The 144179-nt window shown below is 40.2% G+C and overlaps 2 protein-coding genes and 1 pseudogene across 3 annotated transcripts; 2 read left to right on the top strand and 1 right to left on the bottom strand.

The window, feature by feature from the left end:
• The first annotated feature begins 87225 nt into the window (after window positions 1-87225).
• On the top strand, window positions 87226-139519 carry ZNF397 (zinc finger protein 397). Of its 2 annotated transcripts, XM_029222429.1 has the most exons (6): window positions 87226-87276; window positions 88595-89088; window positions 89364-89505; window positions 92173-93182; window position 93600; window positions 136919-139519. In XM_029222429.1, exons 2-6 carry the CDS (start codon window positions 88681-88683, stop codon window positions 138532-138534), a joined length of 3177 nt encoding a protein of 1058 aa, XP_029078262.1. In that variant the 5' UTR covers window positions 87226-87276; window positions 88595-88680; the 3' UTR covers window positions 138535-139519. The 2 variants fall into 2 exon arrangements, with proteins under 2 accessions (XP_029078262.1, XP_029078256.1); XM_029222423.1 differs by lacking the exons at window positions 87226-87276; window positions 136919-139519 and adding an exon at window positions 88203-88405 and having other exon boundaries at window positions 92173-93941.
• ZSCAN30 (zinc finger and SCAN domain containing 30) lies at window positions 98739-105831 on the bottom strand. The gene is made up of 3 exons (XM_029222443.1): window positions 105424-105831; window positions 105013-105151; window positions 98739-99724 (listed from the first exon to the last, which is right to left on the bottom strand). Exons 1-3 carry the CDS (start codon window positions 105829-105831, stop codon window positions 98793-98795), a joined length of 1479 nt encoding a protein of 492 aa, XP_029078276.1. The 3' UTR covers window positions 98739-98792.
• A 3462-nt stretch (window positions 139520-142981) lies between the features above and the next one.
• The window catches only part of LOC114895262, a 1231-nt pseudogene continuing 33 nt past the window's right edge, over window positions 142982-144179 (top strand).

Here is a 144179-nt window from a genome sequence, read left to right as displayed (position 1 = left end):
TAATATCAAACAGCGAAAGCTCTCTCAGAGATCTCCATCTGAACACTAAGACCCAGCTCCACTCAACGACCAACAAACTACAGTGCTAGACACCCTATGCCAAATAAATAGCAACACAGGAACACAACCCCACCCATTAGCAGAGAGGCTGCATCTCTGCTAATCATAAAATCATAATAAGTTTACAGACACCCCAACACACCACCAGATGCAGTCCTGCCCACCAGAAAGACAAGATCCAGCCTCATCCACAAGAACACAGGCACAAGTCCCCTCCGCCAAGAAGCCTACACAACCCACTGAATCAACCTTACCCACTGGGGGCAGACACCAAAAACAATGGGAACTACGAACCTGCAGCCTGCAGAAAGGAGACTGCAAACACGATAAGTTAATCAAAATGAGAAGACAGAGAAATACAAAGCAGATGAAAGACCAAGGTAAAAACCCACAAGAACTAACAAATGAAGAGGAAATAGGCAGTATACCTGAAACAGAATTCAGAGTAATGATAGTGAAGATGATCCAAAACCTTGGAAATAGAATAGAGAAACTACAAGAAACATTTAACAAGGACACAGAACTACAGAGCAAACAAACAATGATGAACAACACAATAAATGAAACTTAAAATTCTCTAGAAGGAAACAGTAGCAGAATAACTGAGGCAGAAGAACAAATAAGTGACCTGGAAGGTAAAATAGTGGAAATAACGACTGCAGAGCAGAACAAAGAAAAAAGAATGAAAAGAATTGAGGACAGTCTCAGAGACCTCTGGGAAAACATTAAACACACCAACATTTGAATTAGGGGTCCCAGAAGAAGAAGAGAAAAAGAAAGGGACTGAGAAAATATTTGAAGAGATTATAGTTGAAAACTTCCCTAATATGGGAAAGGAAATAGTTAATCAAGTCCAAGAAGCACAGAGTGTCCCATACAGGATAAATCCAAGGAGAAACACACCAAAACACATAATAATCAAATTATCAAAAATTAAATACAAAGAAAGAATATTAAAACCAGCAAGGGAAAAGCAACAAATAACATACAAGGGAATCCCCATAAGGTTAAGAGTTGATCTTTCAGCAGAAACTCTGCAAGCCAGAAGGGAATGGCAGGACGTGTTCAAAGTGACGAAAGAGAAAAACCTACAGCTAAGATTACTCTACCCAGCAAGGATCTCATTCACATTTTTTTTTTTTTTTTTTTTTTTTTTGCAGTACGCGGGCCTCTCACTGTTGTGGCCTCTCCCGTTGCGGAGCACAGGCTCCAGACGTGCAGGCTCAGCAGCCATGGCTCACGGGCCCAGCCACTCCGTGGCATGTGGGATCTTCCCGGACCAGGGCACGAACCCATGTCCCCTGCATCGGCAGGTGGACTCTCAACCACTGAGCCACCAGGGAAGCCCCTCATTCACGTTTGACAGAGAAATTAAAACCTTCACAGACAAGCAAAAGCTAAGAGAATTCAGCACCACCAAACCAGCTTTACAAAAAACGCTAAAGGAACTTCTCTAGGCAGGAAACACAGAGAAGGAAAAGACCTACAATGACAAACCCAAAACAATTAAGAAAATGGTAATAGGAACATACATATCAATAACTACCTTAAATGTAAATGGATTAAATGCTCCAACCAAAAGACACAGACTGGGGCTTCCCTGACCACAACTCTATGAGACTAGATATCAATTACAGGAAAACATCTGTGAAAACACAAACACATGAAGGCTAAACAATACACTACTAAATAACCAACAGATCCCTGAAGAAATCAAAGGGGAAATCAAAAAAATATCTAAAAACAAATGACAATGAAAACACAATGACCCAAAACCTATGGGATGCAGCAAAAGCAGTTCTAAGAGGGAAGTTTATAGCAATACAATCCTACCTCAACAAACAAGAAACATCTGAAATAAACAACCTAACCTTACAACTAAAGTAATAAGAGAAAGAAGAACAAAAAAACCCCAAAGTTAGAAGAAAGAAAGAAATTATAAAGATCAGATCAGGAATAAATAAAAAATAAATGAAGAAAACAATAGCTAACATCAATAAAACTAACAGCTGGTTCTTTGAGAAGATAAACAAAATTGATAAACCACTAGCCAGACTCATCAAGAAAAAAAGGGAGAAGACTCAAATCAACAGAATTAGAAATTAAAAAGGAGAAGAACTGACACTGCAGAAATACAAAGGATCATGAGAGATTACTGCAAGTAACAATATGCCAATAAAGTGGACAACCTGGAAGAAATGGACACATTCTTAGAAAAGCACAACCTTCTGAGACTGAACCAGGAAGAAATAGAAAATATAAACAGACCAATCACAAGCACTGAAATTGAAACTGTGATTTAAAATCTTCCAACAAACAAAAGCCCAGGACCAGATGGCTTCACAGGTGAATTCTATCAAACATTTAGAGAAGAGCTAACACCTATCCTTCTCAAACTCTTCCAAAATATAGCAGAGGGAGGGACACTCCCAAACTCATTCTATGAGGCCTCCATCACCCTGATACCAAAACCAGACAAAGATGTCACAAAAAAAGAAAACTACAGGCCAATATCTCTGATGAACATAGATGCAAAACTCCTCAACAAAATACTAGCAAACAGAATCCAACGGCACATTAAAAGGATCGTACACCATGATCAAGTGGGGTTTATCCCAGGAATGCAAGGATTCTTCAATATACGCAAATCAATCAATGTGATACACCATATTAACAAATTGAAGGAGAAAAACCATATGATCATCTCAATAGATGCAGAAAAAGCTTTTGACAAAATTCAACACCCATTTATGATAAAAACTCTCCAGAAAGTAGGCATAGAGGGAACTTACCGCAACAAAATAAAGGCCATATAAGGCATACCCACAGCCAACATCGTTCTCAATGGTGAAAAACTGAAACCATTTCCACTAAGATCAGGAACAAGAGAAGGTTGCCAACTGTCACCACTATTAATCAACATACTTTTGGAAGTTTTAGCCACAGCAGTCAGAGAAGAAAAAGAAATAAAAGGAATCCAAATTGGAAAAGAAGAAGTAAAACTGTCACTGTTTGCAGATGACATGATACTATACATAGAGAATCCTAAAGATGCTACCAGAAAACTACTAGAGTTAATCAATGAATTTGGTAAAGTAGCAGGATATAAAATTAATGCACAGAAATCTCTTGCATCCTATACACTAATGATGAAAAATCTGAAAGAGAAATTAAGGAAACACTCCCATTTACCATTGCAACAAAAATAATAAAATACCTAGGAATAAACCTACCTAAGGAGACAAAAGACCTGTATGCAGAAAACTATAAGACAATGATGAAAGAAATTAAAGATGATACAAACACATGGAGAGATATACCATGTTCTTGAAGGAATCAACATTATGAAAATGACTGTACTACCCAAAGCAATCTACAGATTCAATGCAATCCCTATCAAACTACCACTGGCATTTTTCACACAACTAGAAAAAAAAATTTCACAATTTGCATGGAAACACGAAAGACCCCGAATAGCCAAAGCAATCTTGAGAAAGAAAATCAGAGCTGGAGGAATCAGGCTCCCTGACTTCAGACTATACTACAAAGCTACAGTCATCAAGACTGCGTGGTACTGGCACAAAAACAGAAATATAGATCAATGGAACAGGATAGAAAGCCCAGAGTTAAACCCACGCACACATGGTCACCTTATTTTTGATAAAGGAGGCAAGAATATAAAGTGGAGAAAAGACAGCCTCTTCAACAAGTGGTGCTAGGAAAACTGGACAGCTACATGTAAAAGAATGAAATTAGCACACTCCCTAACACATACCCAAAAATAAACTCAAAATGGATTAAAGACTTAAATGTAAGGCCAGACACTATAAAACTCTTAGAGGATAACATAGGCAGAACACTCTATGACATAAATCACAGCAAGATCCTTTTTGACCCACCTCCTAGAGTAATGGATATAAAAACAAAAATAAACAAATGGGACCTAATGAAACTTCAAAGCTTTTGCACAGCAAAGGAAACCATAAACAAGATGAAAAGACAACCCTCAGAATGGGAGAGAGTATTTGCAAATGAAGTAACTGACAAAGGATTAATCTCCAAAATTTACAAGCAGCTCATGCAGCTCAATACCAAAAAAACAAACAACCCAATCCAAAAATGGGCAGAAGACCTAAATAGACATTTCTCCAAAGAAGATATACAGACTGCCAACAAACACATGAAAGAATGCTCAACATCATTAATCATTAGAGAAATGCAAATCAAATCTACAATGAGGTATCATCTCACACAGGTTAGAATGGCCATCATCAGAAAATCTAGAAACAATAAATGGTGGAGAGGGTGTGGAGAAAAGGGAACCCTCTTGCACTGTTGGTGGGAATGTAAATTGATACAGCCACTATAGCGAACAGTATGGAGGTTCCTTTAAAAACTAAAAATAGAATTACCATAAGACCCAGCAATCCCACTACTGGGCATATACCCTGAGAAAACCATAATTCAAAAAAAAGTCATGCACCAAAATGTTCATTGCAGCTCTGTTTACAACAGCCAGGACATGGAAGCAACCTAAGTGTCCATCAACAGATGAATGGATAAAGAAGATGTGGCACATATATACAATGGAATATTACTCAGCCATAAAAAGAAACGAAATTGAGTTATTTGTAGTGAGGTGGATGGACCTACAGACTGTCATATACAGTGAAGTAAGTCAGAAAGAGAAAAATACCATATGCTAACACATATATATGGAATCTAAAAAAAAAAAAAGAAAAAAGGTCCTCATAACCCTAGGGGCAGGACAGGAATAAAGACACAGATGTAGAGAATGGACTTGAGGACATGGGGAGGGGGAAGGGTAAGCTGGGACGAAGTGAGAGAGTGGCATGGACATATATACACTACCAAACGTAAAATAGCTAGCTAGTGGGAAGCAGCCGCATAGCACACGGAGATCAGCTTGGTGCTTTGTGTCCACCTAGTGGGGTGGGATAGGGAGGGTCAGAGGGAGACGGAAGAGGGAGGGATATGGGGATATAGATATATGTATAGCTGATTCACTTTGTTATACAGCAGAAACTAACACACCATTGTAAAGCAATTATACTCCAATAAAGATGTTAAAATAAAAAAGAAAGAAAATATAAGCAGAACACGTATCACATGTGCCACATAGTAAGTGCTGAATAAATGTAATCTGCATATGTTAAAAAATAAAATTAAAAAAAAACCATGAAGGCCTTTGGTCATTTGGCCCATTAACATTGCTCCTTGGGAGAAACCATGCCCTGGAATCCAGAACAGGAAGTGGCTGCTGCTTCACAGAAAGGGTGTTTATTCCTGGGCACATTTTTTAAATGGAAAGGTGTATATGTTCAAAGGCTCACTCAACTGTCTCCTCAAGAGAAATAGAGGGAGAAAAAAATTACCTAACACAGCTCTCTTTATATGTAAAACACATATCCAAGAAAGCTGCTAATTCTACCTCAGATATACGCATAAGAAATTTTTAAGCTAAAAAGAAGGCAGGGGTAAGGGGAGAGTGTTTTTATTTTCTCCTCCAATTTAATTGTTTTCAAAAGCTGAGCACCAACCATGGGCAAAACGCAGCAGTCACCAGTGACTTTTTACTACTAAAATATCATATCACTGTCCCTCAAATACTCTAAAGAGGCACTCTGAATCCATACCTGCTTCAGTCCATAAAAAGTAAACTGAAGCAGTTCACATATTTTTTAAAGCAGTATATTACACATAAGTGAGGACATCAGAGAGAAGGAGGGAACAATGAAGCCAGCAGTATGTCAGTGGCCTCACACATGCCCTAAAGGTCTTCTAGACTTTACTAGGACCAAGGGGGAAAAATTATCTCTGACCTTCCTACTTGCCAGCACAGAGAGGAAGTAATCATCACTCCAAAGTGTCCGTAAGCTGAAAACAAATCAGTTGCTTAGGGGTACATATACTTAGGCCTAAGAGACATTTCTCCATGGCTCCTCCTCCTAAGAAATTAACGATGCAGGGAACGTGACTTTCACAGTATCTCACAGCAAATACAGTAACGGTCTAACTGGCCTGTCCCTATTAATCATCAGGACCATCCCTGATGACATAATGCCAAGACTCAGTTCAGTAAAGACTAGTCTACCAGGGACCAAAACTGTCTGTGCATGGAACTAGCCCCCGGAGTTTCGGGCTTCATCCCAGGATGAAGAGTATCCAGAGGAACAGCGTGCGTGGTGGGGCTGCTACAGGTTCAACTCCTTGCCGTGGAGGCTGAGGTGGACCCTGCAGGGCAGAGAGTGTGCCCTTCTGTGACCTGACCGGCACTAGAGGGCAGCTCTAGGACTGAAGGCTACCTATCAGGACCCAGTCCCTTTCCTGACAGTCAGCCACCTTGGGTGTGGAGCAGCAGTTCATGCTGAAGGCTGAGGAGCCTGGCCGGGACACGGCTGGAAGTGCAGGTCACCCCACCGCTCACGGAGAAGGCAGGAGGCCCATGCGCAGGGTCACAGTTTTCCCCAGAGCATTGGTAAGATCTGACTTGTGAGTTTCTGTTTTTTCTATTATTCTTGGCAATTTACCGATAAGGCAGTTTTCAGTGTAGATTGCAAATATGAAACTACTGGCTGTTACTCCCATAACCCTCAAAATTATCCTAGAGATAGGAAACACCATCTGTCAGTGGACTAAGTCCAAACCTAAGTCTGCAGGGAAAGAAGGGATAATATTTTAATAAAAATCTTAACTGTATCTATAAAACCCTTTACGGGTTGCAAAATAGTTTCCCAAATAACCGCGTGGAGGAAAAAGAGAATAGGCTTTGAAAATGCTCTGACCCGAAGTCAAATCCCAGCCACCCCACTTCTAGCTGTGTGATTTTCAACAGACCGCATACCATTTCTTTAGTCTCCATTTCCTCTTCTGAATATGTAGAGAAAACCTACCTGGCAAACTTGTTTTGAAGAATAAATGAGATTACATGTATAAAGTACCTTACACATAGTAGATAGTTAATAAATAGTAACTACTGTTAACTAGTTTTGGCTTTGATAGTCCTGTGAGGGAGGTAATATAGATATTATACTACTACAACCCTGGTACTGGACATCTCACTACTGCCCACTGCTCCCATCACCCCTGCAGGAGCAGCCCTAGCAGCCGTATATTATACCACAGAATCCTGCCCCCTCTCCGCCACAGCCGATGGTCCAGAGTGGATGTCTAACCCAGGGGCAGTCAACCTATGGTTGCCAGTGACCACATGGCCTGACTACGAGCCAGACCAATCTGGTGCTTAAAAATTCTGACTCCCGACAAATAACAATCAACAACCCGAGTCCCTGAAGGGACAGTTCCCTGAGTGAGGCCTATCTTTCCTACCTTGGAGGCATTTGGAGAAAAGTCAAATGTGAAATAAAACTCTGCTTTTAGAGGCTGCTACCCTCTACCCATAGTCGGTGCTCAAAATATGTTGTTTGCATTGAAATGTCACTTTCATGGGTATTCAGATTTAATTTAATTTGTTTCTTCTCACTCACTTATATGCTCTGAGGTCACTTCCTGAGCAAATGAAATAAGGAAGAGTAAATACATACAGGTTCAAAGTGAATTTTCAACACAAGTTAAACAATGATCTCTGTTTTCTCCCTTCACTCTCCTCTACTAGCTTTCCAGCCAACGGGCATGTCTACCCAACCTGCTGCCACTCAGGGTATCCCCTCCCAGGGCAGTAGAGCAGGTGGAGGCCACAGGGACGTCCCCTTTACATACAACACCCACCTTCCTAAACCCCCCTCTCAACAATAAGGACATGGAGGCTCACCTGCGTCCACCTCATTTCGGGCACCTCTTTTCACTCCTAAGAAGAAAAAAATGATCATATACTCATCCCACCCTCTGCAGTGGACATGATACAGTTTTTTGTTGTTGTTGTTGTTTTTGTTGTTGTTGTTGTTGTTTGCGGTACGCGGGCCTCTCGCCGTTGTGGCCTCTCCCGTTGCGGAGCACAGTCTCCGGACGCGCAGGCTCAGCAGCCATGGCTCACGCGCCCCGCCGCTCCGCGGCATATGGGATCTTCCTGGACCGGGGCACGAACCCGCGTCCCCTGCATCGGCAGGCGGACTCTCAACCACTGCGCTACCAGGGAAGCCCATGATACAGTTTTTGACGCCGTGAACAGGACAAGTATCAATTCCTCTAGGCTTTCCAGAAGCCTTGTAACTGCAGAGAGGACCATGGGGCCAGGAGAAAGAGCCAGTGAAAGGGCTCTGATGTGATGATCACTCACTATCAAAATAACAAACAAGCACACGTCCAGGTAACCAGCGAGGCAGCTATGGCTAAAGGAAGCGCACTAAAAGTCGCCATTATCTATAAAAGTTTCCTGTTCTTTCTGTGCTGCTCTCTCCCCAAAACTTCCTTTCCCTGAAACTGCCTTCCTTATACTGAGAAAACCTGGGCTATTTCCAAAAGACTATTTATGGGAAATACTTTGGATACATTTTAGTGATTTTTAAAATTTTATTATTTATTTTTGGCTGTGTTGGGTCTTCATTGCTGTGCGCAGGCTTTCTCTAGTTGCGTCAAGTGGGGGCTACTCTTCGTTGCGGTGCGTGGGCTTCTCATTGCAGTGGCTTTTCTTGTCGCGGAACACAGGCTCTAGGCGTGTGGGCTTCAGTAGTTGCAGCACATGGGCTCAGTAGTTGTGGCATGTGGTCTCAGTAGCTGTGGCTCGCGGGCTCTAGAGCACAGGCTCAATAGTTGTGGTGCACGGGCTTAGTTGCTCCATGGCATGTGGGATCTTCCTGCACCAGGGATTGAACCTGTGTCCCCTGCATTGGCGGGTGGACTCAACCACTGCACCACCAGGGAAGTCCCTTGGATACATTTTTAAAACAGCTCAGAGATAATTTTAAAAACATACCTCACTGGACTGGCTCTTCGCTTTCAACATAGAAATCACACTGTCCACCTTTCTCCGTATTCCCAACTTCTGAATGTCCAGGGGGAAAACCTAGCCTTGCCACATTCATCAGGATCTTAGCTCCCAACTGCCTAGTGAGACCCACCAGCACATTCTGCTTTAGCCACGTCTGATGACAACCACGGCAAAGGCGGTGACCCTGCAGGCGGTCCGTTCCCTGACACCCCAACATGCGCTCAGTGATTCATCTACCAGAACAGTGTACAAGGACCCATCTTTGAAGCCTGGCAAGTTTTTTGGCCATTTGCTAAAACTTACTCAGTTTGCTTATCTAGAACAGGGAGAATAATGGTAGCCCTGCTGTATGGCCACAGCCTAGCACATCATAGGTGCTCAACAAATAACAGTTACATACGTGAGCATTCAGCACAGTGTATAATCACCTATGTATATTTATCAGTGTAATTATTTGGCTAATTTCTAATCTTGTCATCGCTACTAAATTCCATGCACCATAGCCACATAGACTGTATCTGTACGGCTCAACATTCCGGCCCTAGCATCTAGCCCCCTGAGCTGATACATACGAGGTGCACAATACACTTATTGGTGAGTGAAAACTGCCTCTACAGAGGGTTGTTATGAAGATTTAATAAAATACTGCATGCCAATGAGGTACCACCTCACACCAGTCAGAATGGCCATCATTAAAAAGTCTACAAATAACAAATGCTGGGGAAGGTATGGAGAAAAGGGAACCCTCCTACACTGTTGGTGGGAATATAAGTTGTTGCAGCCACTATGAAAAACAGTATGGAGGTTCCTCAAAAACTAATAATAGAGTTGCCATATGATCCAGCAATCCCACTCCTGGGCATATATCTGGACTAAACTATAATTCAAAAAGATACATGCATCCCTGTGTTCAGAGCAGCACTATTCACAATAACCAAGACATGAAAACAACCTAAATGTCCATTGACAGATGAATGGATAAAGAAGATGTGGTATACATATACAGTGGAATATTACTCAGCCATAAAAAAGAATGAAATAATGCCATTTGCAGTAACATGGATGGACCTAGAGATTATCATACTAAGTGAAGTAAGTCAGAAGGAGAAAGACAAATACCACATGATATCACTTATATGTGGAATCTAAAATATGACACAAATGAACATATCTACAAAACAGAAACAGACTCACAGACATAAAGAACAGACTTGTGGTTGCCAAGGGAGAAAGGGTGTGGGGGAGGGATGGATTGGGAGTTTGGGGTTAGCAGATGCAAACTGTTATATACAGAATAAGGTCCTACTGTATAGCACAGGGAAGTATATTCAGTATTTTGTGATAAGCCATAATGGAAAAGAATATAAAAAAGAATACATATATATGTATAATTGAATCACTTTGCTGTACAGCAGAAATTAATACAACATTGTAAATAAACTATACTTCAACCAATCAATCAGTCAGTAAAATAATGCATGCAAAGAGCTTAGCATTGTGCCTGGCACATAATCAGTACAGGTATACCTTGTTTATTGTGCTTCAATTTACTGCACTTTGCAGGTAATTGCATTTTACAGTTGAAGGTGTGTGGCAACCCTATCAGATGACGGTTAGCATTTTTTAGCAATAAAATATTTTTATTTAAAGCATGTACATTTTTTAGACATAATGCTATTGCACACTTAATAGACTACAGTGTAGTGTAAACATAACTTTTATATGCCCTGGGAAACCAAAAACATTTGTGTGACTCACCTTATTGCTATATCTACTTTATTGCAGTGGTCTAGAAGCAAACCCAAAATATCTCTGAGGTATGCCTGTACTCAGTACGTTGTTGCCTGCTACAATTAGTAGTGTAGTAGTAGTAGTAATAGCAGTTGTGGTGGTGGTGGTATTATTTCTCTCAATCCATGCCTGAATTGTGTGAAAAGGTGATACTCTCTCTGTTCTCCAGAGAGGGAAGCAGCCATCCAGAGACAGTCCCTGCGCTAGTGCTTTTTTCAGATCCCCATCACCACCATTTTCGTTTCTAGCTTTAAATTCCTGCCTCCTCTCTCCACAATCGACCCACCATGATATACTCTTCTGGCTTATGTTCAGTCTCTAGAAGAATAAAAGTTTCCACAGTTGGGTTTCCCTGGTGGTGCGGTGGTTGAGAGTCCGCCTGCCAATGCAGGGGACACGGGTTCGTGCCCTGGTCTGGGAGGTTCCCACATGCCGCAAAGCGGCTGGGCCCGTGAGCCATGGCCGCTGAGCCTGCGTGTCCGGAGCCTGTGCTCCGCAATGGGAAAGGCCACAACAGTGAGAGGCCCGCGTACCGCCAAAAAAAAAAAAAAAGTTTCCACAGTTAACTGATAGATGATAAGCTTTCTGATCAACACTAAACACTGGAAACCGTTGGATCTACATGTTCCAAACAGTTTCTTTTGACCAAAAGGGGACTGGAGATCATTGTTCATCTAGCAGTGTCTTAAAAGAGAGAATGACCTTGCTTGGTGTCACCACAGGTTTCTCTCGAAGGAGTTAGGTCTTCTCTCTTAACATATTATATTGTGATTACTGGTGTTTAAGCCTGTGTTCAAACCAAAGTATGAATTCAGGGATGGGACCACTGTGGCTATAAATTTAATATCCCAGCATTGAGCAGTTTGAGCACAGAGCAAAACTCAGTGTATGATTGATTACCAAATAAAGAAGGGGAAAGGCACCGTGATAGAGTTTAGAGTTATTTCCTATATCTCCATTTTGCTCTCCATTAACACAAATAACAAAAATTTAGCTTTATATTAAAGAAAATTACAATCCAGGTGGTCAGAAGAACTAGAGAGATGAGAACACAGAACTGGAGAAAACAATGAAGTGTGGCCTCTTGGTCATGAGCATGGAAATTGAACATCATGATTCTTAAAAAGCTACCACTTCATTATATGCTGTATTTTCAAGCTTTAGAGATTGAATTCCTCAATATATATTAGATTCTGATTACATGATTATGTTCGACTTTGAACTTTTCTTATATAAACCTCAAAACAAAAATGGAAAGGTCATGAAAAGAACAAGATGTTGAGTCAGAAAAAGACTTAGCAACCCTCTATGCCAGTGATTCTCAAAATATGGTCCTGAGACCCTTGGAGATCTCCAAGACCATTTCAGGGAGTCCTTGAAATCAAATCATTTCCATGATGATATTAAGATGTTATCTGCCTTTCTCACTCCCATCCTTTCACCAGTCAGTCTACAGCGGATCTTTCCCAGGGTTACAGGATGACATCACAGCAATAGCAGGTTTAACAGTCCAACTGTCTTCTACTAAGCCAGACCTTAAGAAAATTTGCAAAAACAATGTAAAATAATATCACTTTTCTCACTGTTTTTGTTTTGAAAAATGTTATTTTTTGCAAAAATATTCTTTGTTCATATATAATGTTTATTATTGCTTTTTAAAAAGAATTATTTTTAACTTCCCAGTTTTAGTTTCTAAAATGATAAATATCAATAACTATAACCCATATAAATAAAAGTTCTTTGGAGTCTTCAATATTTCTTGAGTCTAAATAGGGTCTGAGACCATTAAGTGTGAGAACCACTGCTCTAAACCCATGGTCTTCAACCAGGGATTTGCATTTGAATCAGGAAATCAGGTCCTGGCTTTTTCTATGTTGTAACTGATAAAGAGGCAAAGAAGCACTCTAAGCTCCATGGCCTCACCTGTAACATTAGAAGGTGACAGTAAACATAGAGGCTGGGATCGGAAAAGTACTGTGAAGTAATTATTGGGTTGGCCAAAAAAGTTCGTTCGGGTTTTTGGTAGCATCTCACGGAAAAGTCCGAACGAACTTTTTGGCCAGCCCAATAGTAGCGACCATTCATACTAAACTGGATAAAGAAAATGCAAAACAGTAAGAGTCAAAGATTTAAAGGTTTTTAGGCTAGGCAACTGGCAGGAAACTAGTGCCTCTGGTAGTTGAGAATAGCCAGGTTGGAACTGGGAGAGAAGATATGAACCCACTGTTAGATGGCAGGTCCTGAAAGTGGAGATGTCCTGCAATATCTCCATCACTCTTTGGAGACAGAGAACTGCAGTGGAGGTGAGCGGTCCAAACCAGGGATATGGATTTGAGGGTTAGTTAGCCTTCTCTCATGACAGGTGGCATCCAGAGGGTGAATAAGCCCACCCAGGAAGTGCATGTGGAACCTGGAGCTGTTCAAGGAAGAACCTGGGATGAGGGGCTCCTTTTTGGAGCAGGAACTAAAGAAGAGCCTAGGAGATGTTGGGAAAGGCCAAGCCAGATAACCAGAACAATGCAGGACTCTGCACGGTATTCATGACATAGCCACTGGATGGGTGGGAAGATGGAAAGACAAAAAAGAGGAAAAAAAAAACCCAGAGGAGACAGCTTCAAGGAGGATTGACTGGTCAACAATATCAAAGCCACAGAAAAGGTACAATGGTAAATTCTGAGAAGCTATGGATTTGACAAGAATCGGATCACTGCCAGCTTCAAACAAAACTTTTTAATAGAAAAATTTTAGTGGAGTCAAAACAATACATGAAAACTGCATGGAAAAAAATCTAAAAGCATACGGAAGGAAATAATAAGGATGGGAGAAAGAAAAGGGAACAAAATCCAGCAAAGACTCTTGGTATTTAAGCCAGGACCACCTGTGTACAGCCATGATAGAAATACCCAATGGCTTCAGAGCCGCTGAAGGTGCTAAAAGCAAAGAGAAGAATGGTGGGTACCAGGACTCACAGACTTTCATCGTCTTCAAACCACCCTGTTCATGGGACTATTTCTTATTACATCAAAAGAGAATCCTAAGAAATCCTATAAATCAGAGGTCAAAAGACATTAAGAGTAATGAGGTGAAGGTTAAAGATCTATTCTGGTTATTTTAAAGAAAATATTTAGATTTTAATAGATCTTGACTTGCTATGAGGTACAAAATAATAAAAATCAAAATATCAGAGATTCGTGTAGAAAAAAGGAATTGCTATGACAACCGCAAGTTGGCCTCCACAGAAAATACAAACAGGAATCAGAATGAGAAAATTATAGAGAAATGTGACTGATTTGGAAACCATTTGAACTGGTACTATTCTTTAATGTTTTGCTCATGTGGCTCTGATATGAGCCACATGATATGATATTGTATTTCAGATTAAAATGAGCAGACCATCAATTAACGAAATGAAACTGGAAACCAAGACCATCTAACGGCTTACTCCACTAAAATGTCCCTGTCCCCTTCACTGTTAACTTCTAATATTTATAGGCCCATACAAAAATTCAAGAGTAGACATGCATTAAATGCATGATATTGCAGGCCAACTAGTAAAAGCAGATGCCAGGGAATGAGGACTCAATACATCTTTAGCTGCCAGAATGTAAAGCTTCAAACCAGTTGTAAAGGACCAAAATTTCCTACCTCTTCTCCAGCATTTTCCATTAACCATGAACACTCCTGAGACCTGCTATGAGGTTTGCTACTTTTTTTGACTGGTGAGGGAAGGTAGAGTAAGGAAGGGTCAGATTTCCCCAGCTTCTTTGGGGATAACCCAGTCACTTTCCAGAGTTCACTCTTCCAAAACCAGAAGAGTCAGATCTGCAAGCCCAGGGATCCCAAGGAATCAAAATTAGGGTATCCAGGGATCAGATCTTCTGCACAGTGCATTTGCCTTAAGACATGTTCACTGCCAAGTGAGTAAGCTGATTATACATAGCTCTCCAATTAGCTAGGTTGTCAGACCCTGACCCAGGCCCTTGTGTTCTGCCTCCTGCCTGCCCTGTACCCTCACTTTCTTGGTCTAGTGGCCTCAGATACCTTGCTATATAGCCTCATGCCCAGTCTTCCTCTCTCTACTCTGGTCTGCTCCTTCACCTAGTCTGGCACCCGACTCGCGCTTTGGTCTAGATGCTGTTGTTCAATCTCCTAAGGCTCTGTGCTCTGCAGCCCAAGGGCCAGGCCAGCCCTGCCCTTCCTCTGAACCCATCTCCAGCTCTAGGAGCCCCAGTCTTTGCAACTCCAAGCCACTTGCCTATCAAGTGGAATGCTTTGGACACAGATCAGTTTTATCTACAGACATTCTCCAACATCACTGAGCTTCCCGCTATGTCACCCAAGTGCAACATCTTCCCAAAGAGAAGGAAAGAATTCACTGATTCAGTGTGTCTGACAAAAACGATCACATATATGAGGGTCCTTCTGATGCTGCTACTGAACTATATGACTTCTCATCCCCTGTATTAACCAAGCTAATTAAAATCTGTCATTCATACCATGATAAATTAATTGTAAATTAGAACAGCAATGTCACGTGATTCAGAGTATATTTTGCTAGATCCTCCGTAAGTCATCTTACGCAACAATTGGTGATCATCAGTAGGTATGAATGTCAAAACACATAAGTCGCGTGATTTAAATTCAAGTTCCTTGCATCCAAGAACTTTAGTTTTGAGAATCTTCTATATATAAATCCATATAAATTCCAAGTCTTGATGTGGGATCATCAAATATGGTAAGGGCATCCTGAAATAACTTTTGCCATCCCCAGCACCTGAAGGCCTGAAGCTAGCTCTCTTTTGAAAAGATAGGCCATTACTAAATGTGCAATGTATACACTGGCTGGCTTGGTCAGAGCAAGCTTGGTTCAAGAACTCACACTTCCACTTTGGAAGAGCCTTTGCCAGGGAAACAACACTAGCAAGGCCTTGAGATTCTACAGACACACTGAAGAATGCAGCACCAGACATGAATATAAGAAGTCTGGGGTTTCCCTGGTGGCAAAGTAGTTAAGAATCCACCTGCCAATGCAGGGGACATGGGTTCGAGCCCTGGTCCAGGAAGATCCCACATGCTGTGGAGCAACTAAGCCAATGCGCCACAACTACTGAGCCTGCACTCTAGAGAGCCCGCAAGCCACAGCTACTGAAGCCCGCATGCCTAGAACCTGTGCTCCGCAACAAGAGAAACCACCACAGTGAGAAGCCTGTGCACCCCAACTGAAGACAAGCCCCCTACTGGCCACAACTAGAGAAAGCCTGCGCGCAGCAAAGAAGAGCCAACGCAGCCATAAATAAATAAATAAACAAACAAACCCTTTAAAAAGAAAAAAAGAAGTCTGGGCTGCCTGGTCATACGTCACATAGAGCAAGGCTGCCCTTGGAGTAAGGAGGGAAAACAAGGCAGGAAACACCAAAAGGAGCAAAGCTTCATAAAAACCATCTTTCTTTGGGGCTTTCTTCAGATATGCCCTATAAAGAAAAACAAACAAATACTGACTAGAAGACTTCCTGATCATCACAAAAACTCTCAGAATTCTAATATGCATTCATCTTTGCCACACAGAAGTATTTGAGCTAAATACTATCTTTCAAGAACATCAAGATCCTTGTTGTTGAGCACACCCTGGTTTCCCTTCCACCTTTGATCTCCAATCAACCACTGAACAAGGGACAAGCCAATAACACAGATGAAAAAGGATGCTGTCGCTTCTCAACTACTTTGTTGCGCCTTGTTCCCGCTAATGCCCCAGGCCCAACTGGGAATAACGGTCCCTCTTATGAACGATGTCCCTCTGGACACAGGATGTACATCAAGCAGAATTTCATGAAGCCCAGGGCCTTTTTCAAAGAATCGAAGAAGTTGGAAACTGTGCAACACAGCTGATGAGTTTCACAGCGGAGTTTCGAACCCAGAACAATCTGAACCAACAGCTCCGTACTCTTTCCTCTAGTACCTTCTAGTTCACCTTTCTAGGTTTAAACTTACATGTGAATGTTATGCAACGTCTATGCAAAGCAAGGAACACACGGCAGGATCGGGAGGAGGGAAATGAGGATTTGTTTTAATTCCACAATGGTAAGGTGTACCATAGTGACAACAATAGAAATATTTTACTGTCTTATTAGAAAATAATATAATTCTTGACCAGATATACCAAATTGCATTCTGCCACAGTAGTGGTACTGCTGACATGATCATTAGTTTTATTATTATACTCTTATATATTTATAAATATATATTACTTTAGAAGTGCCAGCTAACATAGGTTGTTTGGGGTTTTTGGTTTTTTTTTAAATCAGATGCCCAGCATTTCTAATGAGGACATGATAGAAAATTTAAATTTCAAAGAAAATGTCAATGCCAAAACAAAAAGTGATTTTAAATGTTCCTGCCACAGAATGCTGATTCTCCACACCATGGCCAAGTGTACACATGTAATTATTAGCTGGTTCACTGGCACCCAATGGACCAGATGTAAACATGACTCCAAACTGTTCATTTACTAACCAAGCTCTCCAGATACTGTCAGTCCTGAAAGGATTGAATCAAATGCACTGATCAAAGCAGCTGGGAGTGAGAAGGGGATGTGGAAGCCATCTAGACCAACTGGTCCTTCAGTCATGAGTCTCCTTCTAAGACCCCTGCCATGAAGCCACCTGGCTGCATGCCAGGGTCGTGTCTGTCCCTGGTTACACCGGCCGAAAGCTCACTATGTCCTAGGAGAGGCCACCATGCCATCTTTGGAGAGCTCTGTTTCATGATTAGTTGCAACCATCAGAGTAAACAAACCAGTGACTGGTCTGAGGACAGGGATACGTGTTTATTTTCCCCTGTAACACAAGTCAACAAGAAAGCCTCTAATCAAATAAATCCAAAGAGAGGTACAAACATAATTGTGACACATGTTTAGACTAGTTGAAGCAGATCAGGTCACTGGGCCACTGAAGAAATCATTCCTAAACCATATAAATGAGCTCACATTACACGTCTACACTATGAAGTATTTTTTCCCTCTTAAATACATTTGCCACCAACCTGAAAAAAAAATTCAGATTGTTGGATCAGTACTGATAGATAAATGTAGCACTTTGGCCAAAGGAGCTGGGTGTCATTGTCTGTATCACAGTCACTGGACAAGTTGGGCCCTTCTCTGCCCAACTGACCTACAGAAGATTTATGCCACAGGAAGCTGAGATGGTGACCTCAAAGTTGCTGAAATATTCAGTCTGCGCAGTTCTCTGGAATAGCACAATTTGGGAGAACTAGCTTTGTAGATAGAAAATATAGGCATTGTCATCATCAAAAAATCTACAAACAATAAATGCTGGAGAGGGTGTGGAGAAAAGGGAACCCTCTTGCACTGTCGGTGCGAATGTAAATTGATACAGCCACTATGGAGAACAGTATGGAGGTTCCTTAAAAAACTAAAAATAGAATTACTATATGACCCAGCAATCCCACTACTGGGCATATACCCTAAGAAAACCATAATTCAAATAGAGTCATGTACCACCACGTTCACTGCAGCACTATTTACAATAGCCAGGACATGGAAGCAACCTGTGTCCATCGACAGATGAACGGATAAAGGAGATGTGGCACATATATACAACGGAATATTACTCAGCCATAAAACGAAACGAAATTGAGTTATTCGTAGTGAGGTGGATGGACCTAGAGTCTGTCGTACAGAGTGAAGTAAGTCAGAAAGAAAAACAAATACCATGTGCTAACACATATATACGGAATCTAAAAAAAAAAAAAAAAATGGTTCTGAAGAACCTAGGGAAAGGACAGGAATAAAGACACAAATGTAGAGAATGGACTTGAGGACATGGGGAGGGGGAAGGGTAAGGTGGGACGAAGTGAGAGAGTGGCATGGACATATATGAACTACCAAATGTAAAATAGATAGCTAGTGGGAAGCAGCCGCATAGCACAGGGAGAACAGCTCCGTGCTTTGTGACCACCTAGAGGGGTGGGAATAGGGAGGGTGGGAGGGAGAAGCAAGAGGGAAGGGATATGGGGATATATGTATACGTATAGTTGATTCACTTTGTTATACAGCAGAAACTAACACAACACTGTAAAGCAATTATACTGCAATAAAGATGTTTTTAAAAAAGCAAGCAAGAAAGAAAATACAGGCCTTGTCAAGCTAGAATGTAGAGTGTTCAAAAGGGACATCTCACTGCATTACAGACTGCCCAGGTAATGAACTGACACTCATTCTAGTCAGAAAAGAGCATTTTGAAGGGCCATTTTTTCAGTTCTTTAACACTTTTTAAATCTTTAACATTTTTCTTTGTTTCTCATTGTCTTTCATAGACAGGAGATTTTTTTCCTCAAATAGTGAAGCCGTTTAAGGCTTTGTAACCTAAGTAAATTACCTAAATGTATCTTCTCTCCATGTACATTCTCAAGATTACAGCTTGGGTTCTCTGAGTTTAATGAGGACTAGAGTTAGACTGTTTCCCATTAGAAAGAGAAAGGAGTAAGGCAGAAATTCAATAAGTGTTCAAGTAAAATACAGCCATCCTCACATCTGTATTATATTAGAGGAGACACAAGACAAAACATTGACTCTTGAGGTTAAATCTAAATTTCCTGCTTCAGTTCTGAAAGAGTTTGAGAGTTTAGATCAAAAAGGCAACAGAGAAATAAGACCAAAAAATGTCTAAAAGCAAGTTTCAAAGCCTATAAAATGCCAACACTTAGTTACTTATTTGAAGCATCAGTTTAGTCAGCAATTACCCTAGAGCCACAAACAAAAATTAGTGAAAATTCTACTACATGCTCTTTTTCCAAGTTCGGGATGACCCACCTGGGATCTGTGTGTCATAGGAGGTGCCAAACCACCACCTCTGATTCTTCAACTCTCTTGTGTGATATTGTTGAATTTCCACGTCTTCCTCTCTAGTATACTGTTACATCACACTTGAATTTCTAAAGGTATTATTTCAGTCTCCTTTGGAATCTACTGGTCTTTAATTTCAAACTTTAATTTCATCCTGCAAAAAAGAAAACCCTAAGTCTCAGGTCAAAGATCAACAAGCAAGACAAATTATCTCAACAAAAACAAAAGAGCATGAGACCAGAAACAGGATTCAGGGAACTCTTTCCTTAAGTCTGGCTTTTGAGCCTGCACCCTCTAGCCTCTATCAAGCTTGTGAGTAAAACTACGTTTGAAGAAAGTAATACTGACCTATTAACTTTGGTGGCTCTGTGGATGCTTCTCTAAAATGCCACTGATCAGAAATACATACACAGACACACACACACACAGTAGATGAAGAATTTGTTATTTTGAACAACTCAGAATGAAACAGCCTCTCCTATCGAATTCCATGGTAGAGTCGGATGCATATCCCTAAACCTTGCACATTACAAAATTTTCCTCAACCATGAGGATTCTGATTGAATCAAGGGACTGGGATTAGAAGGAGATATTTACCATGAAGTCATTTTAGACAAATCTTTTATCAAGTTATGCCTTAGTTTCAGCATCTAAAAGAATCTAGGGTCTATGCTTGGTCTTCAAGTCCTTTTACCAATTTATCCCTTGTCCTGTCTCAACAGATTATTAACCCTCAGCTAGTCAAACAAATCCTATTGCTGTTCTTTCGACCTCACTGGTTACTCCTTCTCAGTCTCTTTTTCTTCTTTCTCCTTTTAACGTTGGAAGGTCCCAGGGCTCAGTCCTTGGATGTCTTTTCTATCATCACTCACAACCTTGGGGAGTTCACCCCGTCTTCATATTCCAGTGACTCTCAAATTTATATTTTCAGCTCCAACCTCTCTGCTGAATTCCAGACTTACATACACAACTGCCTGTTTAATATCTCCATTTGGATGTCTAATAGACATCTCAAACTTCTGTGTCCCAAATGGAAGTCCCAGTTTCTCCCTACGCCATCCCACAAACATCCTGCCCCTACAAGGCTTCCTGTTCTCAGCTAATGACAACTCCATCCTTCCAGTTGCTCAAGACAAGTTATAGTGTTACACTTGACTCTCACTCTCCACATTCAATCTGTCAGAAAATCCTATTGGCTGTAAGAAAACCCTCAAGAAAACCGTATATCCAGGATCCAGTCTGTTTCCTTATCACTTTCATAGCTACTACCCTGATCCAGGCTCCATTGTTTCTTACCTGGGTTACCTAATGGCCTCCAAAATTCTCTCTCTGCTTCCAACCTTGTCTCCCGGATAGCCAAGGGGACCCTCTTTAAACATCAGTCATATCATTTCATTCCTCCACATCAACTCAGTAACGACTACCCAGACTACCTGTTTCACGCAGGTAAAAACAAAAGTCCTCACAATGGACTAGTTTCCTTCTTTTCCCCTTTGATCAACCTGCTCTGATCACAAAGGCCACCTGCTGTTCCTTAAACATCTCAGGCAGGTTCCTCCCTTAGGTCCTTTGCACTGGTGCTTCTCTCTTTCTAGAATGTTCCTCCCTCAGAGAGCCATAGGGTCCCCTCACCTTCTTCAAGTCTTTGCTCAACAGTTTCCTTCTTAGTGAGGCCCACTCTGAATGCCTGCTTAAAGTTGCAGCCACCCTCTCCCCAACTCCCAATCCTCTTTCCCCTACTGTACATTTTTTTTTCTTTCTCTAAAGTACTTATCACCTTCTAATATTTACTTACTTGTTTATTTTGTTTCTTCCCACAACACACACATACACACCAAGAGTATAAGCTCCATGAGGGCAGTGATTTTTATATTTTGTTCACTGAGATATTCCAAGGGCCTAGAATATAGACACACTGGGTGAATATTAATTGACTAAAGTCCACCAGACCACCAACTTGCCCATTCTATTCTCTGAAGTTTTATGTGTGTCATGGGTCCCTTTTTAGACTGACTTTCCCCAACCTCTCTAGCAATATAAATTCCTCTTTTCCTCACTTAAAGCTCCAATTTAAATCCTCCTCCTCTTAAATCTTTTCTACATTAGCTCTGCTCTATTGACCATGGATTTTTATGTACTTAGTCAACAAAAAAACTCGCATCAGCATCTATGTTTGCCAACTCTGTAAATTTTAAGTCATACATACATACAGCTAAACTCTCAGTTCTTTATCTTACAAGAAATTCTGTAAGAACTATAGCCCCTGGAATTTGTGAACGTTTCATGCCTTTAAGAGATGCATCTGATGGAGAGAGAGAGATTAGCAGAGAGTCCCTTAGTCATGGGGTAAATACTGAAAAGTTCACAAGCTTTCTTTGGTGAGAAACCCAAGCCCATCATTATGGGGTGAATCATGTCCCCCAGGAAAGAGATGTCAAAGTCCTCACCGCTAGTACCTCAGAATGTGACCTCAAGGGCATTAGGGTGGGCCCTAATCCAATGTGAATGGTGTCCTTATAAAAAGGGGAAATCTGGACACAGAAACAGATATACACAGAGGGAAAATGTTGTGAAGACACACAGGAAAAACACCATGTGAGGACAGAGGACTGGAGTGATGATCTGTGAGGCAAGGGATGCCTGAGGCTACCAGAAGTTAAGAGACAGGCCTGGAACAAACTCTTCTCTAGCGCCTTCAGAGGGAACACGATCCTGCCAACACTTTGATTTTTGTCTCCAGAACTCTGAAGCAATACATTTCTGTTATTTTAAGCCACCCAGTTTATGGTACGTTGTTATGACAGCCCTAGGAAACCAATGCACCCATTATTTGGATGTAGTAAATTGAGCTGAGATCTGGTTAGATATCCACATTTTCAAATTATTCAGGTTGCAACAATGTGCCCTGAAACTGAGGTTTTTTTAACTGATTGTCTTGATTCCAGAGCAACTTTGTAATTATTACTTTACAATCATTCCACTGATAAGATACTCAACTGGGGATAAGGGAATCATCTTTCTACTCTAGAATCAAAAAGATCCTCTCTTTTGAGTACAAGGGAGGATCACACAACGGCCTTATAATTTCTACAGGCAAGCTGGCCTACAAAGCTGAAAGTCAGAAAACATTCTGCGCTATTAATTGGCAATTATATGTTTGAATTGGATCCACACAGGGAGAAAAACAGTTTAGAAAACCATTAAAATTATATGACTAAATTTAATCCATTGGTTCAGATTTTAGAAAAATGTCTGGTTTGAGTTACCTGGACCAGCTATCTAGCTTTCTGGGTCAATATACAATCAAGCTTTTAGCTTTGGCATCAGGTTCCAAACCATATTCTAAAAGGGAAAAAAATAAGAGCCACTGTTTGAAAGTTTATACTTCAGGAATAAACTCAGCTTAATTCCCTTGGAGGCCGAGAGACTCAGGTTATTGGGCCTTTCCTAGGTGTCAGGGTGAGAACAGAGGCCACTGTCACGTGAGCCTGAAAAACTTTGAACTGTTTTCCCCATACTGCGCCTTCAGACCAGATGCCATCTGCCCAGCCTCATTTCTTCCTTGAACTAAATAAAGAACTCGGTTTTTCCATTGCTGCCATGCTCACAGGTCTAGAAAGACAAGAGTTAAAGTTTAAACATTCCTGTCAGTTACTGGATATTTTCCAGTAAAGGAAGAATCACAATTAGCAAATCAAACCCTAGTGATGTACTTATACTGCATATTACAATATAATCCTAGCATCTATTGAGCTGTTTGACCAGAGTGCCAGACGTTTCCTATACGTTATCTCTAATCGTCACAAAAACCATGCAAGGAAGATGTTATCTCCATTTTTCTAAGGGGAAGATGTTCAAGGGAGCTAAGTGGCAGAATTAAGGTTTAAACCCAGGTCCTTCTGGCTGCAAACTCAGCCACTGAACAAGCAGCATTAAGAAGAGCCAGTTCCCACCACTTCCCAGAACTTTAATTCCATTATCTTTAATTTTCAGAATAACCCTGGTAGACAGGAATTGCTGTGATCCCCTTGTCACACCTGAGTGGACTGACACTCAGGAACGTTACGTGACTTGCCTATAGCTGGATAAAAAAAACCAGACTTCCCTGTATTGAGTACTGTCCTAAGCTATTGGGTTTCTTCCATAAAACCCAAGTGAACTTTTTGGCCAAACCAATATTTATAACCATTATAAACCACCCTAAAAAGCAGAGGGGTATTATCCTCACTTTCCACGTGAAGAAGGTGAGGTTCAGACAGGTCACTTGACTTTTCATGTCACAAAGCTATCAAGTGGCAGAGCCAGGATTCAAAGCCAGGTCTGAGGATTCCAAACCCGTGCTCCTGCCACTGTGCCAGGCCGCCTTTCCCAGGGCCTTTTAGTAATTAAGTCAGTGTCACTGAAACTCTAGGCTACCTTTCAAGGGCTATTATAATAAGGAGAGCACTTGGAATAAAAGTAAAACCACTTGACAACATTGTACAGGAAGAAAAAACTATGATCTGGGGTTACAATAGCCAAGTTGGCCCAGTCAGTGCCCAGAACAGCAAGCATTCTCTATGTTCCAAATAATGACACTGTTAATTTGATTTATATAAAAGGAAATAAAGAAATTTACATAAATGAAAACACCAGCAGGAGGAGGGAAGCAGGTATACATTGCCAGAAATGAGCTAGGTATTAAATGAGAAAGGGCAAAATAGGGAATTTCTGTGTGCTTTATTCATTTTACTTCATTTTTAAAGGCTCTTCCCTGCCTATCCTCTTCCCACTGTGTTCAGTGACAGTATTCCCCTGCCTCTAACCAAAATGTTGCTTTGGCAGGAAATGAGGAGGAGGAGACTCCGTTTGAATGCAGGCTATTACCCTATGATTAACCCTTCTCCCTTGGATCAGAACCCGGGGTCCTTTTGCCAAAAAGGCAAAGAAAAGAATAAGTTTACAAAACCCAAACCCTATCCCTTCTATAACATATCAGAGTGTTACACAATGCTTCCATATAGATTCTTTCATTTGATCTTCACATCAGCCCTGGGAGGTAGACAAAGTCTACATCATAATCCTCATTTTACTGACAGTAAAGATAAATTCAATTAAGTGATTTGTTCAAGATCATACAGTCAGTAAAACTCAGGCTGGAAGCCAGGTATTCTGTTACTGAACCTCAGGTTCTTTCCACAGCAGCATCATGTTCTAAATTATTTGAGAAATGACCTGTTTTACTGTATAATGCTGAATATCTCTACAGCTGCTATTGCAGTTACCACATCATCATAATATTTTTATTACTGTTTGATAGCCTTTATTTTTTTACGAGCAGTTTTAGGTTCACAGCAAAATTGAGCAGAAAGTACAGAGATGTCCCATATACCCTCTGTCCCCACACATGCATAGCCTCACCCATTACCAACATCCCTCACCAGAGTAACACATTTGTTACAATTCATCATCATTTTTTAACTATAAAGAAAATTCAAATGATCATTCTTAGCATGTTCTTACTAGATAAAAATTAAGAAAGTATACAGATAATGTAGCTACTTTTAATGGGGCACATGCTATGCACTGGAGAATATACTAGGTATTTGCACATTTAACTCTCATAACTCTAAGGAAGCTGTTGTTCTTTTTATTTTTATGTCTCATGAAACTGAGGCTCAGAGAGGCTAAATGACTTGCCCACACTTACAAAGGAGGAGGTAGGTAGGATTCAAAGTACTCCAAAGTCTATGATATTTCTGAGGCACCAGGCATCAGCCTTCATAAACCACCTTACCCTCCAGTTAAGGCAAGATGACTACTAGAAAAATCGTAAGTCTACCAGCTTCCTTAGGAACCTACCCCAACCTAGCAATCCCCAAGTTGGTCAGTTTGTTCATTACCTAAATCCAGGAAAGAAGAGCAAAACAAGGTGCTACTGAATCAGTGAATGACCGAAATGTAACTGGAAAGCTGTTAGCATTAATATGCAGACTCATTAATATGCGGACTCATTAATATGCAAACTCATATTAAGTTTGAGTCTCACCTTCCCCCATGCAGGCAATAATGAATGATCTCTTTACTCTCAGAGGATCAAGAACGCTTTGTTCAAGGCTTCCACCACCTACATGTGAACCTCAACCTCTAGCCCACGGCTAAAGTAATTTCCTTTGTCTCATGAGATGACAGTCATAAGACTGAGTACATAAAAGAAGGAGAAGGAGAAGGGGAAAGGGGAAGAGGAAGAGGAGGAGGAAAAAGGCAGTTCCCAGTATCTGGGGAACCAATGCTACCTAGAGCTCCTACTCACCTCCACTATGTACACTTATCACCAGCCTCTCTGCCTCATCCCCAGTAAACCTATTATGAAAGACCACGAAGAATGGGCTTCCCAGTCCCTTTATTTCTATCTAAACCCTCCCTAAAACACCACCCATAGTTTCAACCTGGCTTGAATGAACAAGGAAACTGGGTAACATTTCTAACAGGGCTTTACTTTTATAGTCTTTTGTGTGTGTGTGTGTGTGTGTGTGTGTGCTATACAGTAGGTCCTTGTTGGTTGTCTATTTTAAATATAGCAGTGTATACATATCAATCCCAAATTCCCAATCTATCCCTTCCCCCCACCCTTCCCCTGGTAACCATAAATTCATTCCCTAGGTTCTGTTAATCTGTTTCTGTGTTGTAAATAAGTTCATTTGTATCATTTTTTTTCAGATTCTGCATATAAGTGATACCGTATGATACTTGTCTTTCTCTGTGTCTTACTTCGCTTAGTATGATAATCTCCAGGTCCATCCATGTTGCTGCAAATGGCAGTATTTCATTCTTTTTAATGGCTGAGTAATATTCCATTGTATATATGTACCACATCTTCTTTATATATTCATCTGTCAATGGACATTTAGGTTGCTTCCATGTCTTGGGTTATTGTAAACAGTGCTGCAATGAACCTTAGGGTGCATACATACTTTCGAACCAAGTTTTTCTCCAGATATATGCCCAGGAGTAGGATTGCTGGATCATATGGTAGCTCTATTTTTCATTTTTTAAGGAACCTCCAAACTGTTCTCCATAGTGACTGCACCAATTTACATTCCCATCAACAGGGTAGGAGGGTTCCCTTTTTCCACACCCTCTCCAGCATTCATTGTTTGTAGATTTTTTGATGATGACCATTCTGACTGGTGTGAGGTGATACCTTATTGTAGTTTTGATTTGCATTTCTCTAATAATTAGCGATGTGGAACATCTTTTCATGTGCCTCTTGGCCATCTGTATATCTTCTTTGGAGAAATGTCTATTAACGGCCTCTGCCCATTTTCTTTTCTTTTTTTTTTTTTTTTTTTGTGCGGTATGCGGGCCTCTCACTGCTGTGGCCTCTCCCGTTGCGGAGCACAGGCTCCGGACGCGCAGGCTCAGCAGCCATGGCTCATGGGCCCAGCCACTCTGCGGCATGTGGGATCTTCCCAGACCGGGGCACGAACCCGTGTCCCCTGCATTGGCAGGCAGACTCTCAACCACTGTGCCACCAGGGAAGCCCCACTCTGCCCATTTTTTGATTGGGTTGTTTTTTATGAGGGTTTTTTTTTTTAATTAATTAATTAATTTTTTGGCTGCATTGGGTCTTTGTTGCTGCACGCACAGGCTTTCTAGTTGCAGCGAGCGTGGGCTACTCTTTATTGTGGTGCACTGGCTTCTCACTGTGGCGGCTTCTTTTGTTGCGGAGCACGGGCTCTATCCGCGTGGGCTTCAGTAGCTGTGGCTTGCGGGCTCTAGAGTGCAGGCTCACTAGTTGTGGTGCGTGGGCTTAGTTGCTCCACAGTATGTGGGATCTTCCCCGACCAGGGATCGAACCCATGTCCCCTGCATTGGCAGACAGATTCTCAACCACTGCGCCACCAGGGAAGTCCAGGTTGTTTGTTTTATGGTGTTGAGCCACATGAGCCATTGGTAAATTTTGAAGACTAATCCTTTGTCAGTTGCATCATTTGCAAATATTTTCTCCCATTCTGTGGGTTGTCTTTTCATTTTATTTATGGTTTCCTTTGCTGTGTAAGAGCTTTTGAGTTTAATTAGATCCCATTTGTCTATTTTTGCTTATATTTGCATACTTCTACAGTCTTGAAATAATTACTACTACAATACTATCCTACTACAACATTTTCCTACTAATAATAATATTGAGGCAATGAATAACAATGGTAATAATAACTGATTGAGTTCCTATTATATTCCAGGTGCTTTATATATTTAATCCTCTCCCAAATCTTATGATAAAAGGTCCATAATTCACATTCACAATTCTAAAATTTAAAAGTTCTGAAAACCCAAATGTATTTTCCTAAGTATACAGGAAACTCTTTTTGTGGCAAAACCTAATGTGAACCAAAACTGGGTTTTTACAGTCTTTATTTATCCACTTGGTGTGAACGTCCATACATTTTGCTGCCAAATGAGTTAATGTGTTGGATTTGAGGGCACAGTCCCAGGCTCTACTGGGATGTAACATACTATATGTATTATAGAATACATATGCAGCTTTTTCTTTCTAAAATCTAAAAATATCTGAATTCTAAAACATACCTAGACGCAAGAATTTCAGATATCTCCACTTTTCTGATGAGAAACAGAGAGTCACAAAGAATACAGTTTTACTATTTACTTCCTTTAGGTCATCAGAGCCCTTTTGCTAATTTAATAGTCAATGTTCAATTTTTTTAATTCAGAAAAGGATAGCTATTACGTCTGCACATAATCTAATAGTCATACGTAAATGGATCATTCCAATATACACCCCCATCCAAACTGTGTTAAGAGCTACTGGCTTGTGGCTGACCTGAGAGAGCTGAGCTTGCATTTATCATCTCCTGTTACCCTGTCCAATCTCTAGCGAGCAATATTCAGTAACATTTCTAAGAAAAATGACTTACTATATTCCATGCACTGTTCTAAGTGCTATACATAACACATTTAATCCTCACAACAACACATTGAGAATGGGCACTATTATTCCCACTTTATAAATGATGATTCTGAGGCAGAGAGAGGTGAAGTATACTGTCCAGTTAGTAAAAGTGGCAAAGCTAGGATCTGACACTCAGCAGAAATCAAACAGACAAAAATCCTTTTCTTCAGAGCACTTGTTGGGAGGGGGAGGGACAGAAAGTAAATAAATAAAATAAATAACCAAACTATATAGTATATCAGAAAGTTGATAAGTCCCATGAAGAGGAAGAAAAGCTGAGCTTTTAATTACAACACTCTATCTCTTAGTGAGAGTAATGTCAGGTCTGGTGTCTGAAGGGTGAAAGAGAAGATAAATTTTAGGCTAAGTAAACTGAACACTGAACTCTACTATCAAAGTAAAGCCTGTAAATGAATTTCTTTTTTTTTTAAGAATACATAAGAACTTCCACTTCCAAGCATCATAGAGTAACAAGGATCAGATTTACCCTTCTACCTGAAAGGTTAAAAAATAAAAGCAAAAAACAGACAAAATGTATGAAACAATGGTTTTCAAGATACTGCATATCACACAGTGGTGGACAGTGATTCCTGAGAAACAGGAAACAAATGAGGTGAGCCCTATGATTTACCTAGCTTACTGACTGGAGGGAAATTCCAAGTGGAAACCCATTTGTGGGATGTCCCAGGAGATTTTGGCCTGTTAATAAGGCAAGAAAAGGAATAAAAGGCATCTGGCTTAAAAAGCAAAAGGTAAAACAGTGTTCATTTGCATATGACATAATTTTCTATGTAGAAAATCCTAAGGAATACTTTTTAAAGCTACAAGAATTAATAGGTGAATTTAACAACACTGCAGGATACAAGCAATGTACAAAATCAATTGTATTTCTATGTACCTATAGACTAGTGATGAATAATTGGAAATTGAAATAAAATATCATTTACAATAGCATCAAAAATATGAAAAAAGATGTATATAAACATCTTTTACACAATGATAAAAGATATATACATTGAAAGATATATACACTGAAACTATAAAACATTGCTGGAAAAAATTAAAGAACACTTAAATGACTGGAAATCTGCTCATTGTTTATGGGTCAAAAGACTCAATACTATTCAGAAGGCAGCTCTCCCCAAATTGATCTATAGATTCAGCATAATTCCTATCAAAATCCCAGCTGACTTTTTGCAGACGAGGACAAGATGATTATAAAATTCATATGGAACTGCAAAGGATCCAGAATAACAATAGAAAAAGTGTTTTTAAAGAACAAAGTTAAAGGACTAACACTACTTGATTTCAAAAGGTGTTATAAAGCTACAGTAATAAAGATGGTGTGGTATTTTCATGAAGATAAACAGATGCATCGATGGAAATGCCTAAAGAGCTTATAAAAAAGGCCCAAACATATATGGCCAACTGACTTTCAACAAAGATGTGAAAGCAATTCAGTGGAGGAAGGATCTTTTCAACAAATGGTGCTAGAATATGCATAAAAAGTGAACTTAGATCAATACTTCACACCATATACAAAGATTAATTTTAAATGTATCACAGACCTAAATGTAAAACCTAAAATGATAAAACTTCAGAAGCAAAACATATATGAAAACCTTTATGACCTTGGGTTAGGCAAAGATTTCTTAGCTACAACGTCAAAAGCATGATTCATAAGAAAACAAATTGATAAACTGGACTTCATGAAAACTAAAACCTGTTAAGAGATGAAAAGACAGTCCTCGGACTGGAAGAAAATACCTACAAAGCATTTATCTTATAAAAGATTTGTATCCAGAATATATAAAGAATTCTCAAAATTCCAAAATGACAGCACAAACAATCCAACAAACATATAGACAAAAGATGTGAACAGATATCATCAAAGAAGCTATACAAGTAGCAAGTAAGTACATGAAAGGATGCTCAACATCATTAGTAATTAGGGAAATACAAATTAAAATAGCAAAGAGACACCACTACACTCCTATTAGAATGGCTAAGATTACGAAGATTCACAGGAACAAGTGTTGGTGACGGTAAACTGAGCAACTTTAAACTCTCATACACTGCTGGTGAGAATGTAGAATGGTATACCCAGTTTGGAAAACAATTTGTTAATATCTTAAAAAGTAAAATATACACCTGCCATATGATCCAGCCATTCCACCCAAAGATTTGTACACAAATGTTCATAGCAGTTCTATTTGTAATAACCAAAACCTGGAAACAACCCAGATGCACACTCACAGGTGAATTGTTAAACAAACTGTAATATATCCATACGATGGAATATTCCTGAGAAATAAAAAGAATGAAGTAATGATACATGTAACACAAGGAGGAATCTTAAAATAATTATGCTGAATAAAAAAAGACAAATATATATATATATAAAATATGATTCCATTTATATGAAACGCTAGAAAACTAATCTACAGGGACAGAAAACAGATCAACGTGGTTGCCTCAGATTTCTCAGGAGGGAGAGATTGCAAAGGGTCATACGGAAACTTTTGGGAGGTGATGGATATGTTCATTATCTTGATTGTAATGATGATTTCACCAGTGTGTACATAGGCCAAAATGTATCAATACTATCTGTACATACTTTAAACATGTACAGTATTGAATGTCAATTATACGTCAATAAAGCTGTTTTTTTAAAAAAATAACACATAAGAAACTAGAGACTGGCCTCCTTCTGCTCGAATCTACTGAAATTATATCACTTGTACAGATAGGCATAACTAACTGCAAATAGACAAATCAGTCCCATACAAAAGCTGAGAAGGATTTAGTTCTTCAAAAGAATGTTATAAATGTGTGTGATTCACAGATGATCAAACAATTCTAGTACAAGAGGGAACAGTTTTGCTATTTTTCTTTGCCTTCCTTATGCAAAATCAAGGTTTCAGATACCTTACAAACAACTTTTAACATGACCAGTAATTCTGTTTATTATGTGTTCTGATGATCTACTGCTATATCAAAAACCACTGCAAAAGCTAGTGTCTTATATACAGTTTGGTCAGAACTCAACAGGAACAGCTCATTTCTGTTTCACTCAGAGCCATCTCAGATGGCACAAAGGCTGAGAGCTGCAAGCATCTGAAGGCTCATTGATCACAAGTCCAGTGGTTGAAGTTAGCTGTCAGCTGGGACCTTAGCTGGACTAGAGCCACAGCACAAAGCCTTTCTGCGTGGCCTGGGCTTCCTCGCAACATGGCATCAGGGTCCCACACACCAACATCCCAATAGAGAGCCAGCTATAAGCCATGTCACCTCTTCTAACCTAGCCTTTTAAGTCACTCACTGTCATTCTGCCACATTCTATTCTCTAAAATCAAATGACAAAGGGCAGTCCATACTCAAAGAGGGGGGATTAGATTCCACCTTTTGATAGGAGGAATGTCAAAGAATTTGCAGATGTGTTTTAAAACCACCGTACTGTATTTATTGAAAATGCAGATTCCTCATCATCCTTTCAAATACGTGGCCAGGAGCTTTCATGGGAGGAGCACTGTGCTAGGACTCCAGGACAATGGATTCAAATTCTGATACAGATTTGAGACTCTTACACGGGTTAATTTCCACGTTAAGAACGGGGACTAGGAACTAGTGTACAGATGAGGTCAAAGTGAGATGAGAGGGCACAGAGGGAAGGGACGCAGGCTGTTCAGTTCAGGTCTTCAGTAGAGAAAGGCAGTGGAGGCACCAGGCAAAACACAGTGTTTAGACTCCCAAAAGAATGCTTAGAGCCACTGATGGGTCAGTCCTATAAAATCAGAGTGAGGAACAGTGGTGGGAAGCCACGAACAGGGAAATCTTACAGCAGGTACACGTGGCTCTGAGGCCAGGATTGGGTTTTAGTACCCCTACTCCTCGGCAGAGCTGTACTTCCTCTAGACAGAAAACAATCTTCTATTATTATACCAAATCATACAGTATCATCATTGCATGCTTATCTGACCAGCTGTCCTACTAGACTAATATGCTCCATAAAGGCAGGGACCATGTTTAACTCATTTTTGAATCTCAGCACCTTGCATGGTTCCTTTGGTGCTCGATACTTTGCAAGTGCTCAGGAATAAACGGAACTGAACTATCAAGGTCAAAGCAGGGAACTAGTCTTAAGGGAGTAAGAGTCTAAGACTGGGTATCAGGACAGGATTTAGAATCTGGGAAAATAAAGGCCCAGTTATTAAATTGTGTGGTGGTCGAGGTCCTAGGCAGGTGATAGGTGCTGAGGTTCTGCGTATGACTGGCCACAAGGCTGACCTGCCTGAGCTCTTAAACAAGGGTTCCTTAATTTCCCCCAAAGGTTAATCCTAAAGCGTGGGTGTAAGATCATAAGAAGGGAACAAGGGCAGGGACAGAAAGATCTGTGGCTGGCCCACATAAAAGAGTGCACCAGGCAGTCTGTGAGGCCCCTTTCTTCTTCTAAGTCATTCTGCACGGAAGGGAGCTGTGCTTATGAGCACGATGCGTTCTGGACAACCTGCCAGGAATCCCCCACTGCACCACGTGGTTTCTCCAGGCCAGACTTCTCTGCCGTGAGCTCATCTATTCGACTGCCCTAGATTCCCAAAGGCATTAGACAGAGCTCATCACCACACCCAAACCACCGAGTTCCTCCTGCATCCCCTGACTGAACGAGACAGAAACACTGCCACCCAGCTTGCCATGCCGGAACCAGGCCTTGTCCTGGACACCTTGCCTCAGTCAGCCCCAACTTGCAGTTATGTCCTATGGATTCCAACTCTTTATTATTACTCAACACTGTCTCCTCGAAATGCAAATCTGAACTACGATGAGGTACCACCTCACACCGGTCAGAATGGCCATCACCAAAAAGCCTACACATAATAAATGCTGGACAGGGTGTGGATAAAAGGGAACCCTCCTACACTGTTGGTGGGACCGTAAATTGGTGTAGCCACTATGGAGAACAGTATGGAGGTTCCTTTAAAAACTGAAAATAGAGTTGCCATATAATCCAGCAATCCCACTCCTGGGCGTATATCCCGAAAAGACGAAAATTCTAATTCAAAAAGATACACGCATCGCAATGTTCATAGCAGCACTATTTACAATAGCCAAGACATGGAAGCAACCTATATGTTCATCAACAGATTAATGCATAAAGAAGATGTGGTATATGTGTGTGTGTGTGTGTGTGTGTGTGTGTGTGTGTGTGTATATATAAATATATATATACATACATACATACAATGGACTATTGCTCAGCCATAAAGAATGAAATAATGCTATTTGCAGCAACATGGACGGACCCAGAAATTATCATACTAAGTGAAGTAAGTCAGACAGAGAAAGACAAGTATTATATGATATCACATATACGTGGAATCTAAAAAAATGATATAAATGAACTTATTTATGAAACAGAAATAGATGCACAGACATAGAAAACAAACTTATGGTTACCAAAGGGGGAGGAGAGGAGGGATAAACTGGGAATTTGGTATTAACAGATACACACTACTATACATAAAATAGATAACCAACAAGGACTTACTGTATAGCACAGGGAATTATATTCAGTACCTTGTAGTAACCTATAATGAAAAATAATCTGAAAAAGAATATATATATATAAACTGAATCACTTTGCTGTACATCTGAATCATTGTAAATCAACTATACTTCAATTTTTTAAAAAAGAGGAAAAAAAACAGAACAAAACTGTCTCCTCTTCCAAGAAACCCTCCCTAACCCTAAAAAGTTGAAATGCCGTAAGTAACTTCTGATCCTGAACTGTCTTGCTACACTACCCAGATGGCCCAGGTAACATGGTTGTTCAACAAATGTTTGTTGAATAAATGAATGAACATATTAAATAAAGCCACAGCCATTGTAAACCGTGCCCCCACCCAGCACTTCCTAACCCCCTCCCCTCCTTTGTTTCTTCCCCCCATAGCACTTATTGCCTCTAACATGCTATAAATTTACTTATTTCTTTTACTTATTATCTCGTCTCCACGTCCCTCTGAATGTAACCTCCATGACAAAGGGGTTTTTGACCGTTGGTTCATCCCTGAATCCCAAGTGCATAGAATAGCACCTGGCATTCAGTAAGCACTTAATAAACACAAACTAATGACAAGCTTCCACTGCTTAGCTGGTTTCAGACAGCCTTGGCATTTTCTAGGCAGTGATCCTCCTAGGTTCCCTGGCAATCACGCCTCCCTGACGTGCCACCCTCTCCCCACCTGGGACACTCTTTCCTCATCTGCCTGGACAACAGCTTATTTTAGGGCAGCTGCTGCTGCAGCAGAACCAACTACTGAAGGAAACACTTCCCATCCCAACATCTGGAAAATTCACTTAGAAAGACTTTCAAACCTCATGTGCCAGGAAAAGTAACTCTTTCACTTTTTACAAAGTAGCCAAGTGACTATAAAATACTAGTTTTCAAAATGCATTTAATAAGGAACTAGTTGGTACTTAAAAATTCAAATACCTGGTTCGGAGTCAAGATGGCGTACTAGGAGGATGCCAAATTCACGTCTCCTCACAACTAGGGCACCTACCAGGCACCGGTGGGGGACCACGGACACCTAAGGGGACAGGAGGAACACCCAGTGACCGGGTAGGACATGGGACGTGGGGAGGAGTGAAGGGGGAGGAGAAGTGGAGGTGGGATGGGACTGGCGCCCCTGAGGGGCGGCTGGGGGAGGGGAAGGGACCCCACACCCCAAGGGGGAAATTGGGGAACCACTGAGAGGGCAGAGGATCAAAAGGGAGAGTGGCCAGGTTTCCCCTGCCCACTTGGGCCCCCAGGGACCTGCTGAGATCCCAGGCCTGATTCTCTGCCCACCTAGGCCCCCTCCAGCCGGGCGAGTCCTGAGGGAGTGGGAGGGAGGGAAGGGGGAGCAAAAGTAAAGGCCGCACCTCCGGGACCAGCGCCCCTGAGGGGTGGCTGGGGGAGGGGAGGAGTTCCTACACCCAGCGGGATCCACCCATGGTTAGGGGTCCAGCGTGGACGGGGGAAACCCTGGGGGAGACAGTGGGGGAGGGGCATGAAGGAACGGAAGGGAACGGGGCCAGTGCCTTCCCTGTCCACTTAGGGACCGGGAAGCCTAACCCTCTGCCCTTGGAGCCTCCCTCCTGCAGTGCAGTGCCCAAGCCCCGCCCCTACACCGCCACCCAGTGCCGCACCTCTACACTGGGAGACTCCCTCTGAGACCCCCTCCAATGCGCTAGGCCTAAACCCCACCCACACACCCCCACACAGGGCCCTACCTCCAAACTCCAGAACTCCACACTCCAGAAGCCCTCCTTTCCATGTGCTGCCTCTCCCCTTCTGCGCAGGTACTAAACAGAGGCCCTGCCCCATGCTTGAACCTCGCCCTGCACAGGCCCTGCCCTACACTCAAATGTCAACCCCCACAACTGCCTAGGTCCGGCCCCAACCAAAACCCCACCCCTGCCTAAGTTCCACACCCACCTAAACTCCACCCCCATAGCCAAGGTTGTTTTTTTTTTTTCTTTTTTCCCCTTTTAGATTGGGGTTCTGTTTTACCTTGTTGATTTATTGTTGTTGATTCTTTTATATTCTTATTTTTCCTAAAAAATCTTTTATTTTTCTAATTTTATTTTATTCTTTATACTTTGTTATTGTTCTCTCGTTTTCACTTGTTTCCCCGCCCCCTTTTCTTTCTTTTTTGTTGTACTTTTAGTTTACCTTGTTGCAGTTGTTTCAATTATAGTTTTATTTTTCCTAATATATTTTTTCTTTCTAATTTTATTTTGTTTTTTATTCTTTCACATTGTACTACTCCTTTTTTTCTTTCTTTCTTCCTTTTTTTTTTTCCAACTGCGCCATGAAGCTTGCGGTATTTTGGTGCCCAGGCCAGAGGTCGGGCCCAAGCTCCTAAGGTGGGAGCTCTGAGTCCAAACAGCTGGACTAACAGAGAACCTCAGACCCCAGGGAATATCAATCAGAGTGAGGCCTCCTGGAGGTCCTCACCTCAGCACCAAGACCCAGCTCTATCCAACAGCCTGCAAATTCCAGTGCTGGACATCTCAGGCCAAACAACCAGTAAGACAGGAATACAGAACCATCCATCAAAAAAAAAAAAAATGAAATGACAAAAAAATATGTTATAGACGAAGGAGCAAGGTAAAAACCTACAAGACCAAATAAATGAAGAGGAACTGGGCAAACTACCTGAAAAAGAATTCAGAGTAATGATAGTAAAGATGATCCAAAATCTCAGAAACAGAATGGAGAAAACACAAGAAACATGTAACAAAGTCCCAGAAGAACTCAAGAGCAAACAAACAGTGATGAGCAACACAATTACTGAAATTTAAAATACCCTAGAAGGAATCAGTAACAGAATAACTGAGGCAGAAGAACGGATAAGTGAGCTAGAAGATAAAATAGTGGAAGTAACTGCCAGGGAGCAGAATAAAGAAAAACATGAAAAGAATTGAGGACCGTCTCAAACACCTCTGGGACAACATTAAACGCACCAACATTCGAATTATCGGGGCGCCAGAAGAAGAAGAGAAAAAGGGTCTGAGAAAATATTTGAAGAGATTACAGTTGAAAACATCCCTAACATGGGAAAGGAAATAGTCAATCAAGCCCAGGAAGCACAGAGAGTACCACACAGGATAAACCCAAAGAGAAACATGCCGAGACACATATAAATCAAACTATCAAAATTAAATACAAAGAAAAAAATATTAAAAGCAGCAGGGAAAAGCAAGAAATAACATACAAGGGAATCCCCATAAGGGTAACAGCTGATCTTTCAGCAGAAACTCTGCAAGCCAGAAGGGAGTGTCAGGACATATTTAAAGTGATGAAAGGGGAAAATCTACAACCAAGATTACTCTAACCAGCAAGTATCTCATTCAGAATGAAGGAGAAATTAAAACCTTTACACATAAACAAAAATTAAGAGAATTCAGCACCACCAAACAAGCTTTACAACAAGTGCTAAAGGAACTTCTCTAGGCAGGAAACACAAGAGAAGGAAAAGACCTACAAAAACAAACACAAAACAATTAAGAAAATGGTAATAGGAACATACATATCACTAATTACCTTATATGTAAACAGATTAAATACTCCAACCAAAAGACACAGACTGGCTGAATGGATAAAGAAACAAGACCTGTACATATGCTGTCTACAAGAGACCCACTTCAGACATAGGGACACATACAGACTGAAAGTGAGGGGATGGAAAAAGATATTCCATGCAAATGGAAATCAAAAGAAAGCTGGAGTAGCAATTCTCATATCAGACAAACTAGACTTTAAAATAAAGACTATTGGGCTGCCCTGGTGGTGCAGTGGTTGAGAGTCTGCCTGCTAATGCAGGGGGCACGGGTTCGAGCCCTGGTCTGGGAGGATCCCGCACGCCGCGGAGCGACTGGGCCCGTGAGCCACAACTACTGAGCCTGCGCGTCTGGAGCCTGTGCTCTGCAACAAGACAGGCCGCGATAGTGAGAGGCCTGTGCACTGCGATGAAGAGTGGCCCCCGCTTGCCACAACTAGAGAAAGCCCACGCACTGAAAGGAAGACCCAAAACAGCAAAAATAAATAAAATTAATTTTAAAAAAAAGAATTAAGAGGATCATTGGAAATGTTTAAAAATAAAATAAAGACTATTACAAGAGACAAAGAAGCACACTATATAATGATCAAGGGATCAATCCAAGAAGAATATATAACAATTGTAAATATTTACACATCCAACGTAGCAGCACCTCAATACATAAGGCAAATGCTAACAGCCATAAAATGGGAAATCGACAGTAACACAATAATAGTAGGGACTTCAACACCCCACTTTCACCAATGGACAGATCATCCAAGATGAAAATAAACAAGGAAACACAAGCTTTAAACACATTAAACAAGATGGACTTAATTGATATTTATAGGACATTCAATCCAAACACAACACAATACACTTTCTTCTCAAGTGCTCATGGAACATTCTCCAGGATAGATCATATCTTGGGTCACAAATCAAGCCTTGGGAAATTTAAGAAAATTGAAATTGTATCAAGTATCTTTTCCGACCACAACCCTATGAGACTAGATATCAATTACAAGAAAAAAAACTGTAAAAAATAGAAACACATAGAGGCTAAAAAATACACTACTAAATAACCAAGAGATCACTGAAGAAATCAAAGAGGAAATCAAAAAATACCTAGAAACAAATGACAATGAAAACACGATGACCCAAAACCTATGGGATGCAGCAAAAGCAGTTCTAAGAGGGAAGTTTACAGCAATACAATCCTACCTCAAGAAACAAGAAACCTCTCAAAGAAACAACCTAACCTTGCACCTAAAGCAATTAGAAAGAGAAGAACAAAAAAACCCCAGAGGTAGCAAAAGGAAAGAAATCATAAAGATAAGATCAGAAATAAATGAAAAAGAAATGAAGGAAATGATAGCAAAGATCAATAAAACTAAAAGCTGGTTCTTTGAGAAGATAAACCAAATTGATTAACCATTAGCCAGACTAATCAAGAGAAAAAGGGAGAAGACTCAAATCAATAGAATTAGAAATGAGAAAGGAGAAGTAACAACTGACACTGCAGAAATGCAAGGGATCATGAGAGATTACTACAAGCAACTCTATGCCAATAAAATGGACAACCTGGAAGAAAGGGACAAATTCTTAAAAATGCACAACCTGCCAAGACTGAATCAGGAAGAAATAGAAAATATGAATAGACCAATCACAAGCACTGAAATTGAAACTGTGATTAGAAATCTTCCAACAAACAAAAGCCCAGGACCAGATGGATTCACAGGCGAATTCTATCAAACATTTAGAGAAGAGCTAACACCTATCCTTCTCAAACTCTTCCAAAATATAGCAGAGGGAGGAACACTCCCAAATTCATTCTACGAGGCCACCATCACCTTGATACCAAAACCAGACAAGGATGTCACAAAGAAAGAAAACTACAGGCCAATATCACTGATGAACATAGATGCAAAAATCCTCAACAAAATACTAGCAAACAGAATCCAACAGCACATTAAAAAACAGAATCCAACAGCACATCCACTTGGCATGATCAAGTGGGGTTTATTCCAGGAATGCCAGGATTCTTCAATATACGCAAATCAATCAATGTGATAAACCATATTAACAAATTGAAGGAGAAAAACCATATGATCATCTCAACAGATGCAGAGAAAGCTTTTGACAAAATTCAACACCCATTTATGATAAAAACCCTGCAGAAAGTAGGCACAGAGGGAACTTTCCTCAACATAATAAAGGCCATATATGACAAACCCACAGCCAACATCATCCTCAATGGTGAAAAACTGAAAGCATTTCCACTAAGATCAGGAACAAGACAAGGTTGCCCACTCTCACCACTCTTATTCAATATAGTTTTGGAAGTTTTAGCCACAGCAATCAGAGAAGAAAAGGAAATAAAAGGAATCCAAATCGGAAAAGAAGAGGTAAAGCTGTCACTGTTTGCAGATGACATGATACTATACATAGAGAATCCTAAAGATGCTACCAGAAAACTACTAGAGCTAATCAATGAATTTGGTAAAGTAGCAGGATACAAAATTAATGCACAGAAATCTCTGGCATTCCTATACACTAATGATGAAAAATCTGAAAGAGAAATTAAGGAAACACTCCCATTTACCACTGCCAACAAAAATAATAAAATACCTAGGAATAAACCTCCCTAAGGAGACAAAAGACCTTATGCAGAAAATTATAAGACACTGATGCAAGAAATTAAAGATGATACAAACAGATGGAGAGATATACCATGTTCTTGCATTGGAAGAATCAACATTGTGAAAATGACTATACTACCCAAAGCAATTTACAGATTCAATGCAATCCCTATCAAACTACCAATGGCATTTTTCAAATAACTACAACAAAAAATTTCACAACTGTATGGAAACACAAAAGACCCTGAAGAGCCAAAGCAATCTTGAGGAAGAAAAACGGAGCTGGAGGAATCAGACTCCTGGACTTTAGACTATACTACAAAGCTACAGTAATCAAGACAGAATGATACTGGCACAAAAACAGAAATACAGATCAATGGAACAGGATAGAAAGCCCAGAGAAAAGCCCACGCACATATGGTCATCTTATGTTTGATAAAGTAGGCAAGAATATACAATGGAGAAAAGACAGCTTCTTCAATAAGTGGTGCTGGGAAAACTGGACAGCTACATGTAACAGAATGAAATTAGAACATTCCCTAACACCGTATACAAAAATAAACTCAAAATGGATTAAAGACCTAAATATAAGGCCAGACACTGTAAAACTCTTAGAGGAAAACATAGGCAGAACACTCTGTGACATAAATCACAAGATCCTTTTTGATCCACTTCCTAGAGAAATGGAAATAAAAACAAAAATAAACAAATGGGACCTAATGAAACTTAGAAGCTTTTGCACAGAAAAGGAAACCATAAACAAGACCAAAAGACAACCCTCAGAATGGGAGAAAATATTTGCAAATGAAGCAACTGACAAAGGATTAATCTCCCAAATTTACAAGCAAGTCAATATCAAAAAACAAACAACCCAATCCAAAAATGGGCAGAAGACCTAAATAGACATTTCTCCAAAGAAGATATACAGATTGTCAACAAACACATGAAAGGATGCTCAACATCACTAATCATTAGAGAAATACAAATCGAAACTACAATGAGGTATCACCTCACACCAGTCAGAATGGCCATCATCAAAAAAGCTACAAACAATAAATGCTAGAGAGGGTGTGGAGAAGAGGGAACCCTCTTGCACTGTTGGTGGGAATGTAAATTGATACAGCCACTATGGAGAACAGTATGGAGGTTCCTTTAAAAACTACAAATAGAACTACCATAAGACCCAGCAATCCCACTACTGGGCATATACCCTGAGAAAACCATAATTCAAAAAGAGTCATGCACCACAATGTTCATTGCAGCTCTGTTTACAATAGCCAGGACATGGAAGCAACTCAAGTGTCCATCGACAGATGAATGCATAAAGAAGATGTGGCACATATATACAATGGAATATTACTCAGCCATAAAAGTAAACGATATTGAGTTATTTGTAGTGAGGTAGATGGACCTAGGAACTGTCATACAGAGTGAAGTAAGTCAGAAAGAGAAAAACAAATACCATATGCTAACACATATATATGGAATCTAAAAAAAAAGGGTTCTGAAGAACCTAGGGGCAGGACAGGAATAAAGATGCAGATATAGAGAATGGACTTGAGGACACGGGGAGGGGGAAGGGTAAGCTGGGACAAGTGAGAGGGTGGCATTGACATATATACAGTACCAAATGTAAAATAGATAGCTAGTGGGAAGCAGCCGCATAGCACAGGGAGATCAGCTTGGTGCTTTGTTACCACCTAGAGGGGTGGGATAGGGAAGGTGGGAGGGAGACGCAAGAGGGAGGAGATATGGGGATGTATGTATATGTATAGCTGATTCACTTTGTTATACAGCAGAAACTAACACACCATTGTAAAGCAATTATACTCTAATAAAGGTGTTAAAAAAAAAGGAGGGCGGGAGGGAAACAAAGAGGGAGGGGATATGGGGATATACGTATGCATATAGCTGATTGACTTTGTTATACAGCAGAAACTAACACAACATTGTAAGCAATTATACTCCAATAAAGATGTTAAAGAATAAAATTCAAATACTTGTGAAATTTTAATACTTAGAAAAACTTAGACTCAGGAAATACTAAATTTGGAATTATTTTTCTAAGTCAGTGGTAGAGAAAATCATCTTTATTTTTCTCGTAACAAAATCAAGGTTAGGGCCTACCTAGAATTAGCAAAATTATGTTGTCTTTTTTTTTTTAATTCATTTGAAGTTTTTAAAAGGCCACTAAAGTGATTTATTCATGATTGTCTACATAACAACTTGTCTACACGCCTTAAAATATGGCAGACCCTTTAGATATGTCATGCTGTTTAATTCTAACGACTCTGGAATAGAAATATAATTAGACACATTTCAGAGTAGAAGAAACTGCAAATCAGAGCAACTACGTAATTGCTGTAACATTTTATTTCTTCACAAAAAAGGAAGGGATCTGAAATTAATATGGCAAAATGATAAGATCTGACAAAGTTACAATGGTGGCTAAACATGGTATTGTATATACATCTTTCTGAGCTTCAGATACTTCATAATTTAAAAAATCAATAACGATGGTAATAATTTGCCCATGTTATAGTGCTAATTAAGGGCAGAACCAAAATTTAAATTCACATCTGTTTGACTCAAAAGTCCATGTTTTTTCTCACAATATGGTGCTGCCTTGCCTCTCCAAAATAGAAACTATGACATTTGCTTGAACTAGTACATAACCAAGTTGGAAGACCTGCAAAGTAGATGTAACTCATCATTACATAGTTATTATTGGCAGACATGATAATGCAAATGTGGCAAGTATGTTGGATGCATACACCACGTTTTCTCCAATGTCTCTGAGATGGTTCAGTAATCCTAGACCATGAGATTGTGAAAATTATCCCCTCTTCTCAAATGGCACCTTAGGATAGAGCCCACAAGCTTAGAACCAGACTCTCTTTCTTATAGTACAAGACATAATTAAAAATAAAGAGCATTATTACGGACAAAGAAAGAAAAATGAATAAACCAAAGACAGTAGGTGGGGAGGGGGTAACTGTGCGTGAGTTCTGGAGGAGGAATGGGAAAGAATCCTGAGACTCAAAGAATAAGAAGAGAGAGTGGGAGAGGAAGGATTATATATAAAGGAGGCATAAAAAGAACGAGGAGATAAGGTGGGAGATGGAGAAAGACAAGAGTTAGAGAAAGTAAAAGGAATATAGAACAAGAAAAAACCAAAAATTAGAGGAAAGAGTGGGACAAAGAAGTTGGGGGGTAAAATGAATGACATAAAGGAGAAGGCAGATGCAGATTTCCAATCATTTCATAAATTAGTTCCATGTCCTGCCATGTGGGTTTTCCCCTCCCTTTCCTGACATTAACAGGATCAGCAACTTTGAGTGCTACATTTTGCAACAGGAGGGTAATAAATTGAAAGCATCAGTGAGCAAACAGACCCTCACAATGAAAATTAAGCACTGAGGAATGCAAATTAAATCCCGACATGACATAATGCTTAGAAATGTGGCACGTGGCACTGAAACATGACGTTGTTCTGGAAGCATTGTCAGTTCTGCAGCGAGCCTCCAGACTGCAGGCTGCTGCTACAGATTTTATTTCTTCCCCCCTTAGTCCACCAGTGTACATTGGAATCTGACTCCATCTTTACTACTGAACAAGCGGGAGGAATCTTCATGCTCCCAACCACACCCACACCTGCCAACACCTTTATCCAGCAGGTTGAAGGGCTGAGTGGCAAGCAGCAGTGACACACGCCAGGGAAAAGTCACACTCTTCCTAAAGTTTTCTCTCTTGCTCTCCCTTTCAGGGAATTTTAAAAATCACATTCAGAATGCTCAAAAATGTTAGAGCCTTTTAAAACCCTGTAGCCGTCATCAATTTTTCTACCATATTCATTAGGTTTGTTTTTATAGGTAAATATTTCTTTCTAAAAAGGTAGTGGTTAAAATCCATAAAGCTGTAAAGGGAGACTTAGTAAAAGTATTAGCTTATATTGCCCAGTTAAGCACTTGCTCTTCAAGTGGGGATTAGTTTTGGTTTTGGTTTTGGTTTTGTTTTAAGGCACTTTGTAGCCATTTCATCTGTTTATATATAAAGAAGTTTTAGGTTAATTCCAGTTAGGTTAATTCAATAAGGATTTATGTTACAAGTGCCTACTTATATCAAGGTACTATGGTCTAATCCACACAAGCTTAAAAAATTAAACTGTCGACCATATGCTAGATGATATATTAAAGCTCACCTTTATGTATACGCAGTTCCTAAGGAAAAGTGATGTGAACAGATCAACAAGCACAACTCACCCATTCATTTCAACCTCCTGCCACGGAGCACCACCTACACCCCACCATGGCGCCGGGAACTGCCCTAAGCTATACCATCACCGGAGCCCTTGATCTCCCCTCCCATACTCTCTCCTCCCCTCTGCTGCCCCATCAGCCCTGCAGCCTCCCTCGGCAGGTGCCCCTCAGCTCCAGGACTGACCCAGCCTCCAGCCTGCACAGCAGCTGCCATTCCCTGCTCGGGACGCCTGGTGTGCAAGCAAGCCCTGGGCTGCACTCCTGCCAGAATGTCTACGGAGGAGCAGACACTGGCCTCAGACTCCGAAGAGCTGAGCTTGAGTCCGAAGTCCTCCAATTCCTAATTGTGTGTCGATGGGTACTTTATTTCACCTCTTTCAGCTTCCATGTCTTTACCCTTAAAATGGGAAGACCACCTGCTCTACCATCTTCATAGGGTTGTTGTGAAGATTTTGTGAGCCTACTATGTGGGAAAGCATTTTCTAAGTGCTATAGTGATACATACTTATTCAGAAGTAAACTATTTAGAGATATAAGCTGGTAAATAGTGGTCTAATTTTATAAATTACAGGACACTGGAAAGGTCACAACCTGAAAGTCAGGCATGGATCCAGTCCTGGCTCTGCTGGATAACCCCAAACAACTCACTTACCTTCTCCCATCCTTTGTATGAGTTAATGTTTTTACTCAACTTGAAGGTCTCTGAAGATCCTTCAGGTGCTAATAATCTGCGAGTCTAGAGCAGCATTGCTCAATTGCACATGTGTTAAATAAGCTTTCAGGAACCAGCCTGGGAACGGAACAGTGAAACATTGCTTATATGGAAAAATGAGTTCTGAGCAATGACAACTGGCTTACAAGTGAACTTTTGGAACAAAATCAATTTGCAATTTGGAGACTGTATGAATCACTACTATAGATTTCCATTACAAAAAAAAAACTTTGGTGAAGTTAGGAAATATCTCCCATGCTCTTCTGGAGTTGATTTTCCACAACATTTCAGCTTTGACGCTGGATGAGGTCTGGGATGTACTTGAGTTTTTAGTTAACCAAACCACCACCATTTCTAAGGACAATGGCTGATTTCCCTTTTGGCACATGATGTGTGTGTATGTATGCGTGCGTGAGTGTGTGTGTGTGTGTGTGTGTGTTTGAGGAGTGAGGGAAGGGGATTAACATGGATTTTACTTAAAATCTGATATTTTATGAAATGATTATACATCATGAAAAGTATTTTGAATTCTTAGAAAAAGAAACATGCAATATTGACATTCATTTTTAACCTTTATTTTCCTCCTTGTATCATTCTGACATTAACTGTTTAAAGTGAAAAAGGAAAGGGCAGTGTAGCCCTTAAGCAGTTCTAACAAAGGCAATGGGATAACTAGTACTCTCTGAAATTAAAATATAAAATGAAATGAAATGAAAAGACTCTCTTCTCTATTGACCTTCCTAAAGCACGGAAGTCTCGGACACATATGAATCCTTGGGTCCCGCGTGCAGCATGTTATAGTAACTTTTTGAGGCTATGAGGGAGTATGAAGAGATCATGGGATATTGTTGCCATAGACGTTTGGGGTTATGTAATAAGAACTTTACTTGACAACCTGTGAATGGAGGACACTTCAGTTGGAGGCCCAGAACCCTGATTTTTAACTGGCTCATCTCACACAGTTTCAATATATGGTTGTTAGGATAAAAATAACCACAATCCAAGGAATCATAATTATAAAGACACGTTCCTCTGAGAAATTCTCTCACACATCTTCCTTCTCTGATGAATTAAGCTGTACTCACTGTCAAGAAGGTAATGTTTTCCCATTCAATGAAATGTCAGGTACTATTCACTTTGTGTTTTATTATGCGATGCACAGATACCATTTCTAAAGACAAATTTAAAACAGCACGTTTTTAAACAAAAGCAAAATGAATTGCACACAGGTAGGCTCCAGAAAAAGTTCACACAGTTTTTCAGAAACTATTCCAAGGATCCTGGCAGTTAACATGTTTAGTGATTGTCCTTTTCCCCACTATGGTGATATTTTGTGTCTGATGGACTTTCCAAACTTATTACCAGACAACAGACATTATCACATTCTGACAACATTATGTATTCATGTAAAAAGAAAAATTAAAAACAAAAAAAAGGGGGTTAAGGGTGTTGAGAGGTACAAATTTCCAGTTATAAAATAAACCAGGGCTTCCCTGGTGGTGCAGTGGTTGAGAGTCTGCCTGCCGATGCAGGGGACGCAGGTTCGTGCCCCGGTCCGGGAAGATCCCACATGCCGTGGAGCAGCTGGGCCCATGAGCCATGGCCGCTGAGCCTGCGCGTCCAGAGCCTGTGCTCCGCAACGGGAGAGGCCACAACAGTGAGAGGCCCGCGTACCGCAAAAAAATAAATTAATTAATTAAATAAGCCAGTCTTGGAGATGTAATATAGAGCATGGTGACTATAGTTAATACCATACTGCATATTTGAAAGTTGCTAAGAGAATAGATCTTAAAAGTTATCTTCACAAGAAAAAAAACTTTTTGTAACTAAAATATCAGGTCATTTCAACAATAAATCTGTTGCCCTGGCTTGAGAGGACATAAAAATCAGCGTGAGACACTGCTTTCCCTCTGCAAGGGATCAAAACCGCCCCTAAGGGATCCTTGTCTTAGTCAATAGATCCTTGAAATCAAACCCAGGGTAGTGTGCATTGAGAAACATGATCTGTGCAGGAGGAGGAGGAGGATATGGTGATGACAATGAAAATAGCTGGCATTTATTGTTCATTTCTACAAGTGAAGCATCACACAAAGAGCATGATCTAAATTAGCTCATTTAAACCTTACAATGACTCTGGGATAGTATTATCAAGCCCAGTTTACATATGGGAAATAAGCTTATGATGACCGAATAACTTGCCCAAAGTTACACAGCTAAGAACTAGCAAGGCCTCAACCCAAACTCAGATGGGTCTTTGCGCTGAACCTCTTCGTTTGCCCCTCCAGATCTACTTTCCACCCTAATCTCTGCACCAATTTGATAAATTGTGCCAATTTTATACCCAGGCGGTTGACCTCTGTGAATCGCATCAATGGGCTTCCTTGCCTTCTGGATGGCAGTTGTTTAGCCCATAGGAGCCGAGGCAGGAGGTCAGAGGGAAGAAGGAGACTAAGGCTGGGCTGCTTATTCCCTGGGCTTCCTGCCTGTGGAGTCACCTCAAGTTTCTATGCCCCTCAAGTGATATCACTGCTCTTCTCAAGACGTGGCTCTCTAGATGATTCTCTCCTGAAGGGTTCCAGGAACCAAATGCCCCCACTCCTTCATCCCTTCAAGCCAGAGATGGTAACAGCTATATTGCTACTAGCTCTGGGTACACACTACCCAATGGGATTTCTATCCTTGTAAACTGTCCCTGAATTAAATCCTCCATAGATTAACCTAATTTGAATGTATAGTTTGATTCCTGTTGGGACCCTATTACAGTCCGACTCCAGAAATCATGTTCTCAACCACCATGTTAAACTACCTCCTAAATTACTGGAGAATCTCAGGTTTTCTCTCTCCAGGATAAATGTAAATGGGCTCCAGTGTTACCTTAGAATAGTTGTGACCTCTGTGGGGCCTCCTGGAATCCAAGTCTGTTAAATAGTTTTCTTACACCTTCCCTTTACTACTTTATTCCCTTCTATATCATATTACACGTTATATTATGGTATGGAATTATCAGTTTAAATACTTCTGAAATTAATCATTTCCAATGAAATTTGATCTCTCAAAAAATTATATGCTTTTTCTTTCTAGGTCTCAACTGTCTAGGCTTTAGTCTTTCTTTTATGAGAATCTAAGCAGTAAAGACTACTACGAATATTTCTGCTCAAGTTCTTTAGAATGTGGAAAGGCAAAAATGGTGAGAAGAAAAATACCTAGGAATAGGGCTTATTTCTGTATCCCTATTCCTAGAGTACCATTTCCCAACCAACACTGTGGAATGCTCTGACACGTCATAATGATGGTCCTGGGGTTTCCTGAGACCCAAGAGCCCATTTTTGACTAGGCATATTAGTGTGCCGGTAATTACTGATATATTCTCCAAGACAGAGAGTAGAAAAGAGACTGTGCGTGTGCATCTGTGTGTGTGTGTGTGTGTCTTACATACACAAGCAGTCCCAAAAGAGGCCCTGGTCCCTGTGTCAATGCAGGAAGTACTGTCGCTACGCTCAGGGGACTGTAATGTGACTCTAACATTGCTGCTGGGAATGCAATTCCCCTTGAAACTGATCCTATAGAATCACAATGTTACAGCTAGAAGAGACCTCAGAGATAAAAAAGGAAGCGGTCGAACCTCTTCATTTTTCAGATGAGTCAACACATCAGGGCAAGAAGTGACCTCCGTGGATTTCCAGTCTAAAAGTCTGATACCATTAATCAAACTCTTGGAGTCCTGGAGGACTTTCTGTTGTTCCTCCACGTACTGTCCCCTGTGTCCATTTAGTTCTCAAAACCACCAAGAGATTGACAGATGACACAGCATCTCAAAGTGTTTACTTATTAAGCCTAATATATTATAAGCAGTTTTACATATTATTAAATATTTTACAAGATTTTTAATGACTGTATAGCCTTTTGGCTTTTGGATGTACCATAATTTAATTCATCAATCCCCTGTGTTTTATTTACCTCCACTTCACCCCACTGGTGAGGGAGGGATTCCTGCCCTAGGGTGACAGGGATGGCCAGATACATGACACCTGGACTGATGAGGCCAACAACAGTTTATTGCTCCCATATACTCACGTCCCAGGGAAGACACTGCATAACACATGGAGCCGCCTGGGGGCTACCCTCTGGGAACAGAGTGAACACGCAGGGTCTGTGAGAGGCAGGCTCCATTGAAACAATAGGGTGAGGTGACCCCTAGTTCCTGCAGGAGGGTGCCATTGGCTTCTCTGAATAATCCTGCAGACTGGCAGGAAACTGAAACCCACTACTCAGGGATAAGCAGCACTGTGCCTGGCCCCCCGGTAAGGAGAGGTTTGGGCCAGTGTATCTTATCCGAGGGAGCAGAATTGGGCGGGGAGGGTGGTGGGGGAATTTGCAGTTAAGCCATTCAAGCCTCTCCACACACACAGTTTCAGATGTCAAGGCATCACATAATCTTTTTATTTATTTTTTTAACTTTTTATTTTATATTGGCGTATAGTTGATTAACAATGTTGTGTTAGTTTCAGGTGTACAGCAAAGTGATTCAGTTATACATATACATGTATCTATTCTTTTTCAAATTCTTTTCCTATTTAGGTTATTACATAATATTCAGAAGAGTCCCCTGTGCTCTACAGTAGGCCCTTGTTGGTTATCTATTTTAAATATAGCAGAAGGCAGTACCTAATCTTGAAACTTAGCTCTAGGTCTTACACCACACCCTGTTGTTTAAATTCCCAATATTTCATTCTCATAAGCATAGCTACATTGGGCACCTTTGAACATCTATCATTTTACCTATCTCTGATCCTATCCTTAGGATAAATTCCTCAATGCTGAAATTCAATGGGAAAAAACAACAATAAAACAAACGCTATTCTATAAGTATGTATGGTGTGTGGGGGGTACTCCATCCCCATCTGTCAAATAATATTCATATTCTAGGCAGAATGTTGTTTTGCTTTTATCTATTTTAACCAGATGCTTTATTATTATAAAACCTATAAGTTCTTAGAAATACATTCAAGCAATACAAAATGGCATATAATGAAAAATAAAAGCCTCCCTCACCTACTCCCAAGCCCCACTAGGAGGACCTTCCCCCAAAAAAACTGCAAAATGTTTATGAATATACAAGCATACCATAGTATATCTTTAAAATTTTTTTGAATCCAATAAATGGGAGGATAATATACCCTACACTGAAACTGTAGAGTACTTCATTAGATGGATGCTGCATTGGTTTGCCAGGATTGCCCAATAAAATACAACAGACCGGGTGGCTTAAAACAACAGAAATTTACTTTCTCACAGTTCTGGCGGCTAGAAGTCCAAGATCAAGGTGCCAATAGGTTTGTTTTCTCCTGAGACCTCTCTCCTTGCCTTGCAGACAGCTACCTTCTCATTGTGTCTTCACATGGCCTTTCCTCTCTGTGTGTGCCCCCTGGTCTCTTTCTCTTCTTATAAGGACACCAGTCATATTGAATTAAGGCCCCACCCTTATGACCTCATTTCAACTTAATCACCTCTTTAAAGGCCCTATTTCCAAATATAGTCACATTCTAAGATACTGGGGGTTAGGACTTCAACATACGAATTTGGGGGGAACACAATTCAGTCCATAACAAATGCATTATAAGTTCTGTTGTTTTCAGCTTTTTACCATATAACAGTGCTGCAATGAATATCGTTGTATATGTATCTTTGAACATGTGTGAGTATATCTGTAGAATAAACTCCTAGAAGCAGAACTGCTGAGTCAAATGAATATATTTTCATACCTATTGCCAAACTGCCCTCCAAAAAGGTTTGTCAAATTTAAACTTCCACCAACAGTGTATGTGAGTCGTCATTTCCCCTCATACCCAACACATGGCACATTATCAAACTTTGCCAATCTGTAAGTAAAAAGTGATATCTTATTTTGGTCTGCTTCTTTTAATTATCAGTGAGGTTTTATACAGTATGCATTTTTCATAAGATGACTACCGTCCTTTTTTCATACATACTATTATATTTACAGTGATTAAATGCTTATATTATATATATTATGTTTAAAAATCAAAATTGCTAAAATGTCTTTATTCGAATCTATAGTCAGGTAATTAGAACACTGGTTCCACTATATCTAATTTAAAGAAGTATGGCCACACAAGCTTTGTACTGAATCTGTACTAAATAAGTACTTGCTGAACCAAACTGATCACTGGTGGCCTTTGCTGTCAGCAAAGGTAATAAAACCATCTCCTTTAAAAAAAAAAAAAAAGCCCCTAATTATCAGTGCATTGCTGAGTGGTTGTGTATCTCTTCAATAACTCTGAATTAATTTGAACACATTTTCCTCTACCAATTCTTTTCCAGTTGACATGTAGGCATGACTGGGCCTGGTGTTTTCAAATTGGGTTGAAAGAAAAAAGGTTGTTTTTAATTTTAAAGTTACCTGAAAAGTTTGGTAAATAAACCAAATCTAATTTTTAACCTAGTACCAGTACAGACTTAACTTTTCTTGTATCCTGCTATGCTTTTGGAGCCTCTGGAAGACACGGCACCAGGGCAGCCTCAAGACAGGAGTTCCTTTTACAATGAGCAGGCAGCGTAAGCAAGGCCAGGTACAAGTGAATAGGCAAGATGCTGAGAAAAGATGAGTATGTTTGCTATGGAACATAAAATTTTAAAAAGAAAAATCACCTGCAGGGTTTTGGTATGAGTGTATTTACTGGGAGGGGGCTCCACAGTGAGGGAGGAAATCATTTTCATATTGAATAGAACTATCCAGGTTTCCCAAGTGCCTCCTAATAGCTAATAGCAGCAGGAATATTTACGAACAGATACGCTACTCAATTCTGTTTGCCACATGTAAATCTAAAAGTGCACATTAAGTTTGCCGTGTTTCAGGATTTCATCATGCTTTTGGCAAGAGTATGTACACATAAGGAGACCTTTTGTTAAACCACATAACTCTGATCTTGTTTATGAGCTCTAAAATTAAATTATCTCACATAAATACTCAGAAGGTAATTGTCATATTAGTCTCAATGGTCCACAGTACCACCACAAAAGATCCAGTCACAATTCATTCTGTGACATGGGCGGCCTGTTGGCTTGGTATAATATGCTGCTTCGTGGGAGTTTCATGACCTACAGACTCCCACGCATTTGGAGAGGGAAAGAGTGGCTGGAAGCACTTTTGCTGGATCTGTGGCAAAAGCATTTACTATTGAATAAAGGAAATACACTAATGTAAAAGAATGAAGACCATAGTTCAGAGCCTGTGAAGGGCCAAATAGTAAATATTTTAGATTTTGCAGGCCATTAGGTCTCTGTGACAACTACTAAACTCTTCTGTTGTATCACGAAAACAGCCATAGACAATACATAAATGAATAGGTGTAGCAGTGTTCCAATAAAACTTTATTTACAAAAAAGAGAGAGGCAAGCCAGATTTGGCCTACGGGTGATAATTTACCACCTCCTGCTCTAGACTATATTGATCTTCCCCTTCTCTGGTAGTTTCTTTTCTAAACATGCACAGTTACTATGTCCCAGGCCCTATTTGGCTTTTTAAAAATTAATTTATTCAATCCTCGAAACAACTCTGCTGTTATCATCTTCCCACTTTACAGATGAGAAAACTAAGGCACAGAGAGGTTGAATAACTTTCCCAGGGTTGTACAACCAGTAAATGGCAGAACTAGAACTTGAAACCAGACAATCTGACCACAGAGACCACAGCTTGCCACCCACTCCTGTGAGCTTTTAACTGTGCTAAGAGCTCTCAAAAATTCATCCGCCCTTTCAGGGACTCCTGAAGCTCTCCAAGTCTGGCTGGTACCCAGAGCGGATTACTTTTGCCACTAATCATCCAAGTGGATCCCAGGTTCATTATAGTTCTATGTGAGACTTCTAACAAGGGAAACACAGGGAGACGCTGAGGGTCCCAAATCTATCCTGGCATTTGGATGTTCTCAGACACCTTATTAAGGTTTCTAGATCTTTATCCAGCATCTTTTCCCAATTTGCTATAAGCCTAGAAGTTACTGTGTCCCCTAAGGGATAATTTGGGACAATACTGTGCTACCAAAATATGCTGTTTAAAAAACAAGAGAAAACACTAGAAAATTATCATATTTCATGTAAAATTAATGACTATAGATATAAAAATTTAGCCCAAGGTCCTCTTATAACACAAAATTATGGGTCATCTGGATGAAAAGTAATGATGTTTGTCACTATAAGCAACGGGATACTACTATGAGGTTTGGAATGTATCCCTTTAAATCTGAATAAAGTAGACAAATCCTGGCTATTGGTGTTCCGATAGTACCAAGGACAGGAGGTCAATTTTAACTTGCTGCTTGCTGAACAGTCTTCATGATTTGATTGTCACTCACCATCCCGTCATAGTATCTAGATATCCTTTCAATCAAAACGTATCACTTCTGATAGGTTTAAAAACTCATAATTAAAGAAGAAAGTAAACTGAACATCCCTTTAGGAACATGGAAACTTCCTGTGATTGCCAAAAAGAACTTGAAATGCCTTAAGATTGAGATTATACATTCAGTCAAATCAGCAAATATAAATTAATAGTTTTGTGTAAGGATTTAGAATGTAAGTAGAATGAGAAAAGAGGTTTTCCCTGAAACAGTCTCTGGGAAAGGGAAGTGGGTGTTTTCACGTCCCATTCATAAAAGCCAAGGACAAGTCCATAAACTTTTCTATGGCCTTTACTGCAGAGAAAAAAAAAAAAAATCCCGTTTCTATTTGTTAAAAGTCTTCAGATTTCATATCCTTGGAGAACAGAGAATGTTTAGCTCTGAAACGGCACGAAAATCTTATGCAGGATATATTTTGAAAGTTTTAAAAAAAAGATATTTTATCACATAAATGTGCCTTGTCATTCATTAGAGAACACCACTGTAGTATTGTGACCAGGTTCCCTACTGAGTTCTGCAGTTTTCATTGAACAGGAAAGATACGAAAGGGCAGGGGAGAAAAAAATATGTGAAGCCTACTATGTACCAAGCTCCATGCTAGGAAATTTAATATAAATTATTACATTAAGGAAATAGCTAATTTAAAATGTTAGTTTCCATCTTCAAGTTTTGAAGATTGCTGATTGTCATTAAAATTTTTCTCTTATTTCAATTTCTGTTGGGAAATTTTTAATTTTATTGTGAAAGTGCATTTCTTTTATATCGTACTAACACCTTCTTTTAAAAGCAGGCTGAGGAAAGCTGACCTGTGAAGGAGTCTCTCTCCTGCTTGAGGTGAAGGATTGTGCCTGCCCATCTTCTGACTGTTGTTAAGGGCAATGGGACCTCTGGAGAATTTTTAGTTATCAAGGCCTTCCTTTTCATCTCCCACCTCCACCCCAATTACAAACTAATATATTTTTCAATATGAGGACTTGTGTGTGTTCATGACTATAATAAATGAGGCATGGCTTTGCAAGCAGCTGGAATAGCCCCTCAAGAAGTCATTTACATAATTAAACACTGAAGCTCTGAACATGGTACCTATGGTGTGTGACCCACTCTTGCATCTGAGGTAACCTCAAAGCAGCATCACATTCTTCCAGCAACTGCTCAATCAGATCACTCCTAAATCCTCACGCCTCCACCCAGCCTTCCCACGGTAACCTGGATATTTGCTTCATCTACAACAAACTCTCTGCCTTCTCTCACACTTCCTGCCTCAATTTTGCTGAAAAGTCACTATCCTTGACTTAAACTAATTTACTCTTTTTGTTATGTTTCCTGTGTCCTGGACATGGGCTAGATTCACTTAGCTGTTTTAAGTTTTGAAATAAAGGCTATGGGACTCTGACCATAATCATATACTGAATACCTATGAACCCTTATCATACTGTTTGCTCTATTTGGATAATTTATATTTTTCTTTGCTCAGATAATTCAATTTCCCTCATATAATCCCCATAACAACCCACTGAAGTATATATTACTATTCCCATTTTACAGATGTGGAAGTTGAGCCTCAGAAGTTAAGTTAGAAATGGCTAGGACAGTGATAATGATTCAAACCCACTCACTGACTTCCAAAACTTGCTGCTCTTAAACATTAGGTAATATTGCCCATAAAGTTCTCTTTATCTGGAGTGGTTAACATAAAACCATACATAATTACATCCTCAGAAAGTATCTTCAATTATATCTTTATAACTTTTTAAAAATCACTCTGTAAGGCTAAATTTAGATGAGCTAATTCTTAACTATTTTCATTATGAGTACCATAGAGAATTTGACAATGCTGTTGGACCCTCTGCCCAGAAAAAAACACATATCACACATACAACAGCCTAGATGGCTGCCAACTTTAGAGGTGTCTCCACTGAGAGATTAGAATCCTTCTCAGTCACAGGTTAATGTTGCCAGGTCATCTCTCTGCAGATATTACCAGCAAGCCCTCCCATTCTTTGATTTTGTTTTCTACTGGGTGTGAAATGTACCGCTTCCATTACTATATTCTGGCCATGACATAGGGAAATGACTCACAGTGGACTTTCCACACTGTTGAACCCCCACATCTTCAACAATGATGCTAAGTTTGGTGTGACCTTTCTACCCCATCAGCCTCACAGATGTGGTGTTGTTTTGCTATTTGCCAGTACATTTTCCCTCCTGCTGAAATAGTCTTGACTTGTATATCAGAACACATAATAATAAGGCACAATCCATTTTCCTAGCACAGAATCATTCAGAGAAAGGGGTTTGACCACAAGGCATAAGAAAAAGACTAAGGAGAAGCTAGTTATAAGAGGCAGTCTAGAATTCCATGGAGGTTAAGAGCCCAAGCTTTGGAGTAAGGTGGCTAAGTAAGACAGCTATAGGCTCAAGTCTGTGTTCTGTCACTCACTTCCTGTATGACCTTGAACAATTTATTTAACCTCTCTGACTTCCTTAATCTGTGAAATTGGAATAATACTACACATCCCTCGTGGTCCAAGTTAATGTTAAGATTAGGTGTTGAGATCAGATGAGAAACGTACAAGAGTTTGGCGCATCTGAAGCACTGGGTGATGGGTGGTATTACTATGTTATTCTTAGTACTTTTCAATGGACTGGTTATCCGGCATGATTATGAAAAACTACATTCTAGTCAGCAGATGGTCTTCATATATATATTTATCATTGTTAAAAGTAACATGTAGTATTAAACCATGGACTTTTTGCCTGTATCCAAAAGGAAACCCAATCAACTGGATTACTGACTTTTAAGGAATTAGAACATAATAAAAATGCTTAAAGAGGAAATCATATGAATTCCCTATTTTTAATTATTTGGGAGGATCCTCTGGGCTCAGGGTTACACTAATAAACATTAATCATCATTATTATATAATAGATATGCAGAAATACTGAATAAGAGAGGTTTCCAGATGATAAAATATCAATTATTCTTTTACCATAGCACAGTATTCTGTGACGTATCCTTTTATTTAGAAGTCATCAAGGGGAGTTCCCTGGCGGTCCAGTGGTTCGGACTCTGAGCTTCCACTGCAGGGGGCATGGGTTTGAGCCCTAGTTGGGGAAATAAGATCCCGCATGCCGTGTGGAGCAGTTAAAAAATAAATAAATAAATAAGTCATCAAGAAGATTTATTTTTAAGAGATATTGAGAATGTAGTATGTATTTATTGAATTGAAGGCCAAACTGAACATCATACATGCCAGAGTTTTATATATTCTCTTATTATGTCTCACAACTTCCTAGCATGACAAAGATTATATGCCTACTTTATATTTGAAGCAATTGTGTGTTAGAAAGCTTAATTTGCCAATGTACACATCTAGTAAGTTGTGTGAAAGTAACTAGTAATTAGTACGTTAGCATTCCAACCTTGGCCTACTTCAAACCCATGTTGTTTTTAACATACCCTGCTGCCTGCCAAAGGGAAAAGACATAATGTTCAAACCAGTCAGGAACTCTGCTTATAAAATGTCTTACTCTCTCCATTATCAATCTTTTAACCTCCTAGAGGAAAAAATGGCAAAGTTTACAGAATAAATATACAGAATGTGCTGTCTCTTGAATAGAGAGATTTTAAATTCAAAAACTAGAAGGTAAAAAATGCAACAGAATTCTGATCTGAGACAACAATTCAATTCAAAAATATAACACCCTTTTCCCAGCTTATTATGTGGGTTCAAATGAATGAGCTGTCATCTCAAACTAATTAGAACACCAGTTGTAAGCATAACTTGGCAATCTGATTACTTACTCATTAGAATGAAGCATCAGCAAAGGGTACATGAAAACTGTAAGCATAAATCAAGAGAATTTCTCCAATTTTAATGAATCATATCTTTTAGGAGATAAGCTACAGTTAAAGGTTAGTTTATGTGCCAATTAAGGAAGCTATAATCATAAACAATTTGCCTGTGCCTGGAATAAAATTTAATCAATCTAGGATCATTTCCTTTTCATCTGTGCAAAAAAAAAAAGAGTAATTTATTTATGTAATTATTACCAAGAATTTGGAAAAAAATTAAAAGTACTGGAACGCAAGAACTAGGGTTAGAAATTTAGCACCAACTGGAAATCTAACATGGACTAATAAGTCAGGCACTTCCATAGGTGCTGCTAATAAGAAATAAGTACCAGCTTAGACCTTGAAATGTCACCTATATAGCCAAGCAGGCCAATAATAGATATTTATGAGTTTGCTAAGTCTTGCAGAACACAGAGAATGAAGAAACTCAGAAGATTTCATTGATTTTATCACCACAATACCGCAGGCTTTTCAAAATACTACCAGATCCTTTTGTTGTAGAAGTTATCTGCCTTAATTCTTCTATTAGGACCAAATAGTTTTCAAGAGTCAGAAGGGTAGGTATGAAAGGAAGTACAATATCTAAAGGTAAAATGATGCAAGCTAAGGCCCAATTAGAAAAGCCAAAAAAAGCATCCAGGTGCCTTATTTTATTCATAAGAAATGTGCCAGAAATCATTAACAGAAATGAACCATTTGGTAAATCTTAGCCAAAGCCAGAGATTTCTCTAGAATTCAGCCTTCCCTCTTGAGTGTAGCTATATCGTGCAACCCAATAACGAGGTTCAGAAACCATATTTTTCATCATTTTATAACGTACAGACATACTCAATGTTTAAATGACTGTATTAATAGAAGCCAAATCATAACACTCTGCCTCTGAACAGAACAGGGACAATGAAGACTTGTGATATGAACAAGTCTGCTGGAATTTAAGTAGTGCCAGAATTCAGCAGCAGAAGAAGAGGTGATTAAAGCTCATGAAACCTCCCTCTCATGGCTGCTTAGGCATTCATTTTTCCTTAATCTTCCTTTTTAAGTTAAAAAGCACTAAAGAGGGCTTCCCTGGTGGCGCAGTGGTTGAGAGTCCGCCTGCCGATGCAGGGGACGCGGGTTCGTGCCCCGATCCGGAGGATCCCGCATGCCGCGGAGCGGCTGGGCCCGTGAGCCATGGCCGCTGAGCCTGCGCGTCCGGAGCCTGTGCTCCACAACGGGAGAGGCCACAACAGTGAGAGGCCTGCGTCCCGAAAAAAAATTTTTTAAAGCTGCCTCACTCTTTTTAATGCCTGCATGTTATTTCAGTGTACGATGTAGCATAATTTATTTACCCAGTCCCTATAAAATACCAAATCACTTCTTTGTAATTTTTTGTTATTACAAACAATGCCACAACAAACATTCTGGTACTCATATCTTTATGCAGATATGAGAGTATATTGGCGGGATAAATTCCTATAAGTGGAACTTCTTTAGTTGATATTTTATGTATTATAGTTAAAGTCATAGTGTCCATTCAATTTTACAGTCTGGACATTTCACATTGGATTTTATACACAATAAACATTTTCCATATTGCTGTATAGCCTCCAAGATTAAAGTTTTTGGTGGTTTATGGCTTCTTATTAAGGGGATACACTCAATCTTCCCTCTATTGTTAGGCAGTTCAACATTTCTAATAACTTGCTTCAATAAATAACGTAAGGGCTTCCCTGGTGGCGCAGTGGTTGAGAGTCCGCCTGCCAATGCAGGGGACACAGGTTCGTGCCCCGGTCCGGGAAGATCCCACATGCCGCAGAGCCGCTGGGCCCGTGAGCCATGGCCGCTGAGCCTGCGCATCCAGAGCCTGTGCTCCGCAACGGGAAAGGCCACGACAGTGAGAGACCCACATACCGCAAAAATAAATAAATAAATAAATAAATAACGTAATGCTGCTCCTCACACACTGTATGAGGACCCAGAGCCCCCACTCTGGTCCTCCTCTCCACTCCTCTTAGCACAAAGCATCCCCATTCTAGAATATTCTCCAGGTCCCCATGACCCTGGAATTCCTTGCCTAAATGGCATGATACATGCTACAACATGGTTGGACCTTGAAAACACTATACTTAGTGAAAGAAACATTCAACTGTTTGGGAATCATAAACAATTTCCCAACTGGTTATCGTCTTCAGAAAGTTCAACTTTTAATGTAGTTCAGATCTGACTTTAAGCTTCCGGGTTTTCCATCTTGCCTACAAAGCTCCCCTCCTTCACTCCAATAGTCCACCCCACCACGTTATAGAAATATTCCCCTATAGCTTTGCTACATTTAAATACTGAGTTTATCTTGTATTTGTATAAACATAGCAAAAGGATGCATACCAAACTGTTAGCACCAGTTATCTAAACTTTGCCTTTGTACAATATAACTAGATCCTTTGTGATATATATGTATTACTTAATAAACTTAATAAACAACAAAGAATACTGTCGAGCTCTAAAAAACAGTAAATGTAAACATTGCCATTTTCACTGCCAAGCTGAGAAAAGGAATAAAATAAAACCATTCATTTGGGAGCATTCAAAGGTACTCAGCAACAGTAAAATATCAACCCAGATTCTAAATAACCAGCTTTTGTAAACTTTAGAGTAACAACAATTTTTTAAAATTTTCCCTCAAATGGTTTAACCAAATGGAAGAATAAATAAACCCATATTCCATTCAGGATAAAATGAAACTGTGGTTCACCTAAAGATCAAGCTTCAGCTAATTAGTAAAAGGGGCCAGACCAGAGGATGACAACCAGCCCAAGGAAAGAAAGAGGCACATGATTAAGAGAGCAGATGGTCACTTGCAATTTACTGTTTGATTTGGATTGATGGCCCAGTGAGGGAAGGACTTTAGCTTAAGCTCTTCCCTTGAGAGCCCCGGATGGCTAGACTCCAGTGATTTGTTCACGTTGGAGCCCTTCTCCTCCCAGAAGTGCTTCCATAATTCATAAAAAGTCTAATGTGTATATCCAACAAGCACAGACCAGGGGTCCATACTCCTTCAAGATGGCATGCTAACTAACTCCTTCTGGCCTCAGGCAGGCAGAGTGGAAGAGGAAAAGCACCTTTTTATCTTCCAAAGATCCTGTTTAAAAAGCAAAACACATTGGGAGGAACCTTACCTTACTTAAATCCTTTTGTATGTATACCTTAAGCTAATGGTAGCAAAGATCTGCCGACAGCCCTGTGAAAGTACAATCAGGCCTCAGGATAGGTAGAAATGGGTGAACTCAGGAAAGAGAAACAGGGTACTGATATAAGAAAGAGCCAAAAGCATGCTTCCATGTATTTCTCAACTTTGTTTAGAATGAGCACATCCTGTACCACGCATGATCAGCTCTAAAAGGCCTTCCCTAATGTGAACTGCCCAACCAATTAAAAAGTATCTGTTTATTAAGCTGCAGGTGGCTATTGCATAAACAGAAAGAGATCCCAAACAAAACCACAGATGGTTCTGACAAGGTATTAGTAGAACATACACATCTTTAAGTATTTTCTTTTTCATGTAAACATCTATTTTAAAAAAGGTGAAGAAACAGATTTGGATGGGGGAGGGGGAATCATGGCTAAGTCCAGCTTTGAGTTTTTCAGCTCAAAAAGTATTTAAATAAATAAAAACTGGTAGTTCTTAAAGTCAGTCTGAGGTTACTGCCATTATCTCTTGGGTTTTGTTCTTATGTTATCTTTTGCTAACTAAAGAGAGAGAGAGAGAGAGAGAGAGAGAGAGAGAGAGAAATCTGTATTAATCCCTTTGTAAGCCAGCTTTCCAATACTTTTTCTCCCAGATTCAGTATCCTTTTCATTACCAGAAAGTTACCTTGCATTAAATTGAAGATTTACAAATTAAAACTCAAATCTTTTTTTTCCCAAATAACTCCACAAACATGTTAAACAGGAAAAGGAAGTTGGAGTTAGGAATTGGGAGGCTATAAGAATTTTTCGTTTCTAAAGGATTGGATGTGACTGCCAACAATTCCGTGGTTTTAGATGCTTTCAAAAGGAAGAATGTGATAATAGCTCCTGGGTGGAATAATTTTGGCTGGACTTGATTAAATCTGAGCTTAAAACTTATAGAGAACAGCTTGGACTGCATTTATTTTTTTTAAGAAACAGCTATGCATTTCATCTTACTGTGGCCTTGCCAAATTCAGGGCCTTTTGGGAGTCTGGCACCAGATTAGACACTAACAAAGCGAGCTAAATGCCCTAGGTGATATGAGTTACTTAACTCCAATCAACACTAATGAGTGTGTGTCTCACTAAAACCCTGCACGCGTAATTTTGGAAAGGAATCCTTTCCTTTCTCAAAGAGATATTCCATTAAACTCCCAGAAAGTAATCAATCTAAAACAGACTGAGTGACAAACACTGGACATATTCAGCTGGCTTTTTTATTTGTTCTAATATCTTTTTCTGTTGGTAAATAAATTATTTTACACTTCTTAGAAATGCATCTAGAGTTTGCATCCAATATCTTAAGCTTTGTTCTTGACATCATTTTCTGGTGGCTTCAGGACATATGATGTTTTAAAAAAATTTTATTGGAGTATAGTTGCTTTACAATATTGTGTTAGTTTCTACTGTACAGCAAAGTGAATCAGCTATACGCATATATATATCCCCTCTTTTTTGGATTTCCTTCCCATTTAGGTCACCACAGAGCACTGAGTAGAGTTCCCTGAGCTATACAGTAGGTTCTCATTAGTTATCTGTTTTATACATAGTATCAATAGTGTCAATCCCAATCTCCCAATTCATCCCACCACCACCACCCCTCCCGCTTTCCCCCCTTGGTATCCATATGTTTGTTCTCTATGTCTGTGTCTCTATTTCTGCTTTGTAAATAAGATCGTCTAAACGAATTTTTTCAGATTCCATATGTATGTGTTAATATACGATATTTGTTTTTCTCTTTCTTACTTCACTCTGTATGACAGTCTCTAGATCCATTCATGTCTCTACAAATGGCCCAATTTCGTTCCTTTTTATGGCTGAGTAATATTCCATTATATATACAGGACATATGATTTTAGTACCACTGACAATAATTCTAGAATATTTGAAAAAATCAACTACATGTTGGATAACTCCTGGAGTCTCCATTTTCTAAATCTGAATACAAATAACACTAAATATTAAAAACTGCCCAATGGGTTTCTGGTTCCAAGACAAGACGGCATAAATGTACCTCTCCCTAATCCTCCTGCTAAGCATTGCTAAAATCCTGGGACATTATATATAAAACACACATAAGAAGACTCTGAATATTCTTGCAGCAGTGAAAGAAAAAAAACTCTATATCCATGAAAATATCCTTCAAGAATGAAAGGAAAATCAGACATTCTCAGATGAAAGAAAAGTAAGAGAATTTGTTGCCAGCAGACTACCCTAAAGAATGGCTAAAAGAAGTTCTTAAATCAGAAAGGAATGATAAAAGAAGGAAACTTGGAACATCAGGAAGGAAGAAAGAACAAAAAGAGTAAAAATTTGGGTAAATACAATAGACATTCCTTCACCTCTTGAGTTTTCTAAACTATGCTTAATGGTTGAAGTAAAAAAATTATAGCATTATTTGATGTGGTTCTAAATGTAAGTAGAGGAAATATCAATATTTAAGACAATTACATTATAAATGGTGGAGGTAAGGTTTCTATACTTTATTTGAAATGGCAAAGGCCAACACCAGTAGACTGTGATAAGTTATGTATACATAATACAATGCCTAGAGCAACCACTCAGAAAGCTATACAAAGACATACACTCAAAACACTATAGGTGAATTAAGACGGAATTCCAAAGAATGTTTTAGCAACCCACAGGAAGGCAAAATGGAGAAACAGAGAGAACAAACATAAAATGAAAAATAAGATGGAATACTTAAGCTATAAGATATCAATAATTACATTAAATGAAAATAGTCTAAGTTCCCCACTTAAACAGAGATTGGCAGAGTGGATAAAAACCATGACCCAGATATATGTTGTCTGCAGCAAACTGCATACAACAACTTGGATGGCACTCAAGGTCATGATGCTGGGTGAAAAAAGTCCTCAGAAGGTCACAAACTATATTTTTCCACTTATATAACATTCTCAAAATGACAAAATTAAAAATATGGAGAACAGATTAGCAGTTACCAGGGTTAGGGTTGGGGTGGGCGTGCCTATAAAGGGATAGCATTAGGGAAATCTTTGCAGTAAAGGAATAGTTCTGTATCTTAATTGCAGTGGCAGTTACACAAATCTACACGTTATAGAATGGCATAGAACTATACACACACATTGCACCAATGTCAGTTTTCTAGTATTAATATTGTATCATGGTTACATAAGATGTAACCCTTTTATAGGCATACTGCAGAGATATTGCAGGTTCACTTCCAGATCACCACAATAAGGCAAATATTGCAACAAAGAGAGTCATGAATTGTTTCGTTTCCCAGTGCATATAAAAGTTATGTTTGGGGGGGGGAGAGATAAATTGGGAGATTGGGATTGACATATACACACTACTATATATAAAATAGATAACTAATAAGAACCTACTGTATAGCACAGGGAATTCTACTCAGTACTCTGTAATGACTTATATGGGCACAGAATCTGAAAAAGAGTGGATATATGATTATGTATAACTGATTCACTTTGCTGTACAGCAGAAACTAACACAACATTGTAAATCAACTGTACTCCAATACAAATTTTTTTTAAAAAGCTATGTTTACACCATACTGTTGTCTCTCAAGTGTGCAACAGCATTATTTTTTTAAAAGGTACACCTTAATTTAAAAATACTTTATTGTTTACAGAAACAGAAATATGGATCAATGGAACAGAATACAGAGCCCAGAAATAAACTCTCATACCTACAGTCAATTAATCTTCAACAAAGGAGGCAAGAATATACAATGAAGAAAAGACAGTCTCTTCAGCAAGTGGTGTTGAGAAAGCTGGACAGCCACATGTAAATCAATGAATTTAGAACATACCCTCATACCATACACAAAAATAAACTCAAAATGGCTTAAAGACTTAAATATAAGACATGACACCACAAAACTCCTGAAGAGAACATAGGCAAAACATTCTCTGACATAAATCGTACCAATGGTTTTTTAGGTCAGTCTCCCAAGGCAATAGAAAGAAAAGCAAAAATAAACAAATGGGACCTAATCAAACTTATAAGCTTTTGCACAGCAAAGGAAACCATAAACAAAACAAAAAACAATCTACAGACTGGGAGAAAATATTTGCAAGCAATGTTACTGACAAGGGCTTAATTTCCAAAATATAGAAACAGCTCATACAACTCAATAACAAAAAAACAAACAACCCAATCAAAAAAAAAAAAGGGCAGAGAACCTAAACAGACATTTCTCCAAAGAAGACAGATGGCCAAAAAGCACATGAAAAGATGCTCAACATCGCTAATTATTAGAGAAATGCAGATCAAAACTACAATGAGGTACCACCTCACACCAGTCAGAATGGCCATCATTAAAAAGTCTACAAATAACAAATGCTGGAGAGGGTATGGAGAAAAGGGAACTCTCCTACCCTGTTGGTAGGAATGTAAATTGGTGCAGCCCCTATGGAGAGCAGTATGGAGTTTCCTTAAAAAACTAAAAATAGAGTCTCCATATGATCCAGCAATCCCACTCCTGGGCATATATCCAGAGAAAACTAAAATTTGAAAAGATACCAAAGTTCACTGCAGCACTGTTTACAATAGCCAAGACATGGAAGCAACCTAAATGGCCATCAACAGATAAATGGATAAAGAAGATGTGGTATATATACACAGTGGAATACTACTCATCCATAAAAAAGAATGAAATAATGCCATTTGCAGCAACATGGATGGACCTAGAAATTATCATACTAAGCGAAGTAAGTTTGACAGAGAAAGACAAATACCATATGATACTACTTATATGTGGAATGTAAAACATGACACAAATGAACTTATTTACAAAACAGAAACAGACTCACAGACACAGAAAACAAACTTATGGTTACCAAAGGGGAAAGGGGTTGGGATAGGGATAAGTTAGGAGTTTGGGATTAGCAGATACAAACTACTATATATAAAACAGATAAACAACAAGGTCCTACTGTATAGCACAGGGAACTATATTCAACATCCTGTAATAAACTGTAATAGAAAAGAACATGAAAAATAATATGTGTGTGTATATATATATATATATATATGTATATATATATATGACTGAATCACTTTTCTGTACACCAGAAACTAACAAAACATTGTAAATCAACTATACTTCAATTTAAAAAATACTTTATTGCTTAAAAATGCTAACCATCGGGCTTCCCTGGTGGCGCAGTGGTTGAGAGTCCGCCTGCCGATGCAGGGGACTCGGGGTCGTGCCCCGGTCCGGGAGGATCCCACGTGCCGCAGAGCGGCTAGGCCCGTGAGCCATGGCCGCTGGGCCTGCGCGTCCAGAGCCTGTGCTCCGCAACGGGAGAGACCACAGCAGTGAGAGGCCCGTGTACCGAAAAAAAAAAAAAAAAAAAGCTAACCATCATCTGAGCTTTCAACGAGTTGTAATTTTTTTGCCATAGTAACATCAAAGATCACTGATCACAGATCACCATAACAAATATAATAATAATGGAAAAGTTTGAAGTATTGCAAGAATTACCAAAATGTGACACAGAGACACCAAGTGAACAAATGCTGTTGGGAGAATGGCACTGATAGACTTGCTCAATGCAGCGTTGCCACAAACCTTCAGTTTGTTAAAAACATACCTGCAAAACATAATAAACTGAAGTATGCCTGTATCTAGTTTCCCCAGTGGTTATGTTACATCTTATGTAATCACTGGGGAAAACTGAGTAGAGGGTACACAGGACCTCTCTGTACTATTCTGCAGCCTCCTGTGAATCTGCAGTTATCTCGAAAACAAAACAAAACAAAGAACAAGCTCTGCCTAAGTTCAAATCCAGGCTCCACCACCCCCTGTGCGAATTTGAGCTCATTTAACTGATCTGTGCCTTGGTTTTGTCATCCTTAAACAAAATGACGTTATCTACCACGTCATGGCAAGAAATAACTGAAATAATACATTATAAGAAAAACTGTTCTATGAGCACTAAGTGATTATTTGCATATTTCTGACTTTCCTTTGTTGTAGAGCTGGGCAAGATCAAGTCCTCTTTTCACCTCTGATTATTTACATGATCTACTTCATGTCCAAATCATACAGCTATTATCAGGGAGCCTATATGACTAATAAAATGTTTTAAGCATCTCTCCAACACATCTAAGAAAACGTTGGCCTGCAGGCTGAAAACAAGAGAACTAGACACTGAGCATATCAAGGATAGGCATGGGCAGTTCTACTCTCTGACTTTATTCACACCCTACCTTGAGAATCAAAATATGCCTCCCAAAGCACAGGATGTTTACTAGCCATATAATTTATTGAACAAAAGCAAACAAAAATCATACTGTTTAATTAATCAAAAGCAATTAGAAAACCTGACACATATATAGCAGACAAACCCAGAGGAACAGAATAGGAAGCCAAGAAATAAATCAAATACATTTGGGAGTTAAGTATATGAAAAGGGTGTTATCTGAAATTGGTCAGGGAAAGTTGGAATATTCAATAAACTGTGTTGTAACAATTGGACAGCCACCTGGAAGTAAAGGTTAGACCCACACTTTACATCAGGATAAATTCTAAATGGATCAAAGACTTAGGTGTGAAGATAAAGCAATGAAAGTACTAGAAGAAAATAGAAACTTCTTTTTAACCTTGCAGTAAGGCAGGCTTTTCTTACCATGATACAAAACAAAGAAGCCATAGAAGAAACAATTAACAAAACTGACTATATAAAATCAAAAAGTTCTGCATGACAAAAACAAAACCAAAAAATCTCAAAAAAAAAAGAAGAAAAGCAAAAATGCAAAGAATAAATGAGGAAAAATATTCACAGAAAACAATAAGATCAATAATCCTCTTTAAAAACATATCTGGTTATTCCTGTAGCACTGTTTATAACAGCAAAAAATTGGAAACAACCTAAATGTCCATCAGCAATAACCTGATTAAGTTATAGTTTAGTAAATTTTACATGATAGAATATTATGCAGTTGTGAAAAAATGGAAAAGTTCTTCAGTTAAATAATACAGAAAGGTATCTATTATTAAAACTATTATTAGTTTTTTTAAAAAAGTAAAGTGAAAACAGAATATATGGTATGCTTCCTTTTGAGTAAAAGGGTAACTTAAGAAAATATAAATATATATATATTGCTTATATGCAAAAAGAAACTCTGTAATGATATATAATAAACCACTTATATTGGCTATCCGGGGGTAGGCAGGTAGGTGGGAACTGAGTAGATAAGAAAAAATTTTTCATTTTATACTTTTTGTTACTTTTTTGAATCATTCAAAACTTTATCTGTTCAAAATATTAGATTAAAAACAACTTTTAAGCAGATTAGGAAAAGATTATTTTATTCATTTTAACCTCCATTAAAAGGTATCCCAAGCAATTTGAATAGACTGAAAATATTCTTATAAACACGTAATCAGAGACTGGGAGGTCTTAAGATGCTACCAAGAGCCCCTGAGTCAAAATACTGAGAAATGATTTCCCACTCAACAGTCTAAGAAATTAGTTTAAATTTACTTAAAAATAGGAACAATCATAAAAGTATTTTAGCAAATTTTAAAGGCATTAACAACTGAATTTTATTAAATTCTGAGGTCTAGAAATGCCACGCTATTTTAAAGAGAAAAAATATATTGTTTAAAGACAACAATGAAGGTGGACAATTGGCAGGGGTGGGGGAAGCAGCTTTTGCAGTAGGAAGATGACTAGTAGGAAATACCAAAGAGCTACAGTTTACTACAGCAGCAACCTAAAGTTTGAGAGAAATATTCCAACAGCTTATTATCTGTGTACTGTGTGTGTTTACCTATTTATTCATTTGTTTACTTATGTACTTGTTTATTTTAGTCATTCATTCATTCATCCCAGACTGGTAACTTTCATGTTATTTAATTTTTTTTTATTGAAGTAGAGTTGATTTACAAAGTTGTGGCAATCTCTGCTGTACAGCACAGTGACTCAGTGATACACATATAGACATTCTTCTTTATATTCTTTTCCATTAGGATTTATCACAGGATACTGAGTATAGTTCCCTGTGCTATACAGTAGGACCTTGTTGTTTACCCATCCTTTATATAATAGTTTACATCTGCTAATCCCACACTTTCAGTCCTTCCCTCTCCCATCCCCTCCCCCTTGGCAACCAGAATTCTGTTCTCTATGTCTGTGAGTCTGTTTCTGTTTTGTAGATAGGTTCATTTGTGCCACATTTTAGATTCCACATATAAGTGATATCATATGGTATTTGTCTTTCTCTTTCTGACTTACTTCACTTAGTATGATAATCTCTGGTTGCATCCATGTTGCTGCAAATGGCATTATTTTGTTCATTTTTATGGTTGAATAGTATTCCATTGTATATATGTACCACATCTTCTTTATCCATTCCTCTGTCAATGGACATTTAGGTTGCTTCCATGTCTTGGCTATCGTGAATAGTGCTGCTATGAACATTGGGGTGCATGTATCTTTTTAAATTAGTTTTGTCTGGGTATATGCCCAGGAGTGGGATTGCTGGATCATGTGGTAATTCTATTTTTAGTTTTCTGAGGAACTTCTACACTGTATTCCTTGTCCTTTCATTTTAAACAAAATAAATTTAAAAGCTGAAGGGAATTATATTCTTAAAGCTTTCAGACCTACAGAGCTAAAAATCTATTTAAAGAAGCAATTTTTTACAGAACGTAAGCCTAAATTATAAAATGGGAGGGCAGCATGATTACCACATTGGCAAGTGATCATAAAAAAGTAAAAGTGATCATTCCTAAGACACTAAATATTAAAACCAGAGAGACTATAAATATAACTTTCATAGCTTCTAGTCATTTCTAAGCTTTAGTTATTAAATGATTTACATCTTAACTATGGAAAGAGTACACAATTTTTCCAAATTTAAGTATTTTACCTTGAGAGAAGAAAAAGGGAAATTTACAATGAATAATATACACTTTAGATAGAAACCTGACAATATAAAACTGGGGCTCAAGTTTTTGTTAGGGGAGACATAAATTTGTCTGTATTTGTCAGCTGCAAACTGGTGTGCCTATTAAAGACTATTTACATTAATCTGCTTTGTCTTTTATTTTCCATAATCCAAGATGGGGTTGAGAGTTCCTCCCACATGCTCCCAAAGTACTCTATGCATAATGCACCTTACTGTGTTCTAGAATTCTGTTGATGTCTCCATGACACCCTCTAGACAGGTTTCCAGAAGGCAGGACCCTTGGTCTTCTATTCACTGTAGTAGTCACAGAACCTAGTAGAGTGTTTGGCTTGATGACGATTAATAGACATTGTTGATTTGATTAGATATCAAAAAATTTAGGTGTAGCACATATTGACTCTATTGATATTTTTGTTACCAAGATGCAAGTCCGTGTGCCCAACGATGCACAGTGAGGCCAGACAATACGAAAACGCCGGAGTCTGGAACAGAGAAAGGTTTATCAGTTGGTGGCTCCCTCGGGGCCAGGGGAGCCGACATCCCTTTTGGCCCTGCGATAAACCTTTCTCTGTTAAAAAGAGATGACAAACTTATAAGACTGAATAAGCATAAGAGGAATTGATCCTTAAGAGTTTCACTATAAAATTCTCCAAGGCTAATTTTCTTTCTGTTTATATAACTCAAAATTAGCTGTAATAGAGTTTACTCTTTTGCAGCATCCTTGTATAACTCTGTGGGAAGTATTTCAGATTATTTGGTCCCTTTGGCTGTTATATGATTTTTATTTATAATTCAAATATTTGATGAATCCTCTAGATGTTGAAAATCCAAATTACTATGTTCAGAAAGTATTAAATGTTAGTGAGAATGAGGAATTATACTGCAGGCTCCACTGGGATCCTACAAAAGCTGCCCTGCTTTTATCTGGCCAAGAGGTGGCAGCATGCTCCAGGAAAACGTCACGAAAATCCTGTGACTGTCTCCTGAGTATTTAGAGCCACTAAAGAATTGCTGGACTGTGGGAAACAAAAATTTAGCTATTCTACTGGTTCCAACCAAACTGAATGTCCAAAGCAGTAGAGGTCATTGGATGGTTTCAACCATTTTACAGCTAGATCCAGTGTCACCACTGTTGCTAATTATCACCTGCTTGTTAATTCACAACAGGTGTAACACAACGCAAACTAGCAAGGTTCCTGCCAAGCCAGAGAGGAGAGAGGTAAAGGAACAAGGGGATCTTGGGAATAAGAGAAACTGAAGAATGCTTTGAGTAGTCTGGAACACCTCTCATATGCACATTTGATGACCTTTCAGTCTAATAAACATGATTAATATGTGATATACTTTTACAGTTTATAATACTAACCCTTTATATATCTATATTATTAACATAGATACTAACAATAATACGATCAAATAACTACAAAAACTAGTGAGGGTTTTAAGGTCGTTTAAATTACTCATTCTTTGTACAAGTATACGAATCGGTAAAAATAGAAGAATTTATCCCATGGCATAGGTACTTCTGTTTGACTGACATTCAACATTTTTTATATATTTTATTATACCTGTAGGATGTGATCCTTTTATAGAATAATAAAATTATGGTAAAATATTGGGCCAGTTAGATATTAAAGATAAACAATTACTTGTTTGAGTTTGGTTTGGTTTGGTTAGATTCAGTCATTAGTTGACTTTATTTCATTCTGCCATGTCATCACGCTTACCTATATAAACTGTTCATTAATAGTGTCCTTGCTTTTAAAGATTTAAGAGATCCTGGCATGCTCTATATTTAAAGAGTTCCTAGTTGCCATGCAGTTTCCTAGGAGACTGAGAAATCTGCTGCTATTTAAACACAAAACTAAACCAACTAGACTTGTTTAACTGCAAAATTGACTTGAGACCTGTTTAAAATTATATAAGGGAGTAGCCACTAAGCTTAGAAATGTGTGAAGTGTGCATCAGGGTAGACCTTGAATTTCAAATGAAACTTGAGAGACTTAGTAGCACATCACCTTCCTGCGCGCAGTCTCTGCTAGGACTCGCCATGGGCTGTATGGTAGCACAGCACTGGAAGAAGCACAATCACGCAACATCACTTCAGGGCTACCGTGGAGCTGACTGAGCTGGTGGTGCAGGACCAACTGTTAAATCTTTCTGCCCCCTAATTGCATGCAAGCAGTCTAGACATCTGGTAAATGTTTGTCAAAGTGTTGATGACAGTGATGATGATGTTAGTTTGGTTTGCTAAGAAATCAAACAAAGGAAATTTACCAGGTAAAGAACTAAATGGTAATAAAAACTACATTTTTAAGGATCGTTTCTAAAAATAAGGACTTCAAATTCTAAAAAGAAGTTAACAGTATGCTCAAAGTGCTTTGCTAGACCCTAGGAATACTGACACATACAAGAGGAGCAACTCATAACAGAGCCCTTCCTAGGGTGCTGAGGAAGGTTTCAAAGGGAAAACAATACATAAAGCAGCCTTGAAGGATGCTCAGGATTACATCCAAAAGCAAAAAGGTTAGTAAAGACAATTTATTAAAGACATTTTGCAACGGCAAAATGTTGAACAGAGCAGGATGAGAGCAGGATGAGAGATATGGTGCCTCAGCTTTGATGCCCGAGTATACAACGGACAATACTGTGGGTCAGAAGGAGGAAGATGCTGCATGGCGTGGCAATGGTGTGCACCTTATATTCTGAGGACACAGCAAGGCAGCAAAGATTTCTACATAGGATGCTTACATCATCAGATTCATGTTAAGACTGGCAGCGATCTGCAAGATGCACCGGAGTAAGAGGGCAGCTGTGAGTCAAGATCAATTAAGAAGCTATTACTAGAAAGATAATAAAGGCTTGAATTAAAACAGTAAAAAGGAAAAGAAGACAAATTCGAGCTACTTCAGATGATGAATCAATACTGATCTCAGGTGGCCTTGGCCTGCAGCAGCTTGAAGCGGGATTTCGGTTCCCGGCCAGACACTGAAGTCAGGCCGCCGCAGTGAGAGTGCTGAATCCTAGCCACTAGACCAGTGGTCAGTGACAAGGCCCTGGCCTTTCGGCTTTGCAGAAATGAATTCCCACAAAGACACGGAAAGTAGTGAAACAAGCAAAGTGTTTACTAGGAGGAAAAAGAGTACTTGTGGATAGACACACGGGCGGGCTCAGAGGGAGTTGCACCCTCTTGGTAGTTTGAATCACTTTTATGGGGCATTTCTTCTGGGTTTTCTTTGACCAATCATCTTCCTTTGTCTGGTTTTGAGTCCGTATTTGGTATATCTCAGGGTCCTCCCATGTGCGTGCGTGCCTGCGTGCGTGTGTGTGTGCATCTCTTAGCCAAGATGGATTCTAGCAAAGAGGCCTATGTGTAGGTTGGCATCACTTACTATGGGGTGGTGCCCCCTCCCTTACTGACCTCCAGGGAGACTTTCTGCGCCTGTGTAGTCAGGAAGGTCTCCTTGACTTGGAGAATGAGGAATATGTGGTCTTTTATCTCTTATCTGGGCAGGGCTCAGCTTCTCCTCCCTCCTGCTATTTTGGAGTATCTGTCACAGGGGACAAACTCTGGCTGCTCAGCCTGGGGCCCATCTATCTCCTGCCTCAATAAGACCAAAGTTTTTAAATGACCAATTTTTCCCAGTCCCTTCCACTGGCCCTAAAATTTCTACTTAGCCATGATGTGCGAGGTTAAAAAAGCAAGTTAATAAGTAATTATTCTAATAATTCCATAATATAAAAATTATTAATAAGATTAAAAATGAAGGAAGGTAGTCAAGTCAGATTTGGCTGTGTGAATGTTGAAGAATTGGTAAACTGTCCAGGATACATGTCCTCACAGGTTGGAAATTAAGATTTGGGGCTTGGTAGATATAATAAGAAAGACATATTTGGTCCTCATCCCCCGTTCCTCGCACAGAGCTCCTAAACCCCCGGAATTTCCTGAGTGGTGGGGTGAGAGGAGTGTCTTTTGTTATTCATAATAAGCCCCTTTCAACTACACCTGAGTATATGCTAATGGAGTGACTCTTGGAAGGGCTGGTTGCCAGAGAAAATAACCACATGATTAGAGGACTGGAATTTTCAGCCTCACCCAGCGACCTCCAGGGAGAGGAGAGGGACTAGGGATTCAGTTAATCGTCAGTGGTCGATGATTTAATCAATCATGCTTTTGTAATGGAACCTCCATAAAAACCCTAAATGATGGGTTCAGAAAGCTACCAGTAGGGTGGCACAACCCAAACTCTATGGGAACAGAAGCTCCCACACCTTGAGACCCTTCCTGACCTCACTCTATATACATCTTCATCTGGCTGTTCATTTGTATCCTTTACAATAAATCAGTAACAGTAAGTCAAGTATTTCCCTGAGTTCTGTGAGCCGTTATAGCAAATTATCATACCTGTGCAGGAGGGACTGTGGGAACCTCCAATTTATAGCCAAGTCAGACAGAAGTGTGGGTAAGCTGGGAACCCACTACATAAAATTGTTGTCTCGGGGGCTTCCCTGGTGGCGCAGTGATTGAGAGTCAGCCTGCCAATGCAGGCGACACGGGTTCGTGCCCCAGTCCGGGAGGATCCCACGTGCTGCGGAGCGGCTGGACCCGTGAGCCATGGCCGCTAAGCCTGCGCGTCCAGAGCCTGTGCTCCGCAACGGGAGAGGCCACAACAGTGAGAGTCCCGCGTACCGAAAAAAAAAAAAAAAAAATTGTTGTCTCAAGTGGGGGGCAGTGTTATGGGACTCAACCTTTAACCTGTGGGGTCTGTGCTGACTGGGTAGTGTCAGAACTGAATTAAACTGTAGGACACCTAGTTTGTGTCCCCAGAGAACTGGAGAATTGCTGGGTAATGAAAACCCACACATTTGGTGTCAGAAGTGTCATGAATAGAGAACTGGTTTTCCTTTAGTAAACAAGTCAGGAATGAAAATACAAATTGGGGGATCATTTATGTATGAGTAGAAGAGTGAAATCACTCCCCCAACAGAGGGAATACATATGGAGAGTGTTGAAGATGAGCTCAGCAGAAGCCTGAAGGAAGGAAGTAGGTGGTAAAGAGGAGCTAGCTAGGCAAATCGCGGCTGGAGTAGTAGAGAAAAATAGTGCCCTAGAAACTAAAAAAAAAAAAAAAAAAGGATAGGCTGTCAACAGTGACAAAGTGCTTGAGTTCAGGAAGGATAAGGATTGAGAAGAGGTCACTGGATTTGGCAATTACAAGGTTACTATCTTCTAAGGTTCAACTTCACTGGAATGGTAAGAGGAAACTGGATTAATAAATAAGAAGAGAGTATATTGAAAAATTTTAAAGCTATCACTTACTTTTACATTAAAGTATGATTTGGGGGAATTATGGAAGTGTGGAGATAAGGATACATACTTCCTTTTTTTTTCTGTTCTAAATTCTTTTACTCAATATGAAAGTGTTATTACCTGCAGCAGTATAATCCCAGTCACAAAAAGATGATATAAAATAATGAATTTTTAAAAGCAATACAAATCCAGAAAAAGTAAGCAAACTGGACTGTACCTCCTGAAAAATGTTTTTTAAATAAAAGTATATTTTGGCATTTGGGAGGCCTAGAGGTAATACTGGGTAGCATATATATTAGTAATTTCCCACCATGTTACCTAAAAAGATGAAAAGAAATGAACTTCTCATTAGATGTTGCCAAATAGAAACCCAATGAAGATTCAATAAGTTCACTGTTCTATTAAAAATTCAATTAAAACATCAATCTCCTTCTAGTAACAATTAATACAACAACAAAAGAATATAGGCAAATAATACAAGCTCAAGACAACCAAATTAGATTTTTAAACAGGTCCAGCTTACCACAAATAACAGTTATAATGAACTGACGTGCCTTTTAACACCTAAGTCCTACAGCTTTAAAAAAAAAAACAAAAACCTCCCCTCCACACTTTAATGTTTCCTACCCACAAAACCATTAGAAAATATTTCATTCAGCTTCTTTAGTAGAGTTGTTCTTTTCATTACTCATAATCCATTCATTTAGAAAGGCATTGCCTTTCCCCGCCCCCCCAATCTTAGAATGTATCTTTCTTTGTTGAATCACCCCTAAGGCAGAACAGAATCCTGGTGGAAGATCTTTCTGAAGTGGCTGGCAGGATTAAGAGCTAGGATGAGATCTGTCATTGTGGTTAGCCCATAAAGGGAAAAAAAAAAAAAAGTAAACAACAATAAGAGCCTGTCTGTAGCTTTATCTCTGTTCTAGGCATGGTAAATGAAAGAATGTACCTCATGAGCAACCTCAACGGCTTTCTTTGACATTGAGGCAAAGAGAAACAACTCAGTAAATAAGGCCTTTGTTTACTGTCTTTTGTGCTACAAATAAGCATTGTCTTGTTCTGTTAATACATCTATTATGTCTCTAAAAAAATACAAAGCTAAATTGGTGAAATAACAGTAACAGTAATAGAATTTAATTGTGTAATAATTATTTTTGATATTCTGTATTAATGATCTGGCATCTTGGAGTCATGGAGCCATGGTAATAATGCAAGGTTTTTTACAAACACCTCCACCATCAGGCATTCGGAAATCTGTCACAAACCCTCCAATCGCAAGCATCAACTGTGTGTTTTGCTTCCCACTCAGTAGGAGACATCCCCACCTAGCTCTTCTCAGCACTATAACAAAGGTTTAGTCCCAGTTCTCTCTACTTCTCCCTGTAAGTGACGCCATATGGCCCCATGTGGCACGTGGTGCCTACCATCCTCTGGGTAACTGTGAGTAATAAACTCTTCTTTCAAAGGTTGTTGTCTGCACGTCTGTCAAAACCTGATTAAAATAAATCTTAGGTTAAAATAAAGAGTCTAAGTATATTATTCAAAATTTTACTTTCTGAATATTCTACGTCTTTGAATCCTTCAATTACTATCACTAGTTTTGGTATTGTTAAAAGGTAAACTAAGGATCATGAAAATTTTGAAGAGTGTATTTGAGCAAACATCAAAGCAAATCAGGCAGCACCAAACTGAAAATGGCTAGGAGCACTCCACTGCAGGAGCAAAAGCAAAGGGTTTATAGAGCAGACGTGGCGTGGAAGCGAAGCAAGGAAATTGATTGACTATAGCTTAAGTGATGGCCTCATTTGAGAAAGCCTAATTGGCTCTTCGTGATTAGCTGTTCTTAAGTTTCACTTTCTTGACCTTGAGGTATTTACACGAATCAACTCTGGCTTAGGTTTTGGTTTGCTTATACAGGCTGCCAAGGCATTAGAGCCACCTCTGTCAAGCGACCTCCCTGTTGAATTACTTTAACAGAACCAATGCTCTCTCTTGTGTATTTGTTTGCTAGTCATACTGGGGAGACGACAACAGAAAAACAAAACCCCTGCCCTCATGAAGTTTATACTCCAGGTGTTATAGTTGTAAGTGAAGTGAGGAAACTTATCTTTTATTTCATTTGATTCCCTCATTTTTCTTACATATACTAATATTCAATAATATTTGCTGAGTGAAAGAATGATCCATTTTCCTTTAAGCATCAGAAGCCATTTTCTTTATCTGTACAACTGAAGAGTGGTTTACAGTTAAGTTCACCTCACTTGATGAAGACCATGAAGTATAGCATTGCTAAATGATATTTACATAATTCAAGCAGTTGGACTTTACTGAATGAATAGCTTTACTCACCAATCACCAGTTTATGAATGAGTAAGTGGGTCCTCACCAGACACTGAATCTACTGATGCCTTGATCATAACTTCCCAACCTCCAGAACTGTAAGAAATAAATTTATGTTGTTTATAAGCCACTGAGTCTATGGTATTTTTGTTATAGCAAAATGGGCTAAGACACTATGTAAGTGGAAATTGTCGACTAAGGCTCTTAAAAGTAATCAGTTACTATCCCACTAGGAATTTAAACCAAGTCCTAGAAATTTGCTATAAATCTCTAGTCTACATCTCTTGCAATTAAGTAACTGGTTTATATTTTAAATATCTGTACCATCTTGTAAGGAATGATAGGAATTTGAATTTTTTCAAAGTGTCTCACTTTCTTACCCATATAGGCCTATTACCTATAATAAGATTACCTAGTGAAGTAGATGCTACTGTTGCACACTCATTATTCATCTATCTAACCCCTTTTTCTGTCTTTTTTAACATAACCGTAATTTTGTTCACCTTCCCCAGACTGTCTGTGTCTTTCAGGAGAGGCTGGGATATGAATCTCAATTGGCCGAGCCTATCTTGGAGGCCTCACCCCTTTGTTAGTGATAGGCATGAACAGGTGAAGCAATTTTAACTAATGAGATATGAGGGAAAATCTGCTGGGGGGAAAGGTTTCCCTTAGTCTTAAAAAGAGACCGAATATAAGGGTGTCCCCCTTTTCTTGCCTCTGGGTATTATCTGTAATCTGTAACTGAGACCATTTTAGGACCATAAGGAAAATCAGACTGGGGAACCAGCCAACACACTTAAAGATGGAGGCGCAAAAAAAGGGAAGGGACCTGGGTCCTTGACAATATTGTCAATTCATTGAATTAACCAACCCTGGCGATGGCCTGACCTCCATGCACCTAGCTATGTTAAGTAATAAAAAGGCTTAAACATTAAGGATATTTAGTAAGGTTTTCTACCACTGCAACTGAGAGCATTTCTTCTCTCTCAATAGCTCCGCTCCTAAATAGTAGACTTCTCAATATAACAAGGTGTGGTAGATTGAATGCAATGATAATTGCTTAAATTTCCTCCTATGTTCAAGCTGCTCTTCCTATTAAAAGGTAGTCTATTTCAAGACGCTTCCCATGAGACTAGTCCTGCCAGCAGAATACAGAAGAAGTATTGTGCATATATAAATATAATGCCAGTTCCAGACCTAGGTCTTAAGAGATCAAGCATCTTCCCTTCCTCCTTCACTGCTGGAAACCAGGATGACGTAAGAAAGCCTAGGCTAACTCCCGAATGATGGGCCACTACATGGAGAGAAACTTTATGGAGGAGAATCAAGTAACTCCAGCCAAAAGGCAGCACCAAGACCACAACAATGTGAGTGACACCATCTTGGACCTTCCAGTCCCAATTAGGCCAAGAGGACTGACACATAAAGCACCTCTGCTAAGCCCTGTCTGAATTCCTGACCACAGAATTGTGAGCAATAAAACACCTGCTGTTTTTAGTCACTAACTATTGGAGGGCTTTGTTAGGCAGCAACAGCTGAAACACAAGGTTGTATTATTTGTTCTCTTGCTTTGTAAAATTACCATAGTCTGTGCACAACGATTAAGAATTATTTAGTGAGCCACTCTGAATGCTAGTGAATATTTTTTTCCAAATATGTTTTAATTGTCTTAGCTCACAAAGGAGAATGTGTTTCTATGCGTGTATCATCTTGTACTAACATTTACAAAATAATTAAATACTAATAAGAGGGGAAATATTTGTAACAAATGACAGTCCATATCCTCAGCAAATAAAAACCTCTCTCAAATACAAAAGAAAAATAGTAACACCTCAATTTTAAAAATGGGAAAAGCCTGAGATTTATTAAGATGGCGGAAGAGTAAGACGAGGAGATCACCTTCCTCCCCACAGATACATCAGAAATACATCTACACGTGGAACAACTCCTACAGAACACCTACTGAATGCTGGAAGAAGCCCTCAGGCCTCCCAAAAGGCAAGAAACTCCCCACGTACCTGGGTAGGGCAAAAGAAAAAAAAAAAAACAGAGACAAAAGAATAGAGACGGGACCTGCACCAGTGAGAGGGAGCTGTGAAGGAGGAAAGGTTTCTACACACTACAAGCCCCTTCGCGGGCGTAGACTGCGGGTGGCGGAGCGTGGGAGCTTCGGCGCCGCAGATGAGAGCGCAGCAACAGGGGTGCAGAGGGCAAAGCGAAGAGATTCCCGCACGGAGGATCGTTGCCGACCGGCACTCACCAGCCCGAGAGGCTTGTCTGCTCACCCACCAGGGCGGGCGGGGCTGCGAGCTGAGGCTCGGGCTTCGGTCGGAGCGCAGGTAGAGGACTAGCGGCGTGAATACAGCCGGAAGGGGTTAGTGCACCACGGCTAGCCGGGAGGGAGTCCGGGGAAAAGTCTGGACCTGCCGAAGAGGCAAGAGACTTTTTCTTCCCTCTTTATTTCCTGGTGCGCGAGGAGAGGGGATTAAGAGCGCTGCTTAAAGGAGCTCCAGAGACGGGCGCGAGCCGCGGCTAAAAGCGCGGACCCCAGCGACGGGCATGAGACACTAAGGCTGTTGCTGCCGCCACCAAGAAGCCTGTGTGGGAGCACAGGTCACTATCCACACCCCCTTCCGGGGAGCCTGCGCAGCCCACCACTGCCAGGGTCCCGGGGTCCAGGGACAACTTCCTCGGGAGAACGCACGGTGGGCCTCAGGCTGGTGTAACGTCACGCCGGCCTCTGCCACCGCAGGCTCGCCCCAAATCGTGCCCCTCACTCCCCCCGGCCTGAGTGAGTCAGAGCCCCCGAATCAGCGGCTCCTTTAACCTCGTCCTGTCTGAGCGAAGAACAGACGCCGGCAACCTACACGCAGAGGCGGGGCCAAATCCAAAGCTGAGCCCCGGGAGCTGTGAGAACAAAGAAGAGAAAGGGAAATCTCTCCCAGCAGCCTCAGAAGCAGCGGATTAAAGCTACACAGTCAACTTGATGGACCCTGCATCTCTGGGATACATGAATAGACAACGAATCATCCCAAATTGAGGAGGTGGACTTTGAGAGCAAGATTTATGATTTTTGCCCCTTTTCCTCTTTTTGTGAGTGTGTATGTGTATGCTTCTGTGTGAGATTTTGTCTATATAGCTTTGCTTTCACCATTTGTCCTAGGGTTCTATCTGTCCGTTTTTTTTTACTTTTTAAAAAAATTTTTTTCGTAATAATCTTTATTTTAATAACTTTATTTTATTTTACCTTACTTTATTTTATTTTATTTTATCTTCTTTCTTTCTACTTTTTCTCCCTTTTATTCTCAGCCATGTGGATGAAAGGCTCTTGGTGCTGCAGCCAGGAGTCAGTGCTGTGCCTCTGAGGTGGGAGAGCCAACTTCAGGACACTGGTCCACAAGAGACCTCCCAGCTCCACGTAATATCAAACAGTGAAAATCTCCCTGAGATCTCCACCTCAGCACCAACACCCAGCTTCACTCAACGATCAGGAAGCTACAGTGCTGGACACCCTATGCCAAACAACTAGCAAGACAGGAACACAACACCACCCATTAGCAGAGAGGCTGCCTAAAATCACAATAAGTCCACAGACACCCCAAAACACACCACCAGACGTAGACCTGCCCACCAGAAAGACAAGATCCAGCCTCATCCACCAGAACACAGGCACTAGTCCCCTCCACCAGGAAGCCTACACAACCCACTGAACCAACTTTAGCCACTGGGGACAGACACCAAAAACAACGGGAACTACGAACCTGCAGCCTGCAAAAAGGAGACCCTAAACAGAGGAAGATAAGCAAAATGAGAAGACAGAAAAACACACAGCAGATGAAGGAGCAAGATAAAAACCCACCAGACCTAACAAATGAAGAGGAAGTAGGCGGTCTACCTGAAAAAGAATTCAGAATAATGAATGTAAAGATGATCCAAAATCTTGGAAATAGAATAGACAAAATGCAAGAAACATTTAACAAGGACCAAGAAAAACTAAAGATGAAACAAGCAACGATGAACAGCAAAATAAATGAAATTAAAAATACTCCAGAAGGGATCAATAGCAGAATAACTGAGGCAGAAGAACGGATAAGTGACCTGGAAGATAAAGTAGTGGAAATAACTACTGCAGAGCAAAATAAAGAAAAACGAATGAAAAGAACTGAGGACAGTCTCAGAGACATCTGGGACAACATTAAATGCACCAACGTTCGAATTATACGAGTTCCAGGAGAAGAAGAGAAAACGAAAGGGACTGAGAAAATATTTGAAGAGATTATAGTTGAAAACATCCCTAATATGGGAAAGGAAATAGCCACCCAAGTCCAGGAAGCACAGAGAGTCCCATACAGGATAAATCCAAGGAGAAACACGCCAAGATACAAATTAATCACACTGTCAAAAATTAAATACAAAGAAAACATATTAAAAGCAGCAAGAAAACAAAAAAACAACAAATAACACACAAGGGAATCCCCATAAGGTTAACAGCTGATCTTTCAGCAGAAACTCTGCAAGCCAGAAGGGACGGGCAGGACATATTTAAAGTGATGAAGGAGAAAAACCTACAACCAAGATTACTCTACCCAGCAAGGATCACATTCAGATTTGACGGAGAAATTAAAACCTTTACAGACAAGCAAAAGCTGAGAGAGTTCAGCACCACCAAACCAGCTTTACAACAAATGCTAAAGGATCTTCTCTAGGCAAGAAACACAAGAGAAGGAAAAGACCAACAATAACAAACCCAAAACAATTAAGAAAATGGTCATAGGAACATACATATCGATAATTACCTTAAACGTGAATGGATTAAATGCTCCCACCAAAAGACACAGCCTGGCTGAATGGTTACAAAAACAAGACCCGTATATATGCTGTCTACAAGAGACCCACTTCAGACCTAGAGACACATACAGACTGAAAATAAGGGGATGGAAAAAGATATTCCATGCAAATGGAAACCAAAAGAAAGCTGGAGTAGCACTTCTCACATCAGACAAAATAGACTTTAAAATAAAGACTATTACAAGAGACAAAGGAGCACACTACGTAATGATCAAGGGATTGATCCAAGAAGAAGATATAACAATTGTAATATTTATGCACCCAACATAGGAGCACCTCAATACATAAGGCAAATACTAACAGCCATAAAAGGGGAAATCGACAGTAACACATTCATAGTAGGGGACTTTAACACCCCACTTTCACCAATGGACAGATCATCCGAAATGAAAATAAATAAGGAAACACAAGCTTTAAATGATACATTAAACAAGATGGACTTAATTGATATTTATAGGACATTCCATCCAAAAACAACAGAATACACATTTTTCTCAAGTGCTCATGGAACATTCTCCAGGATAGATCATATCTTGGGTCACAAATCAAGCCTTGGGAAATTTAAGAAAATTGAAATTGTATCAAGTATCTTTTCCGACCACAACCCTATGAGACTAGATATCAATTACAAGAAAAAAAACTGTAAAAAATAGAAACACATAGAGGCTAAAAAATACACTACTAAATAACCAAGAGATCACTGAAGAAATCAAAGAGGAAATCAAAAAATACCTAGAAACAAATGACAATGAAAACACGATGACCCAAAATCTGTGGGATGCAGCAAAAGCAGTCCTAAGAGGGAAGTTTACAGCAATACAATCCTACCTTAAGAAACAGGAAATATCTCGAATAAACAACCTAACCTTGCACCTAAAGCAATTAGAAAGAGAAGAACAAAAAAACCCCAGAGGTAGCAAAAGGAAAGAAATCATAAAGATAAGATCAGAAATAAATGAAAAAGAAATGAAGGAAATGATAGCAAAGATCAATAAAACTAAAAGCTGGTTCTTTGAGAAGATAAACCAAATTGATTAACCATTAGCCAGACTAATCAAGAGAAAAAGGGAGAAGACTCAAATCAATAGAATTAGAAATGAGAAAGGAGAAGTAACAACTGACACTGCAGAAATGCAAGGGATCATGAGAGATTACTACAAGCAACTCTATGCCAATAAAATGGACAACCTGGAAGAAAGGGACAAATTCTTAGAAATGCACAACCTGCCAAGACTGAATCAGGAAGAAATAGAAAATATGAATAGACCAATCACAAGCACTGAAATTGAAACTGTGATTAAAAATCTTCCAACAAACAAAAGCCCAGGACCAGATGGCTTCACAGGCGAATTCTTTCAAACATTTAGAGAAAAGCTAACACCTATCCTCAAACTCTTCCAAAATATAGCAGAGGGAGGAACACTCCCAAACTCATTCTATGAGGCCACGATCACCCTGATACCAAAACCAGACAAGGATGTCACAAAGAAAGAAAACTACAGGCCAATATCACTGATGAACATAGATGCAAAAATCCTCAACAAAATACTAGCAAACAGAATCCAACAGCACATTAAAAGGATCATACACCATGATCAAGTGGGGTTTATTCCAGGAATGCAAGGATTCTTCAATATATGCAAATCAATCAACGTGATACACCATATTAACAAAGTGAAGGAGAAAAACCATATGAACATCTCAATAGATGCAGAGAAAGCATTTGACAAAATTCAACACCCATTTATGATAAAAACCCTGCAGAAAGTAGGCATAGAGGGAACTTTCCTCAACATAATAAAGGCCATATATGACAAACCCACAGGCAAAATCATCCTCAATGGTGAAAAACTGAAAGCATTTCCACTAAGATCAGGAACAAGACAAGGTTGCCCACTCTCACCACTCTTATTCAACATAGTTTTCGAAGTTTTAGCCACAGCAATCGAGAAGAAAAGGAAATAAAAGGAATCCAAATCAGAAAAGAAGAAGTAAAGCTGTCACTGTTTGCAGATGACATGATACTATACATAGAGAATCCTAAAGATGCTACCAGAAAACTACTAGAGCTAATCAATGAATTTGGTAAAGTAGCAGGATACAAAATTAATGCACAGAAATCTCTGGCATTCCTATACACTAATGATGAAAAATCTGAACGTGAAGTCAAGAAAACACTCCCATTTACCACTGCAACAAAAATAATAAAATATCTAGGAATAAACCTACCTAAGGAGACAAAAGACTTGTATGCAGAAAATTATAAGACACTGATGCAAGAAATTAAAGATGATACAAACAGATGGAGAGACATACCATGTTCTCAGATTGGAAGAATCAACATTGTGAAAATGACTCTACTACCCAAAGCAATCTACAGATTCAATGCAATCCCTATCAAACTACCACTGGCATTTTTCACAGAACCTGAACAAAAAATTTCACAACTTGTATGGAAATACAAAAGACCCCGAATAGCCAAAGCAATCTTGAGAACAAAAAACGGAGCTGGAGGAATCAGGCTCCCTGACTTCAGACTATACTACAAAGCTACAGTAATCAACACAGTATGGTACTGGCACAAAAACAGAAAGATCAATGGAACAGGATAGAAAGCCCAGAGATAAACCCACGCACATATGGTCACCTTATCTTTGATAAAGGAGGCAGGAGTGTACAGTGGAGCAAGGACAGCCTCTTCAATAAATGGTCCTGGGAAAACTGGACAGGTACATGTAAAAGTATGAAATTACAACACTCTCTAACACCATACACAAAAATAAACTCAAAATGGATTAAAGACGTAAATATAAGGCCAGACACTATCAAACTCTTAGAGGAAAACATAGGCAGAACACTCTATGACATAAATCACAGCAAGATCCTTTTTGACCCACCTCCTAGAGAAATGGAAATAAAAGCAAAAATAAACAAATGGGACCTAATGAAACTTCAAAGCTCTTGCACAGCAAAGGAAACCATAAACAAGACCAAAAGACAACCCTCAGAATGGGAGAAAATATTTGCAAATGAAGCAACTGACAAAGGATTAATCTCCAAAATTTACAAGCAGCTCATGCAGCTCAATAACAAAAAAACAAACAACCCAATCCAAAAATGGGCAGAAGACCTAAACAGACATTTCTCCAAAGAAGATATACCGACTGCCAACAAACACATGAAAGAATGCTCAACATCATTAATCATTAGAGAAATGCAAATCAAAACTACAATGAGATATCATCTCACACCAGTCAGAATGGCCATCATCAAAAAAGCTACAAACAATAAATGCTGGAGAGGGTGTGGAGAAAAGGGAACACTCTTGCACTGCTGGTGGGAATGTGAATTGGTACAGCCACTATGGAGAACAGTATGGAGGTTCCTTAAAAAACTACAAATAGAACTACCATATGACCCAGCAATCCCATTACTGGGCATATACCCTGAGCAAACCATAACTCAGAAAGAGTCATGTACCAAAATGTTCATTGCAGCTCTATTTACAATAGCCAGGAGATGGAAACAACCTAAGTGTCCATCATCGGATGAATGGATAAAGAAGATGTGGCACATATATACAATGCAATATTACTCAGCCATAAAAAGGAACGAAATTGAGCTATTTGTAATGAGGTGGATGGACCTAGAGTCTGTCATACAGAGTGAAGTAAGTGAGAAAGTGAAAGACAAATACCGTATTCTAACACATATATATAGAATCTAAGAAAAAAACGAGTCATGAAGAACCTAGGGGTAAGACAGGAATAAAGACACAGACCTACTAGAGAATGGACTTGAGGATATGGGGAGGGGGAAGGGTAAGCTGTGACAAAGTGAGAGAGTGGCATGGACATATATACACTACCAAACGTAAAATAGATAGCTAGTGGGAAGCAGCGCATAGCACAGGGAGATCAGCTCAGTGCTTTGTGACCACCTAGAGGGGTGGGATAGGGAGGGTGGGAGGGAGGGAGACGCAAGAGGGAAGGGATATAGGAACATATGTATATGTATAACTGATTCACTTTGTTATAAAGCAGAAACTAACACACCATTGTAAAGCAATTATACTCCAATAAAGAGGTAAAAAAAAAAAAAAGGGAGAAGCCATTTCCATGAAGAACCATAAATGGTCAATAAACATGTGAGGAAAATACTTTAACTCAAGCTCACTAATTTAAAAGAAATGCAAGTTAAAACATGAGGTGGGCTTCCGTGGTGGCGCAGTGGTTGAGAGTCCGCCTGCCGATGCAGGGGACATGGGTTCATGCCCCGGTCCGGGAAGATCCCACATGCCGCGGAGCGGCTAGGCCCGTGAGCCATGGCCACTGAGCCTGTGCGTCCAGAGCCTGTGCTCCGCAACGGGAGAGGCCACAACAGTGAGAGGCCCACGTACCCCCCAAAAAAAGAAAAAAGTGAGGCATCATTTTTTAATCTAGTGAACAGCCAAAGAAAAATATAAACCATAAAACTTAAGCCAGCTAAGTTCCAGTGAAAAATGGAAAAGTCCTGCATTAGAGGTGCAATGTCTGGGACCCCAGAGTGTCCTTGAACTACGGCGACTTCGGCGTATCTTGTCACACGTTGCCTGACATTGGGCTGAGTCTATGGCTGTAAAATGAGCATAAATAGCTATCGCACAGAGCAGTTGGAAGGCTCAAACGATACGCAGAGGGAAAAGGAATATAAATGGTGGTTACTTTTTGTTCAGCGCGTTCATCCACGGGTTTACTTCTGTCGGCAGTACGGGAAATGCACAGGAATTACAGGAAAATGACACGACACAAACCAGGAGGAAGAAAGCCAGGGTAGGAGGTGGCCGAGGCGTGCAGCAGTGCCCTAGGGGATGGCGACGTCCCCCTAAGATCCCCGCCTCTAGAGCATCCTAGCCCTGGCGTCGATGCTCCACGGGGCCCGCAGCCACCCCGGGAAGGCGGTGGGAGGGCCGGAGTCACGCGCTGATTGGCTGACTGTGAGCACGGGGCGGGACGGATGGAGGTTCGGGGGTGGGGGGGGCGCGCTAGCGGAAGGCCGCGAGCGCGCATTTCCGGTCTTTGTGGCTCGCAGCTGCAGGTCCGGGGCTCGTGCCCTGGCGGCTCCTGAGCTTCGCGGTGAGGGACACGGGGCCTGAGACGGAGCGGGGGCGGGGAGGGCGCGCGGCCGGGGCGGTGGGCGCTGGGTGGAGGAGCCCCGCTTCTCGGCCTGCCCATCTCCGGGTCTCGGCACCTTGTCCGGGCGGCGTCTCCGAGTGTCCTGGGGACGCAGAGGAGACCAGCACTGCCCCTGCTTTCCAGCGGAAAGGGCAGTTATTCCCCCACCGCCGTGATTTCGCAGATGCTGCGATTTAACCGGGATATAAAAATAGAAAGGCTAGTGCGGCAGGGCTGGTTAACAGACCACGGATTTGTAGGCTAAATATTCTGTTCTCTAAAGTTAACTGTAGTGTTAGTGTTCAGATGTACTGATCTGTCTTGCTAATTCAGGGGTACACCTTTCTATCAATATTCTCCCATCCAAAGATCAGATCATGATCGGTCTATATATTACAAAATTAAAAACATTTATTTGTTGCCATATTTCACTTTTTAAAATGTTTACTCCCCTATCTTCTAAGCTTTTTGAGAGTTGAGATTAACGTTTTTGCTTTTGTGTCTCTATAATATCTGACAATTGCGCACATGGTAAGCATTTAACAAATACTTCTTGGTTAATTTCTATGTAGACTCATTTATTCACGAGCAAAAACCTTTGTATCTTAACACCTGGCTCGGGACAGAGCCCATAATAAGTGCCTCAATGTTTGTTGAAGAAGCGCATTAAATACTAAATTTAATCAAATGGCAAACGTCCAACAATGTTTTTATTTAAATCAACTCATGTTTAATATGGATTTTTAAAAATGTTTTATTACTACCTAAATGAAAAGCACCATTATGTGCCATAGGTTAAAGGTAACTAAAAATAAACGTTTAAAAATCAGCATATCAAATCCTAGCTAGATACTGTTACCCATGGAAGTCTGAGGCCTATAGTTTATTTAAAAGGGAATTCTGTAAGTAACATCTTCAGAAGGTGTTAAAGACAGACTATTCTGCTTGATACAAACAGGATTGACAGAGAATTGAAAAGGAAATTCCTCAATATGTGATTCATGTTAATATTGCATTCTTTTGCCTCTAAAATAATTTCTCATAGCATAAATGTGGTAGGAATTCTACAAAATGAGAGACGTTGAATGAGGTGATTTTTAGTTTTGTCATTTGATTATTACTTAGTTACAGTCTCAAACCTGATCCCTTTCCATATATTACTCCGATGACTGATCTTTATTATTGTAAGTTCTTAGAGTGATGACTGATCTTTATTATTGTAAGCTCTTAGAGGTTTTTTTTCATTGCTGTAAGTTAACAGTGCTTTTATATCCTTCAGGAAAGAAGAGATTACTCAACAGCAACTGAAGTAGAGGACCTAGTTGTAGTGAGCTTTTTGCTAAGCTGTTTTAGCTCAGAACGGCTATGGAATCCAGAGCAGTTTCAACCCCAGTACCTCAGAATTCTCAGGAACAAGAGCTAATACTAGTGAAAGTAGAAGAAAGCCTTTCTTGGGGTCAGAAACTTAAGCAGAATGGGAGTACCCGATCCTGCCAGGAATTGTTTCGCCAGCAGTTCAGAAAGTTTTGCTACCAGGAGACACCTGGGCCCCGGGAGGCTCTGGGCCGACTCCAGGAGCTTTGCTGTCAGTGGCTGAGGCCAGAGTTGCACACGAAGGAGCAGATCCTGGAGCTGCTGGTGCTGGAGCAGTTCCTGAGCATCCTGCCTGAGGAGCTGCAGATCTGGGTTCAGCAACACAGTCCAAAAAGTGGCGAGGAAGCTGTGACTCTGTTGGAGGATTTGGAGAGGGAATTTGATGATCCAGGGCAGCAGGTGAGAACAGGGAGATGTGATGTATTTTGGGGAAAGGAATCTACTTCCTGGAGCATGTGGCGGCATCATAAGAATGGGGTGAGAATTTGTCTCTACTGAACCGTAACCCTGAAGTGACTACCAGGGCCATACCTGTCTCTGTCCTTAAACAGTTCTTTTGTTCCTATCCGTCACCCCTGGAGATGTCTTCGGTGACCTCTTGGAGATTTTTACTAAGCATTTTCCCTAGGGATTTTCTCACAAAGAAATTTTCTCACAAATTTTACTGATTTCAGGTCCCAGCTAGTCCACAGGGACCAGCAGTGCCATGGATGGATTTGACATGTCTTGGAGCATCCCAGGAGTTAACAGACATCGAACTCCAGCCTTTAAAGACACAGCTGAAACCCTGGGAACCTTGCCTTTCCCCCAGAAGCGGTAAGAAGTAGAAACTCATCTGGGAACTGTTATCAGGCCTCTGGTCTTGAGGGTAGAAAATTTACGACATTTTACAGCATGCCCCATGTGAGCCTCACGTTTATTATTCTCGAATGGAGGTGCTCACTCTTGAGCACCTTTGTATTCAGCAATCCTGATGAATTGCAGTCAGCCCTCCTTGTGTCAGTTTCCCCATCATTTATCCACTTATTCCTTCATTTCATGACTTAATAAGGTGCTAGTACACGTCTGTATTGTGGTAGGCACTGGGTCTCTATCCTGAAAGAACTTTCAAGCCTAGATGGGGTGGTGGACAAGCAAAAAGGCAATTACAATACAGTATAGGGTAGTAAATTACAGAATAATTAATGTACTATGGGGGCACATATAAAGGCACCCACCCTAACTCCACCTTAGAGGTCCAAGGAGTACTTCCTGGAGGGAGAGACATCTAAGCTAGGACTTGAACTCTGAGTAGAAGAAAGCCAGGTAAATAGGTGGGAGGAGGAGATTCCCGAGCTAAAGGGAAAAACTGTTTCTCTGCTCACAACATTTCTGACACTGCATATGTGGGGTTTTCCCTCCCATTAAGCAATTCTGACACTAACTACCCAGAACCAGTGCAGACCCCACAGGTTAAGGTTTCAGTCCCAAGAGACTGCCTCCCACATCAGATGCCAGTTGCATGTAATGAGTCCCCAGATTATCCACACTTCTGTCCGATATGGCTGCAAATTGGTGCTTCCACAACCCCCTCCTCAGGTTTCATAATTTGCTATAATGGCTCACAGGACTCAGGGAAACACCTTACTTACCATTACCTGTTCATCTTAAAGGACAGAAATGAACAGCCAGATGAAGAAGTCCATAGCGCAAGGTTCAGAAGGGTCCTGAGCACAAGAACTTCTGTCTCTCTGGAGTTTGGGGTTCACCACTCTCCTGGGTGCATTCGCCATCCCTGAAGCTCTCTGAACCCCTTTGTTTAAGGTTTTTATGGAGGTTTTGTTAATTAAATCATTGGCCATTGGTGATTGATTAACTCAATCTCCAGCCCCTCTCCCTGGAGGTCAGAGGATGGGTCCAAAAGTTCTAACGCTCTAATCAACCAGCCGCCCTGCCCTCCAAGAGTCAACTCATTAGCATAACCTCCGGCACCTTCTCATCTCTACCACAGAGGAAATTTTCAGGGGTTTTAAAAGCTCTGTGCCAGGAACTGGGGGTGAGGCCAAATCTATATTTCCCACATTACAGTATCACATGAGCAAAGTCCACAAAATCCTGAAGGTGAGAGATTACAATCCATTCCAGGAATTTCAGGTAATTTAATTTAACTTGAAGAGAGAACTCCTAGGGGAGAGCTGGTTAGAGGGAAACTAGAGACGAAACTGGGACACAGATTGTGAAAACGTGTCTGTCATGCTCATTCGTTTGTACAGTACAGTGGGGAACAGTTGAAGGGTTTTAGACGAGTGAGTGACATGATCAGATTTGTGTTTTAGGACTCAGTTGCAGAGCGGGAATGGATTTGAGGAAGGCGAGAGTAGAGTCTGGTTAGAGACAGTTGTAATCCAGGTGGCCACAGTGAATAAATCAAGATGTATTGTGGTGAGAGGTGGGAAAGATCACGGCTGGCTCCTGTTCTTCTGCATTTAACTTGAATTGCAGTAGCTGATCGTTAAACGTGGAGCATGTGGGAGAGGAGTTGAGGGTGATACTCAGGTTTCGGTCTTGAACAACTTGGTTAATGGCGGTGCTATTCATATAAGTGGGAAAACATAAGGAAAAAAAATACATATGATGATGTGTTTAGTTTGGGACATTTTGGTGCTTGTCAAGTATTTACAGGTAATATGGCCAATTAGCATTGGATACGAGAGTCTAGAGCTTCATAGAACTGGGATAGAATTGGGGATCTGGGGAGATATTAGCTTATAATGTAAGTAGTGATTGAAGCTTAGGACATAGAGAGTTGGTGGAGTGAGGATATATGAGAGCTCAGAACAGAACCCTGAGAAACTCGTGTTCGAGTGATTGACCTTGAATCTAAGAAGGAACAGCCACAGAAATCAGGCTCATGTATTTGGAAGACAATGGCTCTGGAAGGAAGATGTGGTCCCCAGTGTCAGTGCTACAGAGAGGCCAACTAAGTAAGATCCAGAAAGAAGCCATTGGATTTAGCAGCTATGAAGTTGATTTTGATGAGAGTAGTTTGGGGGTGGGAGGTGCACAGGTATGGCAGAAACCAGATTACAGAATGGGAACGAGTACCAACAACCGTTTGAAGAAGCTTTATTCTCAGTGGGAGTGATGTTACATGAGGGAGATGTGTAGGCAAGGAGCTTGATTTAAAAAGATGAGAGAGACTTGAATTTATTTAAATGCTGACGAACAGGAGTCAGCAGAGAAAGAGATTGAAAACAATAGGAAAGGAATAGTGGGTAACTGATGAACTGAAGTCTCAGAGGAAGCAGGAAAGGGTAAATTTCAAACTGTAGATGTAGGCCTTAGTATTAGAAAGGAGGAGGGACCCTATTTTGACCAGTTAAAGAAAAGATACATGCAGATGGCTTTATGTTTGTAAGTAGAAGCATCTGTTTTCTCTCACGTAGAAAGGGAGTATTGAAAGTGGAGAAATAAAAAGTTGTTTTTTTGCTGTTGTCATTTCAGATTGTGAGAACAATGGATCAGCAACAAAGAAGGACATTTCAGGAGAGAAATTGCAAAGACTTCCCCAGGAGCCTTCATTTGGAGGAATTAGTGAACATGAAAGTAGTTCAGAGTGGCAGCAAGGAAGTGCTACAGGGGAGAAATTAAGAAGATCCCCTTCCCAAGGGGGCAGTTTTAGTCAAGTAATCTTCACACACAAATCTCTAGGAAACAAAGACCATCCTGAGCCCCAGAGAAGATTGATTCTAAATACAAACTCTATAACGTATCAGAAAGTTCCTGCAGAAGAGAGACCTTACAGGTGTGATGTATGCGGGCACAGCTTCAAACAGCATTCTGCTCTAACACAACATCAGAGAATCCATACTGGAGAAAAGCCGTACAAATGTAGCCAGTGTGGGAAGGCCTTTAGTTTAAGGTCCTATCTTATTATTCATCAGAGAATTCATAGCGGTGAGAAAGCATATGAATGTAGTGAATGTGGGAAGGCCTTCAACCAGAGCTCAGCCCTCATTAGACATCGGAAAATCCATACTGGTGAGAAAGCTTGTAAATGTAATGAATGTGGCAAAGCATTCAGTCAAAGTTCATATCTCATTATCCATCAAAGAATTCACACTGGTGAGAAACCCTACGAGTGTAATGAGTGTGGGAAAACCTTTAGCCAAAGCTCAAAGCTTATTAGACACCAGCGAATTCATACAGGAGAAAGACCTTATGAATGTAATGAGTGTGGAAAAGCTTTCAGGCAGAGCTCAGAGCTGATAACCCATCAGAGAATACATAGTGGAGAGAAACCCTATGAATGTAGTGAGTGTGGAAAAGCCTTCAGTCTGAGCTCAAACCTCATCAGACACCAGAGAATTCACAGTGGAGAGGAACCTTATCAGTGTAATGAATGCGGCAAAACCTTCAAAAGGAGCTCAGCCCTTGTTCAACATCAGAGAATCCACTCTGGGGATGAGGCTTACATATGTAGTGAATGTGGGAAGGCTTTCAGGCACAGATCAGTCCTCATGCGCCATCACAGAGTCCACACTGTAAAGTGACTTATGAATACAATCAATACTGTAAATACTTCAGTCAGACTTCTATCTTTGTTAGTCAAAAGGGTTTAATTTACTTTGGAGTAAGACTCCATGGGGGTGGTTGTACAGTACTAGGTCTCGAATCAATCTGACTTTATACAGCACGTGCCAGTGCTCATGCACATTGTCCCCTGAAAGCTTTTCCTGTGACTAATTAGAAGAGCAGACAGAAGAATCATTGCTTCCACCTTTCTCTTACCAGTAAGAATACTCAGGAACTGTGAAAGATGGGACTATAACATTGAAACATCATTTTCCATGAGAATGTCACAAAGGGCACCAGCAACTCTGTCACTGCATCTAATTGTCAGTGGGCCAGATTTGGAGGATGGTGTGGAGAGTATGAGGGACATTTTGTCTCAGAAATGCAAAAATTGTACTGACCAGTTAAGAACAGTGGCAGGGCAGCGAGATATGGGGAAACAGTTTCATCGATGACTTATTGAGCCCACGGCAGACCAGAAGTGAGATAGTGAAAAGGAGATACAAATTAAGTTATCCAACAGTTATTTTTTGAGTGGCTGCTTTGTGCCAGGCACTAGAGATACAGTGGAGAATAAGACCATACCTTCAGTTTCACGGACAACACAAACAGGCAGTGACACTGTGGTACAATCCGTGCTGTGTGATGTTAAGGAGTACCTGGCCCAACCTTGGATCAGGGGAGGCTTCTGAGAAAAATTACCTGAAGGATGAGTGGCCAGGAAGGTAGGCCAGCCAGGAAGAAAGTCTGGCACATCTGAGGAAAGGAAAAGGCCATTTTGCCTGGAGTATTTTTGAGTTCCTTTTGAAGTGGGTTCCTGTCTGTAGGAAAAGCATGCATGTGGCCAGAATCTCTGTTTACTACAGTTCCTATAGTGAAACAGCCAGTGGAGAAATTTGTTAATAGACAAAACCTGGAGTCCTTGGAGCATGGCGTGGTGAGGAGCTTTGTCTTGGTTTGTATGACCCCAGGGGAAGGGTTAAAACGTAGCTTCCTTGTCCAACCTGGAGGCTAGGCCTTCCGTGTGGGTGAGGGCAGAGCCCAGTCTAGAAGTTAAGAGTCTTAGAGTTCCAAATCTCACCCTCGCAGACATAAGGACTCCTTTGGTTCTTAAGATGTGACCAGTGCTTCTGTCGGCTTCCTCCTAACTCCCCAGGCTCCGGGTCGGAAGCCGCTATGGCTGCCGTATCATTTGTTTCTGGGTCTGTACTCCCACAGTTCCTAGTGCGCGCCCCTAGGCTCAGGCACTAAAAACTTCCTCCACTGCTGAGTCTGTTACTCTCCAGGCGCCTCACGTGTGTTCAGTTTTGTCATATCAGCAGTATTTCACAGTCTTGTGAACTTTGTTAAAGACCATGCTAAAGGGAAATAACAGTAACAGTCACGGTCCATCCAGAGAGACTGCCCTCTTCTGAGGGACCCAGCAGGAAAAGGATCCGTAGACTGGTGCTTCTCAGTGCAATGCAGAAAGGTGTATAGGTTAGTCAGCAACAGAAATGTTATTTAAAATACCTAATAGGTCAGAGTTACAACACACCTTACCAAAAATTCAAGCCTTTGGGAATCTCGAGTCCTGCACATAGGAAGAGTTTTCATGAGGATAAATAGAGAAGTAATGCCTCTATTGGGGCATGAGCATGTACTAACCAGTAAGAATGGCAGGAGGACTAGATGCCCATGCTTGGAGAGAGAATGTGAGAAAAGAAAGGGCTAGGTTAAATAACAAAATAGCATGGTAAAGCTATTCAACTCATATTCCTCTTCCACAGAGGAAGATCCAATCAAACTGAAAAGGGCAGAACAAATGTTAAGTAGGAATTGATACAACATATATTACAAAAGGCAAATATTCTTTATATAGAGGGTTCTTACATATATTGGTAAGAAACATCATAGGTACTTGCAAAGGGCTTTGTGTATATGTATTACTTCTCAGCCCATATTTTGCAGATGAAGAAATGAAGGCTTGAGGTCATGGCTTACTCAAGATCATGTAGCTACAAAGTGGTGAGAATCCAGAACGTGTCTGGGGAGCCACTTCTCTGTACTATCTCCCCATGAAAAAGTCGCAGTAGAAAAAGTAGTACCTAAATAGGCAAATCACAAAAGAATAAATGCCAATGGACAGTAAATATTAGCCTTGCTAGAATTAAAAATGTATATTAAAGCAAGAGTTGAGATGGCGCTTTTTTTCCCTCATAAAACTAACAAAGATTCAGGGAAATTGGGACTCTAATGCTGCTGGTGAGATGTGAGTAGATGCTGTCTGTGGCAATCAATACCAGAAGCCTTAAACATTGCCTTTTGACTTTAAAATTCTACCTGGAAATGTATGCTTCAGAAACCATCATGAATGTATACAAAGTCTTAAAAGCTGTTAAAAGTGATGTTGATTAATATTAAATAAGAAAGCGTTCATATCTTAAGTAAAAATATAAGACGATATGTACAATACGATTTGTGTAAAAATATATTTATGCATTAAAAATATTGGAAATATATATAATCTTAATGCTATACTGGTTATATCTGAGTAATAAGATTATAGATTTAATTTTTTGTGTGTTTGTATCTTCCAATTTTTTCTACAATAAATATCTAAAATTCCTAAAGTTAGAGAAAAAAAGGTTTAAAAGGGAATGGAAGCCCAGGATAGCTGAGAAATTATCAAGAAAAGCATGTGCTTTCTATGGCATCTCTGTGCCTTCCAAGTCCTAGGCAGTTAGCTAACTCGTTAACTGATCTGTGACTTCCTAACTGGTAAGTGACAATGGCAGATGTACTCATCTGACTAGTGTACAAAAAACCCAGCGCAAATTATAAATCTCTGTGCAAATATAAGTTATTTGCATGAAAGTGATTATAGTTGAGAAAAGCAATAGCCTTGAAGTGAAGACTTCTGTTCTCATTAGTGCTTCTCCGTGAATTCTGCAGCCATAAGCAAGTCACCTGACAACTCTGGACCCTCAGTTTAAGAGAGCTGAAGTAGGTGATCTCTTACAGTTAAAGCTTCAACAGTCTATATGAAACAGAGGGGGCACCAAGTAGGTGGATGTCAAAGGTAATTGTTTTTTCCTTCACCAGAGTTGCCTGAGGAAAAGTAATCCATCCCTTTCCTTTCTGCTCAGAGCCCTCATTTCTCTCGGTGTAGAGGCAGTCCACTGTTTACCTTAAATGGGTCGTGCGCAGATTCATGGATTTAAAAAGATGTGGAATTTAGGCAAAGTGCTTAATACCAGTTTCCTACCTCTCCACTCCTCCCTCCTCACTTCCACAGGCTGCAGTTAATACTGTCCAGATGAGAGGATTAGAAATTTAAGCAAGTCTGACCTTGGTCTCTCCAAGCCCCCCTGTGAACAACTTTGCTTCTTTTGCCCCGTAAAGTGAATCCTTAGAGCAAGGAGGATTGCCAATCATTTCCATGCAGAAGGAACTGACCTGAAGAGCATTTCTGCAAAGTCAAGAGGAAGGGTGAGCAGGGTAGGCAGACCTACCCCCTGCTCTCTGATGGCCCAAAACCAGATGTTGCTGCTCAGTAACTTTATCGTTCACAGCTCTCTTGTTGGCAGGCACAAATGATGATAGATCTAAAGGGTCATGGGGTGTTCTTGCACATGTGTGTCTATTAAGGACCTGCTGAGAGGGGAGGGGAAAGCTGTGGCATTCTCCCAGGCTCTTGCTCCCAAGGTGGGGAAGCATCCTGATTCTTGTGGACGATGCGTCTGTTTGTAGAGGCTACTTGCTCTCATTCCCATGTTCTTTCAACCACAGTGCAGCTCCAGATGTCCCCTCAATTTTGTGACTTCACCTGGTGAACTGCAGCCCCAGGGACTAGGTATCGTTTCCAGACATGTTTTGGCCCAGGAATCAAAGCTAAGACCACCAATTCCCTGCCTTCTTCCCACAACTCCTTCCCCCATTCTCCCAGACATCTCCATTCGTGTTACGGTGCTCCCTATTACTGAATGATTAATTTCAAAGCAAAACTTAAAACTCAAATTTTATTACAAGACATCTTGCATTACATTCTAATACTAAATAGTTAAAGTATAAACAATGAGGTCCTACTGTATAGCACAGGGAACTATATTCAATATCCTGAGATAAATCATAATGGAAAAGAATATTAAAAAAGAATATGTATATATATATATATATGTATAACTGAATCACTTTGCTGTACAGCAGAAATTAATGCCACATTGTAGATCAACTACAAAAAAAATTTTAAATAAACAGTTGAAGTATATAATCAAAAGTATAAGTGTTAAAATCAGTTACTAAAAATGATTTACCAAACAAGATTTTCACCAAAAAAAGTACACATATATTAGGGTTGGGGGGGGGTGTAAAAAAAAATCTACTAGAAATACTCCAAAATGTTAACAAAGTTTCTATGGATGGTGGGATCGTGGGTGATTTATACTTTCTCATTTTCTGTACTATCAACATTTACAATTAATTCACAATCAGTAAAAAAAATATTAATTGGTATTAAAAACATGAAATCATTTGATTGTCACCCATAGGAAAAGGCAACTCTCTATCCATTTGAAGGATCTTTTTAGATTTCTGACTGGCCTCACTAATAATCCTACAACCTCTGGACACAAAAGCTGTCTCCCTAATTTCACCTCTCCTATTACCCACAACAGCTTTGATTATCACATCTTCTTCAGAAGTGACAGTATCAGGAAGGGAAATCAGGACATCTTAGAAGAGGACTCAAACTTCCTCTTAGGTATTAACTGCCCTCAGCAATTGTGAGTTAATTAAAACTGCCAAAATAAAAATTGGAGAAGTAGAGTTTTGAGGAATATTCAACAAATAATCATTGCCCTCACGTAGCTTAGCATCTGTGAGTCTGGTGATGAGAGGAGGGAACAGGGAATAAGGAAGGCATACCCCCCATTCCCGTGTTCCTGTCAGCTTCCCATTTCCTGGGCCCTAGGGTCATGGGACACAAGCACTTCAGTCCCCACTGTCCCTCTAGCCTCCAATATGTATTCTTTCTTTGGTGTACAAACATGCCTTTTTCCATACAACGCAGCAAAGTCTTCCATCACTCTAATTCTCCTAAGTACTCCAAGAGAACTGGGATAGGCCACCCAACTCAGTGACTAAATAGGAAGAGAGGAACAAACACCTGTCCTGACTTCTGAACCAGGGGCCCCCAAGAAAAAATTCCTGCCAGAGAGAAGAGTTCAGAGGAAGGGATGTCTCCAGATCCTCTGTTCATGCCATTGCATGTGCTATAACCTCTGCCTGTAACATTCTTCTCTTCCTTCTTGTCTTGGTCTGGCTAACTTCTACCCACCTTTTATGCCTCAACTGAGATTTCATCACATCCAGGAAGCCTTTAGTGACTCATGGACCAGGCTAGGTACTCCCCTGCCATACATGCATTTCAACAGAACCATATATATATATATATATATATATATCATATATCCCATTATATCACATATATATCATATATACATATCCCATTATTTACCCCCAAAGTGAATTCCTAGTATTTCATAGTTGTACAACTCTTACCCAAAGAGTTAAACTCTGGTGTGAGTTCTCTGATGCTGCATAAGGCCTGATCTATGCCTAAATGTTTTCTTACATTCACTACATTCATAAGGCTTTTCTCCAGTGTGGATTCTCTGGTGCTGGGTGAGGGCTGAGCTCTGATTGAAGGATTTTCCACATTCATTACATTCATAAGGTTTCTCTCCAGTGTGAATTCTTTGATGTTCAGTAAGGATAGAGCTTCTACCAAAAGCCTTACCACATTCAATACATTCATAGCCTTTGTCTCCAGTGTGAATTTTCTTATGCTGAATAAGGGCTGAGCTCCGGCTGAAAGCTCTCCCACATTCACCACATTCATAAGGTTTCTCTCCAGTGTGAATTCTCCGATGCCGGATGAGCTCTGAGCTGCCCCTGAAAGCTTTTCTACATTCACAACATTCGTAGGGTTTTTCACCACTATGAATTCTCTGATGTCTAACAAGGTCTGAGCTCAGACTAAAGGCTTTGCCACATTCTTTACATGCATAAGGTCTCTCTCCAGTATGAGTTCTCTGATGTCTAAGCAGCTTTGAGCTCTGGCGAAAGGCTTTCCCACAGTCGAAGCACTCATAGAGCTTTCCCGCAGCGTGAATTCTCGGCTGTGTTATAACATTTGAGTTCAGACTGAGACTTCCTTCACCTTCATTACATTCCAGGACACTCTCTTCTGTGGAGATTTCCTTGTTGAAGCTTGTCAGGCTAAAATGTCTTTCCTGGGAAGGGAGCTGACTCATTTTGTCCCCTGAAGCACTTCCTTTTGGCTTCTCAAAATTGTCCAGACCTCCCAAAGCTTCTTCAACTACCTGTCCTGAAGGAGTTTCCCCAGGGAGTCGTCTTGAGGATATCATGGCTGCTGATGCCACACATTCAATAATTTCTTGCTTTGCTGTCAACAATTTGTCAGCCACCAGCTTGCCATCTAAAAATGTGAACAGAAAATGCAAGTGTCATTTGCTCCCCATGTTGGAAGAAAAGAACTTACTGTAGCAGAAACAGAAAATAAACCAAATGAAATAGGTATTTACCTATTAGAAGGAAAACTCTTAAAAACTAGCTTCCCAACCTAGAATTTAGAAAAGTGGCCTGGGGTAGGGAGAGTTGGCACCCTCAGAGAGTAATATAGACTAGAATGAGAGTCAGCATTGGAAAGGAGGGACGGTGAACAGGGCAAGACATTAGTTAAAGGAGTTAGTGATAAACAGGAGTAGCAGTGAGAGACCAGGAAGCTGGGAGACAATCTTGGGTTAGAGGAGAAGATGTGCTTTTAGGTAATGAGGGAAAGGAAAAGAGGTGATAAAGAGTAATTAGAATAAAGACAGATGTCTAACAGTCTTGAATCAGCAGTGCTTCTACAAAAATAGGAGAGCAGGAGATACAATTAGGAAATGCTTTAGGGGTTAGAATTGGACAGAGGTAGGTGGTACAAAGGTAAATTGCAGATTCTGGCAGGTTCTAAGTTGATCAAATGATTATAAGCAAATAGAATAAGACATGCAGAGCATAAGAAAAGGAATATTGTGAGTTCCTGACTCATTCTGGGGCCAGGTGGGAGTCTTCTATGTTCACTTTTTTATGTATAAATGGTCAAAGATGGTGGATGGAAACAAGAGGCAGACGTGACTGCCTGGTGCCAAACCTTCAGCTCTCACACGACACACCCCTCTCATTTCTAGATTTCTAGTAACTCAGAACAGGAGACTACTGGATGATGGCTGAGGTAACTTCAATTATTTTGAGTGGGGAAAATCTGAAGAACTGTTAAGTTACTTTCGTCCCCCCCAAAGCCCTCTAAACTTATATGAATTTTACAGATCAGGAAACGAAGGCTCAGAGAGGCTATGTCACTGATGTAAGGCCACAGAATTAATAACTGGTAGAGTCGGGATTCTAACAAAGATGCTTAACATCAAGGCTTGCTCTTTCCCCCTATGTCATCTGCTTTCCCTACTGGAAGGAAGCAGGGCTGTAGTTGCACAAAGAAAAAAAAAATAATTTAAAAACCATTTTTATTTAGCTTCAGAAAAGTCATGTTTTTCTATGAAAACAAATACTTCTTTTTGATATTCTTGGAGTTCATCACACTTCAAACACAACAATAAAGGCTCACAATGATTACCTGACCAAAGCAGGGGGCTATCCAGCTTCCCTTTTCCTCACTCCTTACCAGAAATCACAGATGGACAACACTGCCTCTTAGATCAGGACAGAACACTAAAATTCACACTGTTCTTGGATCTTAAATAGAAATTTAAATTACTCAAGGCTATGCTCATTCAAAAAGGGAAAATTTATGAATAAAAGCATAATATATAAAAAAGGCAGAAGAATAATAAGCACCAACTTGGTTAAAGTCAGAGACCTGACAACCTAATGAGAAATCTTGTGAAAGTAGTAAATAGGTCAAATTATAAAGAGTATACATTATAAAGGGTATAAAGTGGCAATAAAATTGTGTAGGGACAAATTTAGGGCTGTGAAAATTAGAAAAGCAATGTAATTTATAGGATTTAAAATACTTCTTCAAATTCTATAATCACATGAAGACAAATTATGAGACCAGAGAAAAATCTTGACCTTAGATGTATCGATCAGGAAAATACCAAGACTCTTATTCTTTCAACTATATAGGTATATTACATTTTTAAAAATTAGGATAAACAGTTAACTAGAGTAATTCCTGGAAATGACAGAGATTAAAAGTAGAATATGAGATGATTACTTGAATATTTAGAAATATTGGTACAAAAATAATCCAAATAATCTAATTGATATCTTCCAAGAGTGAGTGATAATTTACAATCAAGCCCAAAGTCCAGATGCTGGAGGGCAGAGTACAGATTATAGGAAGCTCTTTGGAAGAGAAATAAGCCACAGGTTCCTCTGTAGAAGAGCTCTTCTATATAACATCCCCTCACCCCATCCCACTACTTCCCTACCTTTTCAGTGACCTGTATGGTCTGAAATCATCTTAACTCGGACTTGGCCTTTAATTGCACATGGACAAATATGATTCAGCCTTAATACTATATAGATGATGCTCCACTACCCACTCAGATCCCCTTCACCAACACAGTGCCTCCTTCCCCCAGCTGCTGTGAGTGTTGGCTCCTAACGACCCACAGCTTCCCTCTTCTCTGGAGCGTTGCCCTGGCTGATGAAAGCCACCTGGCCTAGGAAATTACTTCCACCCTCACTGCCCCCCAACCCCGCCTCAAGAAGGAACAACTCAGCAGTACAATTATGCTCCAGGGGGTCCTCCCAAAGCCCCACCTCATGGATTAAGCCAAGGCTAGGTTTTACCCGAGACCATATCATTGCTTGATCTTTTCCCTTCCTAACCCTACCTCTCTCACTCCATCACAGAGTTCTCCTGAGGAGCACGCCCTCAGTAAACCACCTGCACTCAAATCTCCATCTCAGGCTCTTCTTCTAGCAAAACAGACTGCTAGGCTAGTGAAGAAGCTAAGGAAAATTATATATTATAGTATATAACCAAGAGTGTAAGGTTGTAAAAATGACATGGCAACTCTTACAATCCTATCAAGGTGGATTCCTCCAATGATTTAATCCTTATTGACCTAGGTAAAAGATGTGAAATGATCCACATTAATTCTTCAGAGGTGGAGCTAAGACCCTCAAGACTAAAAAGAGATCATCATAATGAGATTTATCAGAAACCCAGTCAAGGCCATTCAAGACCATATACTTAGGAATCAGGCATAAACGGAGGATGAGGACATTTTGCTAAGGCCAAGGAAGGCTGGAAGATGGAATCACTGTGGCCATAAGTTGATTGAGTCAACAACATAATACCACTGTGAAGGGGCAAACAAATAAAAATATATAGAGTGCAACAAATAAGAGTTGGGGTGTGTGTGAATCTACCTTGTAAATTGACCAGATCTTCATTAGAGTACTTTATTTTTTTATCCCTGTACTTCAAATGAATGTGGAGAAACTGAAGCACATCCAGAGGAATGAGCTGTGATGACCGGAGAGATGGAACACAGATGGAATCAGAGGCAGTGAAATGCTTAGTTAAAACAAAGTCAAAGGGCAGTGTACTCATTACCTTCAAGAACAGGTGTGTTTTATGAGGATTCTGCTAAACAAATAAAATAAAATAGAATTAAATTAAAGCAGTAAGTAGTTCATATGGACACAGAGAAGAAGTTTAATACCGTTTTAGTTTGCCAGTCTGCCTGCCGTAACAAAATACCCTACACTGGATGGCTTAAACAACAGAAATTTATTTTCTCACAATTCTGGAGGCTGGAAGTCCAAGATCAAGGTGTTGGCAGGTTTGGTATCATTTGAGGTCTATCTCTCCTTGGCTTGCAGTGGCTCCTTCCCACTGTGTCCTTATACGGTTGTCCCTCGATTTGTGTTATGTCCCAATCTCCGCTTCTTACAAGGACACCGTCGTATTGGATTAGGGCTCACCCTAACAATCGCATGTTAACTTATTTACTTATTTAAAGGCCCTATCTCAAATACAGTCATATTCTGGGGTACTGGGTGGGGGTAGGGCTTCAACATAGAAATTGGGGGGACATAATTCAGGCCACAACAAATATCAGTATGAAAAGCCCAAGAACGACTTAAAAAATTACAGCACAGTCTCTGTTCCTCAAGACCTTAAAAGAAGGAAATAGAAGTAATCTACCCTAACTGATCTAGATATTTACCTACTTTAAGGCAGGGGACTTGAGGAGATGATTTTTTTTAAATCCACTTGAATGTAGTTTTTGCTTGATGCGGAAAATATTTAAGTGGGCTTACTTGGCTAATGATGTGGGCGGGGGGGGGCGCTGGGAGGGAGTTTCCTAGGAGGTCTCAGTGTACAGATGCATGGATACCTTTGGTGAATGCCAAGGTCCAAGATCTAGCCCTTGACCTTGGCCTCATAAACCTAACTTTATCATCATACAATGAATAGATTTACCTCTTGGGGTTAACTCTCATTAGCCAAGCTCATGAAACTGAGCAATAAAACCATAACAAAAATTAATGAGTAATTTAACTGTCACACAGACCAGACTAGACTAATGTACGTTTTTATTATAGCTAGGCTTCATAGGAATTTAATAAGATTGCTTGGTAAAGATGAAATCAGAAGGGTAGTTGGCTGTAACAAACTTGTTAATGAGAACAAGTTAACAGGCCTGATGTACATGCTGCCCATAGGGATGATTTTGCCAATAACATAATCAAAGCCCTTTTGGTCAGCTTCAAATCCACCCTTCAGTGCCCTGCCTGTGCTACACTTCTCCCTGGCCAGCTGACAACGATGTGAGCTTTAACAGTAGGGGCTGAACAGACCCTGGAGGAGGAAGGGGCTTTTCTTCCTGGTGCTGGTGTGCTCTCTTTTTCCCTGCAACGTGTGGGGGACCCAGCAGTGCCAATCAGTTTCAGGGGCACCATCCCTGAGGGTGGCTTTGCAGCAAGTTCTGTGTCATGGCACCTCCCCATGGTGGTGGGGGGGGCCTCCTGGCACCCCAGAGGGTAGCTTCTCAGTGAGTTCTGCCCCCTAGAACACACAATTTCCCCCCACCCATGAATGGCTTTCCTTCATACGCCAAAGAGCAGTTTCCCAGCAAATCTGCCAGCAAGCACTCAGGGGGCATCTCCATCCAGTGGAACATAGCTGTGTCCTCTCCAACAAGATCTGGATCTCAGTTCTGCCAAGGGAGGGGGAAGATGCAGCACCCTCTTGCAGATTTGTTCCTTTCTTGGGCGCTCTGCCTCAACCCTAGAGACTCCCTGTATGTGTTATTTCTGTATACTTTATGGGGGTTTTAAAAACTAATTAGTAAGTAATCCTCTGTCATAATTAATAATTATTAACATTAAATTTTCCCTTTTCAAGTTACTATGTGGTTTCTCCTATTGATACATTATGCATCTCCATCTTAGGGACTGCCTTGCCAGTAGGACCATAATATTAAAAAACCAGAATACTGCTCTTTGAATATTATGGAGATTATTAGAGAATTTTATTAGAGACCTTAATTCTTAACCCCAAATTAGAAATTATATTGGAATTTCAGATTCTAGGCAGAGCCAATGGAAGAATATTTCTAGGCAAGGGGGCTTTTTCACAGCACTTAATGACAGTCATAAGAGGCAGTTATTAAGAAAATGACCCATGCCACGGATTTAAGCCCTCACCTCCGCCCTCAACCTCAATGGACTGTGGCTCCTCACCTCTCTCACAGAAACCCTGGGGCTCCTGAATCTCATTCTTGCCCTGGTTCTCCAAGGGCTCGAGCTGGATACTCAGCGACTTCAGTGCTCCCACAGATGTCATTTCCTTCCAGATCATTCCTTGGCCATGAGCTGTGTCCTAGGAGTAATCAAGTACCAACACTATGATTCTGAGGACATACAAGAGGAAAACCCCTAGATTAACAGGGCAGGGCAGCCAGAATCAGAAACTCATTCAGGTGATTAGATAGAAAACAACAAGACTAAAAGCTCTAGTGACTTGATCCCAGTGCACAAATAACCCAAAGGACAAAAATTTTATAATTCTCGGGGAGCCCAGTCAAGGCCACTCAGAATGGCTTCCTCATTAACTTACAGTCAGTAAAACAAGCAAACAAAACACCTACTTACCTGTTGCCTTGGCTCGTCAAGCTCTTTCTCCAGCTCCTCCAGCATCACCACGGCTTCCTCTCCACTCCCTGGTTGGTTCTCTCGAAGCCAGGTCTGCAGCTCCTCTGGCAGGATGCTCAGGAACTGCTCCAGCACCAGCAGCTCCAGGATCTGCTCCTTGCTGTGCACCTCTGGCCTCAGCCACTGACAGCACAGCTCACGGAGCCGGCTCAGAGCCTCCCGGGGCCCCGCGGAGTCAGAGTAACCGAACTGCCTGAACCGCTGGCGGAAGGCCTCCTGACTATAGGCATTGCCCTGAAGGCCAAAGTCCTGCCCCCAAACATAATTTTCTTCTTCGACCTTCACAATTATGAGTCCTTCCTGCTCTTTTGGAGCATGGTAGACCAAGGCTGCCGACTTTCCTGCCATTCTGGGCAGAGATAGTCTGAAGAGGCTGCCTAGTTGAAGCGGGGAGGGGATGGACGTCTCGTGTCTGAGAGATTCTTTCTGAATTCCAGTTCTCCAAAGAGCTCCTGAGGTGGACAATGCTAATATCACACAGGGGAAAAAAATGTGTTTAGAATATAAATTCAGGTGTTTGAAAACCAGTTGCCGCCGAGTGTAGCACTGTAAAGAAAACTGACTAAAAGGGAGCTTCCATGTAAATAATACATTTATAGATGATTCAGGATTTTTCTCAGGATGTAAAACAGAAAAGTTAAAGTACCACTGAAATAAATTCAACTTTTTGTAACAATGTTAGAGACAACATTAGGGATAATAACTAATGCTTATACATCATGGAAATCAGGAAAAACACTATAGTATATTATCACCTCTCAGAATAATAACCACCATTTTACTGAGCACCTACTAGATGCCAAGCACTAGCTAGATACTTGACATAAATTTAATATAATTTCCCTAATAATTCTATAAGGATAATCATAATTATGCCCATTTTCCAAATAAGGCTACTGAGAATCACAAGGGGACCAAAGACACACAGCCAGTAAGCAGCAGAATGGCTCTTTGCAACCAGAGGATTTATTAGCTCTTTCTATTAAGCCATAGGGTCTCCCCAAAGAAGGGAATTTGCACTTAATAAACCTACTATGGGCCAGGCACTTTACAAATACAATTTTTTGAGGCTTGTAAATAACACTAATAGGTATGTATTATCAGCCCCACTTTACAGACGAGGAAACTGAGGTTCTTGAAAGTTAAGTAATTTGCCCAAGGCCCAAACTGGTATACGGCAAAGTCAAGACATGAACCTAGAGTAGCCCAACTCTAAAGCACTTGTTTTTTTAAATTACAGAACGGGTTAATGCCCAGGACAATCCTGGTTGCTACTATAAATTAAGAATGAGGGTGAAGGACTTCCCTGGTGGCACAGTGGTTAAGAATCCACCGGCCAATGCAGGAGACAGGTTCAAGCCCTGGTCCAGGAAGATCCCACATGCCGCGGAGCAACTAAGCCCGTGTGCCACAACTACTGAGCCTGCACCCTAGAGCCCATGTGCCACAACTACTGAAGCCTGTGCGCCTAGAGCCCGTGCTCTGCAACAAGAGAAGCCACTGCAATGAGAAGCCCGCGCACTGTAACGAAGAGTAGCCCCCGCTCGCCACAACTAGAAAAAGCCCACACACAGCAACGAAGACCCAACGCAGCCAAAAATAAATAAATAAATATATAAAATTTTTAAAAATCTGCTTTCTAGGGCTTCCCTGGTGGCGCAGCGGTTGAGAGGCCGCCTGCCGATGCAGGGGACGTGGGTTCGTGCCCCGGTCCGGGAAGATCACACATGCCGTGGAGGGGCTAGGCCGGTGAGCCATGGCTGCTGAGCCTGCGCGTCCGGAGCCTGTGCTCCGCAGCGGGAGAGGCCACAACAGTGAGAGGCCCGCGTACCGCAAAAAAAAAAAAAAAAAAAAAATCTGCTTTCTAAAAAACATAAAAATAAAAAAATAAGGGTGAAAATGTTAGGAAAAGGTCATGGAGAATGGCCAGGGTGAATGTACAAAAAAAGGAAGAATTTTTCTTTTTTTTTTTTTAATGTTTAGTTCTTTATTTATTTTTTTTAATTTTAATCTATTTATTTTTGGCTGTGTTGGGTCTTCGTTGCTGTGCATGGGCTTTCTCTACTTGCGGCGAGCAGGGGCTACTCTTCGTTGTGGTGTGCAGGCTTCTCATTGCGGTGGCTTCTCTCATTGCAGAGCATGGGCTCTAGGTGTGCAGGCTTCAGTAGTTGTGGCACATGGGCTTAGTTGCTCCATCTGCATGTGGGAACTTCCCGGACCAGGGCTCGAACCTGTGACCACTGCATTGGCAGGCGGATTCTTAACCACTGTGCCACCAGGGAAGCCCGGAAGAATTTTTCCTGACTTTAAGTCACAAGATTCTGAGACAGCACAAAGGAAAGAGGAATGGATTCCTTCATCTATTATCTCAACAATATTTGAGCTATGTGCTAGGCAGTGTACTGAACAGGACTCTCAGGCTTCAGAGGTCTGTCTTCAAGGACTCCTAGTTTAATAAGGGGAAGTGATAGGGAAACAGGCAAACACAGTGCACTACATCCAAGAATGGAGGGAAGCAGATAAGGTAGCCCGGAAAGATGACTAAGACCAGGAAGAACTGCCTGCCTGGGGGAACCATCTCAGCAGAGTCTGGTATGAGTGAGCTGGGTGGAGCTGTAGAGGGAGGTCATTCAGGCAAGGAGCAGTAGGTATGAGAGGATGTGGCCCACTGAGGAAACTGCAGGTGATTCAGAAAGGCCAGGCTCATGGCTATGGCTCAGAAACAGCCATGCATGGTCCTCAGATTTGTTGAATCAGAATCTCCATGGGTGGGGCTTCAATAAGTGCCACAAATGCTTCCGATGTGCAGCCAGGGTAAAAACCCTGGGCCAGAGCCTTGGCAGAGTTAAGGAATAGTAAGAGGAGGAACCTAAACACAGAGAAACTTGGGGACATTTTTCTGCTTAATTTTGTGGTATTTGGAAAATACTAAATACATTTCTTTAGGTCTTATTACAGCAATTGACATTTAAGAAATCCCATGATGATGCATTGTCAGATCTGTGCATCAGTATAAATACTGTGCCTCAGCAACTTGTCCTCCATTGGGTGGCTGAAGAATTATCGCTGTTCCTTCTCCATCTCCTTCACAAGTCCATCCTCCTTTACACCAGCGTTCCACAGGTTAGCCCTTAGTCCACCACTCTTCTCATGCTCTCCCAGGCAATCTCATCCTTACCTTCAGTTACCATCGATCTCCAGTCTGGACCTCTCATCTGAGCTCCAGCCCTATTTATCCATTGCGACTCACATCCATCACAACTCTTTTTCTTTTTTTTAAAATAAATTTATTTCTTTATTTATTGGCTGTGTTGGGTCTCTGTTGCTGCGCGCAGGCTTTCTCTAGTTGCAGCGAGTGGGGGCTACTCTTCGTTGCAGTGCACGAGCTTCTCATTGCGGTGGCTTCTTTTGTTGCGAAGCATGGGCTCTAGGCGTGCGGGCTTCAGCAGTTCTGGCTCGCAGGCTCTAGAGCTCAGGCTCAGTAGTTGTGGCATATGGGCTTAGTTGCTCTGTGGACCAGGGCTTGAACCCGTGTCCCCTGCATTGGCAGGCGGATTCTTAACCACTGTGCCACCATGGAAGCCTCATCATAACTCTTCTTGAATTTCTCAAAAGGACCTCAAACTCAGCACATCCATGATCAATTGATGATTCCTCCCACCCCAACCTGCTCCTCTCCCAGTGATTCCCCTCTCGGAAGTAGGAACAACCATACGGCTGCACTGCCAGAAACCTGGAAGCATTCCTAATACCTCCTTCCTGTATTTAATGCAAATTAAGTCCCATTGATTTTATTTCCTATTTCCAGAATCTGCTCTTTCCCATCTCTGCCACCACCTTCTTCATTCCAGCAACTATCCTTCCTGTTACACTGTACAATAACCCACAGTCTATTCATAGTGTAACCACAGTGACTTCAAATTGCAAATCTCATCCTGTTCCTCTGACTAGTTTTAAAAAAGCAAAAGCAAAAACAAAAACAATAGATAACCAACAAGGACCTACTGCATAGCACAGGGAACTCTGCTCCATATTCTATAATAACCTAACGGGAAAAGCATTTGAAAAAGAATAGATACAGGGGAGGAGGAACCAAGATGGTGGAGTAGAAGGACATGTTCTCACTCCCTCTTGCGAGAACACCAGAATCACAACTAGCTGCTGGACAATCATCAACAGGAAGACACTGGAACTCACCAAAAAAGATAACCCACATCCAAAGACAAAGGAGAAGCCACAATAAGACGGTACGAGGGGCGCAATCACAGTAAAATCAAATCCCATAACTGGTGGGTGGGTGATTCACAGACTGGAGAACGCCTATACCACAGAAGTCCACCCACTGGAATGAAGGTTCTGAGTCCCACGTCAGGCTTCCCAACTGGGGGTCCGGCAACGGGAGGAGGAATTCCTAGAGAATCAGACTTTGAACACTAGTGAGAATTGATTGCAGGACTTTGACAGGACTGGGGGAAACAGAGACTCCACTCTTGGAGGGCACACACAAAGTAGTGTGCACATCGGGACCCAGGGGAAGGAGCAGTGACCCCGGAGGAGACTGACCCAGACCTACCTGCTAGTGTTGGAAGGTCTCCTGCAGAGGCGGGGGGTGGCTCTGTTTCACCGTGGGGTCAAGGACACTGGCAGCAGAAGTTCTGGGAAGGACGCCTTGGCGTCAGCCCTCCCAGAGTCTATCATTAGCCCCACCAAAGAGCCCACTTACGCTCCAGTTTTGGGTTGCCTCAGGCCAAACAACCAACAGGGAGGGAAGCCAGCCCCACCCATCAACAGTCAAGTGGATTAAAGTTTTACTGAGCTCTGCCCACCAGAGCAACAGTCAGCTCTACCCACCACAAGTCCCTCCCATCAAGCCTCTTAGATAGCCTCATCCACCAGAGGGCAGACAGCCTAAGCAAGAACTACAATCCTGCAGCCTGTGGAACAAAAACCACATTCACAGAAAGATAGACAAGATGAAAAGGCAGAGGGCTATATACCAGATGAAGGAACAAGATAAAACCCCAGAAAAACAACTAAATGAAGTGGACATAGGCAACCTACAAGAGAAAGAATTTAGAATAATGATAGTGAAGATGATCCAGGACCTCGGAAAAAGAATGCAGGCAAAGATCGAGAAGATGCAAGAAATATTTAACAAAGACCTAGAAGAATTAAAGAACAAACAAACAGAGATGAACAATACAATAACTGAAATGAAAACTACACTAGAAGGAATCACTAGCAGAATAACTGAGGCAGAAGAATGGACAAGCGACCTGGAAGACAGAATGGTGGAATTCACTGCTGGAGAACAGACTAAAGAAAAAAGAATGAAAAGAAATGAAGACAGCCTAAGAGACCTCTGGGACAACCTTAAATGCAACAACATTTGCATTATAGGGGTCCCAGAAGGAGAAGAGAGAGAGAAAGGACCAGAAAAAATATTTGAAGAGATTATGGTCGAAACCTCCCTAACATGGGAAAGGAAATAGCCACCCAAGTCCAGAAAGCGCAGCGAGTCCCGTACAGGATAAACCCAAGGAGAAACACGCCGAGACACATAGTAATCAAATTGGCAAAAATGAAACACAAAGAAAAATTATTGAAAGCAGCAAGGGAAAAACGACAAATAACATAGAAGGGAACTCCCATAAGGTTAACAGCTGATTTCTCAGCAGAAACTCTACAAGCCAGAGGGAGTGGAATGATATAAAGTGATGAAAGGGAAGAACCTACAACCAAGATTACTCTACCCGGCAAGGATCTCATTCAGATTCAATGGAGAAATCAAAAGCTTTACAGACAAGCAAAAGCTAAGAGAATTCAGCACCACCAAAGCAGCTCTACAACAAATGCTAAAGTAACTTATCTAAGTGGGGAACACAAGACAAGAAAAGGACCTACAAAAACAAACCCAAAACAATTAAGAAAATGGTCATAGGAACATACATATCGATAATTACCTTAAACGTGAATGGATTAAATGCTCCAACCAAAAGACACGAGCTCGCAGAATGGATACAAAAACAAGACCCATATATATGCTGTTTACAAGAGACCCACTTCAGACCTAGGGACACATACATACTGAAAGTGAGGGGATGGAAAAAGATATTCCATGCAAATGGAAATCAAAAGAAAGCTGGAGTAGCTATACTCATATCAGATAAAATATACTTTAAAATAAAGAATGTTACAAGAGACAAGGAAGGACACTACATAATGATCAGGGGATCAATCCAAGAAGGAGATATAACAATTATAAATATATATGCACCCAACATAGGAGCACTTCAATATATAAGGCAACCGCTAATGGCTATAAAAGAGGAAATCGACAGTAACACAGTAATAGTGGGGGACTTTAACACCTCACTTACACCAATGGACAGATAATCCAAAATGAAAATAAATAAGGAAACAGAAGCTTTAAATGACACAATAGACCAGATAGATTTAATTGATATTTATAGGACATTCCATCCAAAAACAGCAGATTACACTTTCTTCTCAAGTGCACATGGAACATTCTCCAGGATAGATCACAACTTGCGTCACAAATCAAGCCTCAGTAAATTTAAGAAAATTGAAATCATATCGAGCATCTTTTCTGACCACAATGTTATGAGATTAGAAATGAATTACAGGGAAGAAAATGTAAAAACACATGGAGGTTAAACAATACGTTACTAAATACCCAAGAGATCGCTGAAGAAATCAAAAAATACCTAGAGACAAATGACAATGAAAACACGATGATCCAAAACCTATGGCATGCAGCAAAAGCAGTTCTAAGAGGGAAGTTTATAGCTATACAAGCCTACCTCAAGAAACAAGAAAAATCTCAAGTAAACAATCTAACCTTACACCTAAAGGAAGTAGAGAAAGAAGAACAAACAAAACCCAAAGTTAGCAGAAGGAAAAAAATCATAAAAATCAGAGCAGAAACAAATGAAATAGAAACAAAGAAAACAATAGCAAAGATCAATAAAACTAAACTCTGGTTCTTTGAGAAGATAAACAAAATTGATAAACCATTAGCCAGACTCATCAAGAAAAAGAGGAGAGGACTTAAATCAATAAAATTAGAAATGAAAAAGGAGAAGTTACAACAGACACCTCAGAAATACAAAGCATTCCAAGAGACTACTACAAGCAACTCTATGCCAATAAAATGGGCAACCTGGAAGAAATGGACAAATTCTTAGAAAGGTATAACCTTCCAAGACTGAAGCAGGAAGAAATAGAAAATATGAACAGACCAATAACAAATAAGGAAATTGAAACTGTGATTTAAAATCTTCCTACAAACAAAAGCCCAGGACCAGATGGCTTCACAGGTGAATTCTATCAAACATTTAGAGAAGAGCTAACACCCATTCTTCTCAAACTCTTCCAAAAAATTGCAGATGAAAGAACACTCCCAAACTCATTCTATGAGGCCACCATCACCCTGATACCAAAACCAGACAAAGATACCACAAAAAAAGAAAATTACAGACCAATAGCATTGATGAACATAGATGCAAAAATCCTCAACGAAATACTAGCAAACAGAATCCAACAACACATTAAAAGGATCATACACCATGATCAAGTGGGATTTATCCCAGGGATGCAAGGATTCTTCAATATACGCAAATCAATCGATGTGGTACACCATATTAACAAATTGAAGAATAAAAGCCATATGATCATCTCAATAGATGCAGAAAAAGCTTTTGACAAAATTCAACACCAATTTATGATAAAAACTCTCCAGAAAGTGGGCACAGAGGGAACCTACTTCAACATAATAAAGTCCATATATGAAAAACCCACAGCAAACACCATTCTCAATGGTGGAAAACTGAAACCATTTCCTCTAAGATCAGGACCAAGACAAGGATGTCCATTCTCACCACTACTATTCAACATAGTTTTGGAAGTCCTAGCCATGGCAATCAGAGAAGAAAAAGAGATAAAAGGAATCCAAGTGGGAAAAGAAGAAGTAAAACTTGTCACTGTTTGCAGATGACATGATACTATACATAGAGAATCCTAAAGATGCCACCAGAAAACTACTAGAGCTAATCAATGGATCTGATAAAGTTGCAGGATAGAAAATTAATGCACAGAAATCTCTTGCATTCCTGTACACTAACGATGAAAAATCTGAGAGAGAAATTATGGAAAACACTCCCATTTACCATTGCCACAAAAAGAATAAAATACCTAGGAATAAACCTACCTAGGGAGACAAAAGACCTGTATGCAGAAAACTATGACACTGATGAAAGAAATTAAAGATGATACCAACAGATGGAGAGATATACCAGGTTCTTGCATTGGAAGAATCAACATTGTGAAAATGACTCTACTACCCAAAGCAATCTACAGATTCAATGCAATCCCTATCAAACTACCACTGGCATTTTTCACAGAACCTGAACAAAAAATTTCACAATTTGTATGGAAACACAAAAGACCCCGAATAGCCAAAGCAATCTTGAGAATGAAAAATGAGCTGGAGGAATCAGGCTCCCTGACTTCAGACTGTACTATAAAGCTACAGTAATCAAGACGGTATGGTACTGGCACAAAAACAGAAGGATATATCAATGGAACAGGATAGAAAGCCCAGAGATAAACCCACGCACATATGGTCACCTTATCTTTGATAAAGGAGGCAAGAATATACAGTGGAGAAAAGACAGCCTCTTCAATGAGTGGTGCTGGGAAAACTGGACAGCTACATGTAAAAGTATGAAATTACAACACTCTCTAACACCATACACAAAAATAAACTCAAAATGGATTAAAGACCTAAATATAAGGCCAGACACTATAAAACTCTTAGAGGAAAACACAGGCAGAACACTCTATGACATAAATCACAGCAAGATCCTTTTTGACCCATCTCCTAGAGAAATGGAAATAAAAACAAAAATAAACAAATGGGAACTAATGAAACTTAAAAGCTTTTGCACAGCAAAGGAAACCATAAACAAGACTAAAAGACGATCCTCAGAATGGGAGAAAATATTTGCAAATGAAACAACTGAAAATGGATTAATCTCCAAAATTTACAAGCAGCTCATGCAGCTCAATAACAAGAAAACAAGCAACCCAATCCAAAAATGGGCAGAAGACCTAAATAGACATTTCTCCAAAGAAGATATACAGACTGCCAACAAACACATGAAAGAATGCTCAACATCATTAATCATTAGAGAAATGCAAATCAAATCTACAATGAGGTATCATCTCACACAGGTTAGAATGGCCATCATCAGAAAATCTAGAAACAATAAATGGTGGAGAGGGTGTGGAGAAAAGGGAACCCTCTTGCACTATTGGTGGGAATGTAAATTGATACAGCCACTATAGCGAACAGTATGGAGGTTCCTTTAAAAACTAAAAATAGAATTACCATAAGACCCAGCAATCCCACTACTGGGCATATACCCTGAGAAAACCATAATTCAAAAAAAAGTCATGCACCAAAATGTTCATTGCAGCTCTGTTTACAACAGCCAGGACATGGAAGCAACCTAAGTGTCCATCAACAGATGAATGGATAAAGAAGATGTGGCACATATATACAATGGAATATTACTCAGCCATAAAAAGAAACAATATTGAGTTATTTGTCATGAGGTGGGTGGACCTAGAGTCTGTCATACAGAGTGAAGTAAGTCAGAAAGAGTAAAACAAATACTGTATGCTAACACATATATATGGAATCTAAGAAAAAAAAATGTCATGAAGAACCTAGTGGTAAGACAGGAATAAAGACACAGACCTACTAGAGAATAGACTTGAGGATCTGGGGAGGGGGAAGGGTAAGCTGTGACAAAGCGAGAGAGTGGCATGGACATATATACACTACCAAACATAAAATAGACACCTAGTGGGAAGCAGCTGCATAGCACAGGGAGATCAGCTCGGTGGTTTGTGACCACCTAGAGGGGTGGGATAGGGAGGGTGGGAGGGAGGGAGACACAAGAGGGAAGAGATATGGGAACATATGTATATGTATAACTGATTCACTTTGTTATAAAGCAGAAACTAACACACCATTGTAAAGCAATTATACTCCAATGAAGATGTTAAAAATAATAATAATAAAAATAATAATAAGTGGTGTTTGTAAAACTGGACAGCTACATGTAAAAGAATGAAATTAGGGCTTCCCCGGTGGCCCAGTGGTTGAGAGTCTGCCTGCCAATGCAGGGGACATGGGTTCGTGCCCCGGTCCGGGAAGATCCCACATGCTGCAGAGCGGCTGGGCCCGTGAGTCATGGCCACTGAGCCTGCGCGTCCGGAGCCTGTGCTCCACAACGGGAGAGGCCACAGCAGTGAGAGGACCGCGTAGTGGAAAAAAAAAAAAAAATGAAATTAGAACACTCCCTAACACCCATACACAAAAATAAACTCAAAAGGGATTCGAGACCTAAATGTAAGACCGGACACTATAAAACTCTTAGAGGAAAACATAGGAAGAACACTCTTTGACATAAATCACAGCAAGATCTTTTTTGATCCACCTCCTACAGTAATGGAAATAAAAACAAAAATAAACAAATGGGAACTAATGAAACTTCAAAGCTTTTGCACAGCAAAGGAAACCATAAACAAGGTGAAAAGACAACCCTCAGAATGGGAGAAAATATTTGCAAACGAATCAACGGACAAAGATTAATCTCCAAAATATATAAACAGCTCATGAAGCTCAATATTAAAGAAACAAACAACCCAATCCAAAAATGGGCAGAAGACCTAAATAGACATTTCTCCAAAGAGGACATACAGATGGCCAAGAAGCACATGAAAAGCTGCTCAACGTCACTAATTATTAGAGAAATGCAAATCAAAACTACAATGAGGTATCACCTCACACCAGTTAGAATGGGCATCATCAGAAAATCTACAAACAACAAATGCTGGAGAGGGTGTGGAGAAAAGGGAACCCTCTTGCACTGTTGGTGGGAATGTAAATTGATACAGACAGCACTATGGAGAACAGTATGGAGGTTCCTTTAAAAACTAAAAATAGAATTACCATATGATCCAGCAATCCCACTATTGGGCATATACCCAGAGAAAACCATAATTCAAAAAGATACATGCACCCCAATGTTCACTGCAGCACTATTTACAATAGCCAGGTCATGGAAACAACCTAAATGCCCATCGACAGATGAATGGATAAAGAAGATGTGGTACATATATACAATGGAATATTACTCAGCCATCAAAAGGAACAAAATTGAGTCATTTGCAGAGACGTGGATGGATCTAGAGACTGCCATACAGAGTGAAGTAAGTCAGAAAGAGAAAAACAAATATCGTATATTAACGCATGTATGTGGAACCTAGAAAAATGGTACAGATGAACCGGTTTGCAAGGCAGAAGTTGAGACACAGATGTAGAGAACAAAGGTTTGGACACCAAGGGGGGGGGAACCGCGGTGGGACGGGGATGGTGGTGTGCTGAATTGGGCCATTGCGATTGACATGTATACACTGATGTGTATAAAATTGATGACTGATAAGAACCTGCAGTACAAAAAAACAAACAAACAAAACTAATGCTAAACTTTCTTTGGGTTATTTGTATAGAAATATGTTAATATAAATGTTTCAGACATTACGTGAAATTTCTAAAAATCTTATATGTTCTAGTATAATGTTATGTCATAATTCTAGTTATTACTTTAAAATGTATATCTCAGAAATAACTAAATTTCCTTGTCAATTGCATTATTATGAACTTGCATCAAATCTTTAACCGTGGTCATTTTTAAGTCTTCTGTCATTTACAGACAGTTCTGGGTGTACTCTGATGATTTTGCAAAAATGTTCCTATAAGAGGGTTTCATGTTCAAGGAATTCATGGAAAAGACTCTGACAAGTACAGGTTTCTGGTAACTGACTATACTGCTGAACTGAATGAATAAGCATTTTCAGAACTCTAATGGAAAATTGATGAATTCACAAAAGTGCTAACAAAAGATCAAGATAGAAAAAATTAATTACATGGGACTGAGTGAGCTGATGAGGATGATTATAATTTTTGCGACTTTCTGTTTGAATATTAAAAAAAAAATTCCACAAGGACTCAGAGGCAAAAAATATACAAATCAATTTTCACTGCAAAGTAAAGGAGCTGTTACAGTGGAGGATTACTGGACTGAATGTCAATATTATGACATAGTATGAGTGTGTTTCGTGTTTGGTAATTGGAATCATTGTTGATTTTGTTGTGGTCATCCATTTACAATGCTTGGTGTCTGTTTATTTATCTCTTGTAAAAATAAAATACAGTGTGTGTGTGTGAAAAAAATCTGATAGCCAAAAAAAATAAAGGATACAGGTATATGTATAACTGAATCACTTTGCTGTACACCTGAAATTAACAAAACATTGTTAATCAACTATACTCCAGTATAAAATAAAAACTTAAAAAGACAAACAAAACAAAATCCTTTAGCCAAGGTGAGGCTTTCTTTGACTGCAGTCACCTCACTTTACAGATGCCTGGGCCTCATCCCAGCCTGAGCCAGAAACTTGTGGGTCGGGTTTTAGATCTGTAAAACATTCCGCAAGTGATTCTGATGTGTAGGCAGGCTTGAGAACCCTGGGCCAGTCAAGGAGTCATGAGAGACACAATGAAAGAGAATTGCATTCCTTTCCCTCAGAGCACGTCTCTCATTTTGTCAGTATATATACTTCGGTAGGACTGTTGGGGTAATACATATCTTTTCCATGATTAGATTGTAAGCTACATCAACATTTTTGCTCACCACTGTATCACCATCACCCAATCCAATGTGTGGCATAAGTTGACTGCTTTGGACCAGAAGTGTGGATTTAAGTGTCAGTTGTTTATGGAGTTGTCTAGGGAACCCAGTTGGGGGGCTAGAAGCACCTCTGGGAGATAAGATCCTGGTTCCAGTTACCTCTTAGTCCATTCAACCCAAGATCCTCCACGGCACTTTTGGACAATCCTGCTTACTGCAGTATAATGTATCTGCATTGTCTGCTTACTTAAACACTAATTGAGCTTTTATTATAGTCAAGTGCTGTCTACCTGTTTTAAGTGTCTTCATTCATTTCACCTTCATAGCACTCTATGTTCTACAGTTTTACAGAAGAGAAACAGAGAACTTATGCAATTTGTCTCAGGTCACATGGCTAGTAAGTGATGTAGTCTGGACTGTTTTGAAACCACATGGTCTGACTCCAGAGTCCATACTCTTGGATGTGTGTTCTGCTGAACTGCCCTTTCACATCTGCCTTCCCCCACCAAACCAAGAGCACTTCTAAGGACAGCCTGTGGTTTTCGCACATTTCTCTAACAATATTTATTGAGTGCCTACTTTGTGCAGGCACTGTGCTAGGCACTGAGCAAAGAGTTATAAACAGTGTCCTTGCATTACAGAACTTAAAAATTGTAAGAAGCAGATGTCAAACAAAAGTCGCACGGAACTACCTGATTTAATCGTGGTAAGAACTGCAAAAGGGAGAGCAGAAAGTGCTCTGAAAGTGGTAAAAAATCTAACCTAGACTGGGAAGTCAATAAGGACGGCTGAGAGCGGACTCAAAAGCGATCTCTGGGCGCGTGAAGTGGGAGGAGAGATTCCATTAGTGCCTCTCCGACTCCTCTGCTAGCGGCCTGGCACACAGGAGGCGCCCGGTAAGTGCTTGTGGAGTCAGTCGACGCAAGGGCGGGTGGATGAACCGGCAAACGGACAAATGCATGAAAGATGGACGGACGGACTGATGGGCTGATGGACAGATGGACGGGCGGACGGTAGCATCGAGGGGCGGCCACCTGGTGCAGCCGCAGGCTCTGCCCGGGGCCGAGGAAGGCCGAGGCCGGTCAAGGGCGGTTTGGGAAACACCCAGGGCCGTGCTGCCGGACCACCACACTCACCCTTCGCTCCGCGGGCTGCGGGGACCGACCCCTGGCGGGGAGCAGATCGGCCTCTGGGCGCGCGCGCCGGAAGTGAGAGCGGCGCGCCCCTCTAGGCCGCCCGGAGGACTGCAGCTCTGTGGCGGGCGCGCGGCAGGGTTCGGAGGACTGGTGCGGGGTCCGGGAGAAGGAGCGCGTCTCTGGGTGGGACCTGGTGGGGAGAGCCCCAGGTCGAAAACGGTTGACAGGCGACTGAAAGAGGAAAAAAGAAATAGAGATAGAGGTTAGTATAGCATCAAGGAGATAAAAATAGAACCCATCATCTGTAAATTTGGGGAAGAGGACCAGATCACATTCACAAACACGTTGACTGTCTGCAATGACAAGTTACGGGGATGACTGTAGGGGAAGAGGCTGTTCCCTGGCATGGCGAGGGGACAAGGCGGAGATCAACCCTACCGTCGACTGCAAGGGCGTGGGGACCGGGGCCGAGCCAAAGAAGGTCAGTAATTTCCCGTAGAATGCGGTACTCAAGCTGAGCCTTGACGACCGGGTAAAACAGAGATTTGGAGGAGCGCAGGTTTCCCAGGTAGGGAGCGGCAGGAGCGAGAGCCCAGCGGTGGGACGTACAGGGCAGGCTGGGGAGTTAGCCCAGCATCTTGGTTGGCCGGAACCTAGGCTAAGGGATGGGTTGGGGTCAAGTTTGGAGAGTTTCGAATGCCAGGCTAAGGAATTAGGAACGCATTTAGGAACGGTGCAGACCCTTTATATGTGAGATGGCCAGAACTGTACTTCAGGGCAGTATCTGACAGTACTTTGTAGAGAGGATTAAAGGGCAAAAAAGAGGAGAGAAAGAGGACAGGCAGTTAAAAATGTGAACTTAGCAAGATTTGCTAGTATCTGAAAATATGATTGAAGATGGGGAAGGGAATGACATTACCAAGGGAGATATTATGGAAAATAAACAGGGAATTATGAAATACTAGTACCCGGGGGTGGGAAGAGGAAGAGTTGGTAAAGAAGAGGGGCTTCTCAGAGAAGTTGGGCCCAGCTGGTTCAAACATCAAAGCCAGGAGAGCATCTCAGGAGAGGAAACAGGTGACTAGGAGTTGTGCCAGAGAGCTGGAGATGATGAGAACTAAGGTGATGCTGGAATTAAGGCGAAGGGCAGAAGAAGGGTCAGAGAGAGATGTTACCTGAGGAATGTCCTTGCCGGGGGTTAAGAAGTGTATGGTAAGGCTCTGAGAATAGATAATAATTCCTTTTAAGAAATGTGATAATGCAGGAAGGAAAAAGAGAGGACACTGGTTGGTCTAGGCAACAAGATTGAAAGGTGTTTCTTTGTTTTCTGAGGAGGGTAGAGACCTAATTATATTTGTAGAAAAAAGGTAAAGTGTGAGTGGGGTGAAAAATTGAAGATAAAAGAAAAGAGGAATAGCTGACAGGGCGAGAATAACACTGGATAGGTCTCAGAAAATAAGATGAAGCATTATAATAAAAAATGGTGCATTTGGTCTATGTTGTCATGCTTTGAGTGCAGACCAGCCAAGTAGTATCAGTTAGTAATGCTGATTTTACCAGTAAATATGTGCATGTACCGTTTGTTGAATTGTCACAAACTGAACACACTCATGTTACTAGCACTCAGATAAAAAAACAGAATATTATCAGTCCTCAGAAAACCCCCTTGTGCTCTCCTCAAGCCGCTACCCTCCTCTAGCCCTGAAAGATAGACTACACTGAACCTTGAGCACGATAGGTTGGCCTTGCCTATTTTTGTATTTTGTATAAATGGAACTCAGTATGCACTCTTTTAAGTCAGACTTCAACATTGTTTTTGAAATTTGTTCATATTGTTTTGTAGATGTACACTGTACATTTTCACTTCTAATAATATTATATTGTGTGATTATGCCAACACTCAGACATTTTATTATTGGTGAACATTATTCAGAGTGAAGTATTTAAGTCTCTAAGTACATTAATTTATTTTTGAATATTAAACCAACCTGTATTACTAAGATAAATTCTACTTGATTATGGTGTATAATTTTTTAATATATTAAGGAATTTAATTTACTATTGTTTGATTGAGATATTTGTGTCCATATTGTTAGAGGTATTGGTCTGTAGTTTTCTTTTCCTGTGATATCTTTGCTGGCTTTGGTATCAGAGTAATTACTGGCCCCACTTATTTTCTGGGAGAGATTGTGAAGGATTGGTATTATTCTTAAACTGTTTGATAGAATTCACTAGTGAAGTCATCTGAGCCTGTGCTTTTGTGCTTTACTTTGTTAGAAAAAATTTTATCACTAACTCAATTTCTTTACTTTTCATATATTTATTCACAGTTTCTATTTCTTTTCCAGTCAGTTTTAGTAATTTGTATATTTCTAGTAATTTGCCCATTTCACTTATGTTGTGTAATGTGTTGGCATAACAATAATCCCTTTAAATCTCTATAGGGTTGGTAGTGATGTCCCCTCTTTTCGGATTTTGTTAATCTCTCTTTTTTCTTCGGTCAGTCTAGTAAAGGCTTGTCAATTTTTGTTGGTATTTTCAAAGAACCAAATTTTGGTTTGTTTTTTTAAAATTGTTTTTCTGCTTTTTATTTCATTAATTACTACTCAAATCATTATTACTTCCTTCCTCCTGCTTGTTTTGGTTGTTGTTAAGTTTGCTCTTCATTTTTAAGTTTCTTAAGGTGGAAACTTAGGTTACTGATACGAGATTTTCTTTTCTAATATAGGCATTTCAAAGCTAAAAAATTTCCTCTAAGCACTGCTGTAGCTGCACCCTATAAAATTTTATATGTTGCATTTCATCTTCATTCAGCATAAAACATTTTCTAATTTCCCTTGTGATTTCTTCTTTGAACCACAGGTTATTTAGATATGGGTTGTTTAATTTCTAAATATTTTAGAGTTCCCAAATTACTCTGTGGCTTGATATGCCCTCTGGGTCAGTGAAAACACTATCAACCCCAGTCTCTGGGCCACATAGGTCCCATTGACCCCTGAGCCACTCTCAGCTGAGGCGGCCTTGGTGTCTCAGCCCTCAGTAGTGGACCCACCCTCTGGGTACTCCATTTCCTGGATGTAGAATCCCAAAAGTCTGACAGCTTTCCTTTATTTTGTCCTGTTTCTGTCAGGAATTTCCCTGGTTGTCCAGTGCTTAAGACCCTGCGCTTCCACTGCAGGGGGCGTGGGTTCAATCTCTGGTCAGGGAGCTAGAATCCTGCATGCCCTGCAGCACAGCCAAAAAAAAAAAAAATTCGGTCCAAGATGGCGGTGTTGTTTCTGGTGCTATAACATTCTCAAGAGCCACGTTGGTCTTCCATGGATATCAGGGGATCCACACAATTGGATACAAGGGTCCTCCACAGATCCTTCCTATGGATAACCCCATTTCTATTCCTGGTTTCTGTTGAGATGGTTGATTGGATCCATGAATCACACATCCAACCTCTTCACCAAAAGGTTGTCCAGCTACACTTATGGCCTTGTCTCCAGAGCACGCTATCTGTGTAGGCTGAGGATTTTCCTAATCATCAAGTACTGATTCCTTTTTGCTTAACAGTGCCTTCCTCAATTTATCTCGTCCTCTCACATTTTACTATAATCAGCAAGGAAAAAACATCAAGCCACACTTTACACATTTTGCTTGGAAATATCCTCCGTTAATTACCCAAGGTCGTCACAAGTTCTGTTTTCTGTCCAACAGCAGAATATGATTCAGCCAAGTTTCTGCTGCTTTCTAACATCTATCACCTTTCTCCAGTTTCCAGTAATGTTTTCTTCATTTCTGCCTAAGACCTCTTTTTTGGCCATGCCGCGTGGCTTGTGGGATCTTAGTTCCCAGACCAGGGGTTGAACCTGGGCCCCGGCTGTGAAAGTGCTGAGTTCTAGCTACTAGATTGCCAGGGAATTTCCCCCACCAGAAGTTTTTTTTTTTTTAATTTTTATTGGAGTATAGTTGCTTCACAATGTTTTAATAGCTTCTACTGCACAGCAAAATGAATCAGCCATACATACACATATATCCCCTCCCTTTTGGATTTCCCTCCCATTTAGGTCACCACAGTGCATTAAGTAGAGTTCCCTGTGCTATACAGTATGTTCTCATTAGTTCTCTATTTTATACATAGTATCAGTAGTGTATATGTGTCAGTCCCAATCTCCCAGTTCCTCCCATCCCCCCTTCCCCCTTGGTATCCATACATTTGTTCTCTACATCTGTGTCTCTAGTTCTGCTTTGCAAATAAGGTCATCTATACCATTTTTCTAGATTCCACATATATGCAGTAATATACGATATTTGTTTTTCTCTTTCTGACTTCACTCTGTATAGAAGTATTTTTTAATGCTCATTATTTCTAGCAAAATTCTGTTCATGACAATATATGTATTCTCTAAGATGACAGAGGATTCCTCTACTGTCCTTTTCACTTCCTTCTGAGACCCTGCCAAAGTCACCTTTAATGTCCATATTTCTACCAACAATCTCTTCAAGGCAACCCAGACTTTTTGTATCACGAGCCTCAAAACTCTTCCAGCTTCTAGCCATTACCCAATTCTAAAGCCACATCTACATTTTTAGGTATTTGTTAAAGCAGCACCACATTTCTGGTACCACAGACAGAGTGGTTTAATACAAAAAAAATTGATTCTATCACAGTCTGGAGGTTAGAAATCCAAAATCAAAGGTGCTGGCAAGGGCCATGCTCCCCTGAAGTCTCTGGGGAAGGACTGGTTCCATGCCTGTCTCCTAACTTCAGGTGGTTGCTGCCATCCTTGGCATTCTTTCCCTTATGGATGCATCACTTCAGTCTCTGCCTCCACATTCACATAGCATCCTCCTCTCTCTGTGAGTCCCCTCTGTGTCTGAATTCATCTCTTCTATATGCATACCAGTCATTGGATTAGGGCCCACCTTAAACCAGTATGACCTCATCTTTACTTGATTACATCTGCAAAGACCCTATTTTCAAATAAAGTCACATTCTCAGGTAACAGAGGTTAGGAGTTGAACATATCTTTTAAGGGGGCGGGACACAACTCAACACAACAGTGTGGTAAGTACAAACTAAGAGTTGTTTAAACCACTGTGACTTGGTTTTGAAGTTGAAGACTTCAAATTGTTGCCAATGACCTCATTTGATTGAAGACAAAAGATATGATTTGATCTGAATTCAACACTAAAGGTCTTGGAGAATTCTAGTGTTTCTGATACAAGCCTACCCATCTCTGCAAAGTGAACCCAGGGAACTCTGATTATATTGGCCATTATTTCCCCTTCTGAATCTGAGTTTTCAGCACTTGTTCGTTTTTGAAAAGTCAAAGTCAATTGGACACGCACATTAACATTTCAAAGGTGTTGTATTGTTGTAATTCAGGTGTCTTATTCAAAACAAACAGCAGCAGCCTACTCATTAATACATACTTGATCAAAAGGAAAGTTAATTTTTTTTAATTTGGCTTCACAATTTGGATTTATATCCCTTTTTTTACCTAAACCTAGAGATCGAGTTTTAAGTTGAAGTTCATTCTTTGTGAAGATTGCTTATATAGTCTAAGTATCGAAGGAAATTAATTTCCAATGCAATGTAATACATGGTAAGCAAAAGTTCTCATGTAGGTCTTCATGTTCAACTTTCTGAGGAAGAGGTCCATAGTTTTCATCATATTCTCAAAGGAATTATATTAGCTCAAAGATTAAGAACCACTACTCTACAAACCATGCCTAAATCAGATATATGTTAGTTTGGCCTAGTTTCTCCCAAGAAGAAATGGAATAGGAAATAGAAATCAGGTAGAATATTGGGGTGGGGGGGGTAACATATCAGTTTCATTCTTCAGGCTCTGATATCATTTTCATGCCTGTATTACCACCCCTGATCTCTCTGGAAACCTCTGAATGTCTTTTACCTTACTGAGATGAACCTCTTCAGTGTCAGCTGGAGTGGACCACAGTTGGGTCTAGGTTTGTTTTGGCCAATCCATCGAACTGTTGAACTCCAAGCTGGCTTCTCAGACTCACTCACAGAATGTAACATCTCTGGTAAGACTCCACAAAGCAACAAGTCTAGCATAATCTGAAAGAACAGTTTGGTTTTCTTGGTTAAACACCCAGAAAATGTATGTTCACTTCATCACTTCTGGGTAAAAGATTAACAAAACCCTTACATTTGTACATGAGAATTAACCTTTGGTTGACTTTCCCATTCTCTTTTACTGGAAACCTATTACAAGTATGTCAGCTGTGGCATTCTCATACACTGTTGGTGGGAATGCACAATGATTCAGCCACTCTGAAAAGCAGTGTAGCAGTTTCTTAAAATGTTAAACATACACTTAACCAGGAAAGAGAAAAAAGCATATGTCCATATAAAGACTTGTACACGAATGTTCATAGCACCTTTATTCGTAATAGTGAAAAAACTATAAATAACCCAAATGCCCATCAGCTGGTGAATGGATAAACAAATTGTGGTGTGTACATCCAATGGAATATTATTCAGCAACAAAAAGGAGGAGTGGACTATTGATACACACAGCAAGATAGATAAATCACAAAATAATAATGCTTAGAAAGAAGTCTGAGTGCAAAACAGAGTGCATTCTGTTTGATTCCATTTAAATAACTCTCTAGAAAATGCTAATTAATCTATAGTAACAGAAAGCAGAACAGTGGTTGGGGGCTGTGGTAGGAAAGGGAGGGATTATCAAGGGAAGGAGGAAACTTTTAGGGATGTGGTCACAATTTTCATTGTGGTGATGGTTTCACAGTTGTATGCATATGACAACATTTACCAAATTGTATACTTTAGATATTTGCTGATTATTGTATGCCTGTTATACATCAGTAAAGCTATTTTTTAAAAAGCATCTGTACTCCCTACTTGGGAGGGCTGGACACAAACGAGCTCCTTACATTTTATCAGGGTCTCATTCACACATCCCTAAGATTTCATAAATCAGAACAGGGTCTTAGGCTGGAACAGAAAACCCTCTTCCTCTACCTCAATCATTACTTCAGCCAGTCACCATTTTCTCAAACCTATACCTTTTCCTCCGACATCTTAACCCAAGTCACATGTCTCAATACTTCTATTATTTATTTCTATATCTCCCCCCTATGCCCCCCGCCCTTATTTCCCAAGATATTTCCAAGGAAACAGCAATATCCTTTCCTACCCTGATGCCCTCCCCCACCCCCTTTCAGGTCCTTCTCACCCTGATCCTTTAGCCACAATGAGGATTGTATTGGCAAGCAAACATTTTAGGAGACCCCATGGCCTTTCTTGATAGCAAAGTAGGTGAAAATCCAGCTTCGCAGCAATTTAGGGATTAATTCCTGAGCATTATTTATTTTTAAGGCAGTGGTTCTCAAAGTGTGGTCCCAGGACCAGCAGCATCAGGATCACCTGAGAACCTGGGCTCCCATGACAGACTTACTGATTCTAAACCGGCGTGGGGCCCAGAAATCAGTATTTTATTAGAGGCATGCCACTGTGCTGGGGGGAAAACCAGAGAGGACAGGAAGAAAGTTAGAATGGAAGCACACCAGCGAATCTGATTGACAGGTTTGGGGTTGGGTGGGTGGGGGAAGGGATTAAAAAGAAGAGAGAGAGATAATTAAGGAAGAACTCATTTTGTAGTCAGAAAACCTACCCTGCCCCAGGGAGCTTTCTAGAAAGATGTTTTCTGACATTCACGTCAAGAATTGGCAGATAGGGGGACGTCCCTGGTGGCGCGGTGGTTAAGAATCCGCCTGCCAATGCAGGGAACACAGGTTCGATCCGTGGTCTGGGAAGATCCCACCTGCCGCGGAGCAACTAAGCCCGTGCACCAGAACTACTGAGCCTGTGCTCTAGAGCCCGCGAGCCACAACTACTGAAGCCTTCATGCCTAGAGCCCGTGCTCCGCAACAAGAGAAGCCACCGCGATGAGAAGCCTGCGCACCGCAAGGAAGAGTAGCCCCCGCTCGCCCGCGACAAAGCCCGCTCACAGTAACGAAGACCCAACGCAGCCAAAATAATTCATTTTTAAAAATCCGAAGTGATTAAGTTATGTGTGTGCATGTATATATACACACACACACACATGTATTTAAAGAAAAAAAAAAAAAAGGAATTGGCAGATAGTGCCAGCCAGGCCCCTCGCTACGGCTCCGCTGGGGCCAGATCCGCAGCTGTTCAGGGTTAAATCTCGGCAACTCCCCGCCCCCACCTCACCTCGCCGCCCCCCGCCCCGCGCGTGCGCACGTGCGAAGCTACGCGCCATAGAGCTGAGCAATCCTCCCAGATTCCTAGAGCGGTCGGCGGTGATGGCCGGTTTACGGGGTGTGAGACTTGACGGTGACTTGGAGAATACATCGAGGTATGGGTGATGTCGGCTCACGGAAGGCGGAGGAACTCGGGTGATCTGCCCTCCCCAGCGGCCTTGCAGCGCCACCGGGGAACCGTATGCTGTTTCTTGAGTCCGTGGGGGGTCGAGGCTGCCGACGTGGCCCCCAGGCGCGGCTCCTGGGCACTGCGAGCTGGTCGGTTCTCGGCCTGGTGTGCTTTTGGTACGCGGTCAGCCCTTGACTAGCGTTGGGTTCAGCTGAATGAACACCAGAAACTTTGGGGGCGGGTGGAATCCAGAGCTTGGATGCATTCACACGAATCAGCGGACGAATGAGTGAGTGTGATAAGAACGGAAGGAGGGAGAGACAGATCATGATGATGGATCAGTAGTGTCATTTCGGTGTAGAAGGGGCAGCGAATAACATAGAGCTAATCGCTAGGGCAAAATTCTGAAATTCCCTCCCCTGCCTTATCTTTACAGTTATATCCTGATTTTGGTAGCATTAACCCCCTGATTATCTTTGAAGATCTCTAGGTTTGGAATGGAGAATGTATGTCCAAGAGGGGTGATGCCTGACTCCTGAATGATAGGGAAAGAAGCGTAGTAAATTTGAAAGAAAAGCGCTTGAAAGTTAAATGAGATTTTGTTTTCTCTTTAACTTCTTTTATATCTAGAGGATGCTCCTGGTGGTCTAGTCTCAGAACTTATATCTCCAGTCTCCGCAATGATTCCCTTCCAAGTCCAGTGGTGCCCAGTTGCCTCCAGGTCTCAGACTCCTACGTGGACAAGAAAAGCTTAGTGAGGAAATGGTAAATCTCCAGTTGCTCCCTGAGGTGTCAAGTGTCCAGTGGCAGTCTATGGAGATCCAATTCAATTATGAAGCTCAAGAACACTACCTTCTGTCTGGTGAGAAGCAGTGTGTATCTTTCTTAGTGGTTTGGGTGGTTTGGGGGGTGGGCGCCGTGTTACCTTGCTATGTTAGTGTCTTCAAGTGCTATTGGTATGCCTCATTGCCTACCCCCCACTGTATTAGGCAGTACCATTTCTTTTGTGCTCCAAGCCCATGGCTTTATTGTACATTCTGTCAATCAAATTCTCTTGGTTTTCCTTCCTCTCCTTAAGTACCCAGTGTCATCCATTTTTCCCATTATAATCACCTTATTACCAATCTGTCAGTGTTTGGTATTTGCCCTTTAAAATCTTTTCAAGTCATCTTTCTCATGTACTGTTGGGGCATAGTTAAAAGTTTTGGAGTCTGACACCTGGATTCAAATACTAGCTTTGTCATTTACTAGCTTCAGTAAGTTACTTACATTTTTTAAAAATAATCCTGTTTCCTCACTTTATAAGTGTATAATAACTCATACCTTGGAAGTTATTTTGAGGGTTGTGTCTATCTATTACTCCATAATAAAGGACCCCAAAACTTAGTGACCTAAAACACTAAGACATTTTTCAACCATGTTATTTTCTTATGGTTCTGTAGGTCATTGGCTTGGGCTGGGTTCAGCTGGGCAGTTTTCTTCTGGAATCACTGCTCAACTAGGGCCAGGGTCTATGTTGGTATCAATCATAACATGTCCAGCTGTTGGTGCTGGCTATAGCTTGGGTCACGTATCTCCGGCAGGCTAGCCTAGACTTCTTCACAGGGCAGCTAGTCTTTAAAAAGAGAGAGGGATGCTAAGCACTTTTCTAACCTGTGTTTGCGTTACATTTGTTATTATCTCATTGACCAAAGCAAGTCACATAACCAATTCCAGAGTCATTGTGGGAGAAAACCACACAAGGATATAGATATTAGGAGATAGGATCATTGGGGTCCATTACTATTATAACAGATACCACAAACACTAGATAAGATTCCATATATACGGCTCTGAGCAGATACCTGGCTGGTAGTAAATTCTTTACAAATGGTAGTCACTGTTATTTTTAGTAAGGTAATCTTGGTGCTGACTTTGTTCAGATGTTCTGCAGGCTCTCATTTCCACATCATATTTTGCTGCTTTTTGATTTTGGTCTTTCCATTACTGCTGTTTTGCCTATGAAATTAACCTGTTGTCCTTTTCTTTTATTCTAAATCTTTTGCCTGTCTTTAGTTTTGGAGTATCTTTTTTTTTGTTTCTCGTACGCGGGCCTCTCACTGTTGTGACCTCTCCCGTTGCGGAGCACAGGCTCCGGACGTGCAGGCTCAGCGGCCATGGCTCACGGGCCCAGCCGCTCCGCAGCATGTGGGATCCTCCCGGACCAGGGTACGAACCCGCGTCCCCCGCATCGTCAAGTGGACTCTCAACCACTGCACCACCAGGGAAGCCCTGGAGTATCTTTTATTTTATTTTATTTAGTTTCTCTCTCCTGTATTTAGAATTTGTTTTTCCTTAAGAGTCTATTCTAAGGCATCTAGCTGTCTTCTTTCCTGAGAATCACTGCCTCCTCCTTGTTGTTTTACTTAAATTGACATACATACTATATGTGTTTGTGTCTCTTAGAATGTGTATAAAATAACTTTTTTTATGATAAAGAAATATAATTATACTAAAGTGCATTTATAAAATATAGAAAGGCACAAAATAGAAATTTTAGTAACCTACAACTCCACCATTTAGAGGTAGTCACTGGATACATGAATACATTAATGTATCCTTCAAATCATTTAATTAACTGTTCACCAAATATTTATTGTTGATAAATGCTTATTAGTTCATAAGATCATAGCTTATTAATGATTATTAACCATTAATAATAATATTATTAGTTACTGAGGGTTTACTTTGTATCAGCCACTGTTCTAAGTTCTGGGGATGTAGCAGTGAACTAATCAGAGAAGCCTTTGCCCTCAAGGACTTTACATTCTAGTAGGGGAAACAGGAAATATATAAGTATACAGTGTAGTATCAGATAGTGATAATGGTTATAGAAGATGTATCAGTCAGGATTCTGGCAGGAAACAGATGGCTCGTTCAAATTGGGTAATTCAAAGTTTCATAAAGAGGACGGGAAGGATTACAGAAATCAACAAGGGATGGAGGACAGCATACACAAAGCCTAAGCTGATAGTCATAACTATCCTCTTCCATCACCCACTCCATATTGCCCTTACCTTCTGCCAGAATCTCAGTGGCACAGAGTTCTTTATCTAGTCAAATAAAATAAACCTTTTCTGGATGACCTGAGTCCTTGGTGATCCTGTCTCTTTCAGGCTACTTCCGTGAACCATTGACTGGGCCTATTAGACATGAGAGAACTACGAGGCACCCCCACTGAGTCCTCTGAGTTCCAGTAGCAGCAATCATTTCCCCACTGGTGATTGGTATCAGTCATTCTGGCCGGTAGAGGGACCCCATCTCTGCGGGCTGGTTTGGCAGTTTGAGGAGCCCAAAATGCTGAAGCAGGAAGCAGTCTCAACTTCAAATTTAACAAAATTATGACTTTGTCCCATGGTAGAAGTATTTTTCCTTTGAGAATCAGAACCCTGAACCCACCGAGCCCAAGATCATAGGGATAGGAAGCAAAAATAATATAAGTGGATTATGAGGTATATAGTAAGAAGAGACATTATTACTTTCTCTACCACCCTTCGTTCCTATACCCATGTATTATGGCCATGGGGGAGACAACACTGTTTATCACCCTTTAGTTTAATGCGTATATTGCATCCTGTCTGACAGCACCCCAAACTTATCAAGGTGTTGTTGTCTAGCTTGTACTGTAACTGAGCCTACATTTAATCATTCCACCATTATCACAATCCACTTACTTCTGGATGATGGGACATGTGGTAAGACCCATGAATTATATGTGTATTAGATCATTGCTTAACTTCCTTCCCTGTAAAATGACTCCTTTGGAGGTAATATTATAGAGAGTACCATGATAATATATACGGCATTCTCTTAATTCAATGCAAATTTGTATCTAGACTATTTAGTCCTTTGAAGTTGCTGCCCTTTCCATAATAAAAGGGGTCAGATGTAATAAATCTGTCCCCAAGTGGCTAGCTGGTTCCTCTCTAGGGAATGGTACCTCATTAGGGCCTTAGCAGTTGGCTACTTGGGCACATAGCAATGATTATAGGCATATCAACCTTGATAAGTGGAGGTCCATATTGTTGAGCCCATATATAGCCTCCATCCCTGCTGCCATGACCTCTTTGTACATGAGTCCATTGGGCAAACATTGGTAAAAAGGCTGATTGACATTCATAATATGGATCACCAAGTCCATCCTTCTGATTGAGAGGCTTCTCCACAGTGGATGCCCTTTGGTGAGGATTCACATGGGCCACAAACATATTCATTCTTTGGTTTATCCTCATATTTTTCCTCCAGAATTCTTATTTCTTGTCTTCCAATCTTGTTCTTTCCAGGTACCTAACTAATCAAATAACCCATTAGTCACTATCCATGGATCAGTATATACATGTATCTTAGGCTATATTGCCTTCCATGGAAAGTAGACAACCAGGTGTATACCTGAAATTCTGCGCACTGGAAGGATTTGTCTTTACCAGCATGTTTAAGGCCACCCCTGAGTAGGGGTGTAAGTGAAAGGTACTCACTTTCAGGTGGTGCCCACACACTGGGCAGGCCCATCTACAAACCAGTTCTGTACATTTTACTCCTCTGTTAACTGGTAATAGGGAATTCCCATAGGGCCATGAATATAGGTTGAGGGGGAGAGGTAGTGGAGCAGTAGGAACAAGTACCATGGGAATCTGAGTCACTAGCACATGGAATAGCACTTGTCTTCCAGATATGCTTTTATAATGGAATACTGGTTTGTATGTTCAATTTTATGAATTGATGGGTCAAATAACAACTAATAGTGGTCAGTTTGCAATAGTTATTTGGTGCCCTGTGGTCAAGCATTAAGTTTCTGTTAGTGCCCAAAAGCAAGCCAGGATCTGCTTTTCACTTAGAAAATTGTTGGCAGAAGACAGTATGGCCTTACTCCAGTGTGGTTCTCCTATAGAGGCTTGCAAGAGGCTTCATACAGCAACCATGACTGCTGCAGACACTTCCAATACCATTGGTTATCCTGGTTAATAAGGGTCATGTGACAGGACAGCTTGCATTGCAACATGGTCCTACTGCAGAACGTTTTTTTACTCTAAGCCTCACTCAAAAGTAGCAACTGTGCAAGTTACTCAAATTGGTCATTTCAGCACATTTACTATGGTATCTGTTGCCTCAAAAATGCAGGGCCCACCAACATTGTGCCTTTCTGAGGTGGTAACAGTTGGTTAGAGAGATAACCAAAGTGAAAGAATAAGCCATGTAACCATCTGAGAGAAGAGTCTTCCAGGTGGAGGGAATAGCAAAAGACAGAGGCCCATAGATATAGCAGGAACAGAGTAATAAGCCTGGGGTAGACATGTGATAGGGGTGGTTTAGAATGAAATGAGGGCAGAGAGAAAGAAAGGGACCAGATCATATGGAACCTTCTAAGTCACGGTAAGGACTTAGAATTTATTCCCAGTGAAATGGGAAACCATTGGAACTCTTTACACAGGATAACATGTAAAGATCACTCTGACTGTTGTGTGGAGAGCAGGAGAAAGGTAAGTTAGCAGGAAGAAAGCAAATGATTTAAGAGAGTAGTCAACTATGTCAAACAAATCAAGAATAAGATTGAAAATTGACCACTGGATTTGTCAAGATAAAGCATATTAGGGACTTTAATAAGTGCAGTTTTGATGGAGTTACGGAGATAAAAGCCTGATTGTATTGGGTTAAAAAGAGAATAGACTTGATGTTGGTTAGAATATAGAGCAATGTGAACTATATACACCTGATGGAAGTGTGAATTGGCTTAACCACTTTGGAAAAGTCTAGTTGAAGACCTAACAGTTCTGATCCTAAATTTATATAACCTAGAGAAACATTTGGATATGTGTATCAAGACAGACGTACCAGCATATTCATATCAGCATTGTTTGAAATAGCAAAATGTTCTTATCCATTGAAGAAGAATGGATAAACCACTTGTGGTGTATGTCACACTATAATAGTGAACATGAATGGACTACAGCTACACACATGACTGTGGATGAATCTTCCAAACATAATGTTGAGTAAAAAACAAGTCACAGAATACATGTGGTATGATTCCATAAATGTATAAGGTTCAAAAACATGCTGTATTTGCCTGCTAGGGCTATAACAAAAACCACAGACTAGGTGGCTTAAACAACACATTTGTTTTCTCAGTTCTGTGCATTAATTTTAGTCATCTATGCTTTGCTTTCTTCTAGAAGTATTATAGTTTTAGCTTTTATGTTTAGGTTTATATTACATTTCTAGTTAATTTTTGTGTATAGCATAAGGAAAGAGTCAGAGTTAATTTTTGTTATTATGATATCCAGTTGTAACACTTTTTTTGAAAAGAGACTACCCTTTCACCCTTGAATTATATGGGCAACTTTGTTGAAGGTCAGTTGGACATATATGTTTGGATTTATAGACTCTGTTCTGTTCCATTAATGGATATGTCTATCCTATGCCAGTACCTCGCTGCCTTGATTACTGTAGCTTCGTAATAAAGCTTGAAATCAGGGAGTATAAGCTCTCTAATTTTGTTCTTCTTTTTCAAAATTGTTTAGACCCTTCTCTGCCTTTCTACACAAAGTTTAGAATCGGTTTGTCAGTTTCTATGAAAAGGCCTGCTGAGATTTTGATTGGGGTTGCATTGAATCCATAGATCAATTTGGGGAGAATTTCATCACTTTAACAATATTAAATCTTCCTATACGTAAATGATGGCATATATTTCTATTTATTAGATCTTTAATTTCAGCAACATTTTATAGTTTTCATTATGTAGATACTGCACATATTTCATTGAATTTGTTTCTAATTATTTCATTTTTTTGGTGCAATTGAAAAAAATTGTTTTTAATTTTAGGTTCTAATTGTTCATTGCTAGTATACAGAAATACAATCAGGCTTTGTGTATTGCACTAATAAAACCATTTACAAGTTCTAATAACTTTTTAAAGACACTTTAGTATTTTCTGTATACGTGACTGCGTAGTCTATAAGACAGTTTGACTTCTTGTATGCCTCATTTATTTTTCATGTTATATTGCATTTACTATGAATATTGAGTAAAAGTTGTACAATATTGAATAAAAGTAGTTAAGAGAGGGCATCCTTATTTTCCTCCCTTGTTCCTAGGACAAAAGCATTTAATGTTTAACCATTAAGTATGATGTTAGCTGTTGGTCTTTCTTTGCTTTTTATTGAAGTAGTTAATTTACATGTAACATAGTTGATGTTTGGATTTAAATGTACCATCTTATTTTTTGTTATTTTCCCATATTTTGTTTCTTTTTTCTTTTTCTTTTTTCTCCCTTTGTGCCTAATTTAATTATGTTATCAAGTTTTTCATTTTTCTGTTTTTTTCTCTATTAGCTTATTGTTTATACATCCTTTTATTGTTATTTAATTGTCACCTAATAGCAGCCTTTCTCAAATGTGATTCTGTGAGAGAATTAAGCCAAAATGCTCTGAGGCATCCACTAAGTTACATATTAATGTTTCTCCTGTACATCTATTGATCTACTTGCTATCTACCATCTTTGGGAGAATTAAGAAAATAGTCAGGCAAATTATTTTCTTTTTATTTTCTTGTGGAACCCTAGTTGAAAAAGGCTGCCTTAGAAGTTACAACATACACATTTGATTTATTACAGTTTATCTTAATTTATTATTTCTAGGATAACCCAAAGATCTTGTAATATTATAGTTCTATTTACCTCCCTCCTCTTGTGCTATTTTTGCCATATATTTTAACTCTACATATATATTGTAAAATCCATGAGACATTCATTTTGCTTATATCATTCAGTGCATACACATTTAGATTTACCGCAATACTTTACTTTTTCCAGTACCCTTTGCCTTTGGCAAAGAGGATAAGCCTCCACTTGGAGGCTTGGGATTTTGGACTTTAGCCCTTGAAATTAATCTTTGTCATGTTTTCAGCTCTCTAGACCATTTGCAGTCTGAGAATGGTGTGCCTTTTATAGTAAACACCACTTAATAATGGACTGATAGTCTCAAGAATTTCAATGGAGCTCCCATGTTCTCTACCATTACAGGCCTCTGGTATTGTTGAGCAGAGGAATAATCTCCTCAAAAATCAACTCAAAAGAGATTTCTGATCCTACCTCCCTAACCTTTTTCTGGTCCACGTACCTTAGTAAGGAAGTTTGGTCACTGAATATGGCTGTTCCCAAAAGGATCATGTTTTCTAGGCCACTTCTTTCTAATAATCAGGGCAAAAGAGGTGGAGGACTATGTAGACCTCTTTTTGAAAATTCAGACTTCTTTTCTAACCATTCCTGAGCTTGATGCTTCTTTCTTTCCACTAATGACAACATGTGACCAGCCTGGTTGGTATATACTCACAGTGACAGCCTGGCTGCCACTGCCTCCTCCTCCTCTCCCTCCCTTTCACCTCCTCCCCCACTCCTTCACCCAAGTATTCATTCATACTGCCTACTTTATATATGTCAGTAAGTTGTTTATGTATTAGCTCTAATATAGTCAAACTTTCCTAATCACTGTAATTAGGTTTCAGCATTCCCAGATCTCCTGTGACAGACATATACAGAACATATCTGATAAGCCACTTCAATAAACGATTATCCATTACTTGTTGATTCTTCTTAGTTTCCCTCTCAGAAGATAATTTTCAGTATTTTCATAGGAAAATACTAATATATTTCACCTGAAACTTTCTTACAGTATGGAGAACATATTCCATTTATATTTTATTGTTCTAGATGGTGAGACTAAGGCCAAGGTTGGAGAGCTGGCTTCCGAGGAGGAAATTACAGCAAAAATTGAACCATTGACTGAAGAGTCTGGTAACCCCAGAGATGATGTTCTCCAGGATTCTGAATGCAGGGAATTCTGTGGATTTGGGGATAAATTCAATGAAAAGGATCAGAACCTCTTCAAAAGAAGACAATATAACTGTGATGAATGTGGGCAAAACTTTGCTTGTAGTACAGGCCTTATTAGGCATCAAAGAACCCATTGGGAGAAACCCTATGAATGTGATAAGTGTGGAAAGGCCTTTAATGTGAGCTCAGCCCTGGTTCTGCATCAGAGAATTCATACTGGGGAGAAACCCTATCCTTGTAATTGGTGTATTAAAAGTTTCCGTCGGAGCTCAGACCTTATTAAACATCAAAGAGTCCACACTGGTGAAAAACCTTACAAATGTGATGAATGTGGGAAAGCCTTCAGTCAGAGCTCTGATCTTATTATACATCAGAGAATACATACAGGAGAAAAACCCTATCAGTGCAGTCATTGTAGTAAAAGTTTTAGCCAGCGCTCAGACCTGGTTAAACATCAAAGAATACATACTGGAGAGAAGCCTTATACATGTAAACAGTGTAACAAACATTTTAGTCAGAGTTCTGATGTTATAAAACATCAAAGAATCCATACTGGTGAGAAACCATATAAATGTGATGTGTGTGGAAAAGCCTTCAGTCAGAGCTCAGATCTTATTCTACATCAGAGAATCCACACTGGAGAGAAACCATATCCATGTAATCAGTGTAGCAAAAGTTTCAGTCAGAACTCAGACCTTATTAAACATCGAAGGATCCACACTGGAGAGAAACCCTATAAATGTAATGAATGTGGGAAAGCTTTTAATCAGAGCTCAGTCCTTATTCTGCATCAGAGAATTCACACTGGAGAGAAACCCTATCCATGTAATCAGTGTAGCAAAACCTTCAGTAGACTTTCAGATCTTGTTAATCATCAACGAATTCACACTGGAGAGAAGCCTTACCCATGTAACCAGTGCAATAAAATGTTTAGTCGAAGATCAGACCTTATTAAACATCATAGAATTCATACAGGTGAGAAACCCTATGAATGTGATGAGTGTGGGAAAACTTTTAGTCAAAGCTCAAACCTTATTCTGCATCAGAGAATCCACACTGGAGAGAAACCCTATCCATGTAGCGATTGTACTAAAAGTTTTAGTCGTCGTTCAGACCTTGTGAAACATCAGAGAATACACACTGGAGAGAAACCGTATGCATGTAATCAGTGCAATAAAAGTTTTAGTCAAAGCTCAGACCTCACTAAACATCAGAGAGTACACTCTGGGGAAAAACCCTATCATTGTGATTGTTGTGAGAAGGCCTTCAGTCAGAGTTCTGACCTTATTCTTCATCAGAGAATTCACACTGGAGAAAAACCATATCCATGCACACAGTGCAGCAAAAGTTTCAGTCAGAACTCCGACCTTATCAAGCACCAGAGGATCCACACTGGGGAAAAACCATATAAATGTAATGAATGTGGGAAGGCTTTCAGTCAGTGCTCAGCTCTTGTCCTACATCAGAGGATCCACACTGGGGAGAAACCATATCCATGTGATCAGTGTGGCAAAAGCTTTAGTCGACGCTCTGATCTTATTAACCATCAAAGAATCCACACTAATGAAAATCCATATAAATGTGATGTGTCTGGGAAAGCCTTTAGCGCATGCACCGATCTTACTGAACACCAGGGAATCCACATTGGAGAGAAATCCCACAGGTGTGTTCAGTGCAGCAGAAATTTTAGCCAACTCTCTGATCTTATTAATCATGAGAAAGTCCATTCTGGGGAAGACGCTCTAAATGTGATGAATATGGGAAAACCTTTAGTGTATACACCAACTTTATTCAGTACCAGAGACACTCTGCCAGAAAAAAATCTTATGAATGCTATGGATGATTATGAAAAAGGTTTTAATCAATGCTCAACTCTTGTGCTACATTAAAAAAGACCACACACACTAGAGAGAAAACATATTAATTCAATTTTTATAATGAAAGTTTAACTCAGAGCTCAGACATTACTAAAGAAAAATTCTGAGGAGGAATCCTGTGAGTTGTTGGAAAAACCTTCAATGTGAAAAATTTTTTACTGAATGTCAGAAACAATGGGAAAAAATTCTATCTGCTGTAATGTAAGAAAAGCTCTAGTCTTTTATTCAAACACTGCACAAGAGGAAAGTTTTATCATTATAAGAAATGTCTAACCATATTAATGCAGAACCTTATCAGATATTGTAAAAACCAGTGTGGTGTTGTGTGCAATCAGAAGGAAATGTATTAGTGTTATAATCTCAAACCTTTTGTGAGCCCAGATCACCTATTGCATATCACAGAAGTTATTTTAGCGAATGTAGGGAAAATTTAAACCCTTCCCATATCTTAATTGGCATTCACTCTGATAATTTGCATACCACTTATCTCCTGAAAGCTGGAGAATCCTACCTTATGCAAACATTAGTTATTAAATTCCCTCTATGTGAACATGCTATGCTATTCTGGTATTAAACTTATTAACTGCATAACTCTAGTGCCCCATTTTCTGAAATATCCTTTTTTTTGTGGGGGCGGCCAAGTTTTGGTCTTCCTAGTGAGCATGAGTTTTCAAGTTCCTGTGGTGTTCACAGCAAACATGAATTTATTTTGCTCTTAATAATGTAGCCCATCCATAAACTTTAGTGGTTTGAAATTACTTCTACAACACTACCATTTAATTACAGTTTCTAAATATGTGAAACAATTTTTTAAAAAATAATTCCATATGTTAAAGTGTGAATATTTCTCTACTACTATGTTTATCCTGTCTGTCATCTATAGATTGAACAAAAATGTTAGCTAAAGTAACACCCACATGACTAATTGATATTGCATATTCTGTCTAAAAATAAAAAGACCTATTGATCTTTTTTTTAATGGCAACATTCATCAGACTTTGTTTTGTTTGTTGATTTCTGACATATATATTGATAATATGCCATGTGTACACAATGTTTTCAACTGAAAAACAAATAGTTTTTAAAAATAAGAAAAATTGTCTTTGTGGTATTAACCATTTGTTAAAATCCTGCTACTGTCATTTACTTTGACTATCCCCATAATTATCCAATTAATATTTTAATTTAACATACATTGTTAAATTATTATGTGCAAGGCATTTTTTTAGGTTTTGTAGTATACACAAAGAATATACTGTCCCCAAAAAACATGTACTGTACAGTGATAAAGGCTGATGTATACAGAAAATATATGGCTCAATATAATCATAAAGTTAGGCAAGATGCTTATAAGAGCTCACAGGAGGTAGGGTTCAATTCTGATTGGAAAGAAAAGGAAAAGCTTTGTGGAGCTCCTGAGATTTGAGTTTTGAAGGATGGGAGTAGAGGCATAAAGGCAGAGAGGGAATAATCAACAAAGGCACAGAAGCAGGAAAATATAAGAAGTGATGTAGAGTATGGTGCTTAGTCATTAATTCAATAAATATTCAGTGTCAGGCACTGTACTGAGTGCTGCTGAAGAAAAAATGATTCCTGCCCTCATGCTTAAGTGTTTAGGAAAATAATGACTGAAGCATGTACTTCAAAAGAGTAAGAATAAAGTGGAAATTAAAATGAAGGAGAAAAGACAGTTAAGAAATGTGATGCTAGGGCTTCCCTCGTGGCTCAGTGGTTAAGAATCCGCCTGCCAATGCAGGGGACACGGGTTCGAGCCCTGGTCCAGGGAGGATCCCACAGGCCGCGGAGCAACTGGGCCCGTGAGCCACAACTACTGAGCCTGCGCGTCTGGAGCCTGTGCTCCGCAACAAGAGAGGCCGCGGCAGTGAGAGGCCCGCGCACCGTGATGAAGAGTGGCCCCCACTTGCCGCTTTCGCTCGAGAGCCCTCGCACAGAAACGACGACCCAACGCAGCCAAAAATTAATTAATTAATTATTTTTTAAAAAGTAAACATTGAATTACAATATGATCCAGCAATTCCACTTCTGGGTGTATACCCAAAATAATTGAAAGAAGGGACTCAAATATGTGTACACTGATGTTCATAGCAGCATTATTCACAATAGCCAAAAGCTGAAAGCAACCTAAATGTCCATTGACAGATAAATGGATAAACAAAATGCGGTGTATACATACAATAGAATATTACTCAGCATTACAGAGAAAAGAAATGTTGATATACACTACATCATGGAGGAACACTGAAGACATCATGCTAAGTGAGATAAGCCAGGCACAGGACAAATATCTTATGATCCCACTTACATGAAGTACCTAGCAGCTTGGATACACTGAAATGGGAGTTAGTGAAAGCTACATAAGTAGAAAACATGAAGGCTGAAACATGGAGGGGAAAAATTATAGAAGATACAGCAGAGAGCCTAGGAATCATATCTGATATGGAAAAAAAGGCCTAACATACACATATCTGAGTCTCAAAATGAAATAAGAGATGGTGGGACAAAGGCTATATTTAAAGAAAGAGTGGTCAAGAATTTCCCAACCCTCATGAATAATCAAATTATACATTAAAGGAGCACCACAGACAACAAAAACTACAAAGAAAAGTATACCTGGGGACATCATAGTACCTAACAAAAGCAAAGAAAAAGAGAAAAATTGAAAAAAGGGGAAAAACCATTATATTCAGATAAGCAACAAATAGACTGAGGTTTAACTTCTCAACATAAAGCCAGAAGATAATGAAATATCTTGGAAGTATAACTTTCAAAAGTAAAGACAATGTGAAGACATTTCCAGACAAACAAAAATGAGAGAATTCATTGCCCACATACTCAAAAAATACTAAAAGGAGTTCTTCAGGCACAAGGAAAAAACAGTTTCGGAAGAGATGAAGAACCATGGAAAGTGTAAATCTGAAGGTAAATCTAAATGAATATTAACTGTAAGAAAAGATAATAATGCCTAAAGTTAGGAACTAAGTACATTCTCAGAGAGATTGTAGAAGTACTAATTTATATTAGGTTCTAATAAACCAAGGGTGCATGTTGTAATCGCTAGAGTAAAAGAGGAATATAACTAACAAATTAACAAAAAGTAAAATGGAGTAATAAAAATTGTTGATTAGGGCTTCCCTGGTGGCACAGTCGTTGAGAGTCCGCCTGCCAATGCAGGGGACGTGGGTTCTTGCCCCGGTCCGAGAAGGCCCGTGAGCCATGGCCACTGAGCCTGCGCGTCCAGAGCCTGTGCTCTGCAACGGGAGAGGCCACAACAGTGAGAGGCCTGCGTACCGGAAAAAAAAAAAAAAAAAAAAATTGTTGATTAATCTCAAAGAAGGCAAGGGAAAAAGAATATAAATAGGCAAGACAAATAGGTAACAAATTGGATCATGATAGATGTAAGCCCAAATACACCAGTAATTATATTACATGCAAGTGGACACAAGACAAAGATTCTTGACTAGAATTTTTAAAATTAATCATGTAGTACTTACTTGAGATACAACTACCAGAATCCAGGAAATTTAAAATACAAGTACGGAAAAAAGATACTGCATTCAAACACTAACCAAAAGAAAGGTGCTAATCGCTGTACCAATATCAAACAAGAAGTAAACTTTAAAGCAAAAGTCTTACTAGAGATAAAATGGGACATTTCTATTGATGAGTCAATTTACCAAGAAAATAGAAATATTCTAGAAGTGTATACATCTAATAATTTTGCTTCAAAGTATATAAAACTAAAATTGACAAAACTAAAATGAGAAAGAGATAAATCTGCAATCCTAGTAGGAGACTTTTACACAACTCCCTTAGTGAAAGAGGACAAGCAGAAAAAATGTCTAAGAATATAGTATATGTGGACAATATGATTAACAAAATGACCTAATGGACATATTAGATAACAGTACAACCAACAATGACAGAAACCTTGATTCTTTTTAGGTGCACAGAGAACATTTTCCAAAACTGAGCATATGCGGGTTTGTATATTCAACAAGCATATGCAGCAAGCCTCAACAAATTTCATCAGATTGAAATCGTTTAGAGTAGGGCTGTGCAATAGAATATTCTGTGTTCTACCTGCATTGTTCAATACAATAGACACCATAGTCAACACAGTAGTCACTAGCCACATGTGTCTACTGAACACTTAAAATGTGTGCCTGATGAACTACATTTTATTCATTCTAATTAATTTATATAGCCACATCTGGTTAGTGACTACATATTGGACAGCACAGACTTAGCACATGTTTTCACATAACAATGAAATTAGCTAGAAATCAATAACACACACACTTAGAAAAATTCCCAAATGTTTGGAAATTAAGAAAAACAATTTAACTTACCCATGGGTAAAGGAAGAAAGCGCAATAGAAATTAGAATATATTTTTATCTGGATAATAGTGATATTATTAGGGGAAAAAAAGGCTAAAATTCAATGATTTGAGTATCCATCACAAGAAGTTAGAAAAAGAATAGCAAGTAAATCTAAAGCAAGTAGGATGAGGTCCATAAGGGTTGTTCTGGTTTCTCATCATAACTTAAAGAGAAATATTCACAATGTCCAGAGCCCTTGATGCCCTGCAAATGAAGGAAGAGGAGGTCCTCAAATTCCTTACATAAGGAACCCACTTAGGGTGACACCAGCCTCGACTTCCAAATGGAACAGTGCCTCTACAAAAGGAAAAGTGATGGCATCTGCCTCATAAATCTGAAGAGAATCTGGGAGAGGGTTCTGCTGGTAGCTTGTGCCATTGATGCCACTGAAAACTCAACAGATGTCAGTGTCGTATCCTCCAGAAGTACCGGCCGGCAAGCTGTGCTGAAGTTTGCTGCTGCCTCTGGAGCCACTCCTACTGCTGACTGTGTCACTCCTGGAAGCTTTACTCACCAGATCCAGGCAGCCTTCCAGGAGCAGAGACTTCTGGTGGTTACTGACCCCAGGGCTGCCCACCAGCCTCTCACACAGGTGTCTTATGTTGACCTGCCCACCATTGCTCTGTGTAACACAGACTCAACTCTGTTCTGCGGGCATTGCCATTCCCTACAGCAACAAGGGAGCTCACTCAGGGGGTCCGAGGTGGTGGGTGCTGACCCTGGAAGTTCTGCACATGCGTGGCACCATCGCCCGTGGACACCCACGGGAGGTCATTCCTGATCTCTACTTCCACACACACCTGGAAGAGACTGAAAAGGAAGAGCAGGCCACTGCTGAAAAGGTTGTGACCAAGGAGGAATTTCAGTGCGAATGGACGGCTCTAACTCCTGAGTTTACTGCTACTCAACCTGAGATCCCAGACTGGTCTGCAGATGTGTGGGTCCCCTGTGTGCCTATTCAGCAGTTCCCTCGTGAAGACTGGTCTGCAGCTCCCACTGCTCAGGACACTGAATGGGGAGGGACGACCACTGATTGGCTTGCTGTTCTCCCATAGACCTTAAAGAGAAAATGGAAATGAAGTTGATGAAAAATCAACAGTTTCTTTAAAAAAAGAAAATAGAAGGAAGGAAATAGTAGAGCATGAATTAATGAAATAGAAAGCACACATTTTTTTTTAAAAAAAGCCAAAAGCTCATTTTTGAGAAAGAATTAAATTGACAATCCCCCAGCAAAACTGATCAAGAAACAGAGAGA

Source organism: Monodon monoceros, unplaced genomic scaffold (assembly GCF_005190385.1).
Source record: "Monodon monoceros isolate NGI ecotype Baffin Bay Population unplaced genomic scaffold, NGI_Narwhal_1 Super_Scaffold_1, whole genome shotgun sequence".
Classification (NCBI taxonomy): Eukaryota; Metazoa; Chordata; class Mammalia; order Artiodactyla; family Monodontidae; genus Monodon; species Monodon monoceros.
Note: the sequence above shows the minus strand (reverse complement) of the source record. Positions and strands in the feature narration are given on the sequence as shown.

Bases quoted from the DNA above. Each gene is read 5' to 3' on its own strand.
- ZNF397 (XM_029222429.1), top strand. From the start codon at position 88,681: ATGGAATCCAGAGCAGTTTCAACCCCAGTACCTCAGAATTCTCAGGAA. The intron at 89,089-89,363 runs GTGAGAACAGGG...TACTGATTTCAG, and splicing joins TTGATGATCCAGGGCAGCAG to GTCCCAGCTAGTCCACAGGG. The intron at 89,506-92,172 runs GTAAGAAGTAGA...TTGTCATTTCAG, and splicing joins TTGCCTTTCCCCCAGAAGCG to ATTGTGAGAACAATGGATCA.
- ZSCAN30 (XM_029222443.1), bottom strand. From the start codon at position 105,831: ATGGCAGGAAAGTCGGCAGCCTTGGTCTACCATGCTCCAAAAGAGCAG. The intron at 105,152-105,423 runs GTAAGTAGGTGT...GATTACTCCTAG, and splicing joins TTGACGAGCCAAGGCAACAG to GACACAGCTCATGGCCAAGG. The intron at 99,725-105,012 runs GTGAGGAGCCAC...TCACATTTTTAG, and splicing joins CCAGGGTTTCTGTGAGAGAG to ATGGCAAGCTGGTGGCTGAC.